This window comes from Sciurus carolinensis, chromosome X (genome assembly GCF_902686445.1).
Source record: "Sciurus carolinensis chromosome X, mSciCar1.2, whole genome shotgun sequence".
NCBI classification, from domain to species: Eukaryota; Metazoa; Chordata; class Mammalia; order Rodentia; family Sciuridae; genus Sciurus; species Sciurus carolinensis.
This window is the reverse complement of record NC_062232.1, coordinates 108,517,562-108,635,377: the sequence shown is the minus strand read 5'-3', so window position 1 is coordinate 108,635,377 and position 117,816 is coordinate 108,517,562. Positions and strand designations below refer to the sequence as shown.

Genomic DNA, 117,816 nt, shown 5'->3' with positions numbered 1-117,816 from the left:
TTTTACTCTGTTGACAGCCACAAAAATATTCTCCCCCAAACAATGCTTCAATTGGGTTATAGACTTGTCCAGAATCTATACTTAACTAGATATCAAGGCTGACTTTAAGCCAATAGTAATTAAAAATGTAGTATGGAAATAGACCAATGGAACAGAGTACAGAGCCTCAAGACAGACCTACACATATATGGAAAATTGATATTCAAATTATGTGGCATTTCAGATCAGTGGGGAAAGAATGGATTATTCACTAAATGGTCCTGAGGCTATTGCTTTTTCATATAGAAAGTTATAAAATTAGATTCCCTACCTCAAATCATAAGGGAAAATTAATTACAGGTAGATTAAAAGATCTAAATGTTAAAAGCAAAACTTCACCACTTTCAGAAGAAAATGGTAGCGGGGCTTGGTGACAGAAGACTTTCTTAGCATATACAAGGCCCTTCAATCCCACTGCCCCAAAAAGAAAAAGAAAATAGAATATTCTTATGATCTTGAAGTAGGGAATGAGAATGATACCTTCGGTTACATTAAATTTCAAAATGGATGTGTTTTGTGACAATATAAAGGAGACAAGCCACAGAGTGGGAGAAGATATTTTTCAAATGCATTTTATCAACAAAGGGTAATCTACGAGGTCCTATACTTTTAGCTGTCATCACCTTCTGACTTGCGTTTCCACCACTCTTTATAATTTGCTATGCTTAATCACACTGGCTCCTTGCTTTTCCTAGAACTTGTCAGGCACACTCTTGCCTCAGGGCTTTTGCACTTTCTGTTTACTCTGGCTGCACTCTCATCTCCTTCAGCTCTTTGCTCACATGTCACTTTCTCAGTGAGGTCTTCCTAGACCACTTCATTTAAAATAACAAATCAATAATGCCCTCTTTCTGCTTCCATAAACACACGATCCTTCTTCCCTGTTTACTTTTCTTCAAAGGATTTATCTAACTATCCACTGTTTTATCTAATTTCTTATCAGTCTTGTTGGTCATTTAACTTCCTCCATCAGGATATTAGTTCCATGAGGGTAAATAGTTTTGCCTGTTTTGTTCATAGCAGCATTCTCAGTGCTTCGAATGATTCCTAGAACAAAGTAGATGCTAGAAAAATATTGATTCGGGCTATATAGGAAATCTGATAAAGTTAGAAAATGAAAGAAATCTAGTAGAAAAATTGACAAAATGTATGAGTAAGCAACTAATAGTCAAGGAAACCCAAATTGTCAATAAAGATATGAAACTTTATTACTATTCAGGGAAATTTAAAAATGAAATCATAAGACATCATTTCACAACCATTGATTTGGCAAAAATTTTAAAAGTGAGAAAATACCAAGTGTTGTTGAGGATGTTGAACAGATAGATCTCTGATCCGATGCGAAAAGGAGTATAAGTTGGTAGAATTGTTGTGAAGAGCAATTTGACACTGTCTAATAAAGTTGAGAATTTAATACCCTTCAACTTAGAAATTCCAATTTCTAGGTATAGACCCTGGGAAAACTCTAATCTTTGTGCACAAAGCAACAAATAAGTAATGTTCATTGCTGTACTATTTGTAATCTCAAAAAGGTAGCAAATTAAATACTTATTGACAGATAAATAATCATAATATTCATGAAATTAAATACTGTTTCAAAATTAAAATGAATGAATTTGAGATATATGTAGTAAGAGTTAAATCTCAAAAATATAACTGTGCAAAAAGCAAATTGCGAAACATGTACTATATAATATTTATATAAAGTCTGAAAATATCTGTTTCTAGTGGCTACATAGTATATAATGAATAAATATAAAATATGAAAGGGCACAATCACCAAATTTAAGGAAGGGTTAAAAGAGTGAGACTGAGAGGATTATACAGGGACTATCAACTACACCTGTAATATTTATTTCTTTTTTTAAAAGTTTTTATTAGATGTTGATGGACCTTTATTTTACTCATTTATTTATATGTGGTACTGAGAATTGAACCCAATGCCTCACACATGCTAGGCAAGTACTCTGCCACTAAGCCACAGCCCCAGCCCTGTAATATTTATTTATTGAAACAATCTGAAAGATGATATCACAAGATTTGATAGAACTGGGTGGTAGGTATGTATATTAGTTATGTTATTCCATGTGATTTTCTGCATTAGATTGTAACCGATGAAATAAAAAACAAAGAAATCTATGAGGGAGGAGGGTTAGCAGTGACAAATGTGGACAATAGTCCAAGAAAAATGAGGGTCAAGAGGCTTTCTTTCTGATGAGTTACGGAGTTTACTGGAGACAGATGTGTGACATCAATAAGCCATGAGGGGGCTGGGGTTGTGGCTCAGTGGTAGAGCACTTGCCTAGAATGTGTGAGGTACTGGGTTCCATCGTCAGCACCACATATAAATAAAATATATAAAAATGAATGCATTGTGTCCATGTACAACTAAAAATAATTTTATTTATTTTTTTATTTTTACAGACTGCATTTTGATTCATTGTACACAAATGGGGTACATCATTTTGTTTCTATGGTTGTACACGATGTAGATTCATACCATTTGTGTAATCATACAAGTCCATAGGGTAATGATGTCTGTCTCATTCCACCATTTTTCATATCCCCCTCATTTACTTCTACATAATCTAAAGTTCCTACATTCTTCTCTCACTCCCCCCCCTCCACCCCATTATATATCATCCTCCACTTATCAGGGAAAACATTTGGCCTTTGGTTTTTTGGGATTGGCTTATTTTACTTGGCATGATATTCTCCAATTCCATCCATTTATTTGCAAATGCCATAATATTATTCTTCTTTAAGGTTGAATAATATTCCATTGTGTATATATACCCAATCCTTGGTTTATACCCAAAGGACTTAAAATCAGCATACTTCAGAGATACAGCCACATCAATGTTTATAGCAGCTCAATTCACAACAGCTAGATTATGGAACCAACCTAGATGCCCTTCAACAGATGAAAGGATAAAGAAACTGTGGTATATAAAAATAAGTTAAAAAAAATAAGCCATGAGAATAGAAGCAAGATGAAAAAGGTGGGGGGACTGTGGCATGATAAAATGGAAATAAGAGACCATAAACTGAAGAAGTTTGGAAATTTAAAAAAAGGAGCAAAATACAATTTTAATTAAATGATGAGAAGTGTCAAACAAAGGTTCTGGGCGAAGCCTGAAGCCGCTTTAAAGCAAAGATAAAAGAGCCAGCAAAGAGGGCATCTTTTAATATGCTAGAAGATGGAAGCAGCAACATTGCAAGCAAAATCCCATTCCCAGTAATTGGGAAAAGCAAGGATCCAAGGTTAGGATGGAGGAATTTGGCTTAGAGAAAAGGAAAGATACATCTTCTTCTGTTCTCAGAACTTAAAACAGTGCCTGGCATATAGCGATATTCAATAACTATTTGTTTAATGAAGAATAAGAGCTTATGTAGAAACTGAAGCATATTGAGGTAAGGAAACTAAAAATTGGGGACTTTACCAGAGGAAATGACGGTTGTACGTAAGAGATATCTAGACAGGCATGGTGGTGTATGCCTGTAATTTCAGCAACTCAAGAAGTTGAGGCAGGAGGATCACAAGTTCAAAGCTGGCCTCAGCAACTTAATGAAACTCAGTCTCAAAATGAAAAAATAGGGTACGGAATATAGCTCAATGGTTAAGCACTCCTTGGTTCAATCTCCAGTGCCCACCCCCCCAAAAAAAATACAATGTGAGGAGTTAAATGGTCACTGGATGAAATGCAAATAAATGAAATGTTAGCTTCAAGAAAAACAGAAATCTCATTAAATTCATCACCCCCATGGGATTAAGTAGGTGCTCAGTGCCTGTCTTTTATCCATTAGACAATTATCACTAAATGCCCAGAACTTTTAAGATTTCAGAGACAAAATAAAAATTGAGACCTTGGTTTGAGGATGTGGCTCAGTGATAGAATGCGTAGAATGCTTTCCCTAGCATGCTCAAGGCCCTGGATTCAATCCCCAGTATTGCAAGAAAAAAATGAGATCTTTAAGATATCAAGGCTATAAACTAAAAGAAATTAACAAACTCAAAAGATAATTACTATTTAAATGGCCACAAAATGAGTAGTGCATCATGTTCATTAATTGTTAAACTAATTTAACAATTAAATTGTTATTTGTTAAATAATTGTTAACAATTTAAATTGTTAAATTTATTTCAAAACTCACTATATTCATTTGATTGATTTTTGTGGTGCTGGGCATTAAATCCAGGACACCACACATGCTAGGCAAGAGCTCTACCACTGAGCTACATCCCCAGTCCTAAAACGCATTATATTTGAAAACACATTTTAGGTTAGGTTGGAACTTCTCACTTCCCAAATCTGCATAATTTTTATGGAGAAATCACAGCCATTATAAACTAAATTAGTTAACATGCAGACAAATAATTTCAAAAGCAAGCTTACAAAAGCCCTTTCAAAAATTTATGGCAAAAATATGAACGTTTAATGCAGAATGCAGATGCCTTTTAATATGTTTAATATGATGCTGGCTGAAGCCTCCACAAGTCAAATTGTTCAGGGCCTGTGAAGGCAAAAACAGGCCTGCCTGACATAGATGAGTCTGGGAGGGAAGATTTCAAGTAGGTGAGTCAGCAGCCAGAGACTGGAAAGCAGGCCTAAGAGAAAGCAGGCCTTGAGAAGCATAAATGATTCATTGATTTCTAAATCACCACTAGTTGAAAAGCCATGCTTTACATGTACACAAATCCAACATCGATATGGTTTTCTGTAGAGAAAAGCTTACTTTATTTACATATTTTTATTTTACATTTCTGTGATGTTTTTATTTTCATTCCTCATAGAATCTGGGGTGAGAAAGGCTCATTGCCTGGGGCCATAGGCCATCACCTACACTCCTGGTGAGAGGGTGACAGGCCCAGTAGGCAGGAGAAACTGGCCTCCTTGTATATGCAATGCCCTCCAGACCCTCCTTCTCCCCCTCTGAGTCTCACCTTCCCTTTGCTACTTTTGCCCTACTGTGGCTAGTTTCTTAATTTCCTTCCCTAGGTCGTTCTCCTTGGCTAGGCTCTCCTTTCTACTTAGTGAATCTCATAACCAGGTCTGGCATTGCCCAGGCCTGCTTGCTTCCTCCTCTCAGAAACTGGAGATGCCAAACTGAAATATGGAGCCTTTAATACTCCAAGGATCTGTCCTGAATGTACCTTTCCAGAGTTATCACCTAAGACTACTCTATACAAACTTTATGTTATTACCCATCATTCCTTCTGGAATTGCACATGTGCAGCATTAAGTGGCAATCAGATACGTGTGCTCATAACTCATGTATTCAGTTGATCATTCAGCAGAATACTGCCAGATTTCCACTTTGGTCCTGACCTTTATATGGTGTTATATTACAAAACATCATCATAAGCTGTTTAATATATATCCCCAAATAATTAGAGAGATGATGATGATGGAATAAAAAAACATTAAAAATAATAAAATTTCTACAAATTCTCAAGATGACACCCATCAGGCCCATAGGATGCATTTATCCGATCCAAATTCTCATATAGCACATTACATTGCTCAGTACTTTGGAAACCCTAAAGGAGAAAATAGAGTTATGGTTCAATTCATTTTGCTTTCTCACTTATTGGAAATAAAAATTCACATCTGCAAAATAAAACGATGAGATCTTCAATCTCATCATTTAGAAACAAAACACAAGAATTATTAAAGTAAGCAATTTGATAGCTTTTAAAGCACAAAATTCGAGAATTCTGAACATCAGGTCTTGAAAGCAGTTTTTGTCTATTTGTGAGTGCTATGAGATCGATACTGTCATAGATATAATGGGATGATCTATAAAGATTGCCTGAGTGCCTCTCTACCCTCACCCTTGTGACCCTTCTCAATGTAAGCAGTGAGACATGAGGCTTGTCTCACCTCCAATGCAGATGTCATAAAGGTAGGAGGAGAACATAGCTTTTGTGTTTAGGTTATTGTTTTATATCACTGTCCAGGGTATAAGAAAAATTTGGGAAGAGTCCCTGCTGGTCAAGACATTACCATCTTCACACCATCCCTCCACCTCCAACAGGCAAGAGCCTCAAAAGTGATAAGAGACAAGTAGAAAAAGAATTTAAAAGTTGAAATGTTGTGGCCATGACAAAATGGAGCTGTGCTGGGGAAATACAGGGACCATGCCATTAGAGGCCTGGTGGGGAATTAGCCACATGACATGGATGGCAGCACAGATGGATTACTGAAGGGCCAGTGCAGACTACATCAGGAGTCCAAGAAGCCAGGTGTGGTGCGCACAACTGTAATCCCAGAGCCTGAGGAGGGTAAGGCAGGAGGATGGCAAGTTTAAAGCCAACCTCGGCAACTTAGCAAGACTCTAAGCAACTCAGTGAGACCCTGTCTCTAAACAAAATACAAAATAGGGCTGGGGATGTCGCTCAGTGGTTGAGTGCCCCTGAGTTCAATCCCTGGTATCCCCCCAAAAAAGAGCCTAAGAAGTAGGCTTCTTCTATCCACCACTATTATTTCATTCTTGCATAAACTCTGGAGTTCAAAATCAACATGAGGGTCACGAAGGAGGGAGGAGGTGAATCCTAAATCTGGTCAAGTTTAAATACGAAATGACTAAAAGAGCCCAAACATTGAATTGCCTGAATTTTACGTGCATAAGACTGGATTGTTTCTCTCAGGAAGAAAGTTGCCTCAAGAAAGAAATGAAGTCCAATTGCACGTAGTGTAAAGTCCAGAACTTTGTCTGCTTGCTTATGACTGTATACCAAGCAATCACTTAGCACCTAGAACAGTAGCATTTTGATAGGTATCTGTGGATCATAAAGTTATAATTTTTTGCAGAAAATATTGATTTTGAAGAAATATTTTCCTTGCAGAAAATAATGATTTTGAATCTTCCTGAGTATTTTAAGCATCAAACCAAATCGGGAAATGCTGCTGTAATCAATTTAATTTTTTTGACCACAATCTACTCATTCTTACTTTCATCATGCTGCTAATGCCATACCTTTCCCCCAGTCTCTCTGTGATGGTACCTGCTGGAATGATCTATTCTTCAATGCTCACCTCAGTTGGTGAAGTTTTTCTCCTGTTACCTCTCAGCTGGAAAGGAATGCTCCATCTTCTGGACAATAGTGTCTCTGTGCACCTCTTATAGAATTTTCTGAAACTTCTCAAATCTGTTTTGTTTCATGTTGTTACAGAATGAAAAAGCACATGATGGGCTCTGCTCATTCTTATCTCCACTTGCCCCACCATCTCCCCACAGTGCTTTATGGTCACATCTTTTTTTTTTTTTTTGTGGTGTTGGGGATTGAACCCAGGCATGCAAGGCAAGTGCTCTCTCACTGAATTACATTCCAAGCCCTGTAGTCACATATTTTAAAATGAATATTTATAAAACATCGGTTTATATTTTCCTGTGGCAGGTCTATTTTCCTTTCTTTAATGTGCATAAAATATACAAGCATAGCTTAACAAATAATTATAAAATGAATGCCCATGCAACCACTACCTGAGTTAAACAATTGAGCATTGTTAATGCTTTGGAAAGATACCCCCAAGCCAGGCACCTCTCTCTAATCACTCCTTCTTCCCACTCAGAATTAAACTAGAGCTAGCACTGAGCCACCATTCTCTGGAGAAGTATAAAAGCTTTTGTCTATTTGATTTAGTCAAGGTTTGTGCTATACTGGTCATTAAATTTTTGAAGATTGAGTTGAGGATATAGCTCAGTGGGAGAGCACTTGCTTAGCATGTGCAAGGCCCTGGATTCCATCCCCAGCAATGCAAAAACAATTTTTTAAAAATATCACCCCTGGATATAACCATTATCTTGACCTTTGTGATAATCATTTCCTTCATTTTTCTTTTTTTATTAATTTTTTTATTTTTAAAATTTGTTCTAATTAGTTATACATGACAATAGAATGCACTTAGACACATTGTACACAAATGGAGCACAACTTCTCCTTCCTCTGGCTGAACATGCTGCAGAGTCACACCAGTAGTATAATCATACATGTATATAGGGTAATGATATCCATATTTTTCTTTTTAATCTTAACACTTATGAATATAACCTAAATATGTTTGCCTATTTGACATCATATGGTATGTACTCTTTTATGTCTAGTTGATTTCACTCAACAGTATGCCATGCATGTGGTCATATATAGATGTTATTAAAATTCACTGATGTATAATATTCCGTTTTGTGAATGTATTCAGTTCCATTCATTCAATGTTAATAGACATTAGGTGTTTTCCAGTATTTGGCTATTACAAACAAAAACTTCTAAGAATGTTCTTGTACATGGTTTTTGGTGCACATTGGATGATTTTTCTCTAGGATAAATTTTCCTAGTGGAATTACTAGGTCAGAGGTGTCACAGGTTGGGCTCTGAGGCTGTAAAAGCTGAGGTGCAGTGTTGGCTTCAAGATGTTTATTAGGGATCAATACCTGTGAAATAAAGGCAGAGGCAGTAGGACAGGTAATGAAGATGAAATGTAATTCAAGCATAATGAAACTTGAGTCAAACTTTAGAACAAGGAAAGCCAACTGGTGTGTTCTGCGGGAGGCCAAAATGGTCCTTTACATCCTTGCCTCACTCTTTCACCTTAGGAGGAGTGTCTACTTAGGCAAACAGCTCTCTGGCACCAAGGCAGACAGCTGAAGACTGTCTGCTGTGTGTGTTCCCGATGTCTAGACAGAATGCACTTCCTTGAAGGAGAGTATGGGTGGCGCATCTCTGTGTCTCCACAATAGGGTTCATGTGTGTTCAACTATAGTAAACAATGGCACACTACTTTTTAAAGTAGTTGTATAATTTACACTTTCACCTGCATTATATGAGTTCCCATTGCTACCTATCCTCATCAACTCTTGCTATTGTCGGTCTTTAAAAATATTAGTCATTCTAGTGGTTGTGTAACGGTATCTCATTATGGTTCTAATTTGCATTTTCCCGATGCCTGCTAAAGTTAAACACCTTCTCATATTGCTTTGTTATTTCTTCAATTTTCCACCTATGTTTGTTTTGTCTTTTTTTCTTTTTTGATAGTGGGGAGTGAATCCAGGGGCACTTAACCAATGGGTTACATCCCAAGCCTTTTTTCATATTTTACTTAGAGAGAGGGTCTCACTGAGTTACTTAAGGCCTCACTAAGTTGCTGAGGCTGGCTTTGAACTCATGATCCTCCTGCCTCAGCCTCCAGTGTCGCAGGGATTAAAGGCATGTGCCACCATGCCCTGTGAGGTTTTTGATCTAAGATTGGTTTTTACTTTTTTAAATTGTTGGAAAAATCAAAAGAATAATATTTCACTATTTGTGGGTGTTTTTTTTTTTTTTTCAGTGCTGGGGACCAAAACCCAGAAACTCATGAATGCTAGGCAAGATTGTTTTATTGGAACATAGGCTTTTACCTATGTCCATGGCTGCTTTCATGCTACAACAGCAGAGTATTGTCATTGAGACAAAGTCATTATATTCTTTAAAGTCTCAAATATTTACTCTCTGGCCCTTTATAAAAAAAAATTGCTGGTCCCTGTTCTAGGTTATGGGTTCTCAAACGGTGGTCCCTGGACCAGCAGCATCAACATCACCTCAGAACTTGTTAGAAAGGTAAATTCTTAGTCCCACTTCAAATTTACCAATTCAGAAACTCTGGGAGTGGGGCCAGATATCTGCATTTTAACAAGACCTCAAGGTGATACTCATATACAAATCTAGATCCTGGACAAGGACCCAATTCATTCTCTTGGCAAATCATCATAGTCTTGGGAATCTTGTTCCAATGGGTTAACTGCAAATGAGCCCCGGAAACTATTATGCAAGTGTGTAAGTGACAGACCCTTTGACTCTCCCTTTGCTGCTGCTAGGCTCCAGATTTGGATTCTGTGTTCCTGAAGCTAAAACTCTAGAGTCCTCTGTGTTTCCAAGAGCAAAGAGAATGAATACACTTATGGAATTGGTGTTGTTTGAGGATGTGGTTGTGAATTCACTTGGGAGGAATGGAAGGACCCAGATGGTACTCAGAGTACTTTGTACAGGGACACGATGCTGGAGACCTACAGTAGTCTGGAATCATTGGGTTACTGATTTACCAAACCTGAAGTGATCTTCAAATTGGACTAAAGAGCAGACCCATGGATGGATGAATACTGCCCCCCCCCACCAACCAGAGCATCCCAGATGTCTAGAAAATGAATGAGAAGAACCAGGAAAATCAATACTGGCATCTCTGGCAACTTGTTCATGAACAACAACACATTAACTGAGGAGAGGGTTCTGTTAGGAAAACATTTTATTTCAGCTCAAACTGTATTTCAAAAATAATGGAAATTATTTAGAAATGAGGCCCAAAGACTTTTAAAAATTGTATTCTTATACATGTGAAATCTGGCAAAAACCGACACTGAGGGCAAGACTGAAGGAGGAAAAATGGGAGAAATAAGACGACAAGATGGAATAAAGATGAATCAGATATGGTCCCTATCTTCAAGGAGGTCACAGTCTAAGTAGGGAAGTTTCCTACGCCTCTTCCCCCTTATTTACTGACTTTCTTCAGAATCTACCTTTGGGAAAGTGCAATTGCATCCAATTGCTGATTCTAACAAGTGATAATGAACAGAGTGAATTAACTTGGCAAAGACAGTTTTGCCTCATTTCTACTTTAGAAGGACTGACTTTTAGAACTTTCTTTCTTATAACTTTTTTTTTCTTTTTGGTACTGAGAATTAAATGCAGGGGCACTTTACCACTGAGCTACATCCCAGCCCTGTTATTTTATTTTATTGTTATTTTGAGACACAGTCTCCCTAAGTTGCTGAGGCTGGCCTCAGACTTGTGATCCTCCTGTCTCAGCCTCCTGAGTCACTGGGCACTTTCTCATATCTTGACTTTTTCCTTGGCCCAGTCTAAAGCTCAAAGCATCACCTTGCCCTTTTTTATTGTTAATTGACATACATTGAGGGTACATTACATGCCTAGAGCATGATAAAAATTTTACATGTATTTTACATTAAATCTTCATATAACCACTTTGAATTCAGTATTATCATACCCACTTTGGAGATGCAAATCTGATGTTAGAGAGGTAGAATAAGTTGGTAGAATGTGAACTCCAAGTCTTTTTTGACTGTAGAGCCAAAGTTGGTAATACCTGCTATTCTGACTCTAATGATTTTTATTATGGATGATATTGTGCCTTTAGCAAATCCAATTCAGATTATTTAGCATGTGTTTCATGTTTGAGGGCATCATGAACAGACAGAATTTCGAGGTTAGGGCCACTTTTAAAAATCTGCTATATCTTTTTCCTGAGCTGGGTTTTGTGTGATGGTTTTTATTTTTTAATTAATTTTTTGGTACCAGGGATTGAACCCAGGGGCGCTTGACCACTGAGCCACATCCCCAGCCCTTTTTTCTTTTGAGACAGGGCTTCACTAAGTTGGTGAGGATGACTTGGAACTTGCCATCCTCCTGCCTCAGCCTCTGGAGCCCTGGGATTACATGCATGTGCCACTGTGCCCGGTTGTGATAGTTTTTAAAAGTAGAAAAATCCTTATATATACAATATAAAATGGCAATGGTTAAAAACAATTCCTCAACTATATTGTAAACAGTAAATATATTATATCACATCCATTACATTACACATTATAACTGTATGGTCTCCTCAGTCTAAAATAATTATTTTCCTTTTTTGGGTTCACCCTATCTACTAGCGCATTCTTTTGTTAGGGATTATATCAACTTGTCAAACTTTGAACAATATTTTGCCATCCATCTTTTAAAAATGTGATTTGTTTATTAATTATGTAAGGAAACACATCCATTGCAAAAAACTGGAAGTAATAGAAAAAGGAAAAATAAGAATTCATCCATGATTCTACCACATTGTAATTACTGTAAACATTTTGAACAGATCATTCAAGGTTTATTCCTTTGTGAAAATATATTTATGTAAGAAGGCTTTTCTTTTTTGCAAAATAATTGAATAATTTTATTTATTTTTACCCCACCCTTTTTCACTTGACAATATTTTAGGAGCATATTTTCCATAATAATAATTCTTGGTGCTTGTATAATATTCCATTTATGAATGTATTACACAATGTTTTGCCAGTCCCTTCTTCTTGAATGCCTAAGTTTTTTCCATATGGTCTCCTCTCTCTCTGCACTAACTATCCTAAGAACCATTTCTGTTCTGAAAAAGTGTACCTTTTTTTTTTTTGCCCAGTAGTTGGGTTTGAACCCAGGGGGAGTCTACTATAGAACTACATCCCTAACCATTTTTTTTAACAATTAGAGATAAGGTCTTGCTAAGTTGCCAGGGCTAGTCTCAAACTTGCTATCCTCAGCCTTCCAAGTATCTGGGAGAACAGGCATGCATCACCATGCCTGGCTGAAAATTTACATTAGATGCAACACCATGAAGACAGATGGCAGAAATATTTTTCAGTCATTTTTTGATATGATTTCTACTGTCAAGGAGGAAACTCTGTGAATAACAAGGAACTTGATAAAAATGAAGTGAAAAGATGAGGTTTTAAGCCAGTCTGGGATTTGAATCTGGCTTCTGTAATTTACTAGCCATGGAATATCAGAAGAGTTATTTAGCTTGTTTCCATTTTCTCATTGGTAAAATAGGAAACTAATATTTATTTCAAGGAATTATCCAGAGGATTATCAATATCATACATTAAGAATCTAGCACAATACCTGATACCATGGTGGGTGCTCAAGAAATTGCCATTTCTTGAGTATACCAGCTATTAACATTACCTTTTCCTTAACACAGAGAGCACCAAGGAAATACCATTTTCAAAAATGCCACTATCATAAGTGTTTTTAAGAAAAATGGTGAGAAAGCTTACTTTTGTAGTTGTAAGCAAGATAAATGTAACCAGAATCCTATGTACCAGTTTCTAAAGAACAGTGATCAACAAGGATAACAATGTGGTTTTATGTCATATTGTGGTTTAAATGACATATTTCAGATATAGGATAAGAGAAGGAACACAAAGTCTTGGACCTTACCCTTAAAGAACTTTACAAGACTATTTAATACCACCAGTTCATACTAATTCCAGTAGGTACTAAACAAGTTTGGCTATGTTAAAATGATTATTGAATGATATCTACAATGTTTACAATCTGCCAAAATGGATAAGTTGTACAGTAGACTGAGATTTATTTCAGGAATCCCAAATAAGACCCCAAGGTTCTTTATAAAAGTTTCCTTTGTTCTTCACCTCCAAAGGAGTAGAGCAATTAAAGACCATTTCAAATGAGAGGATGTAATAGGGTAAAGTAGTAGCAGATAGAGTAAGGTGTTGAGTAGGATCAAGAACCAGGTAAATTGTTGACAAAGTCTACAGATCATGAATTTTAGGCAGATTTACAAATAGGGTTAGCACATGCTATGTAAATAGCAGATGTTGCCATAAGCCAAAGCGCAATATTTACATGAATCCTGTGTTAAGATCTATTGACTAAGCATCGACCTTTCCAGTCAAAGTCACATACTTGGTAGCACTTTCAGTCATGTCATCTTGAAAAACAAGGATCACATTATATATACATGGAAGTTTGCCAATGTACAAATATCTTCTGTTCTCCAAATGAACTTCTAAATTCTTGTATTGGAATGTGGAATGCCTGTTTCCATAGAAAAGGTGTTATAATGGGATGAGTTTCCCAGACTTTCTCACAAAAGTGCATCTATCTAATCCATGATTCACAGAAACACTGTACATTGGCAATGAGAAATACAGTTGAAAAAAGTTCCTTTGCGAGCAGAAACACACCAATACACAATGAATATTTTTTTGAGTCTTTCTCTTTTAAAGTCCCAGGCAATGAAAGGGGAAGTCTATCTTCCCTCAGTGCAGTTTGGTGAAAAAGAAATCTTCCACTACCGCCCTCTGACTTGACTTCTCAAGTCAGGTGCATGCACATACTGCAGCATCCTTGTATTTCAGTGTTTCTCTAACTTTTTCCACTAAAGAACTTCTAACAACTGAGGAAACTCTATGAGTACTGGGGTAAGGGTAGGATGTTTACCTGGTTGTCTCCAGTTTCTCTTTGGAGATGCTTCACATTTTGTAGTTCATTCCTTAGTACATCTTCCCATTTTAATAGAAAATGCATATTCAAATGATCAATGAAGTGACTTAATTCCATTTCACCCATCTTTCCCATGTTTTTAAAAAAAATTTTTTAGTTGGCATTGAACTTTTACTTTATCTATTTATATGTGGTGCTGAGAATTGAACTCAGTGCCTCACAAATGCTAGGCAAGGGTTCTTCCACTGAGCCACAACCCCAGCCCCTCCCCCATGTCTTACTGAAGTTGATGCTACAGAACTATGAGCCATTTTTACATGGAGACACCCTATGCCCATTGGATACACTTCAGGATGAAAAACATGGGCTCTGAAGGGTGGGGCGGTGGGGGTGGGGAATCTAAAGTAAATGGAAAGAACATAATGAAGGTAATTTCAGAACAAAGCTAGTGCCACCAGCTTATCCCTTCCTCTCTCATTGGTACACCACTTCAGTCACCAGTGTATTGTTTTCTGCCTCTTTTTCTCTGTTCAAAACAAGTCTCTGGACAGGATCTGACACTCATTCACACTGAGGTGCAAATGAGCAAGAACAGCTAAAACCTAACAAGTTTTTTTTTTTCATGTTGAGGATTAATTTTTTTTTTTGGTACCAGGGATGGAACCCAGGGGTGCTTAATCACTGAGTCACATCCCCAGACCGTTTTTATATATTTTTAAATTTTGAGACCGTGTCTCGCTAAATTGTTTAAGGCCTCAATAAATTGCTGAGGTTGGCTTTGAACTCGTGCTCCTTCTGCCTCAGCTTCCTGAGTCCCTGGTATTACAGGCGTGCACCACCGACTGGCTGAGGATTCAGTTTTCACACAAAAAGAAATTTAGGGTGGTATCACCAGAGAAAAAACACATTTGGGTTCAACTGCGTGCTATCTTGCTACTTGAAGAATTTACACTTTATTTCGGATTTGTAATTTAGGAAGGTATGCTGAGGAAATTAATCATGACTGCTTCATTTTGGAAATGTACGCTTTCTGGTTGTTTGAATTTTTAAAAGCTAGGATGTAAATCTTCCCATTATTGATCAGATTAAATGATAAGAAATAAAAGTTAGGTTTAATAATTACATTTACATGCTTTTGCACCCTTCAAAATGGTTTTACATCCATGATCATGCCCATCATTGATGCTGAATTATGACCAAATAAGGAGGATGCGAATAGAACATGAACCAACAACTACAACAAATCACAGTTATTAATTCAATTACTTACATTAAGTACTTATCATGTGTTACCCGGGTTTTGTGGAGGACCTCGACCTCGTCCCTCCCGCCCCGAGTTTAAAAATTCAGTGGCGAAAGCAAAAGAAGGAAGGGTTCCCCACATTGGCCATCTGAGACGTACCAGAGTTGAAAATAGAACAAATATACATAAAACCCAAGAGACAGGTTTTGCCTTGTAAGTGAATGTTTGCAATCAAGAGATTAAAGAAGTGCCTACCACGGTGCAGAATTTAGGAAGGTGGGAACACCACCACCAATCTATTCCTTTAGAGACCTGGGAAAGGGCAGTCCCCAGAGAGGTTCTGGGCTTTGCAAATGGTGAGAAAGACCTTCTACAGTACAGTTAGACGCGAGGAAAAGTTCTTTGTGCAAGAGGGGGAGAGCGCCCCGAGGTACAAAGAGCAGATTTAAGGGAAAGAGGATTCCTTTTGCTCACATCTACGAGGGGAGCTCAGGCTCACTGTTGGGGGCGTGTGGGAAAATAGATTTTCAGGGGGCTGCAGGCTGTGGGTTCCCGCCTCCGCCGCTGCCCGCGCCCCACACTCCGGCAACAGTTGGTCGTGCGGGGCCGGCCCGGGCTCTGGGTGGGGAGGGGGAGTCTCGCGATCGTTGAGGGGGGGTGGAGGAAAGGGGGAGGGTGACGGGGGGAGGCCATGACGTAGGGTGGGTGGACGGAAGTGGGGCAGGGTTGAGGGTTATTTAAAGAAGGGGGGGCCGAGCGGAGGGGTTGGAAGCGGAGCGATTCCCCACCCCAGCTCCATCTAGCTCTTTCCAGTGCAGCCACTGCCGCCGCCCAGGAGCCCTCATCCCCTTCCTCGTCCCCCTCGCCGTCCCGCTCCAACGCCATGGAGCCGGACACCTCCGCAGTGGCAGCCACCGTGGCAGCCGCTGATGCGACCGCCACAATCGTGGTCTTAGAGGACGAGCAGCCGGGGCCGTCTACCTCTAAGGAGGAGGGAGCGGCCGCCGCGGCCACCGAAGCCACCGCGACCACGGAGAAGGGCGAGAAGAAGAGGGAGGTAAATAGGAAGGGGGTGTGTGTGTGTGTGTGTGTGGTGGACAAATCCCGTGCCTGGCCCCTCCGAGGGGCCCAGACCCTGACCTTTCGGCGCCGACAGGTACCGGCGGAGCTCCGCAGGGGTGGGGGCGGCGGGCTCGGGGATGGGGGCGGCGGAACAGTCTAGCATTCACTCCCCTCCCCCTTCCTTCTCGCCGCCTGGAGGGCGGGGGCGGGGCTGGGGCGCGGGCGGGCGCGGCGAGGGGTGGAGGGGTGCCCGTTAACCCAGGGCTCTGGAGCCTTCCACAGCCCCGGGCCCCCTCTACCTTCCCGGAACTGGGGTAACAGGGTGGGGGATGGGACCGTGCAGGAAAAAGCCTCCGCCTCTCCCTCTTCTCCCCTCGCTCGCTCTCCCCCCTTTCCAGTAGGCCTCTGCCTGGTAAATCTGGGCCCTTCAATCCCACATTCGCGCTAAAGGGGTTTGGCTGGGGCTTATTTTTGTAATTTGAATTTCAAGGTGCGGTGGTTGCGGGGGGGTGCAGAATGATAGGGAGGACATTTATTTCTTTGGCAATGTAGGTCTTCTGGATTGCAGGAAAAAAATCTCCCTTGTTCGTTTGATCCCCGCCTGCTGAGGCGGGGGATGTCACCTCGAGAAAACAAGCCCTCGGCGTCAGGCGTCATACCCCACAACCCATACCCCACACTAAGGAACCGTGCACGCTGGCTTAGGAAAATTTCCAACGTCTGCACCCTCACGCTCTCCTGCCCCGCCCCCGACGGTATAGTGTTTCACTCCAGGGCCACCCAAATGGTCCCCCAAACCGGCCCCAAGCCTTCCAGGCTTCTGCCTCCCTCTCCTAGTGGGCGCTGCTGGCTCCTGCAGGTTTTTTTTTTTTTTTTTTTTTTTTTAATTAAAAAAATTTTTTTTAAACCCAGCGAAGCCAGGATGAGTTGCTACTAACATATATTAGGGGACCACTCACACTGCTATTAAAGCCAAATCAAAAAATGTGTTATTTCCATGAGACATAATTCACATGGATCGAGCAAGCATGCAAATAAAACTCACGTGGATCGAGCAAGACATGCAAATAAAACTGTGAAACCCCTTGAAAAATTGGGATTAAAAATAGGATAGAGCATAAGGAGTTTTGGTGTATAATAAAATTACAGAACAGATCGTTTATGGGTGGATTTTTTTCCCGTTTACTAGTAGACAACACAATTTAAAAATGGTGGTTAATTAAAATTATGCTTTAGAGATCTCGAGTGGCTTTGTCTGAATCATTATATGATACTATACGACCAAATGAAAAGCTTTTGTGGGAAATTAACACCTTTCGCCTTGAATTAGAAGAGTAGATTTAAATTCAGCAGTTGCTTAAGTGACATATTTTACTGTTACAAGGTTGACTAAACAGAAAGACAATTGTAGTGCTAAGTGAAAAACTGGGAAACACACGATTTAAGATCTTTGTGGTACCTGGAGCCGTAATACCACATCAGTGATTAAAACTGGGCCATACACCAAGCATCAATATAAATCAAATGCAAAATTTAGAAATGTTTCTCGGTTCTTTTATTTCCTAGACTCTGAAATATAAGTGCTGAAGTCGCGTTTGTATAGCAGTAAATATTGTGGAATTTCTAGATTGTATAAGTTTTTTGAATTGTGAAGTGTCTTGGGAGTAATGAAAAATGTATATTAAGCACTGAGCTGATAACTATATATTCATGAATGCTGTGGCCTCTCCAGAAATTGCCCTGATGGTACTTCATTTGTCTACACAGGATGGGGAAATGAAGTGCTATATGGCAGAAACTTCCTAGATATGTAAAGTTTATAACTTTAATCACTATACCTTTCTTATTTTATTTTTAATTTTTTGGGAAAAATCTAAATATATTGATACTACCTTGACTCCTTAAAGCATGTACTGAAAGTGTAGATTAGCCTTTCCCTCATGACACAAAGGCAATTGAGATCCGGCAGGTTGTTTTCCTTCAGTTAAAAAACCACTTCCCAGACACTTTGAATATTGTGCTGATTATTTTCTGTCTGCTCCCTCAATTGCCCTTCTGATTGCTATCACATCATCTGCTTTCATAAGAAGGAATTTGTTAGTTTATAATAGGACATAGATGAACCAAAACCATAAAATCATTTAGAACAACTGTAAAATACAAAAATTCCAGTGATGCTGACCCCAAGGATAAGGGATGCTGTTGCAGTAGAGCACACATTTTAGTCCTGGGTTTCTACCATCCCTTCTTACTGTCCATTATGTGCCTTCCTCTCTCTAGTGGCCTTTGCCTTGTCATTTGCTGCTGCTTTTATTCTCTGGGGTATGGGAAACCACATTACTAACTAGAATTATGTATCAAATAAAAACAAATATGCTTCAGAACGAGAGTACTTTCATGCTGAACAAAGTAGATGAGGTTTAGTGAATTGACTTTTGACATTTGGCTATCCAAAGATATTTTTGTTACTCTTTGGTTCTTGAATTTAACCTGAATTAAGTATCAATTAAACCAGGTTAAGTACTATTAAACCTGATTTAGTACTATTCAACTTGGTTTAAGTGATATTCTAACATGCTAGAAATTGGGAGATTGTATTTTAGGTAGTGAAAAAGTCAAGGTCATGGTCTTTAAGACAAGGCCTTTTCATGATCACGTATTGTATTTTCTTGGCATCTAGACTACCAGATGATAAAATCCACATGGAATCTATTGGAATATCTTATTCACCTTTTATCTTTTTCTGTATGACAAATACATTTTTATAACATATACACATAGATGAATGAGAAGGTTTAGAAGGTAGGTATATTAAAATTTTTTATGGAAGATAGTGCCAATTAAGTAATTACCCATAGCTTTTAATAATGCTTTTTCAGATTAGGAATTTTAATTAGCATATAATTACATTTTTATGGTATTCTACCACAAGGTAAGCAAAGAAGTCATGAATAAAATGTTTTCCTAACATTGAAGTTTTACTTTGTGTAAGTGAAGCTTATTTCCACAAATACTCATGTACAGGAGATGCAGTAATTGTCATTGTTTTGAAACTTGAAAACTAGACTTCATGTAGCCTTTTAAGGAATGATGGGATTTTGACACCCAATTTTTCTTGTTGCTTCGGAAATTAAAATGAGACATAATATAGATTACAGTTTGAAAGTGTGGGTTTGAGGTAATCTTTTGCAGATTTCTATTCCCATCCATCCAGGATTAAAACATTTGAAACATCTCACACAGATGACTATACATAGGAGATTCTGTAAAGGTGATTATTATCTGATCAACTCCCCAAAGTAGGACGCTGACCACTGTCAAATTTCATAATCTTAGTTTGGATTTCCTCAAAGTAGAAATTTTAGTGAATATTGGAAGACATGTTCATTAACTCTTGGAGCCATGTTTTTCTTATATTTAAGGTCATCTTCTGTTACTAATTTTTAAGATAGGATTTCAGAAACAGGTTAGCAAGGGCCACGATAAAATTGACATATCTTGGTTAGTTTTCACAAAACGATGTGTATTTTGACTTCTGCAAAATCTTTGTTAAAATGTAAATACTCTTGGCATTGGTCTTAATGGATAGAAGTTAATTTTTTTGGTACTGGGGATTGAACTCAGGGACACTTGACCACTGAGCTACATCCCCAGCCCTATTTTGAATTTTATTTAGAGACAGTGTCTCACTGAGTTGCTTAATGCCACACTTTTGCTGAGACTGACTTTGAACTCTCTCCATCCTCCTGCCTCAGCCTCCTAAGCTGCTGGTACTAGAGGTGTGGGCCACTGCATCAGGCTTAATAGATACGTTTTTGTTGTTATGATTTCCAGATTTCTTACAGGGGAGGATACTCATTCTTTATATGTACTTGTAAATACAAGCATAATCTTGTTTTTACAAAGGATGAAGATGTGTGAGATCCTTCCCTCCACTACCCAGATAATTTCAGTCTTTTTAAGTTACTGATTGATGTTTGTTTTCACTAAATTACAACTTTTAAAATATCGATGGTTAATAGTTAATAGCTCTGATAAACTGCTTCTATAAAATATTTATGCAACATAAAATTTTCTTTCTATTTATAGAAAACATTTGCCAATAGTTCAAAGCCATACTATTAAATCATTTAAATATATATGATCACATTGCATTGCATAAAAATTAAAATGTTCTAATTTGACTATGAAAACAATCTTAAAATATATTTTCAGGAAAAGAAATCACATTCTTTTCTTCTGAAAGTCTGGTTTGCCTCCATTACACAAAGTGTTTCTGAGAATTAGTATTTACTTTTGTTAAATTTTTTGGTTTGTGGTTGATGATATGAGGCTATTCTAAAATTTTAAATCTTATTTTATGGGTGCACATTTATTTATGCTTTAAATTAAAAAGGGTGAAAAGGCTCAGTGATTTACCTTTGGTTTTTATTCTAATTAATGTCATTTCTCTGGCTTTTCAGATTTTTTTTATTGGACCTCAGGTGCACAGAACTGGATTAATCATAAGCCCTGCTTCATAACATGATCTCATCATTGGTCCATGCACGTCCCACATTGATTTATTTATTAAGTTATTTAATTATCCTTCACTTTCTTCAAGCGAGAATGATGACCATTTTAAAGACCTTGCTTTGCAATTTGATGATATTTATTTCCTTTGAAATTCTAGAAAAACATTTCTCCGTTTCAACTCAAACTTGGTACTAAAGCTTCTAAATCTGAAAAGGAAATGGACCCAGAATATGAAGAAAAAATGGTAAATAGACTCTTGGGTAGGATAGCGAATGCTGTAGTTAATTTTTATAGAGGAGATGTGAAAGATGAAAAACCAGATGTATATTTATAATGCATAGAGAATCGTAGTTCTTAGAATTGAAAAGTAATTTCATATATTAATCTATCATAATAAATTTTTTCCAAGTAAACTCATTTTCAGATGAGGAAATAAAGAATCAGAGAAACTATATGGAATAGTTGAAACTAAAAGCCACATCTCACTTTGTTCAGTGCTCTTTATCCTATAATAAGGTGTTTTATGATAGAAATATTTTATCCACTGAGTGATGAAAATATCAATAGCATTATCACTGTGGCCTTGTGACTTGAGAGAAATCCAGTCACAAAGCCAGGTTGGTATTTCTTCTTCTTGCTTTGTATATATGAATGGATGTTATACATTAAAGAAACAAGTAATATGATAATACGCTTTTTAAGGGAAGTATATTTACACAGTACTTGTAAGTATTACTTAAAAAGTTTAATAGTTATACCTACATATTGCTTTGCTATTCATTTAATTATTTAATTTTTAGTCACTAAAAAGTTAACAGGTAACTGAAAATGATTTCCCCCTAAGGGGTTGTTTTTGCAGCAATGTTATTAAAATAAGTAGAAATGAAGTACATTTTTTTTGGTTGTTGTTAACTGTTCTATAAGACTCTCCCTTAATGTTTATAGCCACTTCTAATGAGACAGTTAATGTTTTAGCAACTCTAAAAACAACATTCCAGTGTGGATAACATAAAATGGAAAGTTTTTGGCTTCCTTCCAGCTAGTGGTCTGAATATATTTGTTTAACTCTTGTATTTATGTTAATGAACTCTTCTGTAAGTTTCTGGTGGTATTAATTATGCATCTTTCATTAGCAATCAGAATCTCTACCCTGTGGTCAGAAAGTGAATTTTAAAATCCCCTCATCTTCATTTTTTTCTTCATCTAGAATGATGTATCTTTTGATCTTATACATTTTTGATTGAATCAAAGTTTATTGTATTTATATGGTATAAGTTGTATGTCCTTTTACAGTTTATTGAGAACTTAAAATACATATCAGCTTTAAGTAGTTAATATGTATTAATGATTTCATGTGTATATGTATATGTGTGCGTGTGTGTATTTTTTTCCTAAATCCTGTCCCCTTTGAGGAGATACTTTATATATGGCTAGAATAACATGCAATTTTCCAGATCACTGTGATGGAGTAGAAGAATGTTTATTATATTATTGTGTATGACATTAAAAATACTTTGAGAAAAGATGGTACTGTATTCTTAGATTTTAATTTCTAGATGCATTTTGAAAATTCTTAAGAGTTTAGTTCATGGTGTGTGTATATCATAGTTAATTTGTATTTCTATATTTGAGATATATTAGATATTTGATGCTTAATTTTCTTACTAATTTAGGAAAAGAAAATCATGCTTTGGAAACAGGATTTGTTTCTGATTTTAACTCTTTAAGAAGGGTACTTTTGGGGGAGTACTGGATATCGAAACCAGGACCTTGACACATGCTCTACCACTGAGCTACAATCTCAGCCCAAAGAAGGGTACTTCTTTTGGGGGCATTTATTGTCTGTCAGATCATTTGGCTTCTATACAAACTATTTGAAATTACCATTTTCAAATTCTGCTACTTACTGACTGTAGAAACCTGAACTAGTTCCTTACCCTCACTGTGCCTCAGTTTTATCATCTGTAAAGTAGGGATGACACTAGTAACTACCTCATAGATTTCTTAAAGAAATTTACAGTATGTTTAAAGCACTTAGTAAGTGCAATATAAATATAAATATAAATATAAATGTTTGTTAAGTAGCTTGAATGAATAAAAAAGAAAACCTTTACTTTTTCTTTTGTTTTGTGAATTAGAAAGCAGACCGTGCAAAGAGATTTGAGTTTTTACTGAAGCAGACAGAACTTTTTGCACATTTCATTCAACCTTCAGCACAAAAATCTCCAACATCTCCTCTGAACATGAAATTGGGACGTCCTCGAATAAAGAAAGATGAAAAGCAGAACTTAATTTCTGCTGGAGAGTATGTTGACATTCCTCTTTCTACTTTTTCTCTTTCCCTGCCTTCTTCCTCCTCTTCACTTATTTGGTATTGAATATTAAAAATAAGCTTAATACCAATGTAAATATGTTTTAGAGACAACATTTTTTTCTTGCCAGAAATAAATCAGTAAAAATGTAGGACAGTTCTATCCAATTCTGAACAAGACCCTAGATGACTCATTCTTTTTCTATGAAAGATGTTAGCAGTACACACTGACTAAATTGACACCTTAGCATTTGAAGTGAATATGACTGTGTTTCTTTTTTTCAATTCAGCTATCGCCACAGGCGCACTGAACAAGAAGAAGATGAAGAGCTACTGTCAGAGAGTCGGAAAACATCGAATGTTTGTGTGAGATTTGAGGTGTCACCTTCGTGTGAGTACTTCATCACCTTGGTGATTTTTTTACTTAAGTTTGGTTTTAGAAAAGTTTTACTTGATTGTTTTAATGAAAGCATGCGTCATCCTTAATTTTTTTCAGATGTGAAAGGAGGACCCCTGAGAGATTATCAGATTCGAGGGCTAAACTGGTTGATCTCCTTATATGAAAATGGAGTCAATGGTATTTTGGCTGATGAAATGGTAAGGAACTGGTACTTTTTAGTGTAAGTTTGAAATACCTGAGTTGACCTACTCCTAACTTCCATGCACACCCAGAAATTTTAGTTGTTATGATGTGAAAGGATTTGGTAAAGTCTTACATAGACTTTCACAGGCACAAAATTGTTACTGAGATTTTATCAAATGGTAGAAAACCGATTGTGCTTTTGTTTTTGTTTGTACTTTGTCTTCCAGGAAGCACAGAGCGAAGTTGAATTCCCACATGGATCATCTGTGTACCCTTTAATGGTCTGCCCTTTGTGTCCTTTTTTTTTTTTTAACCTTCTAGGCTTTCTTATTTTCCTTGGTACCTCTTTAGTTCTGTTTTACCATTAATCGATGTACCATGTTTTCATTGTAGGCTACCTGACATCATTTGGGAATGACGTGGGGTATATAAACCAAACAATGAATGAATGAATGAATGAGTACATTGATGAATGAATGAATGTAAATGTCCAGATTTGAAATCAGAAAAAGACTACATGGACTAAGGAGCAAATCAAAATCAATGTTAAGTCTTGATACAGTAGAGTGCCAGGTAGAAGTCTTAGGAATAAGCCAGAGAGTTGTGGACATATAAGTAAAATAACTTAAGAGGAAAAAGTAAAGCCAAGGAAGATGCTAATTAAGCAGATAAGGGGAGTATATGAAAGCCTAGATTTGTATTTTAAGATCAAACTAATAAAATTGAATTTAAGAGAGAACAGAAGTTGTTCTAGATCTGTTTAACCCAATAATATCATACTTATGAGACTCTGGAGTCATATTTGCAATCACTTATTAAAGGGTCATGTGACAACATTTAGTAGTCAATCCCATAGGTACTTTTCCCTGGCTGAGCAGCTGTTAGGTGTATGGCACAGGATCCTTTAAATCAAGGGTCAGCAGCTTCTTGTACTTACATATTCTGATCTGGGGACTCTAGTCAGCTCAGAGGGAGGAACTTAGTTAATATGTCAGTAGGTGGACCAGAATTATTTGCCCCAAGCACTTTGTAGCCATAGCTTGTCTAAGGTGAAGGCTCCAGTGATGCTTAAAGATACTGTTGACACCAGATACTTTTTTAAATATTAAAAAAGAGAAAGTCATTTAAAGGAGCATAGAAAATTTGAAAAAAATAAAGTAAAAATAAAATTATAATTATGATGTCTGGAAATAACCACAAGTGACCTTTCGGCATATTTCTTTTTAGTCGTTTTCTTCTGAATGTGTTTATTTTGCATAGTTGAGATCACATTGTAGAAATAATTTTTCATTCTGATTTTTCACAGTTACACTTTTTTTCCTGTAATTAAAATATTTTGTAAAATATTTGTTTTTTGAGGGACTGAGGTTGTGGCTCAGTGGCAGTGTGCTTGCCTAGCATCTGTGAGGCACTGTGTTTGATCCTCAGCACCATATAAAAAATAAATAAAATAAAAATATTTTTTTACAGCAAAATGATTCTAGGGAGGTACCATAATTTTATTTCACCCTTATTGCTATTCATTTGAATTGCTTGATGTGTAGTATAAATGAAACTTCTATGAGACTCTTGTGATTTAGTTTTTTTTGTACCTCTCAGATTTTTTTCATAGGATTCCTGGAAGTGGTATTAGTTTGTTAAGGAGTGTAACCATTTTAAGCTTTTTATTCATATTGTCTATTAGACCCATCTCATTGACATATCAATAAGATAAACCTTATTAAAACAGTTTTAAGTTTAGTTTGTAAAGAGGAATACATACTTTGCTCAGAGATAAAGTCAAAATCTATTATTTATTTATTTATTGTGCCCTGGATTGAATCCTGAATTGAATGCAGGGGTTCATGCATGCTAGTTAGGCAAGTGCTCTACCACTGAGTTATAACCCCAGCCCCAAAAGCAGTTTTAAAAGGTCAAACAACATAGGATGTAGTTAACCTCTACCATGGGAAAGGTGGCAAGGTTCAGTATATATTTTTTGAAAGTCCACTGGACTAGTGATCTTTAAGGTCTTGTCTGACTTCAAATCTGTGTTCTTTTGTGGTTCTTGAGGTCTTTAGGCATGTGGCAGGTAAGTACAGAGCCACAAGTCCTTTGAGATGCGTAGCCTGAATATTTAATGCCTGGGCTGTAGTAATGTTGGGAAGAATAGGAAAGAAATGCTGATATCTAAGCAGGCTGCCTGGAGGAAATCTGTCTTTGTGACACACACACACACACACACACACACACACACAATTCCTAGCTTTGTAATTACTAGAAAAATTACATATTAGAATGCTTATTCCTTTAGGAATAATAGAAATAATAATAATAGAAAGTGACTTGGTTAAGCAACATTAGAAGTTCAGGTTCTTGGTTTCTTTTTATCCTCACAGTAAGTACTAAGTTGAAGTGTGTGTGTGTGTGTGTGTGTGTGTGTGTGTGTGTTGTAAAAAGGCTTTTTTCCTTGTTATTGGTAGAAACATAATGCTCAATGCGAGATAGTTGGCAGTGATCTTTTATAATGTTGCATTAAAGAAAGCCTATTTATGGATTTTTTTCCCCTTGTGATGATAATACAGGGACTTGGTAAGACTTTACAAACAATTGCTTTGCTTGGCTACCTGAAGCACTACCGAAACATTCCTGGACCTCACATGGTTTTAGTTCCAAAGTCTACTTTACACAACTGGATGAATGAATTTAAACGATGGGTCCCATCTCTCCGTGTTATTTGTTTCGTTGGAGACAAAGATGCAAGAGTAAGTGAGAAACAAACTTAAAAAGGCAGTAAAAAATAACATCATTTAATCTTGCTAAGTGAAATAAGTCAATCCCAAAAAGCAAAGACTGAATGTTTTCTCTGATAAATGGATGCTGCTCCATAGTTGTGGGGAGTAGGGAAGAATGGAGGAACTTTGGATTGTGCAGAGGGGAGTGAGGGGAGGGGCGGAGCAGTGGGGGGGTGGGAAATACTATAGAATGAGACAGTCACCATTACCCTATATACATGTATGATTACACTACTGGTGTGACTCAGCACTTAGTACAGCCAGAGGAATGAGAAGTTATGCTCCATTTGTATACAATGTGTCAAAATGCATTCTGTCTTATAACAAATTAGAACAAATAAAAAAATTTAAAGAAAAAAAAGAATAACATCATTTACATAGTATTGCTATTGGAGACTTAAGTCACTACTGCTACTAATAAATAATGCTTAAGTTGTGCTTACTCTAAGCTATTCTCTGTTGTAAGTACTTTGCATATATTATTACTTATCACAACATCCTATGAGGTTGATATATTACCTATTAATAATAGACAATCTATTTTTATACTTCATCTGTACTTGTAACTAGTTTATTAACTTAAGCATTTTGAAATTTTATTTCTGTGACTTTTAGAAATCTTATTTTATTGATAGTATGTCTTCTTGCTGACTTTATCATTTGTGCTACTTTGAATCCAGAAATGTATAAATTTGTATAACTTAAATTTTGTCTTATTATAGTCACAGGTGCACACTTACACAAATGGAATCTCTCATGTGTACTGAGAGCTTTGTAGTTTATGTTTATGCAAGACATATACATGTCTATAGATATTATCAGTTATTAGAAACTTGGGTTTCAGGTGGAGGTGTTTAAAATAGCCATTCATCAGTCTTGTAGGCTACAATTATTTTAGGAATGTAGAATTAATCTAAAATTATTACATTATACAAATATGCAGAATTAATAATCAGCTTTGAAAAGCATATTATTAAAATTTGTCTTTATTTTGCCCCCAGAGAACATAGTAAAGTGTATTCTATCTTATATATTTAGATAGGTTATCAAAAGATTGTCTCCAAAGAATGGGACTATAATGAATTATGTAATTTTATCCTCATCATTTTGCTTTAAGAAAAAGTGCTTAAATTTATTTAAATTTAACTTATAAATAGTTTAAATATTGAAATACTGCTTTATAAATTTAGAATTATAGGCTTGATCCTTCACCATGCCTAATATTTCCCATAGGAAATTAGTTACTATGAAGAACTCTTTCTGATCATTGATGTTATTCAATATAATACCACTCTTTATAAAACGTTACATTTCTAAAATACTGATCTTTTTCTAAAATTATCTTTTGAAAATCATAAACAAAAGAGAAATATCTAGGCTTTTGTTTTTTGTAATGGCTTACTAAAAATGAAAATCAGCAGCTTCACCTATGTTATATGTAATCCTAAGTTTCATGAAGTATTTCTGGAAGTTTTAAAGAGACACTTTAAATTCGTTACTGCCCTGGCTGCCCATGGTGGATTTGGATTCTGGTGGTTGGAAAAATTCTTAATTTTGAAAATTAGTCTTCAAAGTCAGTGTTTTTCACATTGTGAGTTGCCATCTGTTAATGGGTTGTGAATTCAGCTTAGTGGGTGGTGACAAAAGTTTCTTAAAACATTGAGAAAAAGTAGAACATTAAGCAGAGTTTCATACTATAATAAGTATTGTTTTGAGAAGCTTTTAAGTTGCTGCTTTCTATGTAAAAACACACAAACATGTATGTGTATACTGGATTGCAACTTAAAATGTAATTTTACACTGGGCCATGGTAAAAAGAGTTTCAAAACCAGTATTTATCAGTCATGTAAGTAATTAATGTACCATATTCTGTACTTAGAGATTAATGTTGACATATATAAAGTCCAGATCATTATTTGTAGACAGATTTGATACTACATGGAGTGGATTGGGTCCTTCTATTATTTTGGCCTTCTGTAACATTATAAGGTCAATATTTCAGTAATAAAATCTGACGTGTTGCAACTCGACTTCATGTACAACCAGAGAAACAACAGTTGTACCCCATTTGTTTACAATGAATCAAAATAAATAAATTATAAAAAAAATCTGATGTGGGTTAAAGTGGACATTTAATTGAGTTAGGAAGTTGTTAGAGGTACATTTGATCCTATCTGATACTAAAGTGGTCCTGAAGCATATAGAGGTGTGATTCCCAAAGATGGTTTTGTGACTCCTTCCTTTTAGCTACCTCAGAGGTAGTGGTAATGGACATTGAAACAGACCTAGTTTTAGTTCTGGCTCTTTTATTGCTTGTATGATGTTCAGTGAATCTCAGAGGACCTGAACTTTATTACCTACAAAATGAGAGCTTTTAGACTATGTGACATTTAATATTTTATCAGGATATTTATATTTAAATCTATCCAGTAGTTACAAACATTTCAAAGCAGAGCTAATTTAAATTAAAATATACATATATTCTATGAAACTTGTAGGAAGAACCATCAAACCAAGTGTTCACAAAATCAAATAATGATAAGGTATTAGCAGGACTGATTGAGGTCTGGCACCTTCAACATGTGATAATTTCCCAGGTGCAACTAAGATTGCTACAAATGCCTTTTTTACAGTCCTCTGCTTCAGTCCAGGCAATATTACACATATTGGACATTCAGTAAATATTTATTGAATGAGTTCATATTGTATTTGGTGCATAGTTGTGAATTATGGAATAAAAACTTTGCAGTAGACAATTCGTTTTATTTATTTATTTTTTTGTGGTTCTGGGGATCAAACCCAAGGCCTTGTGCTTGCAAGACGAGCACTCTGCCAACTGAGCTATCCCCCAGCCCTGTTTTAAATTTTTTATAAACATTTTTTCTCCTTTTGTATTGGTACATTATATCATACATAGTAGTGGGATTTGATATTACATATTTGTACATGCACACAAGATAATGTAATTTGGGCAATATCTGTCCCTAGTATTTCTCTGGAGCTTCCACATATGAGAGAACATACGACTCTTGACTGTCTGAGTTTGACTTATTTTGCTTAACATGATGTTCTCTAGTTCTGTCCATTTTCCTGCAAATGATAGAATTTCATTCTTCTTTATGGCTGAATGTAACTCCATTGTGCATATATACCACATTTTCTTTATTTCATATTTTGAAAGACATTTAATTTTTTCAAATTTCATAATGCTTAGTATGACTTATTTGCAGATATTTACATCTAAATGATTACACAGACTATAAGCACATACATACTGAAAAGAAAAATATATTTATTATTTTTTTGCCATTGGGTAGTGTACACCACATTTTATTTATCCATTGATGGACATCTTGTCTGGTTCCATAGTTTGGCTATTGTGAATTTTGCTGCTATAAATGTGGGTGTGCATGTATCACTGTAGTATGATGACTTTTTATTTCTTTAGGGTAAATACCAAGGAGTGGTGTAGCTCAATCATATGGTACTCCAATTTCTACTCTGAGGACCCTCCATACTGATTTCCATAGTGGTTGTACTAATTTACAATCTCACCAACAGTGTAAAAGGAACAGTTAATTTTTTAATGCAATATAGCTTCAGATTTATGATACTAATAAGCCCCGTCTCACATAGATTTTGCTTCTTTCTGTGAAGTTTTGTGGTTTTACTTTGACCCATAACATCTGGAATTCAGTTCATAGAAGTTACAAATGCTCTTAGTCAACTTGACTACCAAGTTGTCCATTGCCTGTGAAGATTTAAAAATGCTATATAGGGCAAATCTACTTAATAAAATTGCATTTGTAGCCTTTTAACAACATTAGGAACTTCACAAAAACATTAATGAGCTTCTGTGATGCCTTAACAAAATGTACAACTCATCCCTGCTAGGAAATGATGGCATATATGAGAGTTCTTGAAAGGTGAGAAGCATTAATGTATGTTGATTCTTTTTTTGTTGAAACTAGATTGTGTTAAGAATGCTTGAATCTTGTTAAGGATGTAGGGTTCAGAAAGACTTAGTTCATCCATGAAGTCAGAGCTTTGTAATTTAGTGACCCAATGATGTGAACTTTTCTAGTTCATTGACTATACTGTACTCATGTAAGGGGAACCTTTGTTTCTTTTCTGTTGTTGAATATATTAGCATTGCATCTAGATAATTGATGATAAAGGTATCTTTGGGCCTTAATTTTCCAGTCTCTAAAATGGATGAGATTGACTGATCTTCAAGGTCTCTTAGAACTTTTAATATTCTCTTGAAGCTTTAATTCTTTGATCATCTTGTCAGCAATTTCTAATATAAAGAACTTTATTTTGTACTAGGCTGCTTTTATTCGTGATGAAATGATGCCAGGAGAGTGGGATGTTTGTGTTACTTCTTATGAGATGGTAATCAAAGAAAAATCTGTGTTCAAAAAGTTTCATTGGCGATACCTTGTCATTGATGAAGCTCACAGAATAAAAAATGAAAAATCTAAGGTAAGTTCTCAGTATATTTATTCACGTTTTTATTTAATTACTAGGTTCATTCACTTTTCTGTATTCAAAATAAAAAAAGTAATGGGAGATAGTGATTTTATTCATGAAAGGTGAATGAAAGTTTTTAAAATGGTTTTAAAGTCTAAATTTATTGACTACAGGACAAATAAACTTGAGCACATTTTAATTGAAAGAAAATTAGGTGTTCATTTGCTGTGCCTCCTGTTACAGCCTAACTCTTTATGCTACATTATTTTAATATTGTTGTGAGACTATTGGGTGTACAAATGTTATTTGCATTGACTTATTTTTTATTGAGGAGCTACCTTATGTGTATTCATGTGGATTAGAAAAAAGAATTTCCTGGAATTATCTGACTTGTGCGAATTAGAGTGTGGTGTTAACATTGAAAAATATCAATATTTCTTGCCATTCAACTCCATCAACAGTAGAAAAACCTTCAATTATTATGATGAGCCTCTCTTTGGATCACTGGGCTACTTTGGGAGAAACAGGGACAGAACTGGAGCAAAACCACCAGGTGGATCATACTAATTTCAAATTGGAACTAATAACCTGATAAGAGGACGCATGTTAGAGAATAATTATTTAAGAGTATTATAAAAATTAAATTTTTGTTAAGATTATCATTCTTTTATGCTTTTTGTCTTAATGTACGTGGTCTAAAATTTAGGAAGTTCATAGTTCAGTGTCAGGGAAAATGAGCTCAATTGTAGCACTGAAAAATTGTGATCAGGCCAAGTTAGAATTTAGCTAGGTATGTAGATGAATGTGATTGGTGGGGAGAAGGAGATTTTATTGTATAAGGTGATAGCCTGGATTCCATGGGGAAGTTCTGACTCTTTTCTGGGAAATTGAATTGGAAAAAATAAATTTTTTGAAGTAGGGATGGGGTTTTAGGTATAAATATTATCTGCATTCTGTCAGCATAGAAATGTCTGGGATGTTTTGTTCAGTTGTACTTCACTGCAGTAGTGTCACCTGAACTAGGATACATTCCCATAGAAAGTTAATTTTCAAAGTTTACTGTGTTCAGAAAACTTATTTCTTAGCTAAAGTATAACTGAATGTTGAACATTATAACAAATAAAACAGTGCTTATATAACTATTATTTTTCTAGCTTTCAGAGATTGTTCGTGAGTTCAAGTCAACTAACCGCTTACTTCTAACTGGAACACCTTTGCAGAATAACTTGCATGAACTCTGGGCATTACTCAACTTTTTGTTGCCTGATGTCTTTAATTCTGCAGATGTAAGTGTAAGCTATATTTTTTTTGGAGGAGTGGTGCTGGGGATTGAATCCAGGGTCTTGAGTATGCTTAGCATGTGCTCTACCACTGTGCTATAGCCCCAAGCCATACACTTTAAATACATTTTTATGTTGTTCACAGATAACTGTTTTCAAAATGTAGAATATAGATTGAAATTCATAATTCTTTTTCACTTGTAATTCTTTATCTGTGTGTTGGTTTTTTCTCTGGAAAAAATTCCCAAGTACAAAATTTTAAAATGACGGTATTTATTGAAATACTTCCTCTTGAGAATAACCTGCCCATTCAACTTTGCCTATATCATATTGCTACCAAAACTTATGATATAAGCTGAGTTCAGAATAGTACCTTCAACATTTTCTTTTAATTAAATTGGAGGGGCTTGAAATGTATTTCTGCATACCATGGTGACCGGCAGGGGCTTTGAAGTGAGTGGTCTTTTTGGGAAGGTTTATTTATTTATTTTTGGTATATTATAATTATATGTAATAGTGAAAATCATTTTTACACATGCACATAATGTAATTTCATCCATCTTATTTCTCTGTACCGTCCCGTGATTATTGTAGGCAATGACATTTGGTGAATGCTAAAGAACTTATGGCATGTGATTTAAAACATTTTATTTTGTAAATATGTGATTTATGTTGTTTTTATCATTAATACAACATTCCCATAGGGCAGCAAACTGAGTTGAGTGACTTAAGGACTTTGGGGATTGATTTTTTTTATTCTTACTCCTTTTTAACTAGATATAATATTACTGTGGTATGAGAAAGTCTATGTTTTTAAGGAAAAAAATATTGTTGACCAAGTTGCTCTATAATGGGGTCCAAATTTAGTAACTATTCCAGTATTTATCTATTTCAGAAGTAAGTAATACTGGTCATCACAATTAAGCATTTCTGAAAGTACTTTTATAATGAATTATTTCTGTATTGGCTGTATAAGAACGTATAGAAATCTGGTTTATTAAAAAAAACTGTGTACTTATTGCTGAATTTTTATCCCTCCACAGGACTTTGATTCTTGGTTTGATACTAAAAATTGCCTTGGGGATCAAAAACTAGTGGAAAGACTTCATGCAGTAAGTAATAACAGACAAGAAAATTAATGAAGTATACATAACTTAGCCAGAAAACAAACTACCATAGAATTCTGTTTGGACTTTTGGGTTTACCTCTTGGCTCAGTCTCACTGCTTCTCTCTTAGACTTTCTGATAGCCTTTTTGTCTAGCAGACTTCACTATATCCTCTGCCTCTGCAGAATAGCTTTTTTGGCTTGGTCTTTTCTGTGATAGTGAGGTCCTTTCCAGTAGAGGCTGTTGACTGTCTCACACTCCATAGGTCCTCTTGATGGCCTCAGTATTCTCCTGGTTCCCCAAGGCCAGTGCTTCTTTACTTACATGTATAAAACTCTTCCCTTGAGGTTCAAGTTATCTTTCAGTTCCACCTTCTACCCATTCTCTTCTCTATCATTTATCACCAGGTAATTCCCTCACATTCATTGAACACTAGTTTTCTATTCTTCGATAGCAATGCCTTATATCCTTCTAGGTCTTTCACTCGTGTTATGTCTTGTGTACCTGTTTCATTACCTTACAGGCACCTCCTGTCTGTGAACCCCGGCTTCTTGCTATGTATCAACCCATTTCTGTTATGAATTTTTTTTGTATCCAACAGTAGGCCCATTTTCTGTCACTTGAACCACTTTTTTTTTTTTGCCAGTTCTCCTAAATGTCTTTGCTCCCTTGTCTGTCTTTTATACCTGCCCTGAAAATTATGAATTGGAATAACATAACTGTCTCTTTGTCTTCTGGGTTTGAATTCTGCTAAAACTTATTAGAAGAGTGATCTTCCTCATATTGGGCCTGCTCAATATTGATGAAGAAGATTACAGATCTACAGATTGGAACTGCTATGATTTCGTGTCCTCTAATAAACTGGGATTTCATGATACTGGTGTTTCTTCAACATGATCTTCTATGACCTGCTTTCTCATTTCCTATAACAGATATTTCAGACCTTTCCCAGTCTCCTCAAGATTTCTATCCTAGGTATCTCCTGTCTTCTGCCTCTCTCAGCAGGTAGATTCATTCTCTTCTCAAAGAGAATATAGAAGAAATTAGGTAGGAACTCCTTTAAGTATGTGTATATTTCAAAGAGGTCTACGTATGTGTTAACCTTCTCAGGTCAGTGGCTAATTCTTTTATGTGAACTTGAATCCTACCTCTTCCTGTTTCCTTATGGGCTTTTTTCTGCTCCTTTAAGGACTTTCCCCTCTGATTTATCCTGTCAGTTGACTAAATTTTCTACTTCTCTCTCCATATTGGATGGAACACATAAACACAATCAGGTATCTTCCTTATTAAATTGAAACCCAGGGTTACTGAACTAAACCTGTTTTTCCCTCTGCACAGTAAGCCTGTTGTTGCAATAATGAGTTTTGCAAAAAAGAAAGTGTTTATTTGCAAGGTGTCTGAGCCCATGGAGGTAGCAGACCCAAATCTCAAATCTCTCTCTAAGGATGGGTTTTGGCAATATTTATGGGATAAAGAAGCAGGGTGTTCTGAGGTATGGGGAAAGGTGATTGGAGGTGAAGTGATTAGTGGTCTGTGCATACATAATCAGACTTCTTGGCTCTTCAGAGGACTCATGGTCAGAAAATGGTGGCATTAGAATGATCTGAGGGGAGTTTTTGGCCTCCTGGTGTTGGAAGGTTACCCAGTGCACACCAAAACAGGTCCAAGTGAAGAGTCAGTGGTTTTAACAGGAGTAGCTTTCAATTGGAAGGTAACCTAGGCAACAGTTATCATCATAAGTAATACCACAGAGGTTATATCTACAACAAAGCTAGTGGGAGCCTAATAATACATGGCTCAGCTATGTGATCTCCAGAATTAGTGATTCTGTTTTTTAATCAAGCAAACATCTTTTTTTTTATTTTTCTGGATTAGTCTACCTTAATACAGGGAATAATGCAAATTTCATGCTCTGTATGTATAGGCCTTGGGTCATTTATTATTTTTTATTTTTTGATTCATTGTACAAACAGGGTACAACTTCTCATTTCTCTGGTTGTACACGAAGTAGAGTCACACCGTTTGTGTAATCATACATGTACATAGGGTAATGATGTTTGTCTCATTGCATTATCTTTCCTTTCCCCCTGCCCCCTCCCCATCCCTCATTTCCCTCTACACAATCCATCCTTCCTCCATTCTTCCCTTACCCCCTCTTCTCTCCCCAATATGTATCATCATCCACTTAGAGAAAAATTTGGCCTTTGGTTTTTTGGGATTGGCTTATCTCCCTTAGCATGATATTCTCCTACTCCATCCATTTACCTGCAGATACCATAATTTTATTCTTCTTTATGGCTGAATAATATTGTATTGTATATATACACCACATTTTCTTTATCCATTCATCTGTTGAAGGGCACCTAGGTTGGTTCCATAGCTTAGCTATTGTGAATTGAGCTGCTGTAAACATTGATGTGGCTGCATCACTGTAGTATGCTGATTTTAAGTCCTTTGGGTATAGGCCGAGGAGTGGGCTTGCTTCCATTTCAAGTTTTCTAAGGAATCTCCACACTGCTTTCCAGAGTGGCTGCACTAATTTGCAACCCCACCAGCAATGTATGAGTGTACCTTTTTCCCCACATCCTTGCCAACACCTGTTGTGGCTCCGGCTCCCCTTCTACCTACGCGTGGGGATGCCTCTACCCAGCAGAATTAGTGATTTATAAAACCAACTGAAAGCAAGTAACTAAAGGGAAACATGAGGTCTCAGAGTCACAGAAGTAAAAAGTATAATGGTGGTTAGACTATGTGAAACTAGGCACTAGGCCAGCTGTGTCACTTGACTGATAATTATCAAAGTTAGGATTTTGTCCCATGGAGTCTTGGAGACTGAGGTCTTATTTTTTTGATGGTTACATTCCTGAGAATAGCTCTCAGATCCTTGAGAGATACTTCTGAGTTACAGAAGATGAATATGTACAATTGGAAGCCCTTCTTTTAGTAAATGCCCAGCAGAGAGATTGTAGTCCATTGAGCCAAGGGCTCAGTTTTTCTAAACTCACAACTACCCAGACCTTACATAAATATGACACTGCTCTCTTAATATTGTATCTCTGTGATTCATTCTTTCTTTCTTTTCTTTTTTTTTGGCAGTGGGTACTGGGGATTGAACTCAGAGGCACTTGACCACTGAGCCACATCCTCAGTCCTGTTTTGTATTTTATTTAGAGACAGGGTCTCACTGAGTGGCTTAGTGTCTCACTTTTACTGAGACTGGCTTTGAACTCACAATCCTCCTGCCTCAACCTCCCAAGCTGCTGGGATTACAGGCATGTGCCACTGTGCCCAGCTCTGTAATTCTATCTTATTTCTTTGATGGCCAACCTTCTTGAAAGAGTGGTATACCTCTCCATGTCTACTACCTAACTTATTCAGTCTTGAACCCACTGACCACTGGTTTCTATCCAGTCTCACATAGTGTTTTGAAATGACTTTCCAGATATTGAATTAAGGGTACACCTTTTGGTCACTGTCTTGGCTTTTCTGTAGTATTTGATACTGCTAACTACACCTCCTGCTGGAAACTCTTTCCCTAGAGATTTACTCCCATAGTTTCACCTTCTACCTATATACTGGTAACTCCCAAATTTACTTCTTAAATCTCTTTTCTAAACTCTAAATAGTACCCTTCCCTTACCTTCACTTTTGTTTTCTGTGATTTCGGTTACCCACAGTCAACCACAGTCGAAAAATATTAAATTGAAATTTCTAAAAACAGAAATTTTGTACGTGTCGAGACCACATTTGCATAATTTTTATTACAATATATTATTACAGTTCTATTTTATTATTATTGTTAATCTCTTCCTATGTCTAATTTATAAATTAAACTTTATCATAGGTATGTATGCATAGGTAAAATCATAGTTTATATAGGATCCTGTACAACCTGTTTCAGGCATACACTGTGTTTGGGGTTATGTCTTGGAATGTATCCCCTGTGGATAACAGGGGACTACTGTAATTTCTTTTGTTTTCTTTCTTTTGTTTTTGGTACTGGGAGTTGAACCCAGGAGTATTTCCTGCTGAGCTACTTTGCCAGTCCTTTTTATTGTTTAGTTTGATGCAGGGTCTTGCTAAGTTGCTGAGGCTGACCTTGATCCTTCTGCCTCAATGTCCTGAGTTGCTGGTACAGGCTGGTACCATTCATGCCTGGCGGGACTACTATACTTTTCATATTCTTTTACCTTCTAAGTCTTTTTGCTGAAATATCTTATGGGCAGTTTAAACTTCTTATAGTCTCTCTTAGATAAGTTTAAGAACCCCAAATCTGAAACCAGAAGTCTTATTTTCACTCTTCTCTTTTCCTTATCCCCCATAGATTTCTAAATAATAACAGCTACAGTTTATTGAATGTCTACCATGATAAATCTCTGTACATTACTACCACAAATTTCCACAGCAGCCTTGGAAATAGGTATCATTATCCCCCTTGTAAAATACTTTAATATATGCTAGCCATAAATATTTTTGGATGAATGAATGAAGAAACAGAGTTGGGAAATTTAAATTCCAGCTAATCAGGAACTGAGTTGATTATAAAGTTAGCTTAGTTTGGATTTGAATTCTGCTTCCACTAATTAGCAAATGACTGCAATGAACTTATTAAAATTGAAATAATCATATTTATCTCAAAGATTTATTTTAAGGAGTATACTATATATAAATTTCAAGGTTCCATGTCTAGCACATTGTGGGTAGGTATTCTGTGTTTTAGAACATTATTATTTTCTTGTGATAGAATCTGTCTTCCTTATGTACACTGACTTTTTTCTCTTTTCATCCAGATCTTCCTTAACATTGAATCATTTTTCCTCATTTATTTAACTACTTTGAACTGATCAGCATTTTGATTTCATTTTTAGAGAATTTTGATTAGAACTCTTAACTTCAAATTTCCTCTTAAGTTTAAAAATCTTGTCACATTACAGCAATTTTTTTAAAAAAAGAATTCTTCAGTGCTTATTCAATAGTCAATAGTCTTATTGTCTTAATTTTTAATATATTTTGTGTCATCAAATCATGACTAATTTAGGTTCCCTATTTTTGGATGGTGCTGGGAATTGAACTTAGGACCTCATGAATACTATGTATTCCCTCTTCCACTGAGCTAAAAACCCCAGCCCCCCATTCTGATTTTCTAATTGGCTATTAACTTGGCTCTTTACTGAGAAAGTTGGCAACTGGTGTTGGTAGTGTTTATCATATTATGAAGTGGGAAGTAAATTACACATTAGAGTATTGTTAATAAGATGCATAGTTTTAATTTTTAAACATTTTATACGCTTTTATAAAATCTCTCACATTTTAGGTTTTAAAACCATTTTTGTTACGTCGTATAAAAACTGATGTAGAAAAGAGTCTGCCTCCTAAAAAGGAAATAAAAATTTACTTGGGACTAAGTAAGATGCAACGAGAATGGTGAGCTCTTTTATTTTCATTATCATTTATTTGTGTATAAAATTTACTAAAAATTAGCTTTGTAGTTATTTAATTATGCCTTTAGTTCAAAAATTACATTTTATATTTATGGTAAGTTTTGTAGTTCATATATTTTAATAGAAAACAGATGAATATTTTATTTAACCCTTGGGAAAGAGTAGTGGTTTTATAGTCTATAAATCTGGGTTTGAATCCCATGTATTTCCTCTTCGTAGCCAGTTAGCTTGGGTAAGTTAAATAATCTAAGCGATCTTTCTGTAAAATGGAGATAATAATACTTAGCTTACGAGGATGATGTTAGGATTGAAGGGGATAATGTTATAGCTACACTTGTTAGGTATTTTTGCTTTCCATCAGTGAAAATAATTACTACCATGATAATTATAAAGATGATGATTAAAACAGTGATTGGGGGTATTACAAAAAGTGAAGCTTGAATGGTTTGATGAATACAAGCAGAAATTGATAAGGAGTCATAAGAAATTATATATAGACCATGTTAATAATGTAACAGTTTTGCTAAAGGAAGTTTCTGTGCTTATTTAAAAATTAGATCATATATAAAATATATAATCATTTCTCTACTAATAAGCCAGTATGAAAAGATAGTCTTTGAACTCAGACCTAAGATCAAATTTTGCTTTGTCCCTTGCCGTGGTCCTGAGTAAGTTGTTTATCTTCTGTTTCCTGCCTGAATTTCCATCTGTAAAATGGGCATGATACCAGTAGATACCTCAGAGTTGTGAAGATTTAGTGAGGCAATTCACTCAAAGCCCTTGACATAATACCTGACACTCATACCCAGTACAAGTTGGCTATTAGTAAGTATTGGACAGGTGTTTACATAGGTCTCTTTTTTGCCTGAGTGAAAGTCTAGAAAAGATAATGTAAAATGTTTCCAGGAGCAGAAAAATAAAAGTTCTGTAAAGACAGGTATAAGAAATTGAGATCATAAAATTTTTAGTGCAAACTTTTTTTTTTGTTTGTTTACTGGGTATTGAACTCAGGGGCACTCAACCACTGAGCCACATCCCCAGCCCTGTTTTGTATTTTGTTTAGAGACAGGGTCTCACAGAGTCGCTTGGGGCCTAGCTTTTGCTGAGGCTGGATTTGAACTTGTGATCCTCCTGCCTCAGTCTCCAGAACCACTGGGATTATAGGCATGCACCACCTTGCCCGGTGCAAACATATTTTTTAACTCAAGTTGGATGCCAGTTTTCAGCAAATATTGTAATTATTCAATAATTATCAGCTGAGGGACATTGTTGGTAATAATGATTAAAAGAGGAGAAAGATAAAACAGGTCTATAAGCAAACATATGGGTTAAAATGTTCAAATCTTGGTGTTGCTGATCAGCTATTTAGTCTCAAATGAAATTTTTTTTTTTTTTTTTGGTTCTGGGACCTGAACCCAGGGGCCTTGTGTATGCTAGGCATGTACTGTATCACTGAGCTATATTCCAGCCCTCAAATCAAATCTTGTTGTTTTTCTATGAACAAGAATTGAATCTGATTGCCAAAGGAACATTTCTTTATGACATTAACCATTCTAATAATGGATGATTAATTATAGTTTAAAATTTTAGGTACACAAAAATCCTGATGAAAGATATTGATGTTTTAAACTCTGCTGGCAAAATGGACAAGATGCGACTCCTAAACATTCTGATGCAGCTTCGGAAGTGTTGTAATCATCCATATTTGTTTGATGGTGCTGAACCTGGTCCACCTTATACCACAGATGAGCATATTGTCAGTAACAGTGGTAAAATGGTTGTTCTGGATAAACTGTTGGCCAAACTCAAAGAACAGGGTGAGTAATGAATTTTTATACTACTATGGAATAATTCATATTAGTGATTTGTCTATGAGTAAAATTTTCCATATTTATTTACTCAGCAGACATTGTTGAGTACTTAGTATTTGCCAGGAATCTTCCTATATCCTGGGTGTTCGAAGATGAATTAGAGACTCTGCCTTGGAGAAGCTCACAGTGTAGTGAGGAGGAATAGTTAGTTTGTTGTGATAAGTGCTATAATATGTTGAGGAACTGGGAATTGGAAAGTCTTCACAGAGGTGATGTTTGAAGTGAGTGTTGGAGAATGTGTGGGAGTGAACCATTAGTAAAAGGGAAAAAGTTTTCTAGGGCAGTGAATCAAGTGTGAAAGAAGGGAAGTGGAGATAGCTTATGATATTTGGCATAGAGCACCAGCTGGTGAAATCTGGGAAGATAAATAGTACCATATTACGGAAGGTCTTTTAAGCCATGCCTTTAGGAGTTTAGACTTTTTATTTTAAAGTCAGAAGAAGGGCCATAGAAGATTTGGCTGTGGTGAGTGTTGTGATCAGAGTTATATGTTAGAAAGACAACCTTGGAAGCAGTGTGGGGAATCTACTGAGGATGAGAGACCAGAAGCAGGAGACTAGTTGGGAGACTATTGTAGTTGTCCAGTGAGAGATCATGTGGATTCATAGCTTGTCCTTAGGACAAAGTAAAGGTAGGCTTCAAGTAATTTCAATATGTGTAGAGGATGTTTAAAGACATTAAAAATGTCTAACTCAACAAATGTGTAATTATGTGTAGCATCCCTAAATTTATGGTGTGTGTTTAATGGAGTGTTTATGTGCTGTATATTTTTATTGTACATACTAGTTAATTTTCATTTTGTAACTCTCAAGTTAGTTTACACAAGTCATATACATTTTTTTTCAATGAAATGTTTTAGGTTCAAGGGTTCTCATTTTCAGTCAGATGACTCGCTTGCTTGACATTTTGGAGGATTATTGTATGTGGCGTAGTTATGAGTATTGTCGACTGGATGGACAAACCCCACATGAAGAAAGAGAGGTGAGGAAGAGAAAATAAAACAAGACTTCAAAAATTGGAGTTCAGTTACATAGTGTTTTTCATCATTAGGTAGTTTTGAACATTTGCCTTTGCTTTAACTTGGGCGTATTGAATTTTTTGTTACCATTTCTCTGACTTTCAACTTGTCTTTTCCATCAACTCTTTACAAATCATTCCTTCTAAAGTCTTCAGAGACACATTTAGTTGCAGGACCCTATACCATTTCATCCTTATCTCCTCTAATCCCTGCTATCTTTGACCCTTTTGGTTATTGTTTGTCAACTTACTCTCTGACCTCTGATTCTGTGTCATTTTCTTCTCTTAATTTATCTCCTGTAGGAGGACCTTGCCATTTGTGAGTTTAACAGTTGAGATTTTACTGGTTTATGAGCAACCTTAAAACTCGTGGAATATAGTAATCTGTAAAGGGAATAATCTTGACTTTATAGAACTTTTGTAAAAATTAAATATGACAGCATAGGTACAGTTGCTTATCATGAAATTGGATGTTGGAACACTAAAAGGTTTCTAGGAATGAGTCACTTAGTAAGCCTATCTAGCACTCGGGATCTTTCTTGAATTTGGAAATTCTTATAGGTTTTTAGATTATCTCTCACAAATTTCATGACTTCAAAGCATTTTAAACCCTTTCTGACCTCAAGTAGCCAGTTTGTACTTGTGACCAATCTCTCTGTTCATTTCCTATTCCTGTCCAAATCTAGTCGTTTTAAAAAAAATTCAAATAATGATCTCCCTTCAGAGACTGAATTACATGTATTGAATTTTTTAAATTTAAATATGGTGAAGTCAGAGATACTCTTTTTTTTCTGGAAATGCCCTACTTTCCCATTATGTTGTTGTCCCCACTATCATTTCATCTCTTTTCCTAATAAGGGAAAGACCACTTTGGATTCCTTACCCGATTGTGTGCCAGCTGTGAAGAAATACGTTTTCTCAGTAATTCTCAGATATTCCCTTTCTCCGTTTTCAGTTAAATTCACGTAGCCAAGCCTCTGGTCATCCTCCAACTTAATTGTCCTCCTCACTTCTATGGGAAAGAAACTAACATTTGTCAGGCAACTACTGTAAGTTAGGCAACTTAAAGTTCCAGTTGAATTCTCTCAGCAGCCCAGTTGAAGTAGTGGCATAATTTTCACCATGTGAAACTATGTCTGAGAGGTTAAATACTTGGCCAGAATCACAGATATAATAAACGGTTGAATTGTGATTCACACCCTTTTTACCAGTTCTGCTCACTATGGAAGCAGGAATCACCTTCTCTGCCTACAACTTTGACCATGACAGCCCGTTCCTTAAACAAGTAACTTCCTTCATTTTGTGTTTATACATATAATATGTTAATGATGAAGGAAATTTGGAAAAAGAAGGATTTCTGGCCACTCTTTTTATGAATATATAGTATGTATAAGTAATTGATTATTATACATGTTATACATAAAGCACACTATTGTGATTCTTTTTACTCCATATTATATTATACTTACCTTTGTCAGTAAAACTATTATAGAAGCCATTTAAGGATGATATTTCATCCTCTGGATGTACTATAAATAACATATCCCCTTATTATTGATTATTTAGCTCATTTTCAGTTTTCGATTGTTCTAAGTAGTGCTACAGTGAAAGTCTTTATATGTAAAACTTAGTGCACATCTCTTTTCTTAGGATACATTTCTAGAAGTGAAATTATTGAGTCAATGGGTATGAGCATTTTTAAGGCTCTTGCTGCACATTGCCAAATTGCTTTCCAGAACGTCTGTACCAATTTACACTCATAGCAGCAATGTATGAGAGTGCCTGTCTCCCTGCTCCCTCATCAATTTTGAATATTATTATTTTTAAGCTTCAGAAATGGTATTTTGTTATTTTAGTTTACATTTATTTGATTACTAGTGAGATTAAATATTATTCTTATATTTTTATCCATTTGTATTTGTTTGGTGAATCATTTGTTCATTTTTGCCTTATATTTTTTTAATTAGTTTTTTTATTTGTTCTAATTTGTTGTACATGACAGTAGGATGCATATATATATTTTGACAGATCATACATAATGGAGTATATTGGAATGTTAGTGTGTTTCCAATTTGTATGAGATGTTTATGTAGGATTTGTTCCTTGTTTTCATACTGATATAAATCTTCTTGCCTTGCCCTTTATTGCTCTCATTCCATTTCTAAACTTTCTTGGTTGATCTCTAAGTTGTACCTTTATCAATCCTTCATAAGCTAATGGGAATGAAGTTGATATTTCTTCATTTTGCCTCCCAAAATGAATTTAGTATTTTAGCTTTTAGTCAATTAGAACATTTTTGCTATTGTTTTAGAATGTAAATGAATTATTAATTGCTTAAATGTGTCTACGTGAACATTCTAAGTTTATCTCTTGGTATAAGCTTTTAGAAATTAGGGGCTTCATTTATGTGTGGATGTTCTATAGCCATCCACACAGTGCAGTATCAAAAAACATGCTTAAATATTTTTGAAAATGGAAGAATATTAAGTATATTTATAGAGACGATTATAAAGTGTATAAAATTTCCTGTATCCATTTAAAAATGTTTGTTTCTCAAGACTCTGGTATTGTAATTTGATTTTTTCTTTTTCTTTTCCTTTGTTCATTATAAAAGGAAGCAATAGAGGCCTTTAATGCTCCTAATAGTAGCAAATTCATCTTTATGTTGAGTACCAGGGCTGGAGGTCTTGGAATTAACTTGGCAAGTGCTGATGTGGTTATCCTCTATGATTCAGACTGGAATCCACAGGTTGATCTACAAGCTATGGTTAGTATTCTTTAATGAGGTCAGGAGTTGTTTTTTTATTTTTTTGGCGGTACAGGGGATTGATCCCAGGTCCTTGTGCATTCTAGGAAAGCATTCTACTACTAAGGTACATCCCTAGCCCAATGTCAGGAATTTATCATAGCTCAGAATACTACTGTTACTTATATAGGACAAATATGTTATTTATCATTAAAGGGCAATGATTTTGGGGAAGTTTTGTAGATGATAGATTATGCTAGGAAATAAAGTTGCTGTGCTAATTGAAAGAAACGAAAGATGAAAATAAACGCACCCCAAATCCAATTTCAGCATTATGTGTCAGTTTTGTCTTTTATGATGAAACAAAAATGTCAGTTTTTTTTAGCATTGGGAGGTTGGATTTTAACTTTCATAATAAAACAATTGGAGAGAGAAGGTAAAAAGGAATGAAAGTAATATATTCCAGAAAAGCATGTACTGCTTAAGGACACTATCCAAAAACTATTTCACAATTAAAATTTTTTTCAGGAAGCTATTTTTCTGACCTTTCATAATGACATTAAAGGTAACCTCTTTGATATTTTAGTTTCATTTATTGAACTAGAGTTACACCTTCTCTCAATGTAATTCACATTTTAAGATTAGGAACCTTAATTTTAGAAGTTAAAAGATGCAAAGTTGCTACATATCCAAAGTTCCAAGAAGTAATAGGATAATGGGATAATGCTTCTTTTTGAAAAGTAATGGGACAATGCTTCTATTTGGAAGCAATGAAGTCATATGCCAGCTAAGTTTAACTTACAAGTTCTTCCTTTTATAATAGAGTCTCATTGAAAAATATTTAACCATCGGGATATCTTAAAATCATTATGCAGAGTCATGATTATCACTACTTTAGCATGATATCAAACTACATGTTTGATATAACTAAGTTGGATTAAGCCCCATTAAGTTATGGTATTAGTGAACTAAAAAAAACTTAATGGTGATAGCACTTCATTTCCTTGAAAGTGTTAAGAGTATAGCAAGTCTTTCAGGACTTAGTGGTCGGAGTTTTAATTTTTAAATATGTATAAGTTATTGCATTCTTTTTCAATGTGCTTTATTGCAACTTTGTTACCAGACTATAGCATTTTCGTATTGAGTAAAAGGGCTGTTTTGAATCTTGTTTCTTTGATTTTTTTCCCCTCTACTACTCTCCCCCCTCCACCTATTTGCTCTGTTAGTTTCTGTGTTTTAGAAACACTCTCCCTCAGTGTTTTTATATTACCAGAGGTTGCCACCTTGTCATCTTTGCCAATGATAAACCATAGAACCGATTCTCGACCACTGTATCATAAGGATATTAATATCCCATTAATTTTTATGACCCTTTTACTGCATATTTCTGAATTGCCTAGGTATGCAGAAAGAACTGCTTGATGATGAGATAAAGCCACCACATAACCACCTTAGTTAACTAACTTAGTTTTTCACATATAAAACTTCTAACTAGTGTGGAAGATGTTTGTGTTCAGTGGCTTAAAGTTACTTAGTAACTCAGTCAAGAACTTTTTAACTCCTTCTTGTCCTCATCTTAAAGGTGCTTTGCCTTCTGTTCTCCTGGAAGTTTCCCACTGGTGATATGGTATAATATTTGCACATTTCTGTGTTCCCAGGAGTCTTTAAATTTTCTTACATTCATCACCCTACTTTTAAAAGTGGCAGATCTAGAGAGATAAGAGCTAATTTTATTTTCAGAATTTTACAGTGTATGATGGTTATACTCTAAATTTTATCCAGAGTGTCCAGTGTCTTATAGTAGGAATCTTTTTATTAGGATCGAGCCCATCGAATTGGTCAGAAGAAGCCAGTTCGTGTATTCCGTCTCATCACTGATAACACTGTTGAAGAAAGGATTGTAGAGAGAGCTGAGATAAAACTGAGACTTGATTCAATTGTTATACAACAAGGTATTTATATGTATAAACGTAATTACGTGATTTTTGCTAAAATACATAGAGTTTCCTTCAAAGGAGATCATTTCTAATAAAGGTTGACCAAAATTTGAAAACTTAGAGAAAAAAGTCAGTTAAAAATGGTAATCAATATCTTCCTAATTGAAACCCTTGTAGTTTATGATTAGAGTGCCAATAGCATGCCTTTTAAAGTACTGGATATTATTTAGCAGATAAAATGTGTAGTTTCTAAAGGTTTTAAAAAGTGTATTAGAGAGTACCTTTCCTTGCAAAACAAAGTTTGGACACAAAAAATGTCTCTGTCCTTCTGGGTTTTAAATGAACTTTACAGAAAGAAATTCATTGTGAAATAATATGGTAGAAAAAAAAACTTGTAAGTTATTCATTAAATAAACAACTTTAAAAGTCATGATGTTTTATAAAGCTGCTTAATGTATTGTTTACATAATAGTGACTGATTTTAACTTTTCTTTTTTTGGTACTGGGATTGAGCCCAGGGGTGCTTAACCACTAAACCACTTCCCCAGTCCTTTTTATATTTTATTTAGAGCCAGGTTCTCACTAAGTTGCTTAGGGTCTCACTGAGTTGTTGAGGCTGGCTTTGAACTCATGGTCCTCCTGCCTCAGCAGCCCTAATCCCTGGGATTACAGGTGTGTGCCACCATACCCAGTTGATTTTAACTATTATGCAGTGCTTTCTTTGAAATATAACTGAATATAATTTGAATTTTTATTATTAGGAAGACTCATTGATCAACAATCTAACAAGCTGGCAAAAGAAGAAATGTTACAAATGATACGTCATGGAGCCACTCATGTTTTTGCTTCTAAAGAGAGTGAACTAACAGATGAAGACATTACAACTATTCTGGAAAGAGGGGAAAAGAAGGTTAGTTAAGATAGCATCTCATATCTATAATGGATTGCTTTAAAACCAACACATTTCCACACACCTACTGCATTTGCATTGTATTGAACTACATGTTTCAGATAACTCATGTGCTCTATAAGAACTTGTAGATTTATTTCTAGGGACAGATTAGGCTTTTAAACAATATTTTCTTATTAAAGACTAAGTGCCAGAGTTTAAAATTAAGTGATCTTATACCTCATACTTATTGAAAAGACTACTTAAAAGCCAAGTACATTTTGTATTTAATAACATGTATAAGGACTCATTTTTTGTGATTAATTAATCTGATACACCATGTTAATTGAAAATCTTTTGTAAATATTGAGTGATATAGTAAAGCATTATTTGTTAAAATATTACACATTTTTTCAGAGTATCACAATGTTATGTTTAATGTGTCTTTTTAAAAAAATTATGGATAATTTCAAGTATAAGCAAAAGTTGACAGAATAGTATAATAAGTTTCCATATATTCATAACTAATTTCCAACATCTGTCAACCAGTCCTGCTGTATTCACATTCCCAATTAATTTTCCTCCTTCCCAGATTATTTTGAAGTAAATTTCAGATATATCATTTCAGTTATAAATATTTCACTATGTATTTCTGAAACATAGGGACTCTTTAGAAATTTTATTATGTAATTGTCCCACCTGAAAAGCCTCAAAAATTTTTTTGGGGGTCAAATAATTTTATTGAGGGGATTGGAGGTTAAGGAGTACTGAAGCACTGAAATGGAGGATGAAATTCCACGTCTTCTGCAAGGCCAGATCTTGCTGTTGCCTGAAAAGCCTCAACAATTCTTTATTAACATCAATTATCTAGAAAGTAGTCAAATTTCTAATTATTTAATAAATAGTTTTACTTTTAAAAAAGTTTTCTTTAAAAAAGTCAATGCACACAAGGCCTATACATTACCATTAATTGATGTATCTTTTTTAACTTACAGGTTCCCCTCAACTTCTATATTTTTCTTTTCCAGTTTATTTGGCGAAGAAATTGGGTTGTTGCCTTTTGAGTTACTCATACTATGGATTTTGTTGATTCTGTGTCCGTGGTGCTTTTCAACATATTCATGATTGTTTTAGTCCATTTTGTATTGGACTAAAACCTGAGGCTGGATGCTTTATAAAGAAAAAAAAGACTTATTTGGCTCATATGTTTGGAAGTCCAAGGCATGGTACTGGCACTGGCTTCTGTGGAGGCAGGAAGCAGCACATGGTAGAAACGTGTGAGAGAGAGAAGTTACATTGCAAGAGAGAAAACAAGGGAGCAGGCAGAGGAAACTGAACTGGTTTTATAACAATCCACTCTCATAGTAATTATTCTAGTCCCACAAGAGTAAGAGTATACTCCTTTAAGACCTAACTCACACTTGAAAGAAAAGCATTAAGTTCCCTTAAAGACTTAATTGCTATCTCTTAAAGGTTCTACCACCTTAGTACCATTATATTAGGGATCAGACTTTCAGCACATGAACCTTTGGGGGACAAACTGTATGCAAACCTTAGCAACTATGTATCCTATAAATAGGTTAAATTAGTTTTTAGAGGGTTTTGATTTGGGGTCATATCCAACTTTTTGAACATTCTTGTGTTACTGTGTTTCATATCAGTATGTAAAATGTGTTGCTTTAGTTCAACTTTGCATTTATTTTAGCATTAACTATTTGTCTCATTAAAATTATACAGTAGACACACACTTGTAATCCCAGTTACTTGGGAGGCTAAGGAAAGAGGATCAAAGTTTGAGACTAACTTGGGCAACTTAGTCCCTGCCTCAAAATGGGATTTAAAAAAGGGATTGGGAATATAGCTCAGTGGTAGATTGTTTACCTAGCATGCATGAGGCCATGACTTCAATCCCCAGTACTGCCAAAAAATTTTATACAATGGAAATTATAATATGACTTCTATATCTTTGGTGATAAAATACTTTAAAGACAGCCTAAGTGAGAATTCTTAGGAAGCACCACTTAAATATTCAAAATACTTGGGACAAGTTAAGTAATAATAATAATAACTATTATAATAATATTATTATTCTATTATATATTCCCAAATTATTATTATTATTTGTGGTGCTGGGGATGGAACTCAGGGTCTCACACATGCTAGGCAAGTGCTCTACCACTGAGCTGTACTTCCAGCCCAGGACAACTCAAATTGATATTCAAATTTTATTCAGCATTGCATTCTTATCTTGTAAATTATTGGACTGGATATTTCATCTCAAAACCTGACTTAAAAAGGTAGAGAATTCACATATTTTCACAAGTAGTATATTGATAATATCTTTCATTTCAATGTGTTCAATTTTAGACTGCAGAGATGAATGAACGCTTGCAGAAAATGGGAGAGTCTTCTCTAAGAAATTTTAGAATGGATATTGAACAAAGTTTGTACAAATTTGAAGGAGAAGACTATAGAGAAAAACAGAAGGTAACTTTTATTCCCAAACATTAAATCAGCATTTCTCCCCATGATAAGTATAAAATAACATGAGCACTTGTCAAGTAAATTACTCTGATATAAAGTTGATATAGATGAAAAAAATCTCATGCAAGGGCTACCTTTAATATATTTGGTTTAGTTCCTCCTCCTCCTCCTCCTCCTCATCATTATCATATTTTCTGTAGCCACTACAGGTTGTGTCCTTTTTCTGAGATGTTTGGAATCAGAGATGTTTCAGATTTTGGAGTTTTTCAAATTTTAGAAAATTTACCTAAACTTTACAGGTTGAACACCACTAATCTGAAATGCTCTGAAAACTCATAAAAAGTTTTGTATTTTATAACATTTTTGGATTTCAGATTTTCAGATTAGTGTGTTCAACCTGTACTACTACTTTTGTTATTGAGAAGTAATACAAGATTGTGGTCAAATTCCCAATTTGGACTGAAATCTCAACTCTCTAAATGAATGACTTTGGATACTCACTTTTCTCATTCATGAAATGCAGGTTAGAGTTGTTATATCATAATGTGATCATGATTAAGAAATGAGTTAACATTCATAAAGTAGTTAGAACAATGCCTAGGATTTAGTATTAACTATATGAGGAGTAATATTGCCAATATTTTGTTAATTAAATGTTGTGTGTGGTCTATTTTGAAAAATAATGCCTTATAGCATGCAGCATGGATATGAAGGATCTGCTGAAGAAGTGAGGGTTTTGCTTAGTTTGTTTAAACTGAAATTAAGGCTGTAATTTTAAAGCTTTTTATTTGAAACAACTTTAGATTTACAGAATGGTTGTAAGAAAAGTACAGAGTTCACAAGTATTCTTCTTTTAGCTTTTTGTAATGGAAACAATTTATATGTATGTTTTAATTATTGAATCTGGGAAATTAACCCTCATTTTTCCCTTTTTGTCCTTTTCCTATTCCAGGGGATCCAATCTAGGATCCTACATTGCAGTTTTGTAAAAAATAGAATTTATTTTAAAGTAGTTATAGGTTCACAGCAAAATTGAGTGGAAAGTACAAAAAGTTCCACAATACCCTCTGTCTTTCCCACATATACAGATCTCCCCAAATCCACCAACATTCTCACCAGAGATGGTACATGTGTTATAATTAAGAGCATATATTAACACATCATTATCACCCAAAGTCTGTCATTTATATAAGGGTTCTCTACTGGTTTGATATATTGTATGGGTTTTGATAAATGCATAGACATATATCTACCATTATAAAATAGAGTATTTTCACTGACCTAAAAATTCTGTGTGCTCTGCCCATTCTCCTTTCCTTTTTCCCAACCCCTCCCACTGTAACCACTGATCTTTTTCTGTCTCCATATTTTTTTTCTTTTCCAGAATATCATGGAGTTGTATGTAGCATTTTCAGATTGACTTCTTCCATTTAGTGATATGCATTTAGGTTTCTTCCATGTTTTTTCATGACTTGATAGCTCTTTTCTATTTAGCACTGAGAAATATTGTCTGGGTATACCACTGTTTATGTATTTGTCCATTTACTTAGTGAAGGATATCTTGGTTTTGGCTATGAATAAAGCTGCTACAATTATCTATGTGCTGATATTTTGTGGACATAAATTTTCAATTCCTTTGGGTAAATCCAAAGGAAAATGATTGCTGGATCCTATGGTAAGAGTAGGCTTAGTTTTATAAGAAACTGCAAAACTGTCTTCCAAAAATGGCTATACTATTTTGCATTCCCACCAGCAGTGAATAAGCATTCCTGTTCGTTAACATCCTTGCCAGCATGTGATATTGTCAGCGTTTTTGGATTTTCAACATTCTAATGTGTGTAGAGGTTTTTCATTGTCATTTTAATTTATAATTCCTTAATGACATTTTAACATATTTTCAAATACTTAATTATCATCTGTATATCTTCTTTGGTTTAGGTCTTTGCCCATTTTTAATTTTTTTTCTTTTGCCCAATTTTTAGTTGGGTTGTTTTCTTAATTTTGAAGTTTTAGTGTTCTTTGTATATTTTGGATAATGGTCCTTCAATCAGATAAATCTTTTACAAATATTTTCTCCAAGTCTGTGGCTTGTTTCTTATTCTCTTGGGCCACATTGCAATTTTGTTTCTCTGTGTCTTGTCTATGATAGTTCATCAGTTTTTGCTTGTCTTGATAGTTTTGAAGAATATTCATTAGTTATTTTGTAATTTGCCTCTCACTTTGGGTTTGTCTGACATTTTATCATGATTTGACTGAGATTATGCATTTTTGGCAATAATGCCACAGAAAGGATGCTGTGTTCGCAGGGCATATATGATGTCAGTATATTTTATTATTGGTGATGCTAACCTTCTTCACTTAGTTGAGAATGTCCCCTTAGTTTCTCCCCTATAAAGCTACCATTTTCCATTTTTAATTGATAAATATCTTGTGGGGAATGTTCTGAAACTTTTACCCACTGATTGTGGCATCTGTTGTTGGAGTTTGCCTGCAACAGTTATTATTGTGGTGTTTCCCAATGACAATTTTGTATTTCTTTTATTCCATCTGTATTTTGGGCAATGGGAATTTTTCTGTAAGGAAGAACTGTCCCTTTCCCCAATTTATTTATGTATTTATTTATGTAAGTATGGACTCATAGATTTTTTTGTGTGTACAGGAAATTGAACCCCAAGGCACTTGACTACCAAGCTACATCCCTAGGCCTTTTTATTTTTTATTTTGAGACAGAATCTCACTAACTTGCTGTGGCTAGCCTCAAACTTGCAATCCTCCTGCCTCAGCCTCTTGAGTTGCTGGGATTACAAACATCTGGGATTACAAACATGTGCTGTCACACCTAGTGGACTCATGGATGTTTATTTTTTTAAGTTATAATCCAGTTGTATCATTGTTTATCTTATTTCTCAAATTGGATCATAAAGCTGTTACCTTTATAAACTGATAGCTATGAATTTTATTAAAATGAAAAAGCTGCATTCTTAGTTCTTGAAAAAGGAAGTGTGAACCATTTTAGTTTGCATGGCAGATAGTACGCTGATAATGCTTTGTTGTTGTCATTTGCTTCTGAAAAGCTTTTTGTTTCTTACGTTTGTCTGAATGTTATCCCTAATCTTAACTCAGACTGCCTATGTTTTATCCTGCTGAGATGGAGGTGATGGCCTGTCTGCACAGGGTGAAAATTGCCTTCCTAGTATGCTTTTTAGATCTAATTATGTGATAAGCATTTTATTAATTTTGCAATTATTTCTGTGGGCTTATTGTAACTAGGAATGCTTTATAAAATGGAAAAATATTAGACTAAATATCATTGGAGCTTTTTACCCACATTTTTTATAGTGCTACAGACTGAACCCAAGGTCTCCTACTTGCTAAGCATGCAATCTACCACTGAGCAACATACCTAGTCCCATCTACATTTTTAGAGGAAAATTGGTCTTGGTGAAATATTTGTCTGTTTCTAATAAGAGAAGTTTTCCTGTTTCTAATTCTGGCAAAATAATGATGAACAGTTACACAGAAATTTTAATAATTATGATTTGTATTTTTATAATTGAGTGTCTGACAGTAATAATAATAATGTCCAAAATCAAAAAAATTGAATATTCTGAACTGAGATTATATTTTATTTCTGTACATTCATATTTTCTAGATAAGCTCTTAAATTATGTTCAAATTATCCTTTGAAGAGAATTGAGAATCTGAAGGAATATTGTTTATAAATCATGGAAATTATATGTTGAGGTCAACTTTCATATATGATTTATAGAACCAGTTTCATTATTTTATTATCACATTTAGTAAATTAAGTAGGATGACTTACATTAATCCTCAAGAAATTTACTTGAACAAGTTAGTGTTAATGTATTCTTTTCTAAAACTAACAGCAAGATTTATTCTGTTTTTGAAAGTTCAGGAATTAGCCTTTAATGCTTATTTCAAATTTGAATACCAAGACCTTCAAACAAGTATCGGTTAAATGGCCAAATACATTAATTTTAGAAAGTTAAACTGTTACTAATTTATTTTCACTTTAATCAAGAAAGATAAAATATTGGTTATTTATAAAACTTTTTTAAAATTATAATCACTTCACAACTGGGGATGAAAAGCAAAATTCATTTCAGTATATTGGGTATTTCTTTTTTTAAAAAATATTTGGTGTTGTGGATGGAATCCAGGGCCTTACACATGATGGGCATGTACTCTACCACTGAGCTACACCCAAGCCCTAGCTGTGAATATTTCTCATTTTACTGCAATATCACATTGTAAGGTCCACATCTCATAGTCCTTTAGAGTTAGAAGAGACCTTAAAGGTCATTTACTCTAACCTTTCTTGTAATTATGAAATTCTCCTTATAGTATCTACGACAGATATCCAACTCTGAACACTGTAGTATTGGGAATTTTAACCCTCTTAGGATAGTTCCTTTTACTGTTTTGTATTTGCTGTTTCAGCTGAGATGATGGAAGAGATTATTTTATTCAACAGTGACTTTGGGGCAATTCAGTAGGTATTTAATCATGGTTATTCAATTATTTTGAGTAGCAGTCTACATCCTTGTAACTTTCCAAATTGGTTTTAATCTTACGAATCAACGAAGAACTGTGTTCTTTTCACTTTTCCATATGTGAATGCCATTATTATGCCTGACTTTAGTCTTTACTTTTCCAGACACTGGGAGTTTGTAGAATCATCCTGGTCATCTTAGTTTATCATCCACTCTTAAAACATAATGCCAAGGTTGGAATTCAACCCTTAGATAAGATCAGGGTGGGGCCAGTAATGGCCTATTTTATGTAAAGTCACTAGGCTAGGCACTGTGAAATCAAGAAAAACATATTAATTAGAAAATCATTCCCCAGAATCCAGAACTTCATATTGTCAGTGTTGTGTATTGGCTACTAAAATGTATTTTCTAGCTGACGATGGGGTAGAATTTTATAATATGAACAAATTATCATTCACACTACTTTGGAAGTTTGATAATACCTCACATTTAACTCTTGGTTATTTACCTAATGCTATCATATATTTGGTCACATTTTTGGTGCTGGGGAGGGAACCCAGGACATTGCATATACTAAGGATGTACTCTACTATTGAGCTACACCCCCAGTCCCTATATGATCACACTTAATCTTCAAGGTGGATATTATTTTTCTTATTTTAAAGACAGAGAAAATAATTTCCCCAGTGCTGTACAGCAGGTAAAGTAGTAGAATTTGGATTCAAATCTGTCTTTATGATTCTGTTGACTTTTCCAACTCTAACAAAACTATTTTTCTAGGAGGTCTTATTTTAGTATTTCTCTTGATTTGAAGGGGAATATATGTTTGTCATGTTGATATGACTTATTTATCTCTCTCATCTATTTTCTAATTCATATATTTAACATACTTACCAGAATCAAAATTACTCCTTCTATGTTAGTTACTAGATATTTATTCAAAGCAACATAAAATACTCAGCAGATTTTGCACATTGTTCTCAATCACTAAGGAAGAACTAATTTTTGAACTACTTAAAAAAAGAGAAGAGAATCATCTTTGAACCTAAACTTGGTGTATAGTACAAGGTCAAGATTGTGGAACTTTGAACCTGTAGTTTGATTTATAAAGCAAGTTTTGGGTTTTTCTCTTTTGGTTTTCTCATGCTTTTACAGCCCTTAATGAACTTGATGGTGATTAACAGTTTGAATGATTAAACTCCTGTTCTTGCTTGTTGTGTATAGCTTGGTATGGTGGAATGGATTGAACCTCCTAAACGAGAACGCAAAGCAAACTACGCAGTGGATGCCTACTTTAGAGAGGCTTTGCGTGTCAGTGAGCCAAAGATTCCAAAGGTAAAACAGAACAAGGCCAGTTTTTATGTCCTGTTGTGGAGTTCTATCATGGTCTGTGATTCAGATTTACTTGTATTATTGCCAAATCATAGTCCTTATAACATAGAAATACAAAAAGTTCTTGATAGTCCAGTCATATAAATGGAGTCCATTGTGTTTATTTCCCCATGTATGAAAAACAGTAAAAGATAATATGTTCACTTCATATAATTCATGAAAACAAATGTATAGGTAATTAATTCTCCCCTTACAGGCTCCACGGCCTCCAAAACAGCCAAATGTTCAGGATTTTCAGTTTTTCCCACCTCATTTATTTGAGCTTTTGGAAAAGGAAATTCTTTATTACCGGAAGACAATAGGTTATAAGGTAAGTTTTTAATTTTTTAGATTAGTGTAATATGATTTTTTAAAAAAGTTTTTTAGTTGTTGATGGACAAAATACCTTTATCTAAAGATCAAACCCAGTGCCTCACATGTGCTAGGCAAGCACTCTACCACTGAGCCACAACCCCAGTCCTAGATTAGTGTATAATAATCTTTTAAGATACTGTAATCTATTAAGCTAGACTAGATGTTGCATTTTAATGTGAGAGAATATAAGAGTAAATAAAAAGAGTGTTTTATAAAACAAGGAGGAGAATTGAGTAGAAGTAAAGCATGAAACTATGAATCATGTAAGAAGGATCATCACTAAAATGGATTAATGGAGAATTATCCAATATTTCAAAATAGAAATATAGTAATAACATTATTTTTAATAATGCTAGCATTTTAATGGTCAAATAATATGAAATAATATGTAGAAAGAATAAGGTATGTGTTCAATTAGAAATGAATGTTAATATATGATAGGAAAATTTTCATTGTTTTCCTTAATAGTATCAAGAAATATTATTTTTGTGCTTACTGCTCATAGGTTGATGAAAACCCCATTGGTAGTTGGTAGATTGTGGTTGCCTTAGGTGTTATAATTTGATAAACATAATAATGAATTACACAATTTTAAAGTGTTTTTTTAGAATTCAAAATTCTTATTTGTATAGGTAGTAAATAGGAAATGATTTTTAGTGAGTGCAATTTAATGTTTGTCATACTACAACATACTTGAGAGAGAAAACATAGAAAGGTATTTCTATATTTTGAAATTGACATCCTAATGAATGGAGAGGGACAATGGAAGGTATAAACGTCACTAATACAAAGTTGTAGAAATATTAACACTTATAATTTTATGACTTTTCTGCTTTATGAATTGGAAGTTGTATTTAAAAATTTATTTTGTGAAACTTTATCACAATTGAAACTACAATCAGTTATTTTGATTTGTAGCTGGAATGTGCCTACAGAAGCTTCATGTATATAAAATACTTACTTTGTTAATATTTTGGAAGTTGAGTGGGTCTCTAGAGTGTTTCTATTATTTGTCCAGAGTGAGAACTTCACTCTTTGAATGAGAACAAATAAAAAAGGTCTTTCTTGCTATGTATGTATTGTGATTTTAAAAATATACAAGTAAGATTGAAAAGTTTAAGGGGACTAAAAGTGGTTAGTTATGATCTCATGATCAAATTTGAATCTATTTATACTAACAGTACTGGGAAAAAAATCCTTTAGGAAATTCTAGAAGAATAAATTAAAATATGGTTGAACATTGAGACAGGCCTAAGACTAGTTTCAAAGAAACTGAAAACAGTGATATGCCAAGAGAAACAGGCATGTCAAAAATTCAAAATGCACAATAAATTAATAATAATAATAATTAGTAATAAAGTAGCTAATTTCATGAGAAACAAATATACATCTAAGGTTTAAATAATTTTAGGTTTAGAACATTATTTTCTATTACTTTTATTGTTATTAGCGAGACTTGAAATGTTAGACTTCAGTTAGTAATAAGTTAAATCTTCATGTACTTTTGCACAATAATTTGCACAGTGCTTTAAAACATACTTCATTTGATTCCTAACAGCCTCATAAAGTAGGTATTATCATCTTTATATGATAGATATAGAAAGTGAAGTTCGGAGAGATTAAAATACGTTGTTCAATGTCACATAGCTAACAAGGTTGCCATGCGTGCTGGTCTCATACCCAGTTCTCAGTATTCAAATGCTGTGCTCTTTCCACTCAGACATTCTGGGTTATTTCTGCATGTGATATAACCCTGCATCTTTCTGCAGTCCTAAATAAGGATTGTGTTTATATTGGTGTGACTTGTCATTTGGGAGGTGGGCCAAATAGTAGTCAAGTAACAGCAATAAAAACTTTATCTCTGATGATAGAGCTGTTTATGCCTCTTTGGAGATATTGAAATTTTGTTCCTTGTGGTAATTACAGTACCCACCATTTTCTGGCCACAGATCTGGTTTGAATGCAAACAGTGCCTTTCATTACAGGCAGTTTGTTGTTAGGGGTGAGGTCTTAGAATGACTTTCTGGGTGGTGGCCAGCTGGAAGAAGATGGAGAAGAAAGGAAACCTCAGAAGATGGGAATCGAAGGGACAGCTGCAAAGGGTGATATAAAGGAGGAGGGAGAAGAAGAAGGTGTAAGATGAGACAAAAGGGATAAATGGGAGAAGGATGGTAGCCTGGAATTAATGTTACTGCACTTTACTGTTTCCTCTTCCTCACCTTTCAGAAAGAAGTGTCAGGAGGAGAATGAGTGAAAGGAGGACTGTTGCCACTTACTACTTATTTATTGAGCACTACTCTGTGCCATGTGCTGTGCCAGTTACTTGGGATAAAACAATTAATAAGACAAGGTTCTTCACCTCACAGAATTTACATGCCAATGACAGAGACAGATATACACAAATACTTCAGTGTAATGACATTATTACTTGTGTGGTCTGGTACCTTAACCAAGGGTGCTGCTAGGGAGTCTTAACAAGGGTATCTAATGTGGACTGGGAGATCAGGGCAGTGCTCCTTCAGGAAGTATCATTTAAGTTGAAGTCAGAGATGTGAATGAGCATGTGAAGTGTGGGAGAGAAAATCTGACAGAGACAGCTCCTGTGCCAATATGTTGAGGTTCAAAGGAGAAGGTCATTATCCTGGAAATGCAAGAGGACTCATGTTGCTAGGGATGGCAAGAAGGAGAGTGAGTGGAGAAGAGCTGATGAGGAGGTAGAGTCTGATCACATGGAGCCTTTATAGGTCATATAATGAGATTGAACTTTAGCTTTAGAGCCAAGACAAACTGTTGCGATATTTTTAAGGCAGGGAGGTGGGTGGGAGGTAAAAATGACAATAATAGCAGATACTTTTATTTGGGTTTTACTTGTGTTACATATTGTTTCAAATCCTTTATAAATATTAGCTCTTTTATCCTCAAACAGCCCTGGAACCACATCCTTTTTTTTAACTGATGAGGAAACTGAGGCATAGACTGATTGAATAATTTGCTCAAGGTCATATAGTTTATAAGTAGTAAAGTATGATCAGATTTTCATTTTTAAAAGATCGCTATGGCTGCAATGCAGAGAATGGCAGGTTTATTTAGGGAAGCTAGCCAGGGGGCTCTTGAAATATCAAAATGAGAGAAGATAATGACAGATTGAACTGTGGTGGTAGCAGTGGCAATGGTAGCAGGGAAACTCGAATGCTACTAACTCTGCTCCTAGCCTTGTGCTCTCTTCAGCCTCATCCTAGATGACTATCTGTTGTCTTAAGTCTTGCCATGATCCCTCATATGCTTGTTTAGCTGAGGATTTATAAGACAAAAATATGTTCTAGATATTGGTCCTTTCTGAACCTTGTCTCTTCTGCTCTTTACCAGGAACTATGGACCTGAGATAAAGTGTCTTCTTCAGTTGAGTGGGTTTCATGTTTGAGTTCAGAGTATAGACAGATCAGCATGGGATGATAATCTTCTGCAGAAGCTTCAAGGATGATGGGATATATATTAGACATAATCTTTTCAGGGGATATCTAGCATTGATTTTTTTCCCCTGTACCTCTAGAAAACTCATAAGGGCCACAGAACGAATGGAGCACCAGTTTATTCTCAGATGAACAAAACTACTGTAGTAGTTACCTGGTATTCTTCATATGCAGTCAGATTCTCAAAAATGGTTTTCTCCCACCCCTTTCTGTTAAATGATTGTTGATTAAGGGGAGATAGGTGTCCAGAGTTAGGGGCACTGTGGTTCATGTTACGTTTTATCTATTTTGAGTCCCCAAAGTCTTACTTTGTGTAGTGATTTGGATGGGATAATAAGGGGCTCACTAGTTCTGAAGCATTTGGCAAAGGGTGTTTTTTGAGAGTCTGCTTATTTACATTTTTATTTTCTATTTTGTTTCTCCTCCCATAGCACAACAAGGTCACAGCAGTATTGCTGATAATAAGATCCAGAGTTAAAGAGTTTTGTTTTATTTGCAGCTGAGAGAAGTATTTGTTTTGCTCTAATCACTTGGTGACTAGCAGTGCATTATGTTTCAATTCTTCCCTCTAAGTTTTGACTGTGTTGCAAATTGGGCATATTCACAAGCCTCATTGTTCTTGTTGATTAGAGTTGTTGGGGAGTTGCATTTAATCACTTATCACTAAAATCTTTACATTGGAAGAGGATGACTTAATTGAAATTTGGATTGCAGCATAAAAAATGCAGGGTACCCACAAGTTCCATCAAATCTAAAACCTGCAGTGAAAGAGTGTTGCTGTATTTGAAGCCGAAGAAAGCTGTGGAACATTTTAACATTTATCACCAATAGGAATTCTTTATAGACAAATATAAACATTTGAAAATGGAATAAGTTATATAATCTTTGTAAATTTTGGTAGCGTGTCATAGTGGGACACCTAGTTGGCACTTTTAGAACTAAAATATGGTGAGATTATTTTAGGTTAGTACTCTCATTTTGTGTGCTGTCACATTTAATTCGGTATTCCATGTTTCTATGAAATGCTTGATAAACTCCTAAGAAACAAGACCCAAGAAAGTTTTTCACTACTTCATGGAATCCAACTTTTAATCACAAATTTCTTAGGGTTTGATTAGAAATCCAAATTATAATCGAGGTTGAAAGAGAGCTTTTAATGTACATACTATGTTTCTGAGCATCATAGTAAGACAAAGAGTATGAGTACTTCAGATACCTTCTGGGTATCTGTTCAGAATTCTTTTTTTTTTTTTTTTGGGGTGCTGGGGATCGAACCCAGGGCCTTGTGCTTACAAGGCAAGCACTCTACCGACTGAGCTATCTCCCCAGCCCCTGTTCAGAATTCTTGATCTATAATTCATCTACTTCATTCTTTTGAAAAAATTGTTGTAGTTGTCAATGTACCTTTATTTTATTTATTTACATGTGGTGCTGAGAATTGAACCCAGTGCCTCACACATGCTAGGCAAGTGAGCCACAACCCCAGCTTCCCTCTACTTAATTTTTATATAGCACTTTGAAATCATTCTAAGAAACTTGTTGCTGATAAAGAACCTCATGAGTTTAAAAGTGAATGTTCTTTTTAAATTTTATTTAAAATTTTTATTGGTGCTTAATAATTATACAGAATAGAGGGTTTCATTGTGGCATATTTGCATATACACATAACATCTGTTGATCGTTTTCATTCCCCATTACCCCCTTGCCCTCCCCCTTACCCTCTTACTCTACCCCACTGTTCTCCCTTTTAACATAATGACTAATTCCATCCATTTTCCTGTAGATGACATAATTTCATAATTTTAGTCTTCTTTATGGCTGAATAAAACTCCATTGTGTATATATACCACATTTTCTTTATCTGTTAAATATGTTGACAAATACCTAGGCTGGTTCTATAACTAGGCTATTGTGAATTGTGCTGCTATAATCATGCATATTTATGTATTGCCATAGTATGCTGACTTTAGTTCTTTTGGGTAAATACTGATGAGTGGGATAGCTGCGTCATATGATGGTTCCATTCCTAGTTTTTGAGGAACCTTCATACTATTTTCCGTAGTGGCCGTACTAGTGAATTTTTTTTTTTTTAAATGACGGCTATTGAGATTTTTTTGTAGGAAGGAGATAAAGAAATTTAGGAATTTGGAAACATTTTGAATTCTAAATATTTTAGAAGCTGTTTTTTTTTTTTTTTTGCACCAGGGATTGAAACCAGGGGCACTAAACCACTGAGACACATCCCCAAACGTTAATTATTTAAAAAAAAAAAAAAAAAAAATATATATATATATATATATATAAAGTTGATGGATCTTTATTTTATTTATTTATTTATATATAGTGTTGAGAATCAAACCCAGGGCCTCACACATGCCAGGCAAGTGCTCTACCATTGAGCCACAACCCCCGAGACCTTTTAAATATTTTATTTAGAGACAGGGTCTTGCTGAGTTGCTTAGGACCTCACTAAGTTTCTGTGGCTGACTTTGAACTCTCATCCTCTTGCCTCAGCCTCCCAAGCCACTGAGATTACAGGTATGCACCAACACGCCAGTCTTAATAGCTGTGTTTTTAAGTAATTGCCAGAAACAAAATCGTAAGTGCAGCATTGATGAATTCATTCTTAAATTTTGCTGTAGTAAATATGACCAGTAGATGCAGAAGAAATTGTCTGCAGTGGATTTTAAAATCTAATGGTCTTATCTAATATTCTGATTTTACCTTTATTAGAAGTTCATAGGGGAAATCTTCAGTATTAGAGATATTGTGTGGGAATATACATTTTATTAACATGTAGGTATATTATCTTTTCTGTCATAAATTAGATGTTTATAAATATTTCATTTTTTAAAAATAGGTTTGTAGAACATGGAAGTTTTAAAGATTTTTCATAAAGAAATATCTTAAAGTTTTTCTCAGTTAAAATTTGAAGCCAAAGTGATTTCACATACCAACAATTTAAGGAATCTATTAAACTTTTAAAACTATGTATGTTTGCAAGGTTTTTCAAGCATAATAAAAATTTTCAAACCAAAAAATGATGAGATAATTGTGAACATCCATATACACAACATATATATGCTATAACTTATACCTTACCATATTTGATTTTTCATATATTCTCCCATTACTCCAGCTCTCCATCATATCATTATCTTATACATTTCAAAGTGGCAGTCATAAATACATCTTACCTGGAAACAATTCATTATGCATATCATTAGCTAGTCTAATATTTACGATTTATTTTTTAAGATAATATTTACATACAGTGAGATGTATACATCTTAAGTGTATTATGCAGTGTATTTTGATGAATGATTATGTGTACATAACCTAAACCCCTACAGAAATAAAGAACATTACTGTCACTGGGTGTCTCTTCTCAGTCAGTACCCATATATACTCCCCAAGAGATAACATAACTGTTCTTATTACTTTCCTCTATAAGTTAGGTTGTTTTTGTTCAAGAATTTCACATTAATATAATCATATAGGGTTCATAAGACTTCTTTCTCTTAGCGTAATATTTTAGAGATTCAGCCATATTGTCCCATGTGTCAGTGGTTCATTCCTTTTTATTTGCTGAGCACTACTCCATTGTATGAATAAACCACAGTTTGATTATTCTTTCTTTAATTGGTGGACGTCTGGATTGTTTTCTGGTTTCAAGCCATTATGAGTAAAACTGCTGTGAACATTCTTTTAAGACTGTCTAGATATGTTTTCATTTCTTTGAATACTTAAAAATGAAATTTCTGTGTCTGTAATTTTACAATTGAGTTTAGCTGTTGAAAAAGTTATTTTAAATTATTCTTATCACTGAATTACATTTCATTTTTTATTTTAAAATTTATGCCTTATATTTTTTGTTTCTTTTTTTGTGGTACTGGGGGTTGAGCCCTGGAGTGTTCTGTTTTTCAGTTACATCTCCAGTTCTTTCTTTTCTAAATTTGTTTTGAGACAAAATCTCACAAAGTTGTTGAGGCTGGTCTCAAACTTGAAGTCCTCCTGCCTCAGCCTCCCATGTCCCAGGGATTAGAGGTGTGTGCCATCACACCTGGCTTTATGCCTTATTTTCCATTTTTTACTCTTCTAGCCCACGTGATCTTACTTCATTTCTAGGTTATGAAAGTTTAACAGGTTCTCTTGCCTCTAGTGTGTTCCTTCTTTGAGTCCATCCTGTTCAAGGGTTTGTTGTTGGGGATGGAACCCAGGACCTTGCACATGCCCAGGCAATTACTGTACCACTGAGCCTTACCTACAGCCCTAGTATAAATCCTATATGCTTTCTGGTACATTTCTGCCTTCATGCTTTTGCTCATACTTCTCCAGCCTAGAATATGCTTCTCCTCCCATCCCCCTAAAACTTGAGGATTCTTTAGGTACAGCTTAAAATTCCACAACTAATATGTGAGCTCCTTGTGGGAAAGGGCCATGTCCAATACTTCTTTTATTTTCCAATCAGTACTTATAGTGCTATAAACATAATAGATACGTAGGTAGTACATAGTAATTTGGTTGTCTGATGCTGATGATTACAAATGAATCTACTGTTTAATAATGCTCAGCATTGTCTTTTAATGCCCAGTTAGTAGGTTTTATATCTGAAAAACTATTGGCTATAATAGTTTTCAAAGAACTTATTTTTAAGTTATAGTTCCAAGCTCTGTGATATAGTTCCAGAATCTAGGTAATATGTATAAAATTGAGAAAAATTTACTCTAATGTGAATTATAATTACATTGTGGTAAAATCATGTCTATCTTATACCCCTAGGGAATAAGTAATTGATGATACATGAACATTTCAAACAGTAGAATTATTGCCAGTCCTTTTATTTGCATGTTTAATGGAATGCTATAAAATATATTATACATGTTCTGTACCTGCCCTTTTAAATCTTTGTGCTGAATTGTAGCTGCAGATGCATGTAGTGGCACTATGATGTTTTGGGCCGAGAGACTTGGTTTGTCCCTCTATAAAATGAATGCTGCCTCATACTGCTGAACCATACTGGTTGTATGTGCTCATTATGGGCTATGGTTTTGACATACAGGTGACTACTCATTCTTGAAGAACTGAGCTTCTGTCCTCAGTGGTTTGGATTCAAGCTCTCTTTTTATGAGTTATCAGTGCATTTGCAACTCTGAACCTCAAATACCATTTGTAATTTCTGTTGGTCACTGCTGCTGTACTTTGTCTTTGACTACTCATCCTATCACAGCTTTTGGTGTGCCTCTACTGTTTCCTTCTCTCTTAAATTCTCTCTTTCCTTTTTTCTTCTTTTTTTCTGTCATTTCTAAATCTTCCATTTTATATAGAAATATTCTCCCTTTACAGACCCTGGCAGGCAATAAAAGCACTCAGTTCTCTTACTTATTGAATTGATCAGAGCATTGGATATCATCTTTAGGTGTATTGGCACTTGTCTATGGTGCTGTATATTATTGCAAAACATTTTGTTTATTCCACATATTATACTATTATAATGATATGTTTTTTTCCACAGTATAATGAAATCTAGATTGCAGTGTGGCACTTGTTCACCAGTGGGTTTTAACTCTAAATACCATGTGATACAAGAATGAGTTTTCTTTGGGTAATGTCATAGTAGCAGAAATGAATTTATATTTTTTACTGTTGAAATAACTCTATAATGACTGATATGTGAATATACACTTTACTATTTAATTTTTCTCACCAATTCATTCATTCTTATCTCTTGATTTATAGGTCCCAAGGAATCCTGACATCCCTAATCCAGCTCTGGCTCAAAGAGAAGAGCAAAAAAAGATCGATGGAGCTGAACCTCTTACACCAGAAGAGACTGAAGAAAAGGAAAAGCTTCTCACCCAAGTAAAATATTTTAAGTGACTGAAATACTTCTAGTCAACAAATAGAAAAAAGGAAGTATAGATAACACTTACTTTTTACTATATGGCTCTAGTATCCTGCTTTCAAACACCAGTAAATCTCTAAACACACATAGAGACCAGATATCCTTATTTTTCAAAAATTCCTTTTACAGAATATGCTTTTTTTTAAATAATAGAAAATGCACATACATAAAATATAAGTGGCAATTAATAGAACTATGGCACACTTTTTACCGAGTATAATAACACCAGTATAATAACATCAGTGAACCCATATTTGAATCCTGATAGACAGTAATTACTAAGGTCTTCTTGAAAATTTGAATTTGATTGATATTAATTGTCCCCTGATATTGTGCTCTACTAATCTTTTATTTATGGAATAATTTCATGATTTTAATAACTCCATTTATCTTTTCTTAGAAAGAATTTTAATACAATGATGAGAGACTTTGAAAGTTTTTAAACTGATTATTATATAACTAAAAGCTAAGTTATTAAATACAGAAGGTTTCTATTTGAGCAAAACATTAATGCTCTGAAGTCATTGTTTTAGTGTGTTTTGTACTATATTTTCCAAAGATAAAAAAGGTTTCAACATAAAATACCCTTTCAAAATAATAAAAATGTGTACTCGTATGACACAACATTAGTATAGGAAGCTGCCAGCAAAATTTTTTTTCAACTTTATTTTTGAAAATTGTGCAAGGCACAGCAATAGGAAATTCTTCAAATTAATTATTAAAAGATGTTTTTTGGATCTTTGCAATGCAAAGAAATGATAAATGTTTGAGGTGATATGCTAATTACCTTGCCTTGGTCATTGTACACGTGTTAAAATATCACACTGTATCCCATGAAAATGTTCAATTATGTTTCAGTTATAAGGAAAAAAGGAAAAAATAATCTTTATATGTTTCTATATAGACCTTATTATAACATAACTTTATTGAATGGGTTTTTACAAAGTGAATTTATAAGTTTTTGAGCCAAATTTTTGGAGTTACAAAGTTTAACATTAAAGTGTACCTTTCCCCCACATCTTCACCAACATATATTGTTGCTTGTATTCTCGATAATTGCCATTCTTATTGGAGTGAGATGAAATCCTAGAGTAGTTTTGATTTGCATTTCTCTAATTGCTAAATATGTTGAACATTTTTCATATGTTTGTTGATCAATTGGGAAAAAGGTACACTCCTACGTTGCTGGTTGGACTGCAGAGTGCTGCAACCACTCTGGAAAGTACTGTGGAGATTCCTCAGAAAATTGGAATGGAACTACAATTTGAGTCAGTTAGCTTACTCCTCAGTTTATACCCAAAGGACTTACAATCAACATACTACAGTGACACAGCCACATCAATGTTTATGGCAGCTTAATTCACAATAGCTAATCTCTGGAACCAACCTAGGTGCCCTTCAACAGATGAATGGATAAAGAAAATGTGGTGTATATACACAATGGAATATTACTCAGCCTTAAAGAAGAATGAAATTATGGCATTTGCTGGCAAATGGATTGAGCTGGAGAATATCATGCTACATGAAATAAGCCAATCCCAAATAACCAAAGAATGAATGTTCTCTCTGATATGCAGATGCTTATTCACAATAAGGGGTGGGCTAGGGAAGAATGGAGGTACTTGGGATAGACAGAGGGGAGTGAAGGGAGGGGAAGAGAGGGGATAGGTTATGGGGATAGGAAGGATAGTGGAATGAATCAGACATTATGACCCTGCGTGCATGTATGATTACATGACCAGTGTAATTCTACATCATGTGCAACCACAAGAGCGAGAAGTTATACTCCATTTCTGTATGATATGTCAAAATGCATTCTATTGTCATATGTAACTATTTAAAACAAAAAAGAAAATGCAATTAAAGTTGGCTGAGTATTAGGAATTACCACATAATAAAATGAAACATTTAAGTATTCACATGTTACTTTCACAGATTATTTCCTGAACTCAAAAGTAAAGTTATGGCCTTTGAATGATACATGGCTCATAATATATTGTAAATGAACATTAAAATGTGATTATATACTCTCAACTGGGAAAATACTTTAGTTTGTACTTAGAAGTATAATCAAGTTTATTGTCCCCTAAGTTGGATTTATTTTAAATCATCTTTCTTTACTGCTAAAGTAAAAAATCATGCTAACACAGAGGAGCAAAATATGGGTCATCTGAAGTCTTTATCAACAAAAAGCCAGGGATAGAAAATTGTAATGTATGTGTATCACTCTAATGTAGATGGAGACATAAGTAGTAGAAAACATACTCTTTGTGACTTAATGGATGGGCTAATAATGTCAAAAAGATTTAAAATATTGGCTAATTGTTATATATTTTAGTAAAGAATTTGAGGAACCCAATAATGTTCTGTTTATAGAAATTCTATTTATAAACACAATTTTTTGTGGTACTAGGGATTTAACCCAGAAGTCTTCTATCACTGAGTTACACCCTCAGACCTTTTAAATTTTTTAAATTTTATTGGTTCTTCTTAGTTATATATGACAGTTGAATTCATTTTTATAAAATTACACAAGCATGGGATATATCTTATTCTAATTAGGAACCCATTCTTGTGGGTAGGCATGATGTTGGGATTCACTTAGTTATTTTCTTATGGGTACATAGGAAAATTGTTAGTTTTATTCTACTATCTTTCCTATTCTTATCCCTCCTCCCTTCCTTTGAACAAAAGGAAACCTTTGTCTTATCTACTGAACTTCTCCCCCCACCATATTGTGGTTTAGCTTCCACATGTCAGCAAAAACATTCAACCTTTGATTTTTTGGGATTGGCTTATTTCACTTAGCATGATATTATCCAGATCCATTAATTTATTGGCAAATTCATAAATTCATTATGCTTTATGGCTGAGTAATATTCCATTGTGTATATATATCAGAATTTCTTTATCAATGGACATCATTCTGTAGTTCAGCTGTTATGAATTGTGCTGCTGTAGACATTGATGTGGCTGTGTCACTGTAATATGCTGATTTTAAATCCTTCAGGTATATAACAAGGAGTGGGGTTACTGGGTCAAATGGTGGTTCCAGTCTTAGCTTTTTGAGAAATCTCCATACTGCTTTCCAAAGTGGTTGGACCAATCTGCAAAGTCCCACCAACACTATATGAGTGTTCTTTTTTCTCACATGCTTGCCAACATTTGTTGTGACATTCTTCATAGAAATAGGAAAAGTAGTTATGGAACTCATTTGGAAAAATAAGAGACCCAGAATAGCTAACGCAATCTTTAGTGAGAAATACAAAGCAGGAGCTATCACAATACCAGACCTTAAATTATATCACAGAACTATAGTATCGAAAATAGCATGGTATTGTCACCAAAGTAGGCAAGAAGACCAATGAAACAAAATAGGAAACACAGAGACAGACCCACATAAATACAGTTACCTCATACTAGACAAAGGTGCCAAAAACACACACTGGAGAAAAGATAGCCTCTTCAACAAATGGTGCTGGGAAAACTGGAAATCCATATGCAACAGAATGAAAGTTAACCGCTCTCTCTCACCTTGCACAAAACTCAACTCTAAGTGGATCAAAGATGTAGGAATTAGACCAAAAACCCTGCACCTACTAGAAGAAAAAGTAGGCCCAACACTTATACATATTGGGCATAGGAACTGACTTCCTGAACAAGATTCCTGAAGTACAAGAAATAAAATTGAAAATCAATAAATGGGATGGTATCAAACTAAAAAGTTTCTACTTAGCCTTTTATTATTTTTGAGACAGGGTCTTGCTATGTTGTAAAGGCTGGCCTTGAGCTGACAATCCTCCTTTCTCAGCCTACTAAATTGCCAGGATTATAGGTGTGAACCACCATGCCCTACTAGCTATGAAAATACAGTGAATTTATTTATTCACTGTAGTTTGAAATGATATAAAGAGCTACAAAGGTTCTTCTGCATTCTCTTGATTTTCCCTCAGTGTTCTTTTGATTTAATACATTCACATTCCTCTTTTAATTTACATAGAAACTGATCTGAAAAAAATCACTGAAGTAATGTAATATGAGGACTTCAGCATTTAGATTAACATTTGTATTTTAATGCATTTGTATTTTAATGCAGTAGACATCTATAAAGTATGGAATTAAAAACTATGTGATTTCTTAGAACCATAAATCAACTTTAAGTACTTGGAAAGGAGTATGTTCCCTTCAAAATAGAAAAGCAGTTATTTCTTTAAAAACTCTAACTCAACTTTCGATTCCCACATTAAAAAATGAGAATTTTATAAAGATGAACATTTTAAGTTGTCTAAACTGCTTTTAATGTATTGTTGTATAGAAGTTATCAGAACAACAGATGGATATATTAATGTTTTTGATACTGGGGATTGAACCCAGGGAGTCTTAACCACTGTGCCTCATCCTCAAGCCCTTTTTTATATTTTGTTTAGAGACAGGGTCTTGCTGAGTTGTTTAGGGTCTCGCTAAAGTGCTGAGGCTGGCTTTGAACTCCTGCCTCAGCCTCCCAAGCCACTGGAATTACAGGCATGTGCCACCATGCCTGGCAGATTTATTAATTTAACTGTTACTGATGATGATCAACTTTTTGTTCATAGGGTTTTACAAACTGGACTAAGCGAGATTTTAACCAATTTATTAAAGCTAATGAGAAGTATGGAAGAGATGACATTGATAATATAGCTCGAGAGGTAGAAGGCAAATCCCCTGAGGAGGTCATGGAGTATTCAGGTTTGTATATAAATACAAATACAATGTTTTATTTTAACCTTATTCATTTACTCATCATCAATTTAATTGTTCCTTTGTTCAGAGATTTTTTTAGACTTTTTTTGTATTTTTTTCAGTTGTATAGGACACAAAAATCTTTGTTTATTTTTATGTAGTGCTGAGGATTGACCCCAGTGCCTCACATGTGCTATGCAAGCGCTCTACCACTGAGCTACAACCCCAATTCCAGATTTTTTTGAACTTTTGCAAATAAGGTATAGATTAATGTATAAACTTTGTACTTCTATGAAAAGATTATAAGGTTTATCATAAAACTGCTCTTGTCTTTAGTAATTAGCTAATTGAGATAAGTGAAGCTCTGATAAAATGGTGGCTATTGGATGAGCATGGACAGAATTAGTTTCCCACTTTCTCACCTCTGGAATTTGGTTCTTTTCTGGTCTAGTCCTGAGACTTCAGGTTTAGTGGATTGAAATAGTCTTTTTTCTAGGTCATACTCAAAGTAGAGAGTCCCTATTAGGCCCATTTTGATACTCAGACACCCTTGGGGTTCCAGTCTACTCCAGTCAGGTCATGCAGGTCCCTTTAATTCAAGGCAAGCTGGGATAGATTTCAAAAAAATTGCTTGAATAAATAATTTCAGTGGTCTTTGAAACATCTCCCTCTTACTTGGCTATGTCTTTGGCCTCAACCAGAATCTTGTTAGCTGTTGCAGCCTGTGGAGTTAATAATAATTCCCATGTCACAGCACATCCAACCTCAGGCTTCTATAAAGAAATTTTATTAAAAATAGGTCAGATCTGTTTTCTATATGTAGAGCATGGAGCATTTCTGTCTTCCAAATAGGTTGAGTTCTCAAATTTAGTCTGAATATCAGCTCTTTTAGAATCTAGAGCATTTTTGTCCTGTAGAAACAATGCTAAAATGTGTATGAGGTTTCTTTGCTAGCCCCCAGAGCCTTTTTAACTTATCCACTGAAATTGTTTTTTTGCAACAGTAGGAAAGAAACATTACAGTAACAATAAGCTGACTAATACATACTAGAAATCACTAAATATTTAAATAGAATTTTAGTACTGGAAGAAATACAGGTTTAATTAGAGAATAGATATTTTATTTTTCCTCCTGGAAATCTAAAAGGATTTTCAGGTGGTAACTAAGAACTTTAGAGGTTGGTCGTATTGAGTCTTTATTTCATATAATAAAGTATCAAGTCTTTGAACTTCCTTTTCCTTGATATCATCATGACATTGCTATTTCTGTTAAGGTTTAATATGTAAGTTGAGGACATTTGGGAGCTTAGAGGGGGGAACAATAGATGGAAGAGAAAGATTTTAGCAGCAAAAGTTGAATGAAAAGAATGTAAAGGGTATGGACAGAGAGATATTTGAAGAATTTTCCTTAGAAGATAAGTGGGCAGCATCAGTTTGTGTGGAGGTACAAAATAAATAGTGATTCAAAAAAATATCAGGGGCTGAGAGTATAACTCAGTGATAGAGCACTTCCCTTGCATGTATGAGGTGCTAGGTTTGATTCTCAGCATCACAAAAACAGAACAAGACAAAAAGATTGTATTGAATGCTCCCTCATATTTGATACCGGGCCAGCTAGCACTACCTCAGTACTATTTTAATTGCTGCCAACCAAGTTGGGGGCTGTGTCAAAGGATGGGGAGATTAGAATGGTTTTATGTAGTTGGTTCCAATAAGAGGAAAAATTGTACAGTTGGATGTTGATTAATATACAGTGTCTTATACAAAGCAGGCATTTAAACTTGTGTTGAATGATTAAGTGAGTGAATGAATAAGTGAACACAGGTGCTTATAAAAATCAGAGTACTAACATACCTTTCCTGATAGGCTTTAAAAATGAAAAATACAAGAATGTAGAGAATATCATTAGATGGCCCTTCACTGAAGTCATAAGATGTGACATATTAATGCAGCAGATTATTTGACTCATCTATAAAATTTGGTTGGAAGACTCAGTAATTTGAATATTCTTCAGCATGTATCCAATTAAAATCTCAATGAGGTTTAAAGAAATAGTACGTTACTGGAACTATTGTAAGATTAGTGAGTGATTTCAGAAGCAAATCAGTTTCAGTAGAAATTGCCACTTCATAGGAAAAATTGAAATGACCTGTTGATAATGGTTTCATTTTCATTTCTGTTTGCTAGGAAGCTACATTCACATTTTATATGCTGCCCTCTTCTCTTTCACTTTATGTATTTGACCCCTTATGTATTATGTTTGCATAAAAATTAGCCTAGCTTAAATTTAGTATCTACAGTATCATTTGAAATCATAGTAATTTAGGATAATTAAAGATACCATATCTCATGAAAGGAAAATGACTAACTTAAGGCCTTGTTCTTATTTTTAAATGGGAAGTTGGGAGTATTTAATAATTTAGCATATTATATATACAGATGAATATGAATATCATTTAAAAATGTAAGTTCACCCCTTTTTCCTGTTAGTTCTTTATTCTATAATTCCTTGGATTTGTTTACTTAAATGATATTAATTTAAAGGAATAATTGTTTTTCAGCTGTTTTTTGGGAACGTTGCAATGAATTACAGGACATTGAGAAAATTATGGCCCAAATTGAACGTGGAGAAGCAAGAATTCAGCGAAGGATCAGTATTAAGAAAGCCCTGGATGCCAAAGTACTGTATTTCATGTCAAATTATTAATAGATTGTTTTATTTGATGTGGTGATTAAATTTGACTTCTTTTTCCACATTCTGTTAAAAATGCTATTTTGTTGAAAATACAGATTGCAAGATATAAGGCTCCATTTCATCAGTTACGTATTCAGTATGGAACCAGCAAAGGAAAGAACTATACTGAGGAAGAAGATAGATTCTTGATTTGTATGTTACACAAAATGGGCTTTGATAGAGAAAACGTGTATGAAGAATTAAGACAGTGTGTACGGAATGCTCCCCAGTTTAGATTTGACTGGTTTATCAAGTCGAGAACAGCCATGGTATGTATTCCTTTGGTTAATTTGTTCATTATGAAAAGTTTCAAACATCGTATATCTTTACCTAGGTTCTATAATTGTTACTATTTTGTCACTTGGCATATTCTCTTGCTCTTTAAATGCTTATGAAAATATATATATGTATATGTTTATACCTACATACATAGAATCATATATACATGTATAACCTGTATTTTGTATTCAGAAATATGGAAACATTTGTGTATTCAGAAATACATATCTATTTTATATCCATAAATATATATCTGTATTTCTGAACCACTTTAAATAAATCGTGTATTTATTTCTAAATACTTGAGCATGGATCTTCTAAAAATAAGTAAATATTCCTGTGTAGCTGGTAATCCCACCTGGTAATTTTTACAGTGATTCAGTAATGTCATCTAGTATAAAATGCATGAAAAATCTTTTCTAGTTGTTCCCCAAATACCTTTTATATATATATATTTTTTTTTTTAATTGATGATCTAGCAAGGGTCACATATTGCATTTGGTTGTTGGGTCTCTTTGGTGTTTTTTTAAGTCCACAACTTTTCTGTTTTTCATGATAATGACATTTTAAGATATTTAGGCTGGCAGTCTTGTAGAATGTTCCATATTTCTTATCCTTTGCTCACTGTTAGATATAGGTTTAATGTTTTTGGCAAGAATGCTGCAGAAGTGATACTGTGTGCTTTCTGTTGCATCATATCATCAGAAATATTATGTCAGGTTGTCACACTATTGGTGATGTTAAGTTTTGATACTTGATTAATATTGCAATCCCCAGAGCTTACCATTTTAAGGTGCATTTTCCCCATTGTAATTAACCAGATAATACTTAAGACTGTGCAAATGACTTAAGGATTTATTTTTAATGAAAAGGAATTGTTGCCTATATTATGTCTGTATAGGAATACTATGAAATAGAGAATAATTAAGTAAGTTATTTTAGCTTCTGTAGATTTCCTCCTGTACTTTCTAAAGTGAATTGTGTTCCTGTTAAATTCTAGTGCTGCTGAGCATGGTGTTTATGATCATATTGAAATTCGTGCAACACATCTTTGGTGTTAGGTTTGTCAGTATTTTGTCAGCCAAGGTTATTAAGATAAAAATAGATTTACATAGCCTAAAAATTAAAAACAATTAGAAACTAACAATCCAAACAATGGTTTTGTGACTGGTCATAAAATAGCATACATTTTTCTTAATTGTTATCTATCATAAATATTTTTGTGTCCAAAAACTCATTGGGATGTGAAATAATGCTTCATATTTTATTTGACTAATTTTATATTTTCAGTTCAAGTTGAATAGAAAGAAAAATCCAAGTTGTTCTACTGAAGATAGTAATTTTGGCAGATGCTTTTGAAAATCAGATATTTTTAAGACTTTAATGCAAAATTTAGACTGTATGCTGATTATATCATTTTAGTATGTGCCCATCAAATTTATGGATGGAATAATGTTTGGAGAGCTACCAAATGCTTTAGACTAAGCCAGGATCCACAAGTAACTACAGCAGTTGGCATAATGATTCAGTTGAATCTAGCAACATGACATTTACCAGGGATAAATGTGAAGTGCTGTACTCGTACTAAAGAATAAGAAGTAGATGTTACCAAGATATAGTAGGACGAATTGAGGAAAGAATAAAAAGATTAAGAGTAAATCTGTAGCATGAAGGACTGAGGTGAGATATAGGGAAAGAGTCGTTTGACAGGGTCCTTTGGATCATTGCAGCAGATTGTTGAAGAACAAAGTAGAGTAGTTTGTAGCCTTTGAAAAAGAGATTCTATTTTGACTCTGAAAATTTCTTTTTTTTTCAGTGAGTTAGTTGACCTTTTAAGGTGCTATCTAGCTGAGTGCATCTATGGCCTTTTTGAGCAGAGATTCCTTTCAGAAGCCATACATTTAAAATTTTTAGCCATTTGTGGTTTTGTGCATATAATGACCTAATTTAGGGCAGCATCAACAGCTTGTAAAAATTTGTCAGTGAATCATACTTTTGAACATACATGCCCTTTTTGTGATGAACCATTTATTGAATTCTGAGTTTTATTACAATGATATTTTACTAATTTTTAAAAGGTTGAGAGCTTACTGCTGTTTTCAGTTTCTGGAATTATTAACTAAAACAGTAGGATGAATGAGATCCAATATATAAGGAAAATCTTATGCTGTTTGTATTATGAATATTATTATAGAACCACAGAACCTTCTTTAATTTTCCAAGAAAAACCCCAGTATATTGTTAACTACCACTAGATGTCTCTGAACTCCCTCGTAAAGAATATGTTTTTCCTCCATCTTCTTTTTTTAAAAAAAAACCTTTACCTCTGTACTTTCTTTACCAAGAGATTTAAATCTCTAGTGTGTATTTTCCAAAAAGCAGATATTAGCTGTATAGGTAATCTCAAAGTGAAATATTTATTTTGTCTATTAAAAATGAAGACATCTCTCCTTTATTACTTTTAAAAGGTGAAATTTCTGATTTCTAAAGAATCTTTAAAAATTTTGAGCAGTTTGTTTCATACTTAAATGTCAATTGAGAGCTTTTCTTATTAATTTTTCTATAATTACATTTTGATTTCCCTTTTAGTTAATGGATAATTTTTGCTTGTATTTCTGAATTTAGAGTATAAAGACATACTTTAAAAATTTGCATACCTTTGTACCCTCCTTTTGGAAAATATGATAATATCAATAACTGGGAATTATAGAATTTGATTATTATTATTTCTAGATGATCTCTTTCCTACTCATTTTAAAAATAACTGTTCCTTTATAGTGAATCACATTCACAATTTAGGAAGAGAAACCTCCTCCCTTGAAAGAAGCAGCTGTGATTTCTGAAAGAAAAATAATTTGTTTCATTTAAAAATCCCATTTTAGAAATAGAGGATATAATTTAATTCATATTGTGTCACTATTTAAATTAAAATCTTACTAATGATTGAACTCAGCTTACTTAAGAAGCTATCTTTGAAAATACAATCTTGTTTAAAAATGACTCTTTTCTTTCCCAGAGACACCAAGAAATAGTGTGAAATACTTCTTAGAAAAAAGTAGAAATCTTAGTAGTTACATTTTATGCAGGGATCTCAAAATACTGAATTCATGGCTTCTGACTTAACTAACAGTCATAAAGTGCTTAAAGGCACAAACCTCCACTTCCAAATATGCCTCACTTTGAAAGCCTTCAGCTAAAGTTTGAAGATTTCTTTGAGGCTCTTCTCCGTTTAAAAATGCTGGCTATACAAAAGAGAAAATGAGTTTCAGTTCCATTTCTCTGTGCTAAAAAGATTGTGATTTTTTTTCTGTAAGAACTTGTGTGGTCTTTAAGCAAGTAATCAGTCTCTATTGAACTACGTAAACAAGTAAGAAGGATAGGCTCAACTCAGAGTTTTCAGCTCAGAGCATATGAATTGCCCTACCATTTTCTTCTGAAGAAAAATATCTTCTATAGTATTTCCATTTTCTAGCACTGTGGATTGAACTCAGGGCCTTACATTTGCTAGGCAGGCTCTCTGCCAACTGAGCTGCATCTCCAGCTCTTTAGGAAAGATATCTTAGAATGGACCTTGGTATTAGTATATCAAAAACTTACCAGAATTAAAAGAATTTTTTTTACCACATGACTATCAGAGGAAGTGATAAAACTTTGTATTTATTTGCTTTTATGGTACTGGGGAATACTTTGTTTAGTGTCTTTGATATAATGCTTGCCAATTCCTTATCCACATTAGCTCATTAATTTTCTTGCCATTTCTTTTAGGAACTGAATGTCAGGGTACTATCCCTATTCATTTAGTGACAGACTAACGTGATTGGGAAATTTGAGGAGAATCTGAGAGGTCCAAAAGTCATTTTATTGAACAGGACTTGTGGGAAAGGTCTCAACAATGTTCAATTAGTAATGCCCTGGACATTCTGAGGACCTTTTAAGTACTTAAAATAGAAAAAGCAGTATTTAATTCTCTGAAATAAAGAACATTTCTTGATAAAACATTTACTGCATCCTTTACAGTGTTGCTTTGACTCTTAATTTGAGTCAAAAAATTCTTACCTTTTAACCTCTGGGGAGCCTTTATTCTTTTCTCTTCAGCCAGCTCAAGAAACTGTGTGTGCATTGCCTGTGGCCATGTAAGTTGAAGTTGAAGCTGAGTATTAGTAATTAGTCATTTCAATTACCTTGTCTTTTGCAGTAGTTTAAATGAATTTTTCTGATAGCATCTCAGAGAGAGAAACACACACTGTTGAATACAATGCAATAAAAATTTCATGTTATTACTGTTTGTTTTCAAATCACAACTTTATTATTAATGAAAGTGTTCCTTATTTAAAAGTAAGAAAATGACATTACTCATTAGAACTGTAGGAGAAAAAAATACTTCTTAGAAAATATTGCTATAGCTTTTTATTAACTTGCTTCTGATTTTATAGGTTTATCACAACAGCTAGTAAATGTTAATTAGACTATTGGTTCAGCATAGCATATTTTATAAATTCTCTTGCCAGTCAGAAAAGATTTTTGTAGGTCTTTTAGAAGAATAAAAGTACATCTTTTTTTTTCTTCTGTGTTGCTGAGTATTAAACCCAGGGCCTTATGTATGTTAGGCAAGTCCTTTACCCCAACCCTTTAGAAGAATAAAATTAAATAAAAAATTTACCTAGTTGTTCTATAGTCATAATAGCACTTCTCTTTGTTGGTTATGAAGCTTAGTCTAGGAAATTTCAAAGAGAAAGGCTACTTACGATTTTTGGTTTTATATATTAATACTTAATTTTATGTTAACGGCTAACACTGATATTTTAGAGCATTGCATTCTTAATGAAATATGATAAATATGAATAATACATTGGTAAAACTGGCAGTCTGTAAAATGTATTGATAAGTTCTTCTTGACTATAGAATTAAAATACTAAAATCCAAATATATTTATGCTCATAGAGGTCTGTTACTCCTCATTAACCTAAAAGACTAAACTGTCCCTTTTCTACCTTAGTTTTGAAAAGGTCCTATCACAGAGTGATATACAAAGGAGAGATAGTGTTCAACTTTGCTTCTCATCAAAGAAATCAGAAGAATAGCTTTACAGAAGAGGTCCTTCTTGGAACCAAATCTTGAAAAACTAGGAGGAGTGGCCATGAGGGTACATGGCAAGTTGTGGAAATAGGATGCACAAAAGTATAAATGAGCCTAGCATATTCAGAAACTACAAGTAGGCTGGAATGGTATTGTGAGTCGGGAGGTACTGGAAGAGGAGGCTGGAAAGGTAGCTGGCAGCCAAATGAAGACTTTGAAATGGATCATTCATTAGTCTGTAGGAAGTGGGGAGTCACTGAAGGATTGTAACATGATCAGATTTACCTTTTTAAAAATATTATTCTGGTGAAAGTTGGTAAGTTCTACCTCACCTACCATCTATAGAAAATCATCTACAATGATTTTCACATTCTTTTCTCTGTTCATCTTTTTTTCTTCCCTTAGCTAATATTCCACCATCTACCCCAGAGTCATTTTTTTTCCTACTGCCTTTTTAACTTTGAAGTATAGTCAGTTGTATTTAGAGACTAGCATAGCACCTTACTCAGTAGGCATTCAGTGAATACATGAGCATGAAACTTTTGTACTTAGTTTCCTTCTATCCTATAGACTCCTACAGTTGCACCAGATTTGGATAGAATGTGAGGAAATATGTCAATGTGTTGGAGTCCATTTCTTTTCTTTTTAGTCTTCCTTTTTCTAATGATAGATTTTGACCATCATCCCTGGAGCTGTTAGTTGTAAGTTTTGTGTTTTATTATGCAGCTGTTGTGTTTGATTTAGAACCCTGAACTGTTCTAACAATCAGAAATACAGTTAATGCATTAATAGGAGTCCATTTAGGTATTTATATTTACATATTATTTTGTGAGAAGATGACATAATATTTTATAAATAACTGCTTAAGTGGTAGCAGTTATGTGAAAGCATCATAACATTTGGTACTTGTTTGAGAAATGTAGGGTATATTTATATGAATATTAACTTCCATTTAACTTCCAGTTTTCCTGGGCCATGAGATTCTACTATAGACTGTCATTGCTTTTTGTTACTATGACAGAAGTTCAAAAATGACTTGCAGTCTGGGAGGAGGTAATATAGGGGGTATATAAAAGAGCAAAGGAGAAAAAAATGCTCATTTCGTTTTACTAAGAATTGTAAAAGAATACCCTGACCTTATAAAATGTTACCCACAAATTCAGAGGCACAGATGTGAAGTGCATTTTTTTTGCCCTTGCTCATTGAGCTGCTTTTGACTTTCAGTCGTAACAGACGTAGACCTTCTGTCATTCAGACTTAGGTAGGCTTAGTGTCTAGGATTTTAGTACATAGGAAATGTAATGTGGAGCCTCTTTAATCTCTTTCAATAAGTCACTTCAAGTTTACTGATGCTTTCTGTGCCTTTTGAATTGGTGCTTTGAAGCTGAGTATTGGGGCAAAAGATATTTGAACTTGGTGCCTGGGGTGATTGATATTCACCACACACTGAGGACAATACTGCTCACTGCAAACATTACATCAGTTTTTAAAGGTATTCTAGTATACACATCCTGGCATTCAAAAGTTGATACTTGAGTGACTTTGCATTGAGTAAACTCCTTAGCTATTATAAAAATATGAAAAACTGAGGCAGCACAATTTCATTTAAAGTAAATCTAAAGTCTGTAGTTTAAAATAGGGCTTGGCAAACTGGCCCTCCACCTGTTTGATGTGGCTTGCAAGTCAAAAATGATTTTTACATTTTAAGTGCATGAAAGAAATCAAAAGAAAATAGTTTGCGACATGTGAAAATTGTAGAAAATTTCAGTGTTACTGTCCAAAGATAAGGTTTCATTGGAACACAAGTACACATTTATGTTTTATCTATGGCTGTTTTCATGCTCGAATGGCAGAGCTGAATAATTGTGACAGTGTTGTCTGCAAAGGTGAAAGTATTTACCATCTGGCTCTTTAAAAGAAAAAAATGTACTGACCCCTGGTTTAAAAGAAAGTGTGAGAAAAGTGGAAAGAAAGAAAGAAAGAAAAAAAGAATATGACCAAGGTTCAATATGTTATACTGTCCTTTGAGAAAAGGGTTAAATGGAGGATGGGTAAAGGGAGAGGATATTGAACCTAAAAGAAGGGTGTTTGTGGGCCAGGGGATGATTATGCTGGAGACATGGGAGCACCCTTGTAAGAATTGAAGGATTGTCACACAGAAAGAAGGAATCAGCTTATTCTCTATGACTACAGAAGTTAGATCTAGATCCTACTGTGGGAAACCATAAGGTAGCAAATTGTGTAAAGGAACATTTCTGAATTGTTTAGAGGTGGGATAGCTAGCCTTAGGAGGTAGTGAGTACTCCATAGTTGGAAGAATTCTGAAAGGCAGACTATGACTTATTAACAAGGATCTAGTTAACAGACTGAAGCATCCATTTTTTTGGTACTGAGGATTGAACCCGAGGGACATTTAACCACTGGGCCACATCCCAGCACTTTTTATTTTGTGTTTGGAGACGGGGTCTCATTAAGTTGGTAGGGGCTTCACTAACTTGCTGAGTCCGGCCTCTTGAGTCACTGGGCTTACAATTGTGTGCCACCACGCCTGACCACACATTTGATTTTTTAAAAAATATTTTTAACTTGTAGATGGACACAATACCTTTATTTATTTATTTTTATGTGGTGCTGAGGATTGAACCCAATGCCTCACATGTGCTAGGCAAGCACTCTACCACTGAGCTACAGCCCCAGCCCCACGCATTTGGTTTTTATTAAGTCCTTCCTAATCTTGGGAGTCACTGATTTTATGAACTTGCACTAGTAAGAATCTGTATCAAGAGAAGATTTCTGAGTACTGAATATACATTTTATTGCATTCTCCTGCTCAAAAAATCGTCAGTGAGATCTTTATATTAAATTATGTAAAAATTCCTTAGTTCTGTGTTCTTAATTCCTAGGTTCTTTGTACTTGCATCTTAGCCTAAGCCATCACTTTTCCCTGGTACAGGATTTGCCAAGGTGGCTTCTAACAAACATTATTCCAGCATATGTAAATTAATGATGTGTAGAAAAGGGTTCTGTTTTCAAATAGTTGGGACATGCTGACATTGAGTTCTGCCACTGACACTTCCAATCTACATTAGAATACTAAAAACTCTTGAGAAGTCCTGCCATGAATTAGTTTATTTAACCTTTTTTAAATCTATCATTTCCCAAATGTTGAAACTTTTTACTTTTGCCACAGCTGTTAACCCAGAATGGTTTTCCATTTGTCATTTTCCTGTTCTCTTCAGTTGTCTTTATTGTTTTTACATCTCTATTCCTGTTGTGTATCATTTTTCTCCAACTTCATTCCTAAATCTAGAGTGAGGAAATAATGAGAGTATTAATTAGACTACAGAACTGTAGAAACAGTTTGATGCCCCTGTAACCCCAGGAAAATAGAACAGGAAGATAAGAATTCTAGGTGAATATGTAAAAGGAAAAATGATATGTAAAAGGAAAAATGAAAGTGTTTTGACATGAAATTTCTTATAGTCTTTTCGTAGTCAGTTACTCAGTCACTTTTTATTAGTAATCTAACCTTTCTCTTGTAATTTCTGATTTTTTACTGGTGTTCTGTTTATGGTACCATCTATTTAATTAGGCAGTCTTGAAGTGTGTGGATTAAATATCTCCAGATGTTGTGGTATGACCTATGCTAGGAAGGTGAAATCCATACTGGTCCATTCCTTAATGCTTTCCTCTAGAGAGTTAGATTATTTTTCTTTCTCTGGAATAGTTAGTGACAGGTCAAAAGGAATGAAGGTAAGAATTTATTATAGGGTCTATTTTTAATCATTTTGAGATATTCTACTTTCCTGCATTTGAGACTGTCTCAGAGTATTAGGTTTTTACTTGAATCATTCATATAAACCATGAATATGTATTTAAATATCTCTGCAGTCACGGCGACTATTACTTATTGAGAATAATAACAGCCAGAGGGTGTAACTTAATGATTCAAGAATCACCTTCATATAAAGACTCTATCTAGTCTCCCTAGAAACCAACGATCAAATCTCATTAGGGTCAACTTAGCCCTTTCTATAATAGATAAATTGAATAACATGCTGTTTAATTTGTATGTGTATTATTGAATGAAGCTATGAAGAATATTTGGTCTGCATATTAAAGAAATCACCATGGTTTTGGTAAGTAAGGAAAATTTCAGCGTGATTTTTCCCCCTAAATTATTTAACCTTGAATAGTTGGGAATGCACAAGAAATTTGAATATTCCAGTGTTGTGTAAGATTGTTTTTAATTGGTAAACAGTACTTTGTTAACGAATACTTTATTTTCTGATTTGGTTTTCAGCCTCTTCAGGGACTTGAAATAGAAAGTAGAAAATGCTTGAATAGTTGATAATGTTTCCAAATGTAACATTTCCTATGTTGTATGCCATTTCCTAGTTTTTATTTGGAAAGATAAATCTATACTATAAAAAATCATATGCCATTTCTTAAAATCTTTAGAGATTGCCAAGACCTAAATATTCATTGTAGAAAATTTGGAAAATACAGCTGAGTATAAAAGCAAATATAAAGATAAAGGGAAGATCAGTAATGTAGAAGAAGGAGATCTAGAGGCCTAGTGGAGGGATGGGTAAGGAGAGACAATGCAGAATGAATTCTTAAAAAATCATGGTATGTGCACACATAAATATACCACAGGAAATTTAACCTTTGTGCATAAGTAAAAAGAACCAATGAAATATAAATAAATAGATGACTGAAAGGAAGTCTAGTAGCATAGAGAAAGGAGAGTGGGAGAGGGAGAATGGAGAGAGTATGGGAGAAAAACAGGGGGAGTCATGAACTGATATCAAATGCCATGCAGTATGAGTATTTTGGGATGAACCCAGCTACTAACTATAACTAAAAGCTATAATTTAGAAAAATAGAAGTTACTGGTTCAGCTCCTTGGGAGGCTGAAGCAGGAGGATTGCTTGAAGCTAGGAGTTCGAGGCTAACTTGTACAATGTAGCAAGACCCTGTCTCTTTAAAAAAAAAGTGGGGGAACATGGTGACACACACCTATAATCCCAGTGACTCAGGAAGCTGAGGAAGGAGGATTTCAAGTTAGAGGCCAGCCTGGGCAACTTAGTGAGACCCTGTCTCAAAAATAATAAAGCCTGTAGCTCAATGATAGAATGTCCCTGGGTTCAACCTTCGGTACTATAAAAAAATTACCTGTGGTTCTACTTTCAGAGATAGCTACTGTTAACTGCTAGTCACATTGTTGTTAATATTCTTTCAGCGGTTACTGGTATTTGTGTATTGTTTCCAAAAATTCAGTTAGCTCCTGGTAGTTCCTGGTTAACACTATTCTAAACATGAGTCTGAAATCTTTGTTTACATCTGTTATTTCCTAGAATAAGGTTCTAAGAATGCAACTGCTAAATCAGAGAGTATGAAATTTTAAAAACCTTTCTTTGATATTTCCAACTTGCTTTCTAGCTAGGTTGTGTATTAGTCTCCTCATGCTGACATAACAGAATACCACAGATTGGGTAGCTTAAGCATTAGAAGAGTGTTCTCTCACAATTATGAAGACTGGAAATCCAAGATTAATGTGCCAGCAGAGTTGGTTTTTGGTGAGGCCTCTCTTCCTGGCTTGCAGATGTCTAATTATGCACATGATATCCTTACACGACTCTTTCTCTAAGTGTGGAGATTGAGAGATAGATGATAGATATATGGTGTCTTTGGCTCTTCTTATTAAAGAAGTCTTATTTGGTTAGAGCCCACCCTTTTGATCTCATTTAACCTTATTTAACTCCTTAAAGATCCCATCTGTAGATACAGTCACATTGAGGATTAAGGCTTCAACAGATGAATTTTGAGGAGCTACAGTACCCTCCATAACAGGTGGTAGCATTGACATTCAACATTAGTTCATATTTTACCATCTAAATGCCAACACTAAATATGTACACCATGTGCATACACATATCATTGCTAATTTGATAGAGATTACATTGTTTAACTTTGCATTTCTTTGATCCTTAGTTTCAGTGAAACATTTTAAAAAATGTTTTGAACATTTTTTGAGATTTCTATTCCTATACTTTGACCTTTTTCTGTTGTTGAAGTTGTTAATTGCCCATAAAACTGCATTTTCATTTGAGTAGCTATTTTGATTTTAATTTTTGCTATTTTGAATTTTGTCAGACTTTTGCTTACACAAAGAATCATATTTTAAAATGTTTTTTATCATTTGATATAAGCCATTATTTACCTTTAAAATACAGCACAGTATATAGAGTTAATAATATATGAGTTTACATATTAATGAATCATGTTTAATGCTCACCATACATTCATAAAAACTTTATAGTTTGGATGCATTGATTTGCTGGAAGTAAAATATAGGAAGTGGCAAGGTTAATGCAAAAATCTTTCAGATATTATTTACTCTGAATTAGTAAATATAGCAGTGTTTCCTGAGATCTACTCCCCAGAACTCTGATCCCACAAGATGTCTGATGAGAAGAGAGTTCTGTTGGTTAAGTAGCTCTGGGGACTGCTGCATCCTATGTCCCCCTTCCTTGTGACTCATGGTGCACATCAGGAACTGAAAGGCTCTGAGAAGCCCTGTAGTAAAGAAATTTGTTGAACTTTTATAAACTGGGTATCTCCAAAACTTATTTTAACCATAGAATGTAATCCCCCTATTTTATTCTTTGTTTATATGATTTATGTTAACTTTATATTTTGAAATATATATATATAAATTCACAAGAAATTATAAATAGATTTGTCATGCACTCTTCATCCAGTTCCCTCGCGTGATATCATCTTGCACAACTATAGTATTATATGACAACCAGGAAATTGCCATTAATATAATCCAAAGAGCTTATCCAGATTTCATTAGTTATATGTGTATTCATTTGTGATTGTGTGTTTGCATGTGCAGTTCAGTGAAGTTTTACCGTGCATGGATTTTGTAACCACCAGTACCACAGTACTCCATTATGTTCTCTGTGGTCACACCCACTCTCCCTACTCTGACTTTTGACAGTCATTGATCTCATCTCCGTTTGTATAATTTTGTCATTTTAAGAATGTTATATAAGGACTGGAGTTGTGGCTCAGTGATAGAGCACTTGCTTGGCTTGTGTGAAGTACTGGGTTAAATCCTCAGCACCACGTATAAATAAATAAATTAAGGTTCACTGACAACTAAAAAATATTTTTTTAAAAAAGAATGTTATATAAATGGAGTAATGCTGTATGTAACCTTTTGGGATTGACTTTTTCACTTAGCATAATTCTCTTGAGGTTTATTCAGGTGGATTTATATATCCATAGTTCTTTCCTTTTTATTGGTGAGTAGTGTTCCATAGTGTGGATGTACCATAGTTTGTTTAACCAATCATCCATTAAATGACATTTACCTCCACCCCTATGTTGGGCGGAATCTATTAATATTCTATGTAAATATTGTTCGAAAAAATGCCCCTTTAAAAATTGTATACTACAGAAATGATTCAGTTAAAGAATTGTCTCCTTTTTAAGGATTATCACTACTTATGGAAATTAAGTCTATTATTATTTTATTTAGGAATTCCAGAGACGCTGTAACACTCTGATTTCATTGATTGAGAAAGAAAATATGGAAATTGAGGAAAGAGAGAGAGCAGAAAAGAAGAAACGGGCTACTAAAACTCCAATGGTAAAATTTTCAGCATTTTCCTAACTTATAGGTAGATCCCATTTTTTTACATAATTAAAATGCCTATATTATGTTTAATGCCAAAATGATACGTATTATAAAAACTGTTTTTATGAAATGCTACTTTGTTTTGGACAGAAAAAGAATTATACCACAACCAAATGTTTCCTATTTGTTTTCAGAACATATGGTTAGGAAAACCCTAGTAACAGGTCTGAGTATTTAAAAAAATTCCTCATGAATCTAATCAGAAGCAAAATGCTAGTAAAATCCTTTGGATTAAGACTAGGCTGTTTTGGGGATAGGAGGTGGGTAGGGAAGGGATGGGATGGTGTTAAAGTTGAAACTGGGAGCTCTGATTTGATCAAATAAATGATCTTCGTGGAACCATGAGTGCAAATGAGATCTTTGAGCAGACAAAGCTTTACTTGGTAATAAGTTAACTGTTGGATAATAACTTCATTTTAATCCAGTCAGGTTGCCTTGTATGGCTCTAATTTAAAATATTCTTTGGTAGGATCATATTATTTGAGTGTGGTTAAGTAAACTGCCATATTTCATCAAATCTAAGATGCCTTCCATTGTAATACACAGCATTAGTGTACGTATCACTAAGAAAAAATGCTGCCAAGTATAGTTTGTCATCATTTGTAAGATGCATCCCAATTTCAGAGATGCTAAAATGTGAAAGAAATGTGCATCATAGAAGATATGAAATATAGTATGTTAAAGTCTATTGTGAATTTTTTAAAACTAGTATTCATAAATAAAATTTTGCCCAGAAACTTTTAAGTATTAAGTAGTTCTTTAAGATAAGAGTACATTTATAATACCATGTGTAAGTAGATATTTGATGACTATTTTTGATGGATATCATGTCTTTTCATAAAAAGAAACATCTTTGAAGGTTATTTACTTTGGGTTATATAGTTTGTTGGGCTATATAGAACATGAACTGTGAGTATAACATTGAAGTGAATATTCATGTTAAAATTTTTTTTTAATGCATTTACATCCTAGATTTAACATTGTTGGGCCATTTAAAAATGTGCATATTGGAGCAGAACATTAAATCTGTTTCCATTTTAGTCACAGAAAAGAAAAGCAGAGTCAGCTACTGAGAGCTCTGGAAAGAAGGATGTCAAGAAGGTGAAATCCTAAAGCCTAGAAATAAAGTTTTAAATGGGAAACTGCTATTTTCTTGTTCCCATCTTCAAATGCTAATTGCCAGTTCCAGTGTATTCATGGTACTCTAAGAAAAATTTCATTGGTTTTGATTTCTTGCATATTTTATATATTTTACAATGCTTTCTACCTGAAATGTGTAGCTTTATATTTTATGCATTCTAGTATTTTTGTGTACTGTATTTTGTGCATTTCATGTCTTCATCAAAATCCTCTCAGTCCTTGTTTTTTTGAAGCTTGTGCTGAGGTTTTAGCTTTTCTATGTTTTATATGCCGCTGCTTTGAAAGAGAACCTAGATTCTATAGCTGTATTATTGTTGTTTCATACTTTAAATTTATATGGCTGTGGAAAATGAATTAAAATGATTTGAGGAGAAAGACTTTTTCACTTCTTTGTTGCTTTCTTTTTTCTATTGAGTCTGGGCTTGTATGTGTTACTGCATACTGTGATTAGCATAATAATTGTTTCTTTGAGGTCATCTAAATATTTTTTTCCTAAAGGAATAAAGGGTGAGAAAAGAAAAATATTAAAAAACCTAATATTTGATACTGTGCTTGCTGTCAGTATGCATTACATTTAAATTATTCTCTAAATATTCAAGTGGGAAAATATAATAAAGAAATGTCTATAAGAAATTTAATTATTTCCTGTTTTTTGTGCAGTAGAAAGCAGTTGTGTTTACTCAATTGTATTGCTCACTACTATGTATTTGGTCAAAAGCTAAAGCTTTGCTTGTTGACTTGTGCATCATCTTCTGTCCCATAGAGCCAGTTCACTGGAGTCTGAGTGTAGCATATAGATTTATTAACAAATAAATTAAAAGTATGAAATAAGTATTATGCATTACGGAAGAAGGGCAGCGGTATTCATTAGGAATACAGTTATGCTCAGGTAAAAATCTCCATGTGTCACAGATTTTACGTATTGGGAGTTGTTAATTTCTTGTTCACACTACATATCCCATGCAGGTCAGAGAGATGTGGGGTGGGAGGGGTTTACTCCACCTAGTCACTCAAGGTTCCAGGCTGACTAATGTTGTGCTATTTTGTAGCTGCACCACTTTTCAGCTGCCACTGTGGTGAATAAGTGAGAGGCTGGAGAATTTCATGTAGACTTTTCAGTGCTTCAGCCCAGAAGTGATGCATGTCATATCCACTTAGTTTTCATCGCCCCCAAACTAGCCACATGATCCTGTGTACCTGCAAGAAGGCTGACACATATAGGTAAACAAACAAACAGTTTTACATTACTGCCTTCATTACCCTGCTTCTTGTCTCCAAACTCCAATCTAGAGCTCTTAAGCCCAAAATCAAATTTTAGAATTTTCCACTCCAGTGAGATGAAAGCTACCATTAGTAACCTGAGCTGGTTGGTGACAGTGATACCTGTGAGTTATGCTATACTCCCACTGAGGTTCTAGACTCTGATCAAATCAGTTTGGCCTTCATTTTCCGAGGGAGGAATAAAGATAGAGGGTGGGAGCAGGTACAGTTTGAAGGTCTTAGAACACTTTGGTGGAAATTTAACAGTCTTTACTTCTTGTTCTTTCTCTGTTAACCCTAAGTGGTTAATAGCTGAATGGTATGTGACTGTCTATCTTAAAGGAGGAAATTTGCAGGTAAGTTCTTTTCATTGGGATCGTTTCCCTGATCCATATCACGGTTTTTATGAACCTGTCTTGGACCAAAGAAATGTGAAATTCACCTCCTCAAGGCTGCCAATGAATGAGTGTGATGTCATCCTTAGAAACTCATGAAATGGTTTTACTCTGGACTTGACTTAAAGATCACACTATATATTTGGTGTAAAATTTACCACCTACTCTATTTCTCATCTTGAAGGATATAAAGCTACATCATTGAACCTAGTCTACCAAGAAGACTGATACAATGAGGACCAGAGGATAACATAGTCCAAATAATATCATGTTGGGGATACAGAATTTCCCAAGTCTGAATATGAGACCTCTCTTATTGTCAAATTTTCACAGAGGCATTAAACTCCCAAAAGTTCCAACAAAGAAATCCCATTTAAAACAAGAAGCCTAGACTGACAGGGTAGTCTCCTTAGATCTGGCTACCATGTTGGGGAGAGAGGCTAGAGGAAGCAGGAGAGAGTAAAAGTACAATGATCCCGCCCACTAGCAAAAACAGTCCAATTAATTGTACTGGAATCCAACCTAATCTGACTACTCATTTGAAAAATGTGCAAGGAGGAAAGTTGAGCAGAAGAACAGGGACACTGAGAGATTTCTTTTTACTCAAAGCCTCTATCTGTTGACTATCATGGGTGAACAGGTTTCCCAACAATCCTAGGGCTTCCAAAGAGGCCCTCATAAAACATCTGTCTTGATTGATTTGGTTATTTGAAACCTTCCAGTTAAGAGAAGCTACTGATGTAGAATCTTTGCAGGTTTACTTTTTGTTAGGTTTTTTTTTTTGAAAAGCCTCTATTCAACTGGTGAAATTACCCACTGTCACAAAAATAAAGTGCTGTTTCCCCCAACTACTGGCAAAGGTCACTATTGTCTACTGTCCCTCTTTTGTGGTGTGGTAGCCAATGCAGTAGTTAAGTTTTCCAGGTTTGTGTCCAGGCCCATGATGAATGCTGATGTCCACATTGCTTTCTCTCCAGGTGTCCTTATCAGCTCCTGAAATCAAGTTGCCACTAATTTCAAACTTCTATGATTATTTCATCCCAATGTCTCCTTCATTTATTCTGATTAAACTACCCTACCCAATAGACAAAGGGTAAGATTTTCCTGTGGTTCAAATATATGTAGCTAATACTATCTGTCATGTCCCCTATCCCTTAGCCTTATTATTTCTATGCATACCAGCTGATTTTTTACTACCAGTATCTCTTTGTCTGAGGCTTCCTCAGAAGGTCTGAAAGGCTTCTCTGACCTCTGCTTGATAGGCTGTAAGAGCTGGGGGTTAACACCTCTGGAAGCGGCTCTCATCGACAAAGAGTTGGGAATTGGTGTGTATGTACCCCAGCTTTCACTCCTTGAGAAAGGTAATTAAGGTACATGATTTATATGGTTCCCCAGAGTTCATATGTTTAAACTTCAGTTACCCACAGAAGTAGCTGTCTGAATAACACCGTCTTTATTGGCTTCTTTCCTTTCACTGTGTCATTTCCCTACTCCCCAGTAGGTGTTTCCAGAGGTTGATTCTTAAACTATTTACATTAGAATTTTTGTCTCGAGCTCTGTTTCTGGGGAAATCCAAATTAAGACTCACCTTGTATGAATAACTCCTTGTAGCCCTTAGTAAATTCTTAAGATGATGTAGGGTGTTTGAGAAATAGCATATCATTAATCTGTTGTTAGAAGATCTACCTCTCTCTGAAGAGTAAGTGGTGTGCTTATTTCGCACCGTACAAAGTACTGGGTTCTGGTTTATCTCCATTAACAAAATTTTCTCATACCACCGATAACTTATGGGTATTAGAAATTCTCAGGCAGTGTTTACGAGGTTCCCAAGTGTTTGGTAAGGCCAAACACTTGTGTTCTCAGTGCTAACTGTTGCACTTTACCTGTTCTAGTGGTTCATTTAGAGAGCTGAACCAGGCATTGGCCTTTCTCACTGTATTGTGGTACCACAACCATTATGGGATCCTGGTGATATTGGACTTCTAACATCTGTTAGTGTAGTGACCTGATCATTTGTGCTTTTCCTGATAATATGTCCTTTCCCTGATAGATAGCTTTCCTGCTGGGAAAACTTTCATTTAGGTCACTGTAGTCACATGCAAGCTATATTTTTTTCATTTGTTTTCAGGCCTTCTTCTGTATTGCCTTCAAAGACCTGCTTAATTTGTGATCTTCCTGTGATAATAGATGTTAGAATTAATCAATATGTTTTGTTCTACCAAATTATATGGGCAGTTTCTGATGACTTCTATGTGAGATTGATGGTAAGGACTATTCAAAGACAACTGTTTACCTTCAATCATGAGTACAGTTTTGAATTAAAATATCTCCTTCAGTGGTAGAGACCAAAACCTTTTTTGCTTTATATCCAAGACAAAAGGTCTTTGCATGAGGCCTCACCTTTGCTAGGATATTTAGTATGTGACCATTGTCATCAGTGGTATTGGTACCTTATTTATTCATCTCCTAAAATCAACTGTAAATTTCCAGATGCCATTTGTTTTTGTACTGATTATTAGTTTTTTATTGGCAATTAGCATTGCCAGAATATGACAATTTGCTCATCATGTGTCAAGATTGCTATGACATTCCATTTGCTGTTTCTTAGTATGAATAGCTATGTTGTTTGCAGTTGGGTAGATGGCCCCCTTTATTGCAGTTAGTGTATATTTGTGGGTATATCTGTTTCTCCTTTCACATGTGTCTATCCGTGTTTCAGAGATCACAAGCCTTCTTTTCCCCCATTATTTCCTAATTTTTTCCTTGTTTGACTCACCCTTTTAAAACTGAAACTATCTTCTAGACAAGAGTTTTTAGTTCATTTAAAACATCCTATAGTCAAAAAAAGTTCAAAAGATATCCTGTAGTCGATGCCTGCTGATCGAGGGCTTTTAAGTGTGTCTAGGGCAACCAATTCTCAAAGCCAAGATATGCTGGGTATAGCCATTATTTAAAACGCCTTTTCTTATTTGTTTTTTTCTTTCATTAAATTTTCCTTTTTACCTCAGTCCAGGAGTAAGCCACTCTCTCCATGTAGTAAAAGCCTTAATCTATTTTTTATTAGTGAAACCTACCTCCCTTCAATGATTGCACTCACACTCAGGTCTTTGAAATCCACAAACATAATTAGATGCTTGCCCAAGATTCCTGGTCAGGAAAGCAATCAGGAGCATGTTATTTCCTAATCGAGCTTACAAATCATGAAAGGTTATTTTTTAGTCTAGCTTCTGCCCACAAATGTGTAGGTTAGGGTTTATGCAGTATCCAAAACAACATCAACTTGAGGACGTGTTGGGGAATGGATTTAAAAAACTTGAGTAGGCTCATGCCATCCCAGAATTTTATCTATCATTTTCTCCTTATTTCTGAATGAAAGTTAAAACAAGACTAAGAGGAACAGAATCTGGGCCTTCTATCTAGTTGGCTGTACAGGTATTTAGATTTAATGATCCAACAGGCCAAAAATGTCACACTAGAATTCTGCTTATTCCAGGGAGACGTAACTCATATGGAACCTTGGTGCTTCGGCTGACTGAAGTCACAGACAAGACTATCTTTGCTCCTAAAGTGACTATTTCCTCTAAGACCAATAAATATCACATGGGAGATTTTTATCCTAGGCCTGCAGCACAACTGCTTCAAGTTTGAGGATTGAGCCTCCATATCTCTTATAGGAACATTATTTCCCAAATGTTAGTTCCAGGGGCATATGAATGCTCTTACCTTCTGAGACCATGTCAGTGTTAGGAATGGTTGTGACATCCAGTTGCTGTTAAGGGCTGAATCATGGTAGTAATCAGCCTGGACTCAGGAGTATTTATAAATCCTGCTTTAACCCTACAACTCTTATGTATTCCTCAGGGATAGATGTGCCTAAAGAGTGGCAAAGGAACATTCTATTAAGTGGGACAATGGCCCCCAACCTGGGTTTAGCTCTCCACTGAGCTGGGCTTAACCACAAGGAGACTTGGGTAGAAACAGCCTGAATCTGACAACCAAACAGGATGAATGGCTTAGCATTTCTTTTAGGCCAAAATCAAATCTCAGAATTTTCCATTCCAGTGAGAGAAAAGTCATAGATATCAGCTCCATAATGAGGCTTTCTACCTATATGGGATTGTTTGTATTCCCAAGGCCCCACCCAGTACATACTGTTCAACAGTGCCCAGGAATCCGACTCAACAATTCATCACTCCCACACCACTTGGGTAGGAGCTGGGGAACAAACCAGAGAGGAGCTTTGCATCCCTTTCTTTGGAAAGCAATATGGACAATATGCTTAGAAAGCTCAGATGCTGTAGCCTGGTCAGTTCCTATGGCCCATGGTTGATTACATGTTCACATGTGGCTGGAACACTGAATAATACAAAAGGTGTCATAAGAGCTACCATCACAGAATACAAATTTGATAACTTCTGATGAGAATCACATAATATATGAGGTCTCATTATCTACCATTTTTTCGTGATTATTGGTGAGACATCAGTGAATTTGAGTCCTTGAGAACAATGGTTTAGTATAAAGCAGTGTCAAAGTATTTTGAGTCTTCTGAGAAATGTAAACTAGCTGGTCATGATACCGTGAAAAAAGATACATTTATAAGCTATTATGAAATGTACATCTGCTTAAATTTGAGTATGGAAGGAACTTTTTTAAGATCAACTTTTATTTTGTAGGTTTTTTGGTACTGGGGAGTGAACCTAGGGGTGCTGTACCACTGGTCTATATCCCCAGGTCTTTTAATTTTTTTTTGAGTCAGGGTCTCACTAAGGTTCTGAGGCCGACCTTGACCTTGTGATCCTCCTGCCTCAGCCTCCCAAATCACTGGGGTTACTGGCATGTGCCACCACACCCGGATTATTATGTAGTTTTTTAAGCAATATAAACTGTGAATAATTTGCATGCCATAATTTTCCTTGTGTGGAGATGTTCCACAGTGCTAGGCACATGCTATGGCTTCCTACACTGCCAAAACCTCATGGAACTGGAACTAGTGATTATATCTCAGGATGTAGGAATTTGGATATTACTATGCTAAAGGAATACATTCAGAGTTGTATTCAGAATTGTCAGCTTTGGTCTTTGAAAAAACTATATTTGCTTCAGCTTTATTTAGTTAGGCTCTGTATCAGCATTTGTTGCATACAACACTATCCTCAAACTTAATGACTTAAAACAACCATTTAACTTGTAATTCTGTGGGTTGGCAAGTTTGGTTGGACTCAGTATCTCATGGGTTCAACTGCTTTCAAGGTGTCAAATTCCTATTTGTGCATTTAAAGACTTCCTTGTAAGTTAAAATAGGGCTATTAAATTAAATTCCTAGTAAAGTTGAATTATTATTACCCAAATAGTCTATAATATGAGTGAAGGAAAGAGTAAAATGCAGAACAAAAATGTCCTGGAGGTCAAAGGGACAGGGTCAGAAACAGGCAGTAAAATCAAAACATAATGTATGTTGTCTGGAAATGCCCTGAGGTCCAACATTTACTGAGGTCCATGGATGTTCCTGCTATGCTGATCGTGTAGCTAAACCAGAACTCAGACAAGCCCTTTTGAGGCAGGAGAATTCCCTCTTTGCTGCTTAAGCAGTTTGCTTTAGGAAAACAATTTCATACTACTTTTACTGCCACCAAAGTTTTTAAGGTTCATGATCCCTTGGTTACCACTGCCATTGTTGGTGCTGAACTGTACAGTGTCACATATTATGACTAAATGTGTCACGGGCAAAATGCCTCTAATTCCCACCTCACTGATCCCTGAGTTAGATCCTCCCGTAGGCTACCATTAGGCAAATGTGCTTGAGCAAAAACAATTTCAAGTGCTTGAAATTCAAGCACTTGAGCACTTTGGAAAAATCAATTAATTTGTTCAAGACACCAGAAAACCTGGGTTGCTGGTGGATTTGCCACCAATCCAGATCCAGTCCTTCAGTTTCTGTTTGACTATGTGACTCCACGCAAGGGCTGTCCTACTGGTGCCATCTCTTGTAAGAGTGATTTGATCTCAGAAACTTTGTTACATTTTCTGCCATTGGGCTTTTGTCAGAGTTGCCTCTGTCCTTCCTGATGAATGTTGTTAATTTTATGTATAAATTTAAATATAACTATAATCTATTAATTTGTGTATTCATTCATTCACTCATTCATCTGTTCATCATTTTCAGTTGGACCTCAGTTTAAACTCCTGGGAGAAGGGGCTGTGGTCATGATCCCTTTTCTGATAGAATGCACTTTAAGCTTTGTAGCTACAGGGACTGTCTGTTTCTTTGTTTTTCTCTCTCATTGTTGCTGTTACCTTGACACTCATCCTCATTTACTCTTAAACTAAAAAGCCCTTTCTGCACACATTCTAGTAGACTTAATCTCACTACCCAGATAAGAAGAGGTGAGTATCAGAAGGACACCAGACAACAGGAATGTAGGCAGTTACTTTTCATTTCTTTCCAAGCTGCATGATGTGTCTCTCAATATCTCTGTCACTATAATCCTCTCAGTAACTCTGTTTCTGTGTAGATGGGTCTTTTGCCTTAATGACATCTGCCAATTTTATTTCTTGGAACTCCATGTTCTGAAATGCATTCTACTTTTTATTGTCATCCTTCATACATCAGGGCATACATTTTTGGTAAAATCTTTCATTTCTAACTGCTGCAGTCTTCACATTTTGAGCAGGAGAATCATGGAGGTAAAGATCATCTTCCACATAAGCTCACATTGTAGGTAAGCAACTCTACTGATTAAGCTACACCTGGATCATGGGCACACCCTATACCTAGAGGGTGAAGTCATGTATAAAACTTGGTAGCATGAGGAGCAAGTTTCAGTCAGGCAGTGGATTAACTGGCTATGACCAATACCTCTTTATAGTCTGTTTCTTGTCCATTAGTACAGTAACCTTTCTTCTGTATGTAATGCCTGCCTCTGCCTAAAACAATGTACCTATTATACATTAACCACAAACACATGCCCTCCCCACTTCCAGGAGACAACCCAGTTTCGTCTAGAATCAATATGAAATGAACACGTTTAAAACTGCCTGTCAGACTCAGTATCTATAACCTTTAGGGGGAATCTTAAAATCTTCAATTCCTCGGCCTGCCTGTGGTTGTTGGTCAGAGTAAACATTGCATCCTGCTGCTGCCTGGGGATGATGAATTATCTGCTAGAATCAGTAGGCATACATCTATTGCAGAGAAATGAGTTCCTTCGTCAGCACTTCTGAGCAACTAGAGAATCTGTTTCTGAGAGGATTATGCCTGAGATGCTTCGAGGGCAGCAGCAGTCTGTTTCCAGGTAATGCTGGCTCTCTGGGAAAAACCAAGTTGCAGGGTTGGTTCTAAAACTTGAACTTTGATTTCACCTGGAAGGCTTGTTAAAACACAACTGCTGAACTCCACCCCCAGAATTTCTGATTCATTAGGAATTTGCATTTCTAACAAGTTTCCAGGTGCTGTTGATGCCGCTGGTCTAGGAATCACACTTTGAAACTGCTGTTCTAGGGTGCCAGCTTGAATTGGGTCTTGTGTGGTCAAGCAGAAGTGGGGTTTTATTGTATTGTTGGTAGTTTCAAACCAAGACCATTTCTCTAGATTATTTGCCAGTTGTATTCCTGGGAATACATACAACTCAATTCATAAGCCCGAAACAGAGATCTTCCTGTTGTCTGTCTGTCCTGGCACCTGGATTGCCATCCTTCTTTATGTGCTGATTGTGATGTCCACATTATCTTTTGTAATTAACCGCTCCACTTGTATTCAACCCCAGCTCCTCTCATCCTCTGTGTATGTAGTGATACCTTTTTAAACACTTCTATTCTCATTTCTTGCCAGGAAAGGACTAACTGCCACTTGGCATCAGTCTCTTCATGTTTTCTAACCCAAATTCCCAAGACTGGGAGGCGGTCTGATCAACTGGCCAGGTTATCTTTTTGTGCCAAGGACTGAGAGCTAGCCTATTAATTTTCAGCCCTTGGGTTGTGAGTCCATCTTGAGTTCTGTTGGCTCTGGTCAGTTGAAGGACAGACTAATATGGTATATAACATGACTGCCTAGGATAGTGAATAGGGTAGTGGGACAGAGGGCCTGGGGTTTGGCAGGTGGTGATGACATTCTGAATAATGTGTATTGATAGAATGGCAGGTTTGCTTTTTTAGACATGCCCCACCATATTGGTTATTTTTAATACTACTAGTAATATTTAATATAATATTAAATATATCTGTTAAAATATTTGGTAATTAATGAGCTGGACTAGTTATTTAAATACTAAATACTTAGTGATTAGTACATAGCTTTCTCTGTGCCTCTTGACCACCTTCCCTTACCCCATCTAACCTGTTCCATTCCAAGACTCCTTAGATCTTCTAAATACTGCAACTAAAGGTTAATTTGGAGCATAACAGAGGGCTCCAGGCTTCTACTCCAGGCCTAAGGTTAGCCTCTATTTTGATTTGCTGATATCTGTGCCATACTGATAAATATTTGAAAGTCACTCCCATGATTTGGATGGAAGGGATCCAAAACTTATGAAAGGCACATGTTCAATCTGTTCTATGTGTACTTGCATCTGTGTAGTTGCAGATAATGTATTTCTTTGTTCTAAAACAATGTGAATGTGTCTTTTTATAATTTTTTTTTGCATTTTAAGCAAACTATTTCTGTAAAAAAAAGGAGAATTTGTGTCTTTTTTTTTTTTAACGGAGAAGCTAAACTTTTATTTTGTTCAAGAGAAAGCACCTCAGCATAACACCACCCTTCTCGTCGCAGAAGGCACAGTCACATCAGCAGGCTAGAAAAGCCATCCCATTTCTGTGGTAGGCACTTGTGAATGGGGAAAGGGGGCCAATCTTGTGTCCATAGCGTCAAACGGCCTCTCTGATGTGGCAGGGCTGGATGGCATCGCTGTGAGCCTCAACACCACAGGCCGCAGTGCTTTTTTCTTTTCCTTTGCTTGGTTTTAGTGGAGTCCTGTGCAGCGCTCCCACTTACTAGGGATCCTGATGTAGTTCTCCCTGAGTGCTGGGATCCAGATGATGGAACTGTTGGTGTAGGAGGTGGCGTGTTCTCAGGGGAGTCTGGGCAGGACTTCACGCAAGACCCCTCAGTAGAGTTGTGATACTGAATGAAAGTTGCAGAAATGGCATGGCTGAAGGGGTCCCCTGCCTTGGTTACCATGTCCTGTCTCACAGGAAGAGCCAAATCCACTAACTGTGCCACTGTTTCATATGCTAAATATGCTAAAATTTCCATAGCGACAACATTGGGTTTTATCTCCATGCTACCGCAGTCCAACCAGTCTCGAAATTTGGAAGCTTTTTTTGAGAAGCTTAATTGTCGACTTTCACAGAATTCTGCATATTGAGCTGAATCCATACTTTGAGTCTGTCTTTCTGCCCTCTCCATTCTTTCTTGTTTAACTTCATCAATTTCATCATCTTCAAATATTGCCAAAAGTTCTCCTGTCTGGTCAATAGAGTTGAGAAAGTCCTGAGCAATTTTCTGTCTTTTGTTTGTATTACTGTTACCACTTAGTTTGTCTTCTAGAAGATCATCTTCATCTATGCCTTTGACGATCTTTGATTTGTAGTCTAAGATAAACATGTATTTTAGCAGTCTTCTAAGCTTTTTCTTATCTTTGCGCATCAAAAACAGAAGATCTTCAGGAGAGATTACTCTTGCTCCCCACAGCTGCTGCAACAGATTAATTAATTGAGTGTGTACCACATCTTCTACCAAAACTGCTGTTTCATAAAGAGGTCTCCTAGCATCACCTAAAGAAAACCATGCACATGGACACAGCAAAAAAGCTGGAGTATCCATCCTCATTTCAGATAAGGTGGACTTCAAACCAAAAATCATACTCTGCAATTCTGCTGCAAAACTTATAGCCTTCCCTGTACTTCTTGCACTACTTGAAGTGGCAGCAGACATTGGGCTAGCTGCAGTATTATTCATCTCTGCTTTAAGGACACTTGTAGGCACGGCTGCATGTCCCACGTGGAGAATGTAGGGGTAGAGATGGCGCGGTTTCTGTCGCCGAGGCCCGGGATACGACTGGAAAGGGGCAGAGTGGGGGACAGAGAATGTAGAAAGGGAAAAGGTGACTCGGCTGTGTGGTGGGAACGAGGTGGGGGGGGGGTGGCAAGATGGCTGAGAATTTGTGTCTTTAAAAAAGAATTTTTAAAGTGATAATCTTTCTTTAGGTTCACTATCTTCTGCCATGAAAATAAATTTTGGTCACAAATCAGAATGATTAGATTGCCTATAGGTTAGTACTGTGTTCTGGTAAAACTGACCTAAAGAAAAAAAATCCCCTTTGCTTTATAGAGAAGAACTGATTTCATAGTAGAAACAAATTTATTAGAATCCCCTACAGGGCTATAATAGAAAACAACCTCAAGGCAAACCAAACCTTTTGAATGTTCTCATTCCTGTTAGGAATTCGGCGTGATGTATACTGTCTGACCAAAATGCTATGCAGTGGCTGATCCAAGCATTGAGTAAATCAGGGTCCCTAAATGAACATATGATGATTCATAGAACACATGATGTCTTGAAACAAGCTAGAGTTCATCAAACAATAGAAAAATGTACAGGATGCAAAGTATTGCCCTGGATTTTCAAAGAACAAAATTACATTGGGTATATTCTTCAGCAGTTGAAGTGTATTTGCTGAAAGGAACTGCATTATGTAGTTCAGATTTAAAGAATACAGGCTTTAGGAAATGCAGAGGGAGCCAGGAGCTTTATTCAAATATTGTCTCCTGTTGCTAACCCTTTCAATGTATAAAATAATAAAAATGTACCCCTCATTTATTAAAATATGAAGCATGACTATAAAGCAATATGACTACTTGTGTGTGACTTGTGGTGTGAGGATCATTACTTAAGAGTCAAACTCTGATTATTCTTATTTTGGGAGGTAAAATAGTCTAAAGAATAGATATTGTATTAGATGTCAAGAAATTTATACCAAGTTTCCACACCTCTCCTAGGATTTAGAGACAAGGTAGAGGCATCATGGTATAGTGGAAAGAGTTTAGCTTATGGCAACCATATTCATCTGGGGTCTAGTCCAAGCCTCTCCACTTAATTAGCTGTATGAGTTTGGCACATTATTCTCTGAGCATTCATTTACCCATCTATAATGTGGGGATGACATAGGGCAAATGTGCAAGCGATACGTACAGCATGGGTGGAACAGTTGTTTACAGCTGAGCTTTGTTCTGACTGGGCCAGTGTGCATTCTGGTTGGTGGGTGCCCATGTTTACTGGTTGTTAAATGTTTTGACAATCACTCCTAATACGACTTAATGGGTAGCATTATTGGAAGCATAAAATAAGTAATATATGTGAGGTTCCTGTCATGTAGATGATGCTCACTAAATAGAACTTTTATTCTTCCCTTTTTCCTGTAAAACTTAAAAAATGTTTTTTTCATCCTGTGATGTAAAGAGGTTAAGGAAACTGTATCTTATATTTCTTCATCCACTAAGTAAGACATTAAGTTCTTAAACTGTGCCAGATATTTGGGAATGCTGGAGCTAAAAGGTTGAAAACTGAACAACCCCTACCCTTGATGAGTTCACAGTCTCAGAGGAGCAATAGACTGATTTCAATCCAAACAACTGAGTCAGTATGAACCTAAAAGGTGTCTTTGTGTAAATTTAGTAAAGAGATTCCCCCTAGGTAGGTATAGCCTAGGTTGGCGGCTGAACTCGGACTGGATTTTAGCTTTCACTTGATCCCTCATCTGGGTGCCCTTGTGTAGTGCACAACATACATAGTTGCACATGGTGAACCAGAGAGCTGTTATAATTGAGGTATTTGCCAAGTGCTATATACTTGTTGTGGTAGAAGAGACTTTTTTGCAGAATAGATAGCATTTAGCCAAATATAAGTGAAGGAGAAAGCACTAGGGTTTGTGCAAAGATATATGAAAGGACTGGGAGATTAAAGGAGTAGTTGGTGCTCCTACCAGTTTATATATTTGGACTCTGTTTTACAGAGAGGGATGATAATATAATGAAATGTTAAAACTATTTTGTAACTTAATGTTTCTTCTTTTTTCTTAGACGAAATAGCATGTTTCCTTTTTTAATAAAAATTTCATTTGTATTAAAAATATTTTGAATTCATAAGGACACACTGCCTCCTAAAGTTAATTATTTGAGGTCATCTGGTGGTTTTCCAACAGGTCTTGAGTCTAGACAAAGATCTAGAAAAAAAATCACAGAACATTTTACCACTGAATTATGGATCTGTGTTATCTTCATAGAACTTTTTTTTTTTTTTTGGGTGCTGGGGATCGAACCCAGGGCCTTGTGCTTACAAGGCCAGCACTCTACCGACTGAGCTATCTCCCCAGCCCTGATCTTCATAGAACTTGAATCATAGAGTTTTAGAACTTTGAGATCTTTGGAGACCTTTGATTCTAATCCCATTTCAAAATGACTTGATTGTTTTTCTAAAAATGGTACAGGTTTATTTAAAACATTCTAGCAATTCATAGTAAAAAGTTGAGAGCTAAAACCACACCAAATCCCATGACCTTGATGTGGCAATCATTCATGTGAGTTAACAGCATTCCAAAATTCTCACTGCACACATATAGATAGGTGATAAATGAAAGGAACCCAATTTTTGATAAAACTGGGTTCCTACTATATGTATTTTTAATAAAAATTACTCTATTTTTACTAGGATTTAACAAAATACATTAAATTATGCCCTATGGAAAGAACTGGAAAAAACATTTATTCCCCACAAGGGATATCAGGTTTTAACAGATTCTTCCAAGGTTCAGGAAAAACATTGATGGAAAAATACTAAGAGTTTGGTGTTACTATTTCTTCCATTTTTCCAATTTTAAATCACATTGATTGGCTTCCTGCTTTGAAAGATGAGGAAATCACATATTTTTCTCTTCTCTTCCAGTATTTCTGTTTTACATAATAACTTATTACATTGTCAAAGTCTATAACACTTACTTCATATTCTAGCAGTCAGTTAAAAATTGTGTTTGCCAGTTAATAGAGACATGACTATAGTGACTGAAACACATATTTAGTCTCACCTAAAGGAAGATTGGAGGCAGGAGTCAGTCATGGTCAGGGATCCATGAACTCATTGGTGATCTAGCTTCCTCTGGTTTCCTGATTTGATGTGTTTAGTGTGTGACTTTCATTTTCAAAGTTATAAGGTGGCTGCTGGAGTTCTGCTTATGTTTACATTTTAGGCAACAAAGAGGAAGAGGGAGGAGGAGAAGGTCAAAAAGTCTTCAAGTAGTTCCAAATACCTTTTGTATTTCATTGCCTGCCCCATCCACAGGAGAGACTGAGGAATAGTTTTTCCACTGAGCACATTGCCTAAGGTGGGTAGTTCCTGCAACCTCAAATTCCATAGTTCTTTGTTTTTGTTTTATAGTTACATGGATTTAATGTCAAGAACACCAGTTCATTTTACCAAAGACTCTCTATTTATAAAATTTTAATTTTGCTTATCTCTTGCCTGGATGGATTTCAACTTGAAGCAGTTCTTTCTAGAAGGTTCATGGACCTGTATTACTTGGATTTTTTGGTTCCATGGTTTCTTTCTTAACCCCAAGGCATTATCTGCCTTATTCACTTTCTTAGGTTGCTCCATTTTTTTTTGTATTTTTAAGTGTAGATGGATACAATATCTTTATTTTATTTATTTGTATGTGGTGCTAAGTATCGAACCCAGTGCCTCACATGTGCTTGGCAAGTGCTCTACCACTGAGCCACAACCCCAGACCAGGTTGTTCTATTTTTAAAAAGGATGGTGTAAAATATCTTGGTTTCTGTTTTCTATGGATAGCTCCCTACTGGAATCCTCCATCACCTTCTCCAATCTGGCCAGATTGCTCTCCATTCCCAATGGAGAGTAGTCATCCTATGACTTCAGTTGCTGCATTCTTCAGGTAGACCACTGGTTCTTGGTTCTCAATGTCTTCTTTTTTGGCTTACTATTCTTTCTGTCTAGTATAGATTCTCAAATAACTTCTTAAGAAATAATGCATGAGATAAAATTTCTGACTTTTAATAGTCTGGAAATGGTTTGATTCTATCCTCATTTGAATGATAGGTTTGTAGGTATCGAATTCTCATTTAATAGTATGTTTCTTTCAAAACTCAAAGCATGGTTCAGTTGTCCTTGAATTCCTAATGAGAAATATGATGCCAGTCTGATTCTTGTATTTTTATAGTTCACCAGTTTGTTCTTTTTGGAAACATTTAACACCTTCTCTTTATTTTTGGTGTTCTAGAATTCACAGTAATGTGACTTATGGGATGTGTTTGATTCATTGCTCTGGGTGCTGAAGGGGCCCCTTTGGTATAGAAATTCTATTACTCATGAAGTTTTATAAAATTATCTTGTGTAGTTTATTCTGAAATCTTACCCCTCTGTATTTCTTTTCTGTTTTCTGAAGCTGCTACTAATCAGATTTGGAATTTGTGAATTGATCATCTGTCTCTTATCTTTTTGCTCAGATTTACCATTGATTTGTCTCTTTTTTCTATTTTATGGGAAATTTCCTCAACTTTATGCTCAAATTTGTCACAAAATTTATTTTAGATATCACTTTTTAAATTACACAAACTTTTGTTTTCTGTTGGTCTTTTTCTATAGCATTTTGTCCATATTTTAGGGAGGCACTATCTTGAATATCTGATGACACTATCTAAAATTGTTTGTTCTTATTGCTGTTAAGTTCTTTTTTTTCCCTGAATTATTACTTGGAAGATATATATTTTTTTAGAGCCAGGGATTGAATTTAGGGGCACCTAACCAGTGAGTGACATCCCCAGCCCTTCTTATGTTTTATTTAGAGACAAGATCTTGCTAAGTTACTTAGGACCTTGATGAGTTACTGAGGCTGGGGCTTTGAACTTGTGATCCTTCTGCCTTAGCCTCCCGAGCCTCTGGGATTATAGGCATGGACCACAGCGCCTGAATCTTGGAGTCTTTTTTTTTTTCTGTTCATTTTTGAACTCTTTTCTATTGCAAAATTTTTTTCAAATGCTTGATGATCCCTGGGTGCCTTCATATGAAAGAATAATGTAGTAAAATATAAACATCCACTTGGGAATGCGGTGTGTGTGTTAAACTTGTCAACTGATATGTCTCACTTTAGGTTGATCTAGTAGAGGCCCAAAGATCAGAAAGCAGAGACCTTTGTTCTAGTACTGTTTTTTATTGGTTATTTTTAGTTACATATGACAGTAGATTCCATTTTTATATAATTATACAAGCATGGAATACTGTTTAAGTTCTCCAGTGAAAAAGCCCCCTTTTGCTTGTCTGGGATACGAGTCTGGTGCATGAGGAATTGAAGTTGGGGAGAGTCAACTGTTCCATGTTTAGACTATAAATTAATCCTTGCATTGTCAGTTTCACACCTCACCCCTGCCCTTTGTCGTCTCTGGTGCTTTTGAACTTCAGGTTTCCTGAGAAACAGAAAACTATACTCTCTAGTTCCCCCTGCATGACTGTATGACTAGTTCTGGCCAATAAAATTGTGAGCAAAAGTGATGTGGGCCACCTCTTGGTTGAGGCAGAGAAAATTCTCTGTAATCTATATTCTCTCTCTACTCGCCTTCCCTTCTTCCCTCTCTTCTCACCAACCTCCTGGTCCCTTTTCCCACCAGGAATGCACACCTCTTCCCTGTTCCCAATACCAGCCTCCCTTTCTGGTAGCCACTCTTCCCTGCTGCCCAGGGTCTGCAGTCCCTACCTACAGGTTGGAGGCTCTGCTGCTGATAACTGCCAACATGGAGCAGTGGAATATTAGTCCAGTGTAGTCTTGGTCTTGGAGTTGGTGATTTACTGAGTCACCTTGCCTCTGGACACCTGCTTAAGTTAGGATGGCCAAGCTCTCTGGGAGGTGAGTAGGGCGTGCTAAGGTCTGAGTGTGGCTAGGGCTGAAAATCAAACTGTGGTGGCTGCCTCCTCATCTTCCCTCCTACAAGACCATCAAGTTATTTCCCCACTAGGTAGAGTGACAAACCATGATGACTTTCTGGAGATGGAGAGGATAACTCAGGACTTGGGACTTTCAGGGCCTAAACAACTATGTCCTAGGTGAACCAGGATAGATGTTAAATAGCCACTTTACCCTTTGGACGGTAGCTCTTCACTTGTTTGAGGTTTGCTCACTGCCTGGAATGACCTGTCCCAGGCAAACAGGTCAAGACAGGGCAGGAGTTTCTTTCTATTTACATTGTTTCATGTAATATCTTTAATTTTGCCTGGTGGATGTAAGTTTTTTTTTTTACTATCTGATGCTTTACAGAAAGTTTGTTGACTTATGATCTATTTGATTATTTTTATGCTGATATCATATTTATGACTTAATAGTTTATAATAAATTGGTTCCCGATAGTGTCAGTCTCCCCTCATCTTCAAAAAATTCTTGATCATTCTTGACCTGTTACTTTTCTATATCCCTTTCGGAATTAGCTTGTCAAGTTAAATGAAAACATACAGTTTGGATTTGGTTGAAATAGAATTGAATAATTTCTCCTTTATGATTATACACATGGTTAGGTTTACTCCCAGGTTTTGTTGCTATTGTGAATGATATTTAAAATATATATTTTATAATTCATTATTGTTGGTACATTGGATTTTCTATATTGATTTGACATACAGCAGCATTTCTGAAACGTCTTAGTAGTGCCAATAGTTTGTTATGAATATGGCTCTTTTGGTTTACAGTATCCTTTCATATTTTTCTTATTCTGCCAAGTACCTCCAGTCTATACTGAATAGAAATAGTGCTGAAAATCTTTGATTTGTTTTCTGATTCTAAATGATATGATTTTAATGTTTCATCATTAAATATAATAATTGTTTAAGGGTTGTAGTCTCAGGGTTTTAGTAGCTACCTTTTATTAACTTAAGCAATTCCTTTTCATTCTGAGTTTGTTAAGAGGTGTATTTTTTTCCTTTTAATTTTATGAATGGGTGTTGCATTTTTTTTGAGTTTTTTTTTTATTGTAAACAAATGGGATACATTTTGATTCTCTGTACATGGAGTAAAGGCATACCATTCGTGTAATCATAAATTTACACAGGGAAATGTTGCTTGATTCATTCTGCCATTTTTCCCCCTTCCCCCCACCCCGCCCACCCCTCTTTTCCCTCTATACAATCCTTCCTTCCTCCATTCTTGCCCCCCTCCCTAACCCTAACCCCAAACCTAACCCTAACCCTAATGCTAACCCCTCCCAACCCCCATTATATGTCATCATCCGCTTATCAGCGAGATCATTTGTCCTTTGGTTTTTTGAGATTGGCTTATCTCACTTAGCATGATATTCTCCAATTTCATCCATTTGCCTGCAAATGCCATAATTTTATCATTCTTTATGGCTGAGTAATATTCATACATATATATCACATGGTTTCTTTATCCATTCATCAATTGAAGGGCATCTAGGTTGGTTCCACAATCTGGCTATGGTGAATTGAGCAGCAATGATGGGTGTTGCATTTTGACAAATGCTTTGTGCATACCTACTTGATATTCAATGTATTTTTTTACCCTGGACAATTAATTTTGTGAATTACATGGATTTTCTAATGCTTAAGTTTGTACTTCTGGGATGAGTACCACTTGCTCATAATGTTTAAAATATCAAAATACATTGGTAAGTTTAGTTGCAATAACCTCCCCATATATATAGATATTTTGGGGAGGCACTGGGGTTTGAACCCAGGAATACTTTGCCACTGAGATGTATACCCAATTCTTTATTTTTTATTTTGAGACAAGTCTTGCTCAGTTGTTGAGGCTGGCCTCAGACCTGTGATCCTCCTACCTCAGGCTCCCAAGTTGCTGGGATTACAGGTGTGCACTACCATGCCTGGAAATTTGCTTATATTTGATTTAGTATTTTATAGCAGTGATCACAAGTTAGATTTTCCTGTTTTTGTCTTCTTTTTTTAGTATCAAGGTATATAAGATTTACCAAACGAGTTAGAGAAATTAACATTTCTTTTTTTTGGAGCATTTTATATAAAATTTGGATTAAACATTTGTGAAAATTGTGTTAAACTTGCTTTCAAAACAACATGGGCCTTCGACAATTAAGTGTAATCCATTTTCATTTATTATGATTATTGATATATTTGGACATTTTTGTTTTCTGTTTTATTTCTTAATTACAGATTTATTGAGATATAATTCACATACTATACAAATCTTTAAGACTCTGTCTTAAAATTCAGTGGCTTTTGTTATATTCACAGTGGTACAACCATCACCACAATCTAATTTTAGAACATGATTGTCATCCCATAAAGAAACCCCATACACATCAATAGTCACTTTGAATTTCCCCATTCTCCCACTTTCTGGCAACCACTTATCTACTGTCTGTCTCTCTGAATTTTTCTATTCTGAACATGCCATATAAATGGAACCATAAAATGTGTGGCCTTTCGCACTTGGTTTCCTTCACTTATCAAATGTTTTCAAGTTCTACCCATGGTATAGCATGTAGCAGTACTTTGTGACTTTTTATGGCTAAATGATATCAAGCAGTATGCATGTGCTACAGTTTGTTTATCCATTCATCAATTGATGGACATTTGGTATTTTTTCTACTTTTTGGCTGTTACGAATAATGCCACTATGAACATTCATATAGAAGGTTTTGTGTGGACATGTTTTCAGTTGTATTAGGTATATGCCTGGGAGAAGAATTGCTGGGTCATATATATAGTAACTCTTTTTTTTTTTGAGGAACAGTAATGATTCTTCTTATAAAGTTGTTTAAATTTTTCATTTCTACTTTCTGCTCATTTGGAAGTCATGAATTTCATTTCTTCTAGTTTCTTTAAAATCTTAAATCAATATATGATTCCTTCAATACTTATAGAAAAATGTGACTTAACAAAATTTAATATTAATCAATATAGCTATTTTCCTGAATAATGCAAGGACACTAGAACACAAATCATCATCATCATCATCTTTTTCATGTTATTTTCTATTATTAAAACATTTCCAACTATTATTATTTATTTTTATACTAATGCATTTTAAATTTGCAAACATGGTTTTCATTATGTAGGCTCACTATTGTTTCTTGTGTCCTACATTTTCCTTTTGAAATTATTTTTTTCTTTCTGAACTACATATTTTCATTGTCTTTCAGCAAGGGGCTGTGAGTGGAAAAATGATATTCATCTTGTTTATTTGAAAATGCCTTTTGTTTACTTTTACTTCTTAATGATTGTTTAGCCAGGCATAGACTTCAGGATAGCAGATATTTGTCCTCATCACTTTGAAGCTATCATTCCATTTTATTTGAATCTCCATTGTCAATTTAATTGTCATTTCTTTGTAGGATTGTTTTGTTTTATCTTTGGTATTCTGCATAATGAGTTGCCAAAAAGCCAGTGATTGGCACTTAGGATAGAAGAGTTCATTACTCTGAAGCTAAATATAAAAATGCTTCCTGAATATTCAGCCTGTGAAAAAACATTCTGCTGGTTTGTGGTGATTTGGGAAGTTAATTTAGACTTCACGTGGGGCTGTGTATTAAAGAAAAGACATATTTATGGCATGTACACAATTCAGCAACTAATGTATATTCCATTTCTTGAACTACAATACAGAGTCAAGAGGGTCAAATGACTTTTCTTGCAAAGAGAAAAGACCACAGGAGAGATAAAAGGAAGATTAAAGAAGAAATGAAACATAAAGAAAACAGTATTATGTTTCAAATCTTAAAAACATGGAATGGGAGGAAGTAATTTTGAACACTTGCTGTGTTGTGCAACAGTATGTTGTACATTTTTAATAACAAAGGAGAGATCAGCATGAGATTTCTTTAATTTATATCAAAACCAATGGTTTACAAACTACATAAAGCATCTTTGAATACAAGGCAAAGCAAGAAGTAGGACAATGCTAGTTTTCTTTCTTTGGTTAAGTGAGGCTTAGTTGTTGGCATTACATAGGTTTTATGAAAACACAATGCTGGAAGCAAAGTTCTACATTTACAAGGTATAAGAGGACAATGGCATTTAGCTTATAACTGTATTGTATCTCAGCAACTATATTATGTCAAAATTCATAGTTATTCCCCATAAGGCTTGGGGAATAACTTCATGTTCCTATAGGAGCTAAGCAGAAATGCGGTGATTTTAGTTCTAGTGAGATTTCAAGATGATCAAAAGAGTTTCAAGATGGAAGAATTATTTATGAAAGTATTTCACTTTTTATTGGTATCATTTGAATTTGGAGTCCCATGTTAACATTTTTAGAATTGTAAAATAAATGAGTCCTATTAATGATTGGGAAAGTCATTTTTGAGGTGACATTACCCATCATGTAAGGTAATCCCTAGATTTTATAAAAGTCAAAACTTAGGCTCATGGAGAGTTAGTGTCTTGCCCAATGTCATACATTCAGTCAGGAAAGAGGACAAAAACTTAGGCCCCTTAACTCCCAATCCAGTGTTATTTCTGATATCTCATACAATGTTATTTCTGATATCTCATGTTGGGTTGTTTTATTTTTTAGGTTGTATTTGTTTCCTAGGGCTACTGTAACAAAATACTACAAACTGGGTGGCATAAAAAAAGAAATTATTTCACAGTTCTAGAAGTTATATGTCTGGAATCAAGGTTTTCGAAGGGCCAGACTCCCTCTGAGACTCTGAATAGAATCTTTTCTTGCCTCTCTCTAGATTATGGTAGTGACTATCAATCCTTGGTATTCCTTGGTTTGCAGCTACAACACACTAATCTCTACTTTGTTACACGGCATTCTCCCTGTGTGCCCTTGTTCAGCTTTCCCTTGTCTTGTAAGGACACCAGTCATATTGGATTCAGGACCAATTAATAACTTCATCTTAACTTGACTACATCTGTAAACCCCCTATTTTCACATGACATAGGTACTAGGGGTTAGGGTTTTAACATTTTTTGTGGGAGACACAATTCAACTCATAGTAACAGCTTTATTGAAATGTGATTAGCGTGCCATATAATTCACTCATTACAGTGTACAATCTATGGTTTTTAGTGTATTCCCAGGGTTGTACAATTATCACCACAATCTAATTAGATTTTTTATTCATTCTAAAAGAAACTTCATACCCATTAGTATTTACTCCCTATTTCCCTCCTCCCTACATTATCCCTAGGCAAAATCTAATCTGCTTTATGTCATTACAAATGTACTTGCTCTGGACATTACAAATAAATGGAATCATGCAATATATGGTTATTATGGCAGTTTTTTCACTTAGAAAAATGTTTCCAAGGTTGATCCATGTTGTAGCATGTGCCATTCAATCTGGGTGTCTTTTATCTCTTTTTTCTTGGTCCATGTTAATTAAACAGACTGGTGGGTTTCATTGTGGCATATTGGTACATGCATATAACATAATTTTATAAATTTCACTCCCTAATTCCTCCTCTAGTCTTCCCTTCCTCACCTTCTCCCCTTCTGTCCTATAAGTCTCCATCTTCTTTCTACTTTCATGATGTCCTTTTTTTTTTAAACCATGGATTGAACCCAGAGGTGCTTCACCACTGAGCCACACCTTCAGCCTTTTTACTTTTTATTTAGAGACAGGATCTCACTGAGTTGCTTAGGGCCTTCCTAAGTTGCTGAGACTGGCTTTGAACTAGCAATCCTTCTGCCTCAGTCTCCCAAGCCACTGGGAATACAGGTGTGTAACACCACTCCTGGCTCATGATGTTCTTCTTCTGTTTTTTTTTGTTTGTTTGTTTGTTTTGTTTTTCTTTTTGCCTTTAGATTCCACTTCTGAGAGAAAATGTATAATACTTCTCTTTCTGAGTTTGGTTCATTTTACTTCACATGATGTTTTCCAGTTCCATCCATTTTCCTGCAAATGACATAATTTCATTCTTCATTTTGGTTGAATAAGACTCCATTGTTTATAGATACCACATTTTCTTTATCCATTCATCTGTTGATAGGCACCTAGGCTGATTCCATAATTTGGTTATAGTGAATTGTGCTGGCAAAAATATCAGTAGTGTAAAGTATGCTGACTTTAATTCTTTTATGTTAATACCAAGAAAATAATTGGATCATATGGTAATTCTTATTTTAGTTTTTTTGAGGAACTTCCATAAGAATTTCCATATTGGCTATATGAATTTACATTCCCATCAGCAGTGTATGAGTTCCCTTTCTACCCACTCTCACTAGCATTTATTGTTATTTGTATTCTTAATGATTGCCATTGTAACTGGAGTGAGGTGAAATCGATGCAGCTTTGATTTGCATTTCCCTGATGGCTAAAGATGTTGAACATTTTTTCATATAGCTGTTGAACATTCGTATTTCTTGTTTTGGGAGATGCCTGTTCAGTTCATTTGCTCATTTATTGTATGGATTATTTTTGTATTTGTGTTTTGAATTTTTTGAGTTCTTTGTATATTCTGAATATTAGCCCTCTGTTGGAAGAATAGCTGGCAAAGATTTTTTCTCATTTTGCAGGCTCTCTTCACTTATTTCTTTAGCTCTGCAAAAACCTTTTTATTTAGATGCAATCTCATTTGTCCATTCTTACTATTATCTCCTGGGTTATTGGAGTCCTATTTAGGAAGTTGTTGTCTGTGCCTATGTAGTGAAGTATTTTTCCTATGTTTTCTTCTAGTAGTTGCAAAGTTTCTGGTCCAGTACCTTGATATTTGATCCTTTTTGAGTTGATTTTAAATCTGCTTTTAAGAATATCAATTCTTTTTTTTTTTTTTGTGGTGCTGGGGATTGAACCCAGGGCCTTGTGCATGTGAGGCAAGCACTCTACCAGCTGAGCTATATCCCCAGCCCTTGAGTTGATTTTACACTGGGTGACAGGGGTCTCGTTTCATTAATCTTCATATGGACATTCAATCTTCTCAGCACCATTTGTTAAAGAGGCTTTTTCTCTACCATATATTTTTGGCATCTTTGTCAAGCATCAGATGTCTATATCTCTGTGGGTTTGTCTCTTTGTCTGATTTCATTGATCTATGTGTCTATTTGTATGCCAGTGCCATGCTGTTTTAGTTATTATAGATTAGTAAAATTGGAAGTTGGATATTGTGATGTCTCTAACTTTGCTCCTTTTGCACAGGACTGCTTTGACTATTCTGGGTCATTTTTCTTCTGTGTGAATTTTAGGATTTTTTTTTCTAGTTCTGTGAAGGCTATTATCAGCATTTTGATGGATGTTGCATTGTATCTATAGTTTGCTTTTGGTTATATGACCATTTTAGCAATATTAATTTTGCCCATCCATGAACATGGGAAGATTTTCCATCTTCTAGTATATTTTCAACTTACTTTTTCAGTATTCTGTATTTTTTCTTGTGTCAAGTCTTTTACTTCCTTTGTTAGATTATTCCTAGGTGTTTTATTTTTTTAAGCTACTGCAAATGGAATAGATTTGCTGATTTCTTTCTCAAAAAGATTCATTATTGTTGATTAGAAAAGCTATTGATTTTTATGTCTTCATTTTGTAGCTTGCCATATTTTTAAAATAAACTCTTATCAGTCTTCTGGTTTCATCTGTACACAGGGGTTCCCTATTTGTATCCCCTTTATTTATTTGTCTTGCCTAATTTCTCAGGCTAAAATTTTGTGCACTTTATTGAATAGGAGTAGTGGGAATGAACATTCTTCTCTTATTTCTGATTTTAGAGGAAATTCTTTCAGTTTTTCCCCCTTAAGTATCATGTTGGCTTTCAGTTTGTTATATAAATCCCTTAATATGTTGATATAAGTTCCTTCTACCCCTACTTCCTTCAGTTTTTTTTTAATCATGAAGGGTTGTTTAATTTTGTCTAAGACTCTTATTGAGATGATCATGTGATTTTTGTCCTTGGTTCTATTTGTGTGATATATTACATTTATTGATTTGCATATATTGAAACATCCTTGCATCCCTGGAATGAAACTAATTTGAACATGGTGTATTATCTTTTTAATGCATTCTAAAATTTGATTTACTAATATTTTATTAAGGATATTGCATCTCTTTTAGTTAAGGATATTAGTCTATAGTTTTCTTTCCTTGAAATTTTCATATCTAGTTCTGGTATGAAGGTGATACTGGCTTCACAGAATGAGTTTGAAAGCATTCTCATCCTTCTACTTCATGGAATAATTTGAGGAGCATGGGTGATAGTTCCTCCATAAAAATCTGGTAAAAATTAGCTGTGAATCCATCTGGTCTTGGGCTTTTCTTTTTCGGGGGTTTTTTATTACTGCTTCAACCTCATTGCTTGTTATTGGTTTGTTCAGGTTTTCTGTGTCCTCCCGAGTCAGTTTTGGTAGCTCATATGAGCCTAGAAATTCATCCACTTCTTCTAGATTTTCAAGCCTATTGAAATATGAATTTTCAGAATAGTCTCTAATGATCCAATGGATTTTACTTTTGTCTGTTATAATATTTCAGTTTTCATCTCTAACTTACTTAATTTGGGGCTACTTTTTCTTTTGATTAGTTTAACTAAGTGTAGTTCAATCTTATCTTTTCAAGGAACTGAGTCTTTTGTTTCATGAATCCTTTGTATCTTATTAATTTAAGCTATTTCATTAATTTAAGCTCTGATCTTTATTATTTCTTCCCTTCTACTAGTTTTGATATTAGTTTGCTCTTATTTCCCGAAGACTTTGAGGTTATTCATTCAATCAATCTCTCTCTCTCTCTCTCTCTCTCTCTCTCTCTCTCTCTCTCTCTCTCTCTTTCTCTCTCCCTCTCTCTCTCTGATACAGGCAATCATAGCTAATAACTCTCAGAATACCCTACCCTTCACCGTATTCTACAGATTCTGGTATGTTATATTTCCATTTAGTTCTAAAACTTTTATTTTCTAATGATTTCTACAATGACTCACTTATTATTCAAAAGTGTATTGTTTAGTTCCAGGTATTTGTAAAAGTTTCTAAAGTTTGTCTTGCTATTGATTTCTAATTTCATTCCATTATGATCTGAGAAGATGACAGAAATTTTTCAATATTCTTGTGTTTGCTAAGACTTGCTTCATGGCCTAATATATAATTAATCTTGGAGAAAGATCCATGAGTAGATGAAAGGAAAGTATATTCAGCTGTTGTTGGATGAAATATTCTGTAGATGTCTGTTAATTTCATTTGATCTATAGTATAGTTTAAATATAATATGTCCTTGTTGATTTTCTGTCCAGATCACCTGTTAGTGAAAGCAAAACCTTGAAGTCACCCACTACTTGACTCTATCCATCCTTTATATCAAGTAATGTATGTTTTATGAAATTGTGTGCATTGATATTCAGGGCATAAATATTTGTAATTATTTTACCTTCATGTTGGATTGTCATTTTTATCATATGTAGTGAGTTTCTTTGTTTTTAATGTTGGCCTGAAATCAGTTTTGTCTGATATGTGTGGCTACTCCTCCATGCATTCAGATTCATTTTTATGGAATATCATTTCCATCCTTTCACTTTCAGTCTGTGAATGTTCTTGTCTATGAGGGTGTGTTTCTTGGAGACACCATGCAGTTGGGTCTTTTTTTTAATCCATTCTGCCAGTTTTGTCTTTTATTTGGAGAATTAGGACCATTCACATTCAGTGTTATTATAGAGGGGCATGTGTTATTTCATGTCACTTTTGTTTTCTTTCTAATGTTTGAGTCATTCCTAATTCTTATGTGTTATTTTTCTAATGTTGTTTATTTTTCCCATGCTCTCTTGGTTAATTTTATCTTCCTCTTCTGTATGTAGGATTCCTTTAAGTATTTTCTGCAATGTTGGCTTAGTGGTCATAAATTCCTTTAGTGTATGTTTACCTTGGAAGTTGTAAAAATTTTTCTTAGATTCTGAAGGATAACTTTGCCAGATATAGTAATCTAGATTGGTGGCTATTTTCTTTCAAGGCTCAAAATACATCATTCGGTGCCCTCCTGGCCTTTAGAGTTTATGCTGAAAAATGTGTTATACTAATGGGGTTGCTTTCATAAGGGTCTTGGTGCTTCTCTCTTGCAGCTTTTAATATTATTCATTCTGAATTTTGGGCATTTTAACTATAATTTGTCATGGAGAGGATCTTTTCTGGTACTATTTGGAATTCTAAATGCCTCCAGTACCTACATATCCATCTCATTCCCAAGATTAGGGAATTTTTCTGCTGTTATTTTACTGAGTAAGTTTTCTATGCTGTTAGTGTATATTTTCTTTTCTTCCCTAAGAACTATGAGTCTTACATTTGACCTCTTAATGCATACCAAAACTCTTGTATATTCTGTTCATAGTTCATAACTTTTTTTGTTATTACCTTCTAAGTGTTTTAATTCCTTCACCTTGTCTTTGAGACCCCATAGTCTTTCCTCTGTTTGGTTTGACTCTCCACTGAGTTTTTAATTTGATTTAATTTTTCATTTTCAGGATTTCTGTTTGATTCTTTTTCAGTATCTTTGTTTCTGTATTGAAACGCTCTGTCATATCTTGTATGTTCCTCCTTAGTTCATTCCGTAGATCTTCTTTTAATTCATTGATCATTTTAACAATCAACTTTTTGAATTGTCTGGAATTTCCTCCACTTCAGTATCTAGTTCACTTATTAGAGTGTTATGAATCTTTGGAGGCATCTTATAATCTTTTTTTCTCATGTTTCTTCTATTTCTGTGTTGAGGTCTGTGCATCTGCTGGGAAGAATATCTCTTCTACTGTTATTGTTGGGTCTTTTATTTCCCTGCTTTCTCTATTATTTGCCCTGAGATGGGGGTGTATGTCAGTGTCAAAGTACCCACTCAAGGGCCTGGGGTTGTAGCTCAGTGTCGGAGCACTTGCCTAGCCCATGTGAGGCACTACATTCAATTCTCAGCACCACATAAAAATAAATAAATAAGGTATTTTGTCCATCGACAATTAAAAATATTTTTTAAAAAACCCATTCAACATGTGTTCAGTTTTATGATTAATTCCTGGTCCTTCTTTGAGAGGAGATAATAATCACCAGTGACTGTGACCAGGTGTGAGAAAAACATATACTATTAAACCACAAAAATTAAAAAGATTCTCTGTAACTCCAAAATTCCAAATGTGGAAAAGGTGAGTAATACTCTAAAAGCAACTGAAAAATTAGATATTAAAGAAAGTAAAATTACTATCATAAGGCATGAAAAAAAAAACAGATGAAGCAAAATGAAAATGACTAAAATGGTTAAAAAGGGGTGGCAGTGGGATGGAAAGAGGCAGAAAATGTGAGCAGAGAAAAAGATATTAAAGAAATGAGAGAAAAAAGACAAAAGATTCCACCCAATTAACACATTAAAATATTAAAAATAATAACATTGAATTAAAGTGTGTAACATCAAATAATGAGGGGAATCCTTTCAACTATATGCAGAAGACAATGGCAGTGAAATAAAGAACCACGAAAATGTCTTAAATTACTCCTTACTGTGGCACTTGAGATGGAGAAATTTCTTACTGGGCCTTATCAAACTTGAATTCTGCCAGGTGTTGGGAGGTATAGTAAATGCCCAAGCTTTAGTCTTGTGTCCTCCAAATGTCTCTGGTTGGGGAGGTAGGAACTGTATCAGTCATCTCTGTACTGTTTTCAGGAGCTGTATATTTAGTGTTTTCTCCCATATAGCTCAGCTTTGTGCTTTGAAAATGGTGCAAAACTTAGGCCCTGGCACCTATCCACACAGATCTCATCCCACCCACCTCTAATTGCAGTTCCTACAGTTCCTTGGCATATTCAGGCACCTAAGAGCTCTTTGGAGGTCAGAGAAAATAGCTTCTGATTGTCTCAGCTAAAAGCCAGATCTCTCCTTGACTGGGCCAGATCTCTCCTTGACTAGGCCAGATCTCTCACTTGAGTGCTCACCTGTAGAAATACTGTGCATGCTGAGGACTTTCAATATAGTTCTTCTCTCCCTTTCTCTGTTGAGGCTGAGGTGGCTTTGAATGTCCCACGGTAAATCCAGATACTTTGATATCCTCCTTTGGGAGATTAAACTGTGTGGTCTGTGGTGGATGGGTGTTTGCCCATGTAGTTTTTGGTGTGTGGCCCACAGCAGATACAGTGGAGGCATTATGGTGTGCAGAAGAGGCATGTTGTGTAGCATAAGCACTGCTCCTTAGGTACTGCACTACTAACCTGTGTTGTGTGCTCTGTTCATTGTTCTCTGCCTCTGTTTCTGGCAGGGGCATGGTGGGGGGCAGATTTCTTCTTTCAGCAACACCACTGTACCACTATACACGTTACTCAGATGGACCAGTTCAAAGGTGTTTCATATGATAATTGCTGGTATTTCCAGGTGAGATGCAGCTGAAGGAATTTAATTCTTTCAAGGACTGTAATCTTAAGTGTAATTTTTACAAGATGGCTGTCCATAATAATTCTCCAACAACAAGTTGAGAGGAGAGAAACATTTATCACACGCCAGGTGGGTTTGTAGCTCCTGCCACAACTCAGTCTGACTTTCTCTTCTACCCTGTTTCAAAAGTCAGCTTCGCCTCTCTTTATTTCTCCTATTGTTACCCCTCCTCTCAAACTTGCCCCAATAATGCAGGTGAAAGTTCAGAGCTAACATATTCTTTCCTGTTTTCTTTTGTAGTAACCAGAATTCTAGAGTCTCTCCAAGTCTCTGAAAGTCTAATGTTGTGTCTTAGTGCATTCCCTTTGTCACCTACCTTTCCAATCAACCGTTCTCTTAATGCTTTCATCCCAAACTGTGGGGGAGCTGAGATCTGCAGCCTACCTATACTCCATCATCTCGATTTTCCTGCCTTTCATTTCTTTTTCTTGCCTAATCGCTTGGGATAGAACTGCCTGTACGGTGTTGAACAGAAGTGGTGAAAGTGGGTATCCATTGTTCCTGACCAGAGAGAGAAAGGTTTCATCTTTTGCCAGTAAGTATAATTTTACCTATGGACTATGAAGCTCTTTCTAGCTTTTTCTCCACAGGTTGTGTGCCTGTTACCCAGTTCCCAGCCACAGGCTTGCTCACAAAAACTGGCTAGTCTAACTAGCCTGATTTTTTGCTTTTCATCAC

At 35.2% G+C, this 117,816-nt stretch overlaps 2 protein-coding genes and 1 non-coding gene across 8 annotated transcripts; 1 reads left to right on the top strand and 2 right to left on the bottom strand.

Annotated features, from left to right (window-relative positions):
* The first annotated feature begins 16,058 nt into the window (after positions 1 to 16,058).
* Smarca1 (SWI/SNF related, matrix associated, actin dependent regulator of chromatin, subfamily a, member 1) lies at positions 16,059 to 87,742 on the top strand. 6 transcript variants are annotated; one of them, XM_047536647.1, is made up of 24 exons: positions 16,059 to 16,386; positions 21,064 to 21,150; positions 23,045 to 23,211; positions 23,508 to 23,608; positions 23,714 to 23,814; positions 26,365 to 26,544; positions 30,904 to 31,059; positions 32,202 to 32,333; positions 33,371 to 33,439; positions 38,749 to 38,858; positions 40,466 to 40,692; positions 41,606 to 41,727; positions 44,378 to 44,530; positions 46,329 to 46,461; positions 47,208 to 47,356; positions 49,703 to 49,822; positions 55,558 to 55,668; positions 55,922 to 56,035; positions 65,289 to 65,411; positions 70,047 to 70,179; positions 72,734 to 72,852; positions 72,963 to 73,175; positions 85,817 to 85,927; positions 87,017 to 87,742. In XM_047536647.1, the coding sequence occupies exons 1-24, from the start codon at positions 16,213 to 16,215 to the stop codon at positions 87,086 to 87,088; spliced, it is 3,177 nt and encodes a 1,058-aa protein (XP_047392603.1). In that variant the 5' UTR covers positions 16,059 to 16,212; the 3' UTR covers positions 87,089 to 87,742. The 6 variants fall into 6 exon arrangements, with proteins under 6 accessions (XP_047392603.1, XP_047392606.1, XP_047392605.1 ...); XM_047536650.1 differs by having other exon boundaries at positions 86,948 to 87,742; XM_047536649.1 differs by having other exon boundaries at positions 85,817 to 85,958.
* On the bottom strand, positions 20,864 to 20,935 carry LOC124972768 (small nucleolar RNA SNORD112). The gene has a single exon (XR_007106544.1). It is a non-coding gene; the product is annotated as a small nucleolar RNA SNORD112 (small nucleolar RNA).
* A 9,825-nt stretch (positions 87,743 to 97,567) lies between the features above and the next one.
* LOC124972497 (transcription initiation protein SPT3 homolog) lies at positions 97,568 to 98,757 on the bottom strand. The gene is made up of 2 exons (XM_047536924.1): positions 98,625 to 98,757; positions 97,568 to 98,552 (listed from the first exon to the last, which is right to left on the bottom strand). The coding sequence occupies exons 1-2, from the start codon at positions 98,723 to 98,725 to the stop codon at positions 97,682 to 97,684; spliced, it is 972 nt and encodes a 323-aa protein (XP_047392880.1). The 5' UTR covers positions 98,726 to 98,757; the 3' UTR covers positions 97,568 to 97,681.
* Between the last annotated feature and the right edge of the window lie 19,059 nt (positions 98,758 to 117,816).

Coding starts and splice junctions, on each gene's coding strand:
- Smarca1 (XM_047536647.1), top strand. CDS start 16,213: ATGGAGCCGGACACCTCCGCAGTGGCAGCCACCGTGGCAGCCGCTGAT. Junction 16,387..21,063: donor AGGGCGAGAAGAAGAGGGAG/GTAAATAGGAAG, acceptor TTGAAATTCTAG/AAAAACATTTCTCCGTTTCA. Junction 47,357..49,702: donor TGGAAAGAGGGGAAAAGAAG/GTTAGTTAAGAT, acceptor GTTCAATTTTAG/ACTGCAGAGATGAATGAACG.
- LOC124972497 (XM_047536924.1), bottom strand. CDS start 98,725: ATGAATAATACTGCAGCTAGCCCAATGTCTGCTGCCACTTCAAGTAGT. Junction 98,553..98,624: donor GCAGAATTGCAGAGTATGAT/TTTTGGTTTGAA, acceptor TCCATGTGCATG/GTTTTCTTTAGGTGATGCTA.